We start from the raw sequence: 144,179 nt of genomic DNA, 5'->3' as shown, positions 1-144,179 counted from the left end.
TTCAAAAGTACTAAGTTACTTTGCAGCACCCAACCTATCCACCAGCTCATCAGCTTGGGAAATAGGATGGACTTCAGTTTTCGTCACAGTGTTTGGACCGTGATCGTCCGCACAAAAGTGCAGGTGAACTGTGTAGAAAGGTGGAATCTGACTACATGGTTGCCCCCACTTTTTTCCTGGTGTTTTGATGGTTTTCGACTTAGTTTGGCTGGGAACCTGCTATTCAGGTCCCCAGTCAAGCTGCTTCCTCTCTAAACTGATTGCATGTACTTTAGGTACACCACAGATTGGATCCTGAGGTACCCTTGTGAGTGCCTAGTATATGGTACACTATGTACCCAGGGCATAGGTACCCCAGAGGCCTACAAGGGGCTGAAGCATGTATTATGCCACCCCTGGAAAGCCACCCAAAATGACACCACAGGTCTGCTACTGCAGCCTGGGTAAGGTGGTGCATGCACCCCTTACTGTGATATAGGTTACCTGTATCACTACATATATACACACATATAAACCTATAAGTCACTCCTATGGCAGGCCTTGTCAATTCTGAAGGCAGAGTGCTTGTTTCTTATGTGAGAGGGTGCCCCTGCATGAGCAGAGCCCCTCTGCAGCCTGACCATATACTCTTAATGCATTATAACCCAACTGTAAATACTAACTTTGGACTGGCTGCACGGAAACATGTCGTGTTTGGTGTAAAAAACCTTGGAATCATATCCCCACACCAGTAACTCGTGTGGGAGTATGATCCCACCCTTATAGAGCGAGAGACATGGCAGCACTGGTATACCTGGTAGAAACTTAATAGAGCCCTGGCATCACAAAATGGATGCTGCAGCCACAAACACGGGTCTGGCCTCCTGCTGCTGACCGAAACTCCGGCAGGGGAGGCCTGGACAATAGGTTTCCTGTCACAGGGAGGTGTAACCACCTCCCAGACAGGCTTATGTGTATTGGGGCTGGGTGGGAGCACTCTCTGAGTGCTTTGAAGTCCTGCACTGGGGCACATTTGGTGTCCCTGTGCATAGTCCAGCACAAACCGGTTCAGGGGCTTCCAGCCCCTGCTCTGGCGTGAAATTGGACAAAGGAAATGGGTGTAGCCACCTCTCTTTCCAAACCCTCCCATAGGTGGGTCCCCAGAACTAGTCCAACCCCTTCCTTAGGTATAAGTAAGGAACCTCTGTAACCAGAACTTTAGATATCCCTGGACAAAACTCTGAAGCTGAATCCTGGAACTTTGATGCTCTACTCAAGACTAGAGGACTGAAGAAATCTCCCTTGGGGTCAAGGAGTGACTCTCCTGCTTGGCAGACACCAACAAAGCAATTTGCCGGTCTGCATTTCCGAAGCTCCCGCCGGACTCCGAAGTATTTGCAGCCCAGGAAGAGGATTTTCAGACATCTCACAGGCCGACCCGAGCCCCTGTAGCGCTGAGACCCGCAGCCCTCGTGAGTAGCGTGGAACCGGAACTCCTGGTCACCGTGCACTTTTGCAAGTGCATTGACTTCTCGACGTCGCCTGAAGTCGTGCTTGGACTGGCTTGTAGCCCCCACCTCGAGCACAGAATCCACCGAATATTGTCGGCCTAGTCACCCCGAGTGACCCGTGGGCCGCCATTTTGTGTTTCGTCTCTAGGTCCCTTCGTGATCCCTGTTCCGTCAACTGGTGGGTCCCTGAGGGGGTAACTTTGAATTTCCTTGGGCTTCCCTGGTTGCTCCAGACGTGCCCCGACTCCCTACTAAGTGGTGAGTCCCACAGACCTTGCTGGTCTGCACCGAAGCATCTTTCTCCTTTCTGCGTGGATTGCTGTTGCCAAGGCTTGGTGAGTCCAATCCGGACCCCGACACCGCAGCACTCGACATCCTTCGTTGGACAGCTCAAATCCAGCTCCTGGTCATCCTCGACGCCTCCTGGTTCTCGTGGCTGAAGAGTCAAGCTTCACCTTCACCTGAAATCACCCGACATCGGTGGGCATCTACCTATCGCCTTCCTGGTCACTGGCTAGTGACCCAGACTCTGTCTCCTCTACTTTCCAGTTCTTTTCATCTTCGAACCAGACTTGGATCTCTTCGGACACTTCGCATCTTCCCGGCAGCAGCACTTCTTCGCCAGCTCCCATTGAAATCAACAACGTGACCCGACACCAAAAGACACCTATGCACCCGGCTTCCCTGGGTGAGGTAACACGAGTACTCCGGTGCTCCCATGGGTGTTGGCCCTAGAACTTCCTAAGTCCAAAAGGGTTTGGTCCTGACTCAATTCTAAGTGTCCCTAATCTTTAAAAATCTAACCGCGACTTTCCCCATAGAAGCTAACAGGAGCTCGACGCTGTGTTTACACACTGCACACGGCCCCCGTGGCTCCCCTGTGTCACTACCTTGGGTGGTTCCTTGGGGTCCCAGTGATTCTACAGGCTCTAGGCCTTGTGTCTAGTTAAGTCGTGGTTCTTGTACCACTATTTTAGTATATGGTTTGGCTCGCCCCTAGGGCCTGATGTGTATTTGTGCCTATTACTGTGGTATTTGAAGTGTAACTTATGTGTTTTGACCTCTAGTCTCATAAAGAGTCTAGGAGGGTGTGTTTAGAAATAAATACATATATCTTATATATATACCCAGTGTGGTTATCTTTCATTTAGGCACTCAAGAGACTATAGACTGGTAAAACAAGCTGCTTTACATTCCTTCAAGACATAGCCTGAAGGCTGCTCTCCATAGCTACCACTAAGATAGCTTTCAATAAAGGTTGTCTTTAACCTATAACCAATGAGGGGTTGTTTGGACTGGTACAGGGTGCCAACTATAACTAGTGGACAGCAGATACCAGGCCATCTTCTCACAAGCTGACCCTTGCTTAGCCACTAACACCACTGCGCTGGCCTAGGGACTGTGGCAAGGCTCAATAACACCCAGGTACAGCATCTTGGCCACTTTAGTCTTGATGCACTCTTGAACCCGGTTCTGACATCCCGTACGTCTTGCTCTTATTAGGCATGGTGTTCCCTGTGTCTGTGTCATAAACACAGACATGCATCATCCAAGGGGTAAATGAAAAGAGATGAAAATATCTCCCTAGCACATCTTTACACTCCATCTGCTGTTCAGGGGCAAGCTTAACTCATTTAACCTAACCATCTGTAATCCCGCACCTATCTCGGGCGGGTTTTCCAACGTGGAGCCCGAGATCGGACTCTGGGATGAGGAAGTTAGCAGCCCAGACCCTGCGTGGGATGGAACGTTGGTCTGTCGAGAGGAGGGGTGAGAAGAGGACGAAGAAAACACAGAGGAGTACAAAGAGGCGTTGATGGAGGCTGGTGCGGAAGACCCTGAGCCATGGAGGCAGCTACGAGTCCCGGTGCTGTCAGGAGTAGAGGTCGAAGAGACGGTAACGCAACGAGAGGAATGGCCCAGAGGCAACGCAAGTAAGTCTAGCCGGCCCAGAGAGGAAGAGGGCGGTGAGTCTTCCCCTGCCACTCAGCGCGGACGATAAAAGCAGCAGGCCTCACTCTGCTCTCTCTTCACAGGCTCCCATTCCTTGCCCTGTTACCGACAGAAATAATTGCCTGGCACTGCGCGATGCCACACGGCGGCCAGCTGCCTTTCTGATCCACTCTCTAAACAGTAGTCTCTGAAGCTTAAATCACGTTGGAGCCCAGAGTTCTAAGAAACACCTTGAAACCCCGGATTCTTTAATTCACAGGATTCCTTTTAATTCAGCTTGCTCACCTATGTATGTTCTGAAGATGAACTCAAATAACTGAGTTTGAAACGCCGTCGACCCCCTGCAACATGAACTCCTTTTACTCTGTTAAAATTTTCAAAAGAAGCTTCTGTCATTGTTGTCAATGCAATGTCTTTATTTTAATTTCACCCTCACTTATCACGTCACGCCTATTGTCACTTAATGTGTAAGCACCGGAATACTGTTGTTGTGGAATAAAAACCTGTCATATACTGACCTACATGTCCCTGCTTATATTGCTTACTGCTCTCATTTAAGAAATAAGTTCTTACTCTCTACCTCTAGTGCCCCCCACAGGGTCACTTCGACTTGGACCTTTATGCCACATCAGAACCATTGTTTCCCTAAACAACGACCCAGAATGGGCCATGGCCTCCGGCAAATACCACATCACCATTATTTCACTACGGATTGGTGGCAGTCTGGGTGGTAACAGCACAAACGCATTTGCTGAAATTGAGGCGCCTTTCCTTTAGATCCCTTTAAAACTTCCCAGTCCCGGTCCTGGGTGAAGGTGGTGGTAAGCATTCTGTCATAGAAGAGGCATACCAGGCTGATTATTGTTTGTATTCCTCCGAGGATCATATCCATACTCCCCTCTTCCTGTGTCCTGCCAAACACGAAGTGAAGAACCAAAAGGCGACCCCCATGACAGTCCCAGAGAAAGAGAGAGCCACCCCAACATACAGTGACTGAACTGAAAGAAACAAAGCCGTCCTGTTTTGTTTTGTTAATTTCTGGCCTCAGTTAGATCCCGACTCTTAATCCTCCTTTGTATACATTCTGTTTGATCATTAAAAACCCCAACAAACTCCACCCTTGTCTAGGTGTCCTATATGACCAATAGACCACAACATCCTTCTCCTCCCCTTGCAATAACAGCTCACTCTCCTCTTATACTTCCTCAGTCATTGCAAGTAAAGAAACCGTGTAATCCATGCAAAGACACAGCTTCAGCCGATTAACATGGAACACCCTTTGGGTCTCCTGTGCGGAACCTGTGTCGACTGAATAGTTGATATCAGAAATCTTCCTAATAGCTTTGTAGGGGCCACACCATTTGTCCTCCAGACACCGGGGACACATAAACTTCAGGATCCATACTTCTGTACCCAGTCAACAAAGCCTTCTGGTCATACCACTCCTTCATCAGCTCCTGGCTGACTTGAAGGTTGTTCTTTGCTTTACTCATGAGCTGGGTGTAGGAAAGTAGGATCTGCTTCTTATGGTTACCCCCACTTTTTTGCTTGATGTCTCACTGTTTTTTGATTAGTCTGACTGGGATCCTGCTAATCAGGACACCAGTCTATCTGCTTTCTCCCTTGATTTGACATACATGTACTTTGGTACACTCCAGATTGGATACTGGGGTACCCTTATCAGTCCCTAGTATATGGTACACCATGTACCCAGGGCATAGGTACCCCAAAGGCCTCCCATGGGCTGAAGCATGTATGATGCCACCCATGAGAGGCCATGCAAAATGGAACTTGAGGTCTGCTACTGCAGCCTGTGCTTGCACCACTTACATTAGATATAGGTTCACTATATCTATAGTCACTACACTTGAAACTTATAAGTCACCCCTATAGCAGGCCTTAACAATCCTGTAGGCAGGGTGCTGGGTTTTATGTGAGAGGGTGCCACTACATGAGCAAAGCCTCTCTGCAGTCTTCGGAGACCATTCTCCCGGGTTGTCTGTGACTAAGCCAGACATATAGGTATAGGTGCATTATAACTTCGCGGTAAATGCTATCTCGAACACAGCTGCATAGAAACATATCGAGTTTGGTATCAATCACCTTGGAATCATACCTCCACACCAGTAACTTGTGTGGGAGGTATGATTCCACCCTTCCTAAGCGAGCTTCGTGGGGTCACTGGTCTTACCGGTGCCAGCCTTCTCAACCCAGACAGCACAAAATGGATGCTGCCAACCAGAGACACCTTTCTGCCATCCTGCTGCTGAGTCAAGCTCGAGCAGAGGAAGACAGCACAAAAGGCATCCTGTCACAGGTAGGTGTGGCCACCTCCCAGACAGGATTTAGTGTATTGGGGCGGGTTGGGTGCACTCTGAGAGTACCTGAAAGTCTGCTCTGGGGCACATTTGGTGTCCCTGTGCATAGTCCAGCTCAAACTAGTTCTGGGAGCCATTGGCTCCTGCTCTGGCGAGAAACTGGACAAAGGACATGGGTGTAGCCACCCCTCTGTCCTACCTCTCCCCTAGAAGGGTCCCCTGAATCTGTCCAAGCCTCTCCCGTGGGTATAAAGTGGGTTACCTGGCTACAGGACATTGGATTTTACGGGACAAGATTCTACAAGAAGAAACCACTGACCTTCGACCGTCTGGACACCTGGACTTCGCTGGATCTCGATTGTGCTTGACTTCGTCCCCCTTTCCGTCCAAAGCTTAGTTTGTGCTGTGACTCCATAGAGGCTCCGTGCAGGACCTGTGGGGCACTTAAGACAACAGAAGAATCTCCCTTAGAGTGAAGGAGTCACTCCCCTGCTTCGCAGGCACCTAAAGCGCAACTGATCGGTAGCTGCTCCTGAGCTCCTGCGGACTCCAAAGATTTCTGCAAGAGAGGAGGTGTGTTCCTGAAGGTCCCTGAGGTCGATCTGCTCTCTCGCCAAGTTTGAGGCCAGTATCCCTCGTAGGGGTTGAGTAACCCGAACCCCTGTGCACCGCATCCATTTGCAAGTGCATATGCTTGTTGGTGATTGAGCTTGTGCCTTGGACCCCGTGTGGTCCTGACCCTGAGCAGTATTTGCACCAAAGAACTCCAGCCTCCTTGCACCGTGTGGTCTGTGGGCTGGTACTTTGCAGACTTGCTCGAGGTCCCCTTGCAACTCCTCGTCCGTCTGCCTGTGCATCCCCTTGAGGGTCATCTTGATTGTTTTTGGGCTTAACTGGTTGCTCCAGACATGCTCTGACTCTCCATTGCTTGGAGAGTCCCCTGGACCTTGCTGGTCTGCACCGTAACCTGTTTGTCCTTCCTGCGTGGGTTGCTTTTGCCAAGGCTTGTTGGTGCTGCCGGCTAACATCGACCCCTCAGCACTCGACATCCTTAGTGGGACAGCTCACCTTTGGCTCCTGGTCATCCTCGACATCTCCTGGTCCTCGTGGCTGCAGAGTCAAGCATCCCTTCTTCGCACCTGAAGCACCCGACATCAGTGGGCATTAGTGTCTCAAACCCCTGGTCACTCTGAAGTGGCCCAGACTCTGTCCCCTCTGCTTTCAGGTTCATTCCATCCAGAATCCAGGCTTGGATTCCACCAGACCCTTTTCACCTTCACTGCAGCAGTGCTTCTTCACAGCCTTCCACTGAGAACAACAAGAGTTTCCAACGCCACTTAAGACCTATGCACCCGGCTCCCCTGGGATAGGTAGCTCTGGTACTACAGTGTCCACGGGTGGGGTGGCTCTTCAAACTCTCAAGTTCCTAAGGGTTTGCTCGAAGTCCTCCTAGAAGGGTCCCTAAACGTTAACTTTGCAACCGCGACTTTCCCCTAGAGTTGTACAGAGCACGCAGTTGTGTTTCCTCACTGCACCCGTCCTCCGTGGGTCTCCTTGGGTGGTTTCTTAGGGTCCCAGCGATTCTACGTGCACTAGGCACTGTGTCTAGTCAAGTCGTGATTGTTATACCACTATTTTAGTTTATGGTTCCGTCTCCCCCTGGAGCCCGCTGTGTATTGTGCTACTTACAACTCTTCTATTGATCCAGTGTTGTCTGCTTTGTGTTCTATCCTCATGTAGAGGATAGTAGAGAGTGTTATATTAATAAATACATATTTTCATATAACTACTGTGTGGTTCTCCTTCATTTAGTCATTCAGGAGGTGATATTCTGGTAAAACAAGCTGCTTTACATTCCTTCAAGATGAAGCCTGAAGGCTGCTCTCCATAGCTATCACTAGGATAGCTTTCAAAAAGGTTATCTTTGACCTCATACATCGTAAGGGTTGTGTGGATTGGTACAAGGTGCCCACTTTAACTAGTGGACAGCATAGACCAAGCCACCTTCTCACATTGGTGGCAGCGGTGGGATTCAAGCTTGCTATTGTTTTACCAGATAAATCTCATTGAGTAATTAACTGAAAACCACTAAAAGTATTAGGCACATAGAATACTTCAAGCTTCGAATGAGTAAGTTCTACTGAACTTTGAGTTGGGTAAGTTAAGGATCTAGCACACCCTTTCTCCAACTCAAGAGAGTTTAGTCTCCACTAGGTTTGGTAGGTGCCTACACCACATAACATTAGTATGTCTTCTAGAGGAGAAGCCAGTGGCTCTCTGCCAACTAGGTACACTGGCCTCTCATTCCAGGATTTGAAAGCCATGGGTGTGTTTAGGAAGTTGAGGACAGGGAGAAATTCAAACACCCAACGTTTCATTGAGGTGTTACTCCTAGATGATCTTAGAAAGACCCCAGGGTCTGATGAGGTAGAAAGAGTGGGTGGTGCAGGGAATGAGGAAAGGCCAGGAATTCAAACCCTCTTTGACCTGGAATCAAACCCTGACCAGGGGGATCAAGATGATTCCAACCTGGACAACATTAGGTGGGGGAGAAGGCCCAGTGGCCCTCTCTTTACCCCACCAGGAAGAGTACAGAATTTACCTAGGAGATCCAGATCTATCTCTGTAGAATCTCGACACTCAGGACCTTCTGTAGGGACTTCCATATCCAATAAGAGAGAATCCTCTTATAATAGACGGTGCCAATTTCTAGAGGTTAAGAAAGTCAACCTCAGGCTCAGGAAAGAGCAATTGGCCCTAGACAGGGAATTCCTAGAGCTCCAGAGGGCTACAAAGAGATTGGGACTAGAGTCCCATGGTGGCAGCAACAGTGTCCCTAGGGTTAAGGATTATACTTATGACCATAGGAACCTGAGCAAGATAGTCCCTCCTTACCATAGTGGGGATGACATCCACAAATGGATAACTGCCTTGGAGAGGGCCTTGTAAGGTACAGAAGGTCCCCCAAGAGCAGTGGGCAGCTCTCTTGTGGCTCTCCGTTGCTGACAAAGGTAGAGATAAGCTCCTCACTGTTTGAGAAGAGGATGCTGATAATTATTCAGTTCTGAAGAGTGCTATCATTGATGGGTTTGGCTTAACCACTGAGCAATACAGGATTAAGTTCTGAGACACCCAGAAAGCACAGACTCAGGACTGAGTTGACTTTGTAGATTGTGCTACTAAGGCTCTGGAAGGCTTCAAGGGATTGTACAATTTAATAATGAGGGAGCAGATCCTTAATAATTGCCAAAACAGTTGTTGCATCAATACCTGGTTGACTCTGATCTGACTTCTCCCCAAGAAGTGGAAAAGAAGACAGATAGATGGGTCAGAACCAGGGTGAAGCAGAAAACTCAGAACCAAGGTGGTGACCAAAAGAAGTCTGATTCTAAACCAGCAGATAAGGTTGGGGAGAAGGGTAAAGACCAGAAGTCTTCTTCAGGGCCTCAAAAATCTGCATCTGAGGGTGGTTCACAATCTAACAAGGGAAAAGGCAGAAAGAAGCCTTGGTGTTACCTGTGTAACGAAAACACACACTGGCCTAGGGATGCCAATTGTACCAGAGCCAAGGATCCTTCTACCACCATCACTGCCCCTTAGGCAACTGCCCCCCCCCCTAGTACAGCTACAAGTGGTAGTACTGGAATCAAGGGTATAGTAGGGTTAACCCTGGGATATGAGATGGGTTCTGGCCTAGTCAGAATTCCAGCTCAGGCTGTTCTAGTCTGTGATGGAGGCATGGCTATTGCCTCCTTATTTGTCAGTCCCAGTAACCTGGGAAAATACAGGCAACAGCCTTTAATAAATGGACAGGGGGCCATGGCATACAGGGACACAGGAGCCAGTGTCACAATGGTGACTAAGGATCTTGTGAGACCTGATCAGATCATACTTGGTGAGATGTACCAAGTGACCAATGCAAGCAATGTCAGGACAGACCATTCCTTGGCAGTTGTCAATTTCAGCTGGGGAGGGGTAACTGGCCCTAAGAAGGTTGTGGTTAGCTCAGACCTCCTTGTGGAATGCTTATTGGGCAATGATTTGGAAATTTCAGCCTGGGCTGAGTTGGAACTCAGGACACGTGCAGCAATGTTTGGCATCTCTGCAGATGTGTTTGCTGTGACCATGTTACAGGAAAAAATGTCTTCCACTGAATAGGCCCTGAATCCTGGAAAAATGGACCTGGTGCCTTCCAAGAGAAGGAGCAGTAGGTGTAATGCATTGTCTTCCCCCCAGACTCAAAGTAAGGATCACTCACCTGAGAAGGAACTGTCTCAGAGGAACTTGAACCTGATCAGGTTGAGTTCTTGGGGACAGGGGGCACTTCCAATGCAGATCTGAGCCTGGAGCTGCACAACTGCCCCTCTCTTGAACCCCTCAGACAGGGAGCTGCTGCTGAGGCTGCTGGGAGTGTCAGTGGGTCCCAAAGGATCTATTGGGATGATGGACTCCTTCACTCAGAGGGTAGAGACCACCAGGAGGTTGGTCATACCTCTGAAGTTTAGGGGTTTCCTATTATCACTGGCACATGACACCCATTTAGCAGGACACTTAGGCCAAACTAAGACCTGGGACATGCTTGTCCCTCACTTTGACTGGCCTCACATGTCAGAGGACACAAAGGAGTTTTGTTGCTCCTGTACCACCTGTCAAGCCAGTGGTAAGGCAGGTGGTACTACAAAGGCACCCCTGATACCACTACCTGTAGTGGGGGTTCATTTTGAAAGGGTTTGGATCGACATTGACATTGTTGGTCCCAGGGATCCTCCAACTGCATCTGGGCACAGATTTATACTAGTGGTGGTGGACCATGCCACTAGGTATCCAGAAGCAATACCCCTTAGAACCACCGCAGCTCCTGTGGTGGCCAGGGCCCTACTGGGAATTTTTTCCAGAGTGGGTTTCCCTAAGGAGGTCTTAACTGACATAGGTGCAAACTTCATGTCAAGTTACATGACTGCTATGTGGAAGGGGTGTAGAGTGAACTACAAATTCACCACCCCCTATCACCCACAATTCAATGGGTTAGTTGAGAGATTCAACAAAACCCTGAAGGGCATGATCATGGGCCTCCCAGAAAAGCTTTGGGGAAGATGGGATGTCCTGTTGCCCTGCCTTCTCTTTGCTGACAGAGAGGTTCCTCAGAAGGGGGTTGGTTACAGCCCTTTTGAACTGCTGCTTGGTCATCCAGTTAGGGGTCCCTTGTGTCTAGTGAAGGAGGGATGGGAGTGACCTCTCAAACCACCTAAACAAGACATATGGACTATGTACTTGGTCTCCGCTCCAGGATGGCTGAGTACATGAAGAAGGCATCCAAAAACCTTGAGGCTAGCCAAGAATTACAGAAAGCTTGTCATGACCAAAAGGCTATTTTGACTGTGTACCAGCCAGGACAGAAGGTATGGGTGTTGGAGCCTGTGGCCCTAGCAGCTCTCCAGGATAAATGGAGTGGCCCACATACCATACTTGAACAGAAGGGAGACCTGGTGGACCTTGGAACTTCCAGGAGCCCCCACTGGGTGCTCCATGTGAACAGGCTCAAGCCATATGTTGACAGGCAGACATGGGCTTGCTCATGGCTACTGATGAGGGACAGGAGGAAGAGAGTGACTCACTACCTGACCTTCTCTCACAGAACCCTGATGATGGTTCAGTAGATGGTGTAGCCCTGGTAGGCAACCTCACTGAGCAGCAACAGATTGCAGGAAAGTCCTTAATCAGTACAGACACATGTTCTCACTGACTCCCAGTCAGACCACCTAGTGTACCCATGAAGTAGACACCGGGGAGATCGACGCGCGTGTCTTCAAGCGCGAGCTAAACAATTACTGGCACGAGGAAAGTACCGGCGCGAGCAATCGACGCATGTGGTCTCAAGCGCGGATTAAAGAACTGTTACTGTGAGGCAGGCACTGGCGCGAGCAATCGACACGCAGCCTCAAACAAGTCTCAATCTTTGAGTGTGTCACAATTGCAGTGCATTTCTTTAAATCAAATCATTTTGCATTTCGTCATGATACAAATTCAATATTTATTGTGAGGAAGCTTTCAGCGCGAATAATCGACGCGCTGCTTCCGTTCTCGTTTTAAGATTAATATCTACACAGAGTATAAACGAGAAGGCAATAAAGAACTCACGCATTGCTGTTCCTCCATATTTCGATCCTTTTCTTCCCACATCTTTTCTCATCTGCCGAAGCACAACTCCTCCTCCTAGTAATGGTAGTAGAGGAAGGACTTTAAAAAAAAAAATTAAAAAGAAGAAAGAGAAAAAAGACTGTGAACATTGATGAATAACATTCATGAATAACAATTATTGTATTAGTTTGTTATATTAATTTATTTTATTAGTTTGTTATGTTAGTTTGTTATATTAAATTTTTGTTTTAATTTGTTATTTTAGTTTATTGTGATACATTATTCAAAAAATGGCAGATCAAAGTATGGCTTCACCTCCACCCTTCTTGGCTTCTCCTGGGGACCCACTAGTACCGTGGAAGCAATGGAAAAAAATATTTCTCACGTATATACTGGCCATAGGTGGGGATCGTTACGATCAACTCAGACGCCAAGCAATTCTTCTTCACCATGTAGGGATTGAAGGGAGGAGAATTTATGAAAGCTTGCCGGAGGTGTCATTGGGAATGGGTGATGGGCAACCAAACAATGTCTTTGAAATGTCCATACAAATGTTAGACATCCAGTTCACTCCTAAGACTAATTTAGTGCTAGAACGACATAAGTTTTTTTCTAGAGTGCAAAAATCTGATGAGGACATATGTTGCCACCTTGAGAGGTTTAGCATTGTCATGTCATTTTGAAAAGTTAACAGATTCCCTTATTAAGGATCAAATTATACGCTGCACCAACAAAAGGATCAAGAAAAAATTATTAACAAAAGATCCTAATTTAGAGGAAACAATTAAAATTTCTAAAGGGATGGAGCATACTGCGATATGGTTGAAGGAAATAGATGGTACTAGTTGTGGAAAAAATAGTAACATTGTAGCTGAGGTACAAGCTTGTCAGCCAACAAAGAAGACTTTTGATAAGAATGCTGATACTAAAAAGCAAACTGATTGAAACAAAAAAGGGGAATTAGAAATCAGGCAGAGAAATACTAACTGGAGAGAAATAAAGTGTTTCAGGTGTGGTGCTCCTGGGCATCTCGCTTCTAGTACAATGTGTGCAGCTAGATGTGAGCTGTGCAGGAAGTATGGCAGGAGAAGCCATCTTGCCAAAATGTGCAAAAGTAGAATGGAGAACAGAGACACTTTAAGGGTCCAGTTGATAGATCAAGAAGTAAATGACATTTGTGAAAATGTTCAAGAAGTAAATGACATTTGGGAAAATGTTCAAGAAGTAAATGACGTGTGAAAACCTTCGAAAAATAATTTTACCTATAGAAAGAGAACAGGAGGTACCCTGTGGGAGTGGGAACATTTTAGTTAAGCCAGCAGGAGTAAAATTAGAGAGCACAGACAAACTAGAAAAAACACATTGTGATATCTTCCTTGATGGACATTCTATAAAAGTACTAGTGGATTCTGGAAGTTTGTTCACTCTCATTTCCAGAGCAACCTTTAAGAGTATTGTTGATTCCTCGCTATGTAAGTCTGATATAAAAGCTGTGAGGTATGCAGGCAGAAAAATAGAAATTTTGGGGTTGAAGTGGACAACTATCAGTTTTAAAAACAGAAAGGTCTTTGGAAGAATATATGTAACTGATTATGGATCAGATCGTCGTTATTGGCGTCATCTACGTGATCTGGGCATAATTATCAACCCTTGCACTACAGAACCCATAATGTTGACTGAAGAAAACGTGGTAGAAGAAATTTCTCTGCAAGGACATGAAGCCCTGATGAAGAGATTTCCTAAGGTGTTTTCAGATGAGTTAGGTCTTCTAAAGGGGTTTTCTCATACATTTAAAACAAGGTGTAAAGCCGGTAGTACACAAGATGAGGAATGTGCCTAATATGATGAAACAACCTTTGAAGGAAGAACTTGACAGATTATTAGAACAACAAATTATTGAGCCAATTGAAGCCTCAGAATGGATGGCTCCTATTGTGGTGGCACTAAATGGTGATGGAAATATCCGCTTGTGTATTAACTTACGTGATTTAAACAAATGCATATGGGTTGATAGGCAACTGCTACCAAATATCTCAGAAATGCTAACCATGGAGGGTAAAGGAGTTGTGTTCAGTGTTCTGGACATGTCGTCCGCTTATCACCAAGTTAATCTGCACACTGAATCACACCATCTAACTTCTTTTGTTACTTCGTTGGGGGCTTTTCGTTATAAAAGGATGCCTTTCGGACTAGCATCAGCTGTTTTTCAAAGGGTGATGTAGAACATTTTCGGGGACCTAGATCACGTCTTATGTTTCCAAGACGATTTACTCATTGTTGGTAATAGTAGCCATGAGCATGATAAATTGTTTGCGGAGGTGATGTTGAGGTTGGAAAAGCATGGGTTGACTGTGAAGAGAGAAAAGTGCCAAATTAGGAAAGAGGAAGTTACGTATTTAGGTCACAATATTGATGCTAAAGGAATTAGTCCTAAAAAAAGTATTGTGGCAGCTGTGGAGAATGCACACAGACCTGAGTCCAAGGATGAGTTAAAGTTGTTCTTGGGCTTAGCAGAATACTGCTCTAAATATGTAAAGAATTTTACGGAAATTGTTGAATCTTTAAGGGGTTTGATGAAAAGGGGAGCCAAGTATGACTGGACAGTAGAGTGTGAGTGTTCTTTTACCAAAATAAAAGGATCTATAGTATGTGCTCTGATTTTGGTGATTGTAATGTGACACAGAAAACCTACATTACCACCGATGCTAGCAACGTTGGAATCGGTGCTGTTCTTACTCAAGTTCAGGATGGAGTTGAAAATGTGATTGGGTTTGCATCTAGGAGGTCACAGGGGGCTGAAAAGGCCTATTCTGTGATTGAAAGAGAAGCTTTAGCCTGCTGTTGGGGAGTTAACCATTTCAGGTTCTATGTGTGGGGCATTCCTTTTAGACTAAGAACTGACCACAAACCCTTGACTTACATTTTCAAAGGTGGGCATGGTTTAGAAGGGAATGTTACGCCTCCTATTATTGGGTGGTTATTAAGCGTGTTGGAATATAACTTTGAAATTGAATTCGGGAAAGGTAGCAGCAATGTAGTTGCTGATTATTTATCCAAAATGCCTGTGGAGATGAAAGAAATTGTTTCTGAGGTTGTCCCCAGTGAGGTGTTGTCGATTGAAGGGGAGCTAGCCATTGTTGCTGATGAATGGACTGTTGCCAGAGGAGTTGACGATGTTATGAGAGAATTTGAGGAGAAGGTTGTACATGGATGGGGGACAGGGACGCCCAAAGAGTGGATATGTGTGAGTTCTTCAAGGTCAAGGATGAGTTGAGCATCGTTGATGGTAAATTGAGATGGAGAAGTCAGTTTGTTCCTCCCATGGGTATTTGACCTAGAATTCTGGATATTATTCATGAGGGTCATCTTGGACGTTGTGCTATGAAGAGGAGAGTAAGGGAAACATTTTGGTGGCCGGGAATTGACCATGATGTAGAGTAAAGAGTGAAGAATTGTGTGGCGTGTGCCAACAGCGATAAAACCAAAGTAATTAGACAGCCACAATTGGAAATGTCAAGTTTTCTTAGCAAGCCTTGGGAGAAAGTAGCCATTGATTTTCTGGGACCTGTGGCTAAGTTGGGAACTGCAAACAAGTTTATTTTAGTGTTTGTGGACTACCATTCCAAGTGGTTCGTGATTAAGACAGTACCAGAAGTGAACACATCTGTGGTTATTGAATTTATGGAAGGTGCTTTTATGGATGAAGATTTACCGAAGACTATTGTGTCTGACAATGGGGTGCAATTTGTTTCTAAGGAAATGGTGACTTATTTGTCTGGGTTAGGAATTGTCCATGAGCCAATGGTTTAGTGCATGGGTACTCACAAACTTTCTCTCGGGGCCAAATTTACAGTGTGGTTTGTGGCCGAGGGCCGCACTGGTGGGGGCGGGGTCAGAGGGGGAGGGGCGGGGCTAAAGCAAAAAAAAATTGTGACCATGAGGTTGAACATAGGTCCCTGCAGCAGACGCCTTCGTCCACTGAGCCACCAGACCCGGCATACACACATCTCTCTCTCTCTCCCTCTCTCCCTCCCTCCCCCTCCCTCTCTCCCTCCCTCTCTCCCCCTCCCTCTTTCTCCCTCTCTCCCCCTCCCTCTTTCTCCCTCTCTCCCCCTCCCTTTCTCCCCCTCCCTCTCCCTCCCTCCCCCTCCCTCCCCCTCCCACCCTCTCTTCCCCTGTCTCTCTCTCCGTCTCTCTCTCTCCTTGTCTCTCTCCCCATCTCTCTCCCCCTGTCTCTCTCCCCTGTCACCCTCCCTCCGTCGCCGTCCCTCCGTCGCCCTCCCTCCGTCGCCCTCCTCCCTGTCTCCCTCCTCCCTTTGTCTCCCTCCTCCCTCTGTCTCTCTCCTCCCTCTCTCTCTCCCTCTCTGTCTCCCTCTCTGTCACCCTCCCTCTGTCACCCTCCCTCTGTCGCCCTCCTCCCTCTGTCTCCCTCTCTGTCTCCCTCCCTCTGTCTCCCTCCCTCTCCCTCCGTCTCCCTCCCTCTGTCTCCCTCCCTCTGTCTCCCTCCCTCTCCCTCCGTCTCCCTCCCTCCCTCTCCCTCTCTCTCCCTCTGTCTCTCTCCTCTGTCTCTCTCCTCTGTCTCCCTCCATCTCCCTCCCTCCCTCTCTCTGTCTCCCTCCCTCCCTCTGTCTCCCTCCCTCCCTCTGTCTCCCTCCGTCTCCCTCCCTCCCTGTCTCCCTCCGTCTCCCTAACTCCATCTCCCTCCCTCCGTCTCCCTCCGTCTCCCTCCCTCCGTCTCTGTCTCCCTCCCTCCCTCTCCCTCTGTCTCCCTCCCTCCCTCTGTCTCCCTCCCTCCCTCTGTCTCCCTCCATCTCCCTCCCTCCATTTCCCTCCCTCCCTCTGTCTCCCTCCCTCCGTCTCCCTCTCTCTGTCTCCCTCCCTCTGTCTCCCTCCCTCCGTCTCTCTCTCTGTCTCCCTCCCTCTATCTCTCCCTGTCTCTCTCCCTGTCTCTCTCCCTCCCTGTCTCCCTCTGTCTCTCTCCCACTGTCTCCCCTCCCTCTGTCTCCCTCCCTGTCTCCCTCTCCCTCTCTCCGTCTTCCTCCCTCCCTCCCTGTCTCCCTCCGTCTCCCTCCCTCCCTCCGTCTCCGTCTCTGTCTCCCTCCCTCCCTCTCCCTCTGTCTCCCTCCGTCTCCCTCCGTCTCCCTCCCTCCCTCCGTCTCCCTCCATCTCCCTCCCTCCATCTCCCTCCCTCCGTCTCCCTCTCTCTGTCTCCCTCCCTCCGTCTCCCTCCCTCCGTCTCTCTCTCTGTCTCCCTCCCTCTATCTCTCTCCTTCCCTCTGTCTCCCTCCCTCTCTCCCTCTGTCTCGTTCCCTCTGTCTCTCTCCCTCCCCCTCCCTCCGTCACCCTCCGTCTCGCTCCCTCTGTCTCACTCCCTCTGTCTCCCTCCCTCTGTCTCCGTCTCTCTCTCCCTTCCTCCCTCCCTGCCTCCCTCTCTGTCTCCCTCTCTCTGTCTCTCTCTGTCTCCCTTCCTCTCCCTCCCTCTGCCTCCCTCCCTCTCCCCCCTCTGTCTCCCCCAGACTGCACCTCTCTGTCTCCCACTCTCTGTCACCCTCTGTCTCCCTCCCTCTCCCTCTCCCTCTGTCATCCTCTGTCATCTCACCCTGTGTGTGTGTGTCAGCCCTCAGCCCGAGCTGAGACAGCTTCCCAGCGCACACACACAGCCGCACTGAGACAGATTCCCAGCGCGCACAAACAGCAGCACCGAGTACTTCACAGGTCTTTAAAAGACGATTTACATGTTAATAAAGCTTTGTTGTATTTCACCTCTTAGGCCCCTGCATCTCCACTTTGACAATCACTGGATTCCCCCGGCCCCCACAGAGCAGAGTCTCAGAGTCCGGGATGCTGCAGTGTTTGCTAACACTATTTAATGTATTTTTTTTAAACACAGTTAGGATGTCTGCAAGGTCCGCGGGCCGCCAAGGAAGGCTTGCTGGGCCGCTGGCGGCCCGCGGGCCGTACTATGAGTAACCGTGGTTTAGTGGAACGAATGAATCTTTTAATTATGGAGAATATACAGTTGTCTTTGGCTAACCAATTGTTGTGGAAAAAGTAGTTAAAAAGAATGATGTGGTCACATAGGACAACTCCTCATTCTGTAACTGGAGTTTCGCCATTCGAATCCCTTAAATGGAGGTTGCCAAGTACCAAGGAGTGTCCAGTATGGTTAAAGAGTGAAGTGGAAGTTGTGGTGGATCGTGACGAAATGAGGAAATGAGTATTGAAATCGCATGGTAGAAATGTTTCATATTATAATAAGAGAATGGGTGTGAAAAGATCTACTTATGTGCCTGGAGATTGGGTCGTTGTGAGAAGAAATGGCTTTGTTCATAAGGGAGAGAGCAAGTATTCCAATCCTTGTAAGGTGAAGGAAGTCAAGCTAAATGTGGTAATTTTGGAGAATGGCACTACAAGAAGTATGGGTGATGTTTGTAAAGTCATGAGGTAACCTTATGACATTTTTGTTACAACATGATCACATTCTTCATGTATTAGAGAATTCAGTCTTAGTGAAATCGTATGGTTATGTTTGTAGTATTTCTCTAAGTTTTGTTACAGTATTGTACAGTTCTTTCAAGAATTTTATTTTACTAATGTGAATTTTTCTCTTCAAAGTAATTCAAGGGGGGAGATGTGTGGAAATATGCTAAGCTGACATCATAGAATGTCATGATGTCAGATTGGGTAGGGAATGTTGACAGATGAACTGGAGAAGCTGTTGAGCTAAGAGCCCAGCTGGGATGTTGTGTACAATAAAGTACTTTCAAGAATATTTATTGTCCTTCAGTCTTTACACTTACCTGTAAAGAACAACATTTACAGACAACCTGACCATGTCAAGGACTGCATTAGGACTGAGGTCCAAAAGATGTTGGAATGGGGAGTGATTGAACCCTCAGATAGCCTTTGGGCTAGCCCAGTAGTCCTGGTACCCAAACTTCACACCAACGGTGGTAAAAGAGAGATGAGGTTTTGTGTAGACTACAGGGGGCTCAATGCAGTCACTAGGACTGATGCTCATCCTATTCCAAGGGCAGATGAACTTATAGATACTTTGGCCTCAGCCAAGTTACGGAGTACATTTGACCTCACAGCTGGCTACTAGCAAATCAGATTAGCTGAGGATGTTACGCCCAAAACAGCTTTCTCAACCCCTACTGGGCACTATCAATTTGTTGTAATACCCTTTGGTTTGAAGAATGCACATGCCACTTTTCAAAGGTTGGTGAATAAAGTTGTCACAGGCCTGGAAGCCTATAGTGCAGCTTATCTTGATGATACTGCTGTCTTTAGCTCCACCTGGGAGGATCACCTGGTCCACCTGAGAAATGTTTTGGAGGCCCTGCAAAGATCAGGCCCCACTATCAAGGCCACTAAGTGCCAGATAGGGCAGAGTAAGGTTGGGTACCTAGGCCAACTTGTGTGTGGAGGACAGGTTCAACCATTACAAAGCAAACTCCAGACCATAATGGACTGGGTTGCTCCAACTACTCGGACTCGGGTCAAAGCTTTCTTGGGCCTGACTGGGTACTATAGGAGGTTTGTCAAAGGATATGGTTCCATAATGACCCGTTTGAATAATTTGACCTCTAAGAGAATGCCTGAGAAATTTCAGTGGACAGTTAGCTGTCAAAAGGCATTTGATGACCTGAAGCAGGCCATGTGCACTGCTCCCATTCTGCAGAGTCCTGACTATTCCAAACAATTCATTGTTCAAACTGATGCATCTGACTTGGGGGTAGGTGCTGTGTTATCACAACTGAATGAAGAGGGTCAGGATCAGCCAGTAGCTTTTATAAGCAGAAGGCTGACCCAAGAGGGAAACGTTGGTCAGCTATAGAGAGGGAGACCTTTGGTGTGGTTTGGGCTCTGAAGAAGCTGAGGCCATACTTGTTTGGCACTCACTTCATTGTTCAGGCAGACCATAAGCCCCTCTTGTGGCTTAAACAGACGAAGGGTGAAAACCCCAAATTTTTGAGGTGGTCCATTTCCCTACAGGGGACAGACTATACAGAGGAACATAGACCTGGGAGTAACCATGCCAATGCAGATGGACTTTACAGATATTTCCACGTAGAACATGAAGAATCAACTGGTTAAGGTTAGTTTAATGTCCTTACGTTTGGGGATGGGGTTGTGTTGGAAAGTAGGATCTGCTTCTTATGGTTACCCCCACTTTTTTGCTTGACGTCTCACGGTTTTTAACTAGTCTGACTGGGATCCTGCTAATCAGGACCCCAATCTATCTGCTTTCTCCCTTAAATTGACACACATGTACCTTGGTACACTCCAGATTGGATACTGGGGTACCCTTATCAGTCCCTGGTATATGGTAAACCATGGATCCAGGGCATAGGTACCCCAGAGGCCTCCCATTGGCTGAAGCATGTATTATGCCACCCATGAGAGACCATGCAAAATGGAACTCAAGGTCTGCTACTGCAGCCTGTGTAAGATGGTGCTAGCACCACTTGCATTAGATAATGTAACACCTACAAAATCGCACACAGAAAATATCATGCCTTGATCAAAGCTTAAAAAAAAACCTTTTATACTGAGGCTGTTAAACATTCCAAAAACTAACAGAAAGAGATCTTCAAAATAGTTAACTTGTTTACAAATCCAAATAGTCTACTTCAAGAAATCCCTCCCTCCCAGAGCCTCTGCAATAACATAGCAGACTATTTTGAAGAAAAAGTCTTGACACTTATAAAAGACTTCCTCCCTCCTACTCCAGTCACTAGAAATAAGAGAACCTTTGCAGACACAGATACCGCCTGTATGAAAACCTTCCAACCTATCACGCTGGAGGAATCTCGGCTGGCCATCTTATCCACCAAATAAGGTTCCCCTTTCGACCCTTGCCCCCCCACTCTGCTACACGCTCTCATTGATGTTGTAAACCCTATTATCAACAATATTATAAACTCTTCGATTCTCACAGCTAAGATCCCAACAGAATGGAAACTTGCAGCGGTAAACCCTCTCCAGAAAAAGCAACTGGCCGATCCTACGACCCTCTCTAACTTACGACCCATCTCGCTCTTACTCACTCTGTGTAAGATAATTGAAAAATCTGTTAATAAATAACTTACCACATTTCTATTGTAAACAAATGTATGGCACTCTAATCAATCAGGTTTCAGAGCCTAACACTCAACAGAATCTGCCCTTTTGTACACTGCAGAAACCCTACGAGCAGCCCTGGATCAGGGAAAGAAAGCAGTCCTGGTGCTGCTAGACCTGTCCGCGGCTTTCGACATGGTCTCACATACTATTTTTCCAGACCATCTTGCATCATGTGGCGTATCCGGGAATGTCCTAGAGTGGATTAAGAACTTTCTGCAAGATCGGCGCCAAGTTATCACGCTAGGACAATATAACTCAAAAGAAAAAGCACTTATATCACGGGTTCCCCAAGGATCGAGCCTGAGCCCGACCCTCTTCAATGTATATATGTACCCCCTGATCAAGCTAATATCGTTCTTCAACATCAATACCATCTCATATGCGGACTATACACAGCTTATCCTGGTCCTGGATAACAACACTACTAATGCGGAAGAAAACCTCAGAAAATGTCTCTCAGCAACCTTCAAATGGATGAATAACAACCATCTGAGGTGTAACTCGGAAAAAACAGAGACAAACAAAACACCTTTGTGCCTAAACTTTGGTGGCCAGAAAACGCCACCCTCCTCCTAATACAATAAATGCAGCTAGAAACCTAGGAATAAAATTTGACACCACCCTATCATTCAAACAACAATCCTTGGCAGTTGCGGGCACATGTTTCCATATTATAAAAAGTCTAAAGAAATTCTTTGACTTGCTCCCCTACTCAACCAGGCAAACTGTTGCTGTTGCATCATTACATCTAGACTGGACCACTGTAACAGTCTTTATGCAGGAACTAACAAATCAGTCATGCAGTGGCCTAGGAAATCATCTGCCTCTGCTGCATTAGACATCTTGCACTGGTTGCCAGTTCACAAACGTGTTCTGTTTAAGGTTCTTATTATTACCTTTAGGGCCTTTCACTCACGAGGCCCACAATATCTTCAAACTGGCTTTAAGCGCTACGTTCCCTCCCGTAGCCTACGATCATCCAACGCAAATCTGTTGACCATTCCAACTTTTATATTGGTGTTAAAGGGAGGAAAATCACTTGCAGTTATAGGCTCAAGGGCATGGAATCAACTTCCACCTCAGCTCCGCCAGATTGTTTCCGAGTCTGTATTCAGGAAGGCCCTTCCTTTATAGTGCACCAGATATACTGTGCAAAGCTCTGATCTAAATACCCTACTTCCCTCTGTTTTGAGCCGTCAACCAGTTTTTCTTTCCATCTCTGGTTTCCACATTAGCGCCAAGATGCTCCTTGGAGTGATAGTAGCGCTATACAAGTACGCTTTTACATTACATTACATTGACATTATATTACATTACATATAGGTTCACTATATCTATAGTCACTACACTTAAAACTTATAAGTCACCCCTATAGCAGGCCTTAACAATCCTGAAGGCAGGGTGCTGGGTTTTATGTGAGAGGGTGACCTTGCATGAACAGAGCATCTCTCCAGCCTTTGGAGACCATTCTCCCGGGTTGTCTATGACTCAGGCGGAAATATAGGTGCATTATAACCTAGTGGTAAATGCTATCTCGAAACGGCTGCATAGAAACCTATCGTGTTTGGTATCAAACACTTTGGAATCATACCTCCCACCAGTAACTGGTGCTGGAGGCATGATTCCACCCTTCCGAAGCGAGCTTCGTGGGGTCACTGGTCTTACCAGCACCAGCCTTCTTGACCTGGACAGCACAAAATGGATGCTGCTGACCAGAGACACCTTTCTGCCCTCCTGCTGCTGGTACAAAAGGGGGTGGTGATGGACGGAGCATCAGAACGAATCAAACACTCACACCCAGTCAACAGATCTGGGTTTAATCCATCACCGTTCTTTAGCCCACTCTGCCACCCCAGTTCAGACATGGCCATATGCAAATCAGCCTGACCCTGTGCCTCATGGGAACAGTCCAGCCCGAACTGCCAAGCCATGCCTTCCCTGGACCGGAAACAAGCTTCCTAGGACCGGTTTCTGGCATTTCAGCCGTCTTCAGCTAGGCTTGCTTGAAACCAGTGGCAAAGTGAGCAAGGGACTCACGTCTGAGCATAACCTGCCAACTTATGGCGAACAAAGTGGTACAAAAGGGGGTGGTGATGGACGGAGCATCAGAACCAATCAAACACTCATACCCAGTCAACAGATCTGGGTTTAATCAATCACCGTTCTTTAGCCCACTCTGCCACCCCAGTTCAGACATGGCCATATGCAAATCAGCCTGACCCTGTGCCTCATGGGAACAGTCCAGCCCGAACTGCCAAGCCATGCCTTCCCTGGACCGGAAACAAGCTTCCTAGGACCGGTTTCTGGCATTTCAGCCGTCTTCAGCTAGGCTTGCTTGAAACCAGTGGCAAAGTGAGCAAGGGACTCACGTCTGAGCATAACCTGCCAACTTATGGCGAACAAAGTGGTACAAAAGGGGGTGGTGATGGACGGAGCATCAGAACCAATCAAACACTCATACCCAGTCAACAGATCTGGGTTTAATCAATCACCGTTCTTTAGCCCACTCTGCCACCCCAGTTCAGACATGGCCATATGCAAATCAGCCTGACCCTGAGCAGAAGAAGGCAGCACAATAGGCATCCTGTCACAGGGAGGTGTGACCACCTCCCAGATAGAATTTAGTGTATTGGGCCTGGGTGGGTGCACTCTGAGAGTGCCTGAAAGTCCGTGCACTGGGGGCACATTTGGTGTCCCTGTGCATAGTCAAGCTCAAACCAGTTCTGTGAGCCATTGGCTCCTGCTCTGGCACAAAACTGGACAAAGGACATGGGTGTAGCCACCCCTCTGTCCTCCCCTTCTCCTAGGAGGGTCCCCTGAATCTGTCCAACCCTCTCCCGTGGGTATAAAATGGGTTACCTGGCTAGAGGACGTTGGATTTTACATGGACAAGATTCTACAAAGAAGAAACTACTGACCTTCAACCGTCTGGACACCTGGACTTCGCTGGACCTCGACTGGGCTTGACTTCTTCCCCCTTTCCGTCTGAAGCTTAGTTTGTGCTGTGACTCCATACAGGCTCCGTGCAGGACCTGTGGGGCACTTAAGACAACAGAAGAATCTCCCTTGGAGTGAAGGAGTCACTCCCCTGCTTCGCCGGCACCTAAAGTGCAACTGACCAGTAGCTGCTCCTGAGCTCCTGCGGACTCCGAAGATTTCAGCAACACAGGAGGTGGGTTCCTGAAGGTCCCTGAGTTCGACTTGCCATCTCACTAGGTTTGAGGCCAGTATCCCTCGTGGGGGCTGCGTAACCTGAACCCCTGTGCACCGCATCCATTTGCAAGTGCATATGCCTGTTGGCGATTCCTGAGCTTGTGCATTGGCCCCCCTGTGGTCCTGACCCTAAGCAGTATTTGCACCAAAGAACTCCGGCCTCCTCACACCGTGTGCTCCGTGGGCTGGTACTTTGCAGACTTGCTCGAGTTCCCCTTGCGACTCATGGTCCTTCAGCCTGTGGGTCCCCTTGAGGGTCATCTTGATTGTTTTTGGTCTTTCCTGGTTGCTCCAGACGTGCCCTGACTCTCCATTGCTTGGAGAGTCCCCTGGACGTTGCTGGTCCACACAGTAACCTGTTTGTCCTTCCTGCATGGGTTGCTTTGCCAAGGCTTGTTGGTGCTCCCGCCGGACACCCGCCTCGACATCTCCTGGTCCTCGTGGCTGCATAGTCAAGCATCCCTTCTTCGCACCTGAAGCACCCGGCATCGGTGGGCATTCGTCTCCCAAGCCCCTGGTCACTCTGAAGTGACCAAGACTCTGTCCCCCCTGCTTTCAGGTTCCTTCCATCCAGAATCCAGGCTTGGATTCCACCGGACCCTTTTCACCTTCACTGCAGCAGTGCTTCTTCACAGCCTTCCATTGGGAACGACGAGAGTTTCCGATGCCACATCAGACCTATGCACCCGGCTCCCCTGGGATAGGTAACTCTGGTACTGCGGTATCCACGGGTGGGGTGGCACTTCAAGCTCTTAAGTTCCAAAAGGTTCGCTCGAAGTCCTCCTAGAAGGGTTCTTAAACGTTAACTTTGCAACCGCGACTTTCCCATAGAGTTGTACGTAGCACGCAGTCGTGTTTCCTCACTGCACCTGTCCTCCGTGGGTCTCCCGTGTCCTCACCTTGGGTGGTTTCTTGGGGTCCTAGCGATTCTACGTGCACTAGGCACTGTGTCTATTCAAGTCGTGCTTGTTATACCACTATTTTAGTATATGGTTCGGTCTCCCCCTGGAGCCCGCTGTGTTTTGTGCTACTTACAACTGTTCTATTGATCCAGTATTGTGTGCTTTGTGTTCTATCCCCGTGTAGAGGATAGTAGAGAGTGTTATATTAATAACTACATATATTCATATAACTACTGTGTGGTTCTCCTTCATTTAGTCATTCAGGAGGTGATATTCTGGAAAAACAAGCTGCTTTACATTCCTTTAGGATTAAGCCTGAAGGCTGCTCTCTATAGCTCCCACTAGGATAGCTTTCATAAAGGTTATCTTTGACCTCATACATCGTAAGGGTCGTGTGGATTGGTACAAAGTGTCCACTTGAACTTGTGGACAGCATAGACCAAGCCACCTTCCCACACTGGGCCATCAGTCTACGGAGGCCCAGGGCATAGTCCACCACATCATGGGTAGGGGGACTTAGGGTTGCCCTCCTTGACCAAAGTCAGGGGGCCTCGGACAGGATGGCCAAGAATTAGTTGACAGGGAGTAAGCCCTACTCCTTTCTGCTGTATCTACCTGTAAGAAAACAAGAAGCATGGCAAAAGGAGATCCCACTTCTTCTTGAGGGGATCAGATAGAGTCCTCATTATGCTCTTTAATGTCATATTGAAGCGCTTCAGCAAGCCATTGGTCTGGGAGTGGTAAGTGGTGAAAAAGTGGTAAGTCACACCTACCTCTTCCCACATGGCCTTCATGTGGGATGATAGGAAGTTTGCTCCCCTATCGATAACCACTGTGTGTGGAAATCCAATCGTGGAAAAGATCCCTAGAAGAGCAATAGCTACCACCTTGGCAGTAGTGCTCCTTAAAGCGACAGCCTCAGTGTACCTGTTGGCCTGATCCACCAGAATGAGAATGTATTTGTTGACAGAGGATGATGAACTGATCAACTTTTTTGTGTTGTTCCTACTAATCCATAGGATCTGCGCGTTTGTTGGCCAACATACACGTTGAGTGAGGTGCTTAGACTGATTCCATACAACCCCTGCAGTATATGTTGGCCTAGAGACCAGCTACCTCACAGTGCCTCTATCAGACCCCTAACCCCAACCAGGGAGCAAAGGATTTCTGGCAACCACTGAGCATGACAACCCTGTCCTCTCAGGGGTCGTGGTAACAGATCTAGAACCCTTTTGCTCAGTCACTCTTGCTCTCTTGTTCTCAGAGAAACATACAGAGAATACATGATAGAACAGTTTCAATATATTTACGTTATTCTTGTATGAATGCATGTGCTGTGATAATGAGTAGACAGAAGCAGATGAGAGTTATTACAAGCACCAGCATAGTAAATAAATAGCAGGTATAGTTTCACCATGGTGCTAAAACAGTGTATATATGCAGGCATATGATACAGGGTAGTAATCAGACGTACTCCTGCTATGCAATCCCTACTGTATGTCTGTCTAGAGTGTATGTAGGTGTATAGCCAAGAATCTCCCCAAGGAATCACCCAACCCTGTTGGGAAAGAATGTAGGACCCTGTCCTAGTCACAAAAAGAGCACCCCTCAGTGAGATATCAGGCAGCTGTTTGGGATGCCTCAGCATGCAGGGACCTTCGATGTCAGCTGAAATGTCTCCTCTGCTAACCCTCGTAAATGCTTATTTATTTATAATAAAAAGCATCCTTGAGATGTACGTGTATATTAGCATTGTTATTGATATGCAGATAGTCCTGTCGTCCCATGGATTAAGATAGAACAACATTTCTTCAGCGTGCATAAAAGCCTTGCACGCGGTGTTTGGGGCACCATGATAATGTTGCATGAAGCCAGATGCGTGAGCCAAGCAGTTTCAGAGAAACAAATCCAACAAGGGTATGCACGCAAATGCGTGCAAAAGGTTATAGTAAAATGTTGTTGTGCAGGAAGCAGACTATGTACAAAATGTGCAACGTTTCAACATGGGCCTATCTCAGGCACATAACACCCACACTTCATACTAAGGGTCGACCTAAAAGGCTATCTACAGACCTGACGGCCATATAAAACTGTAAAACATCTAAAATCACTCTAAAATCAATTTATTTTAAGTAGTCTAAAAAACATACTGTTTGAAATATAAGCACGCAGAAAGCCAAGGTGCTTAAAAGTAGAGTAATAGACGAGAAGAAAACATCACTTTGTTCAAAAACAGGCCAAATAGTTCCCACCAAATCGAAAGGCCAATTGTTTATGTGTTCCAAATGGTAGTCGCAACATTGCTGCTGCCAGCAACTGCCGACGATGTTCCCAGGGGGCTCACCTTGAAACAAGTCTATAGAGCAAAGGTAGGTCCATCCAGTTCCCACTGCAGCCGCTGTGTGAGGGACTACATCCTGTAAGTGTTCTGCAGAGCCGGTATCCAGTTCTCTAGGAGCCAAAGTATCCCAGGGTGGTTCAAAAAATACATTCAGTAGCAATGGAATACGCTGGGGACAACTATGCCCATGGACTGTAAGGGTTCCATCAGCACCTTAATGTCCAATGACGCATTCAATTGCGATCCGAGACTGAAATCCAGCACACATTCATGACTGGACAAAGGGCAGCAAAATATAGGTTGTACACAGTGAGGTCACACAGGCCTGAACATTACGAACCAATGCTCGTTCAGTTCTCGAAGCAGAGGTGTGCAGAGGGAGTGTATCATGCGCTCACAGCATTGTAGCACAGGCAGTACTGTCTCCATTTAAGTTCGAACTGGGACGTCCATTGTGGAGCAGAAAACTTCCAAAAACGCTGCCCAGCTCAGAGTGTATGAATGATGGAATAACTCTGAAAACTGACTGAAAGGTGCTAACCACTCCAGAGCCAATATATTTTAAAAAGTGCGCTATTCCCTTCATATCAGACATGTTAAAGATAAGGTGTACCAGCTCCCCAAAATGCAGTGAGAAGTTAGTATTAAGTAGCGTCTGTATTTTTGACAAAGACTTGGCAACCGGTAGATAAAATGTTATGGCCACATCTGTTTGAAAAAGCATGGATTTCAGCTTGTTTAGAAAATCACGGCATATGTTGGAAACATTTATCAAAGGCCATAGCGTTGCCTCCCTAACTGTGCTGGCAGGTGAAAACAAGTAACCATGGAATTAACCGTCCCCAGATAAGTGTTGCCGGGTTCCATTCTCACAGTCTGACCCACTGAGATAAACTTCCGTGTCCCCATTCTTACATCTATCCGTGAAGGGCAATTCCTGATATTCATGCACAAATCCTTCCCCTAACACTTTATATCTGCCTACCTGGTGATGTTGTAGACAATATTGGAATTGGAATGTTGTGATAGGCAGGGTAATATAACCATGGATTATCCAATCTGTGTATGGCGTCTCAGCAACAGTGAAAGGTAATTGATCTAATTTTTCAATGTGCAAAATGGTATACTTAGCATGTCTTCATGCCATTAATATCTGTTGTTCAGTTAGGTTGTATGAAGAAAACAGATTGATGCTATTAACATAACTTCACAGCACGTGGCTAGAATGTAAGGCTTGAAGGATCCAGCTTAATAACACAATTGAAAGGAATGGTGACTGTCCATATTGTAAAATAGACATACCCTGCTTATTTCAATTGCAGAAGATACTATGTTGACCACTGAATATATCCTGGAGTGTAATGTGGTCATGTACACACAGAAGAGGGGCCCCAGGAGATTTCCGAGACAAGCGATGGCGAACTCCCTGATTCAAATAAAACACACAAGAGCCCTCGGGTCTGTCAAGAGAAAAGGGGGACAAAGAAGGCTGACTAAGAAGAAGGCGTCCCTTTAAAGTACGTTTTTTCTCACCCAGCAGAGGTGGCATGCTTCATCATTTGAAACCCCCATTGCAACATTAAGCCTATTAATGGTGCGGGCTACAAACCCCTCACTGTGAGGGAGGAGCTCAGGGATGCTTTTTGTGTAAGAGGGGTTGTTAGTAAAACCCAATGTGAGCTAACAGAGTGTTGAGAGGAATGCAGTGCTGATAGTGAAGTGGATTAAAACTAGCTACAGGGTTTACCACATAATTTTGATTCTGGCTACCTTGTGCTAGGATTAAAAACAAAAGGTACGACAGAAACCATTAGATCTAATCGAGCTGAACTCAGATCGACATGTTTCAGCGAATGACCTAGAGAGTGTTGTGGCTTTGTTCAGTATCTTAAGTAAGCTACTGCTGTGAAAATGATATCTATAAAAAAAGGTGTGCAAAAATCATACAACAAGGCATTGAGACGGTATATTGGATTTGATACAAAACTAGTGACCCAATGAAAGCACGATGATGGATTCACTGGTGGTACCTGTAAGGGGACATAAACAACATAGCAAGCAATTTATGGATTGGTAATAGTTTAAAACAAAGCAGCCAATTTTGTCAATTAGGAGTCAGAAAGTTTGTCAAGACAGAATTTTAAATAAACATTCAATGAACAAAGGAAAAGAATCCCAAACGAACACCCACAAGGATCCCTCTCACAAAGTGTGTTTAGGCAGTTCCTAGGGATTAATATGACACCGTGAAAGGATGTCTAGGATAAGAAGCAGTTACCTGCGAAAGTCAGGCATGGTGCCCCAGCTGTCCCTAGCATAGATGCTTAAGGTGCAAACCCATCTACAAACTGTCTGATGAAGGTTTTAGCGTTAATGTTGTATGTAGGTTTCAAAATTGTAGCAACAAGCATAATAAAAAGCAGAGACCAAGTCAACTCAATGTATGATAAAAACATCTCAAATGAGGGAAATCAACACTCACTCAGTGCTCATGTTGATGCAGACAGAGAGAGTATACCTAACTGTGTCTAATGTCAGTGATACAGAGTAGAATAAAGTTTTGTTGAAAAAGCTTTAAAACACTCAATAGAAGTTATGAAATATTCTTAGCATTCTGAATATTCCGTGTTCATCTTACAAAAGTGGGAGGAGCAACCAAGGTACTTTACGATGCACCCTTATGAAAGCGTTAATGTGTGGTTTAATCAAGTGGCTACATGAGCCATGGTTCTAGCATTAAGTCAAGAGTGTTCAAAGTTTCAGGAGATTCACCCAAATAGTAATATAGTATCCATGTTGTGGTGTTCTACCAAAAGGTCCTGCCAAAAACGACGTGTGTCATGCATCGTAACCTATGAGTGCAAAACAAGGGACTCATTCTGAAAAGCAGGGAGTATTGATGTTGGCAATATCGTTAAGTATGGCCATGAATTAGAGCTAAAAAGCTGTTCAATGTGAGATCATGGCGTGTTTACATCATCTGAACAGTCTCGTATTGCTTCTAAGCTTACAAAACCCATGAGACCATGAGCCGGCACATATATCACGCCGTAAGTTAAAGACTGGCAGGCCAAATCTTATTAATTTACAATCATGCTTGCGGAGTTCAAACGACACCAGGAGGAGGAAACATATTTCAGGAATAAAAGTAGACGGCACGCTAGGAGTACAAGAAGGAATACAACCTACTCCGTAGTACATAGTCTTATGTACCAAGCAGTGTTCAAAATTGTAAGCGGTACACAGGCAAACATATTGCAAGAATAAAAGTAGACAGCACGCTCAAATTACAAAAGGCATACCACGTACTCCGTACCGCACAGTCTTATGGACCCAGCAGTATTTCCCAATTGCAATCGGTACACGGGGAACTACCGTAATACTCTGTTTTGCTGAAATTACAGCAGGCAATCCACAGACTCCGTACCACACAGTCTTATGGACCAAGCAGTATTTCAAATTGTAAGCGGTACACAGGGAACTAACGTAACACTCCGCTTTGTTGAAATATAACCAGCGGGAGTGAAAGCCATAATATGATTAACTTACCTCTGCGATCAAGGATTGTCCTCTATGTGCATTGTCGTGGGACAGGAATGCACGTTGGAAACGAGAGCCTGCTAGCTGTTTGTAATGCCGGTTGCCGATTTCCGACTGCTTCCTGGTGATAGCACGAAGACTACTGGGAACGGTAGTCTTCGAGTCTCCACCAATAAAAGTGACAAAGAGTGCCTCCCGAGTGGTGTATCAGGAGTTATGGGTGCAAAATAAAATCAGTTTTGGTTATTAATTGTATATTCCTAGTAAGTGAAGGGTGGGGAAAAACAAAGCATATTGTGACAATTTAGCAGTCATACATGTAAAGTCAAAATGGTAAGAAAAAATGATAGTTAGAGAAAACGAACCAGGAAACAGAAAGGATTAAGATAAGAGGGGATCTATGAAAATTTATGAGATAACAACAGGATCCAACACTGGGTGGAAGACAACATTGGGATAGTGATCAAGCCCTGATGAAGTCCCACTGGGACGAAACGCGTTGGCTAGGGTGAATGGATTGCCTCTGTCAAATTGGCATTTTTTAAATAAAGTTGGACTCACAGCAACTCGCAAGACTCCTGCATAACTTTTATTCATTACATCATGACTACTTGATCTATTCCTGGAGAACAGTTTAACCATCTGTTGATTTTGGAACCGATAATCCTGTATAGAATTGATTGCTCCTTTTCATTGGTTATTTCTTGACCTTGGCAATGGGGTCACAAATGTAGAGCATTGGAGGAAACAGAATTTGTAATAATTACATACCAGTGTTCCGTTCGGAGCCCACATTGCCAGTGTGCTGTTTACTAGTAGCTGTTTCAACAGTAAGAAGAAATACTTCATTGCTGTTTACTGCTTCTCTTTGAAGAGAGGAATCTTCTTTCATTTTGAAAGCTTCTATCTGAACTTCCTGTATGGTCGTGACAGAAGTGTGGTGGCTACCCAGGAATACACGTGGCCTACTGTTGAGAATTGGCACATCATGTGGTTTGATCAGATCAATTGAGACAAACCTTTTGTCTTGCCGACTGGCAAGGGGCAGGAGAAGTACAGTTGTGGTACCTTCGACAGCTAGGACAGGAACAAGTGTTCTGTAAGATAGCCAACATTATTTTTTGTCCACAATTTTCTCCCTGACCAAATATTCAATCTTCGGGACCCAGCCAGATCTTGCTGGAACAACCTTTACTTTTTCTCAGTGGTGGTGCGTTTTCCTTGAATATTGCTTTTTGCGTTGTGGAATTCATTTAGTTCCTGAAAAACAGCCAAACGTTCATTGATGTCAAACGGTGTGTCTGCCGCCACTGTGCTGACATTATGGAGGCCTGGAACCCACATTCTCACTCCAAACAGGATTTCATATGGAGTGCGACCACCCAGGGATGTTCTTGGCATGTTGTTAAGAGCCATTTTGACCCCATATAGGTAATGGACCCAACTGTGACCTGGGCCTAGTACCTCACTGTTAATGCTTTAAGTCACGGTTCCTCCTCTCAACTACCGAATTTCCCTCGGGATGATAGAGGGAGGAGTACCGCAAGGTCTCATCTAATCTTCCTATGGCTTCTTTGTAACCCAGAGAGCTAAATGCCGGACCCTGGACGGAATTTAGTGTGCCAATTGCGTATGTCCCAATGAAGACTCGCAAGTCCTTGATATCTGTTTAGGCGTCAGCCGACCGCTGTGGCCATACCCATAGGAATCTGAAGCATAAATCCACTGCCACCAAAATGTACTTGTATGGCCCATCAGATTGTAAGGTACCACAGTGATCCAAATATACACAAGACAGAGGCTTGTTTGAAATCAGCAGACCTGGAACCCTTCATCTCCTGGCAGATGTCACATTTAAGGACAAAGTCCTTAGTCTGTTTAGTTAGACCTGGCAACCAATAGCGTTGCTGCAATAGTGAAATTGTAGCAGTAACTCCTGCATGTGCTGAACCCAGACCCTCGTGTGCAGTTTGTATTAATCCTAATCTGTGGTCAGTGTTTGGTATGACTTAATCCCCCACTCCTGGAATGTAAGCATATGGTATTTCTGTGCATCTAACTTGAAGGAGTACTTGAGTGGAAAGCCTTTTGGCAGGTGTGTGTCGTGCGCAGCATTGACAGCCACCATGATGTCACTGTCTATTGTCATGCTAGAATGAGGCATTGCAGCAGTGCAAACTGTTGCCTTAGCATCATCAGCCATGCAATACCCAGCAACGTGAACGCCAAAATGTTCATGACTCATTGTGTGAATTACATGAACCCGTGACAAGCATTCTTTCAGCTTTCCCACCTGTTCCCAAAGCACCTTGTGCTTGATTGTGCAACCCTTAGAATCACAAAATCCATTCTGGCCCCAATAGTGAAGGTAAATATGAATACGAATCACACACTATGAGTGTGGGGCATGCATGATCCGTATTCTGCAGTGACAATATCAATGGTTTGAGTTCTTCCAGCTGTGCTGTGCAGGCCCCAAGGGACTGCATGCAAGTTTTTTCAGGATGGAATTCTCCTTCAGGCATACACCCCTTTACAATCGCGCACGCTGCAGAATATTGGTGTCTTGAACATACTGCAGGCTGGGCGGACCCATTTGTGTAGATGATGTAAACATATTTGTTTAGAGGCATTATCTCATTCTGCAGAGTATATTCTTGTTTGTACGGCAGAAAGACTTGTGTTTGTAATGTAGAGTCAAATATGTAATCTACAACTGTTGCAATGGGAGAGTTAGCCCGTTGTATCCATCGTGGAGTAATGCTTTGGCATTCGGAACGCTTGCTATGGTGATGGCCTCTAAGGTTAGGACCGACCGGGGTTACAACAATTATGCGCTTACCCTGTGCTAGTTCTCTCTCTCTACCTTGCTACAGCAGTCTGTACTGCTGTGAGGATTTTCTCAGTAGAAGCAAAATGAATCTCAACGTTTGTGTATAAAATTGATTTATATGTTACTGGTACTTTATCACCTTTTTTAATGCGATGTAGGTGTACCCAGATGGTCCAGGGACCACGCGGATCACAAAATTAGTAGCGTTTACACGTGTGTGTAAATGTTTGAAAGCTAGCATATCAGCTTTTACAGAACACAAAACGTTTGTGTGTTCCTGTGTCCTGTGTGTGCTTGAAATATCTGGTATTATCAAGTCGCAGAATGGTCATACCTGTTCTGCGTAATCCAAAATGTATGTCCTGCTAAAATAAAAAAAATACAAAAATGGATTGCTGTCTTTTTGGAGTTGTTGGAAGTTGGAGCCACACACATTTTATTAAAAAATGGGTTGCTAGACTTTTTCCTTCACTTGGCAATTTGTCCTAAAAACAGGACATTCAGATGGGCAATTTTGGATATTTTAAATTTAATTGGTAGGGGCATGGCCACGATGGCGGCATGGTAGGACATGTGATTTCGTCCCTCCAGCTTCACCATTTCATCGCCTTGTAATTACCCCATTCCCGGTCTTCACACAGCTATACGTGGACCAGAATTGAGTGGCGCTTCCTCTGGTGACGGTGTGGAGGCGGCTAGTGGCCGTTTCTGCACTCTTTGACCCTGTGCCTGATCGGACCACGAGGGCCCTGACGCGGTGATGGTGGCGACTGCAGACGCGCTCCTGAACGAGCCTGGGAACCACCCACAGCAGCGCTGCTCGGACGAGCCCATGAGCCCTTGCACGGCCAGAGTGTAGCCCCGGAGAGTTGAGACGGCTGCAGCTGGAGAGACTCTAAACCGACGCAGGGACACAGCAACTGCCTGGCTGAGGTCCTGCGGACCACCCACCATCTTGTCGACTTCCCTGCGCCGGCCGGGACCGCGCTCAGGAGAGCATCCGGCCTAAGATCTGCCATCATCGCCCCACAGTGTTCCGGGGAGCAGGCGTACCAGCTTGGGCTAGACAAAACGGTGGACACAGAGCGGAGGGAAGGCCCCAAAGACCGGGCTGCATGGAGACTTTCCAAATGGCACACTGTTGGTAAACCGATGGCCTCTGCGAAGCCAGACCCATTGGAGATGGCAAAGGAATGGGAGGCTGTGATCTCCTCACTGCAGCCATTTATTTGACCTCGAGGGCATCATCCCATTTGATCGGGTACGCCAGGACCTTGACCTTCCTCGCGCTGATGAGTTCTATTATCTACATCTCCGACACTAAGCTACCTCTAAGGACTATCTACCACACGTCTCTCATAAGCTTACCCCTTTCGAGAAATGGATAGCAAACAAGAAAGATGACAAACATCTCATAGCGGAACTTTATGTCCTCCTTACTCAGCGCATGATAGGGAATCACTCTCGCAGTCAACTCCGGTGGGAGGCAGAACTGGGACGGGCCCTCACTGACAAGGAGTGGGACAACATCCACTACAGGGCTCACCACACGGCATACAACATTGCAGGGACTGAATCCGCGTTCAAGGTCGCATCCTATTGGTACCTTACGCCAGCTAGGATACACCAATGGGACAAGACCCACACTGAAGAATGCTGGCGAGGTTGTGGCCTGCCAGGCTCCCTTGCACATCTTCTTTGGCACTGCACGAGGCTAGAGCGATTTTGAGAGCAGGTACTTAATGACATTGACACGGCATTTGACACTGAGATCCCTCGCTTCCCGGCTTACACCCTGCTGGGGCTATCGAACCCACTCACCTTCCCATTGCGGTCACTACGAGGCAGGCAGATGGCGTTGGCACTACTTGCAGGGCGACAGGCGATATTAGTTCATTGGGGCACTGCCACGGTTCCGGATCACACGGCTTGGCTCCATAGGCTCTGGATGACTCTTGCCATGGAACGCCTCTCGCTGATCCAAGATCAGAAGAGCGAGAAATACGCAGAGATTTGGGCTCCTTTCATAACGTTGCTGTTGAATGACCTCCGCGAGGTCACTTGCCCCAAACTCCTGCAAGTGCTACGTCTAATTCCTCCAACTGCAGAATAGGTAGTGCCCCATCTGAGCGAGCGAGAGGGCTGGGGGTGGGCGTGGTGGGAGGTATGGGTCGCTATACAACTCCTGTAAATCTTGGTACGGGTCCCCCTCTGTTTTCCCTTCTCTTTTGGGGGGTGGTCAGGAGGGTGGGTTTTCTTTATTTGTTGTCCCCCTTCAAGGTGGGTCCTCATTTCTAGACTGGCATTGTCTTTGACTGGGTAGGCTGTTCCTATTTGTTAGATCTGACTCAGCGCTGCCAGCCTCCGGGATGTCGGCATTAATGGGGTGGCGTTATAAATCAGTTCAATGCATTGTTTTTTAGCCACCGGCCCCTCTGTTTGTAAGCAATTGGCTGTGTGCAAATGTCGAGACACCTACCAACTAACTCAATAAAAAGATTTGTTCCATAATTTTAATTGGTAGTCCATTGGAAGCAAACCCCAGAACTATGCAGTCTACTCTGTCCAAGTGTTCCATTAATTTATCGTCCGTTAGATATATATCATCCACATAGGATAATGCCTCCTCATCAAAAAGTTTAAGTAACTCTGTTACTCTGGCTGAGAACGTCCTAGGGCTATTTTTAAACCCCTGGGGTGTAGGAAAGTAGGATCTGATTCTTATGGTTATCCCCACTTTTTGCTTGACGTTTCACTGTTTTTGACTAGTCTGACTGGGATCTTGCTAATCAGGACCCCAGTTTATCTGCTTTCTCCTTTAAATTGTTACACATGTACTTTGGTACACTCCAGATTGGATACTGGGGTACCCTTATAAGTCCCTAGTATATGGTACCCATGTACCCAGGGCATAGGTACCCCAGAGGCCTCCCATGGGCAGAAACCTGTAATATGCCACCCATGAGAGGTCATGCAAAATGGAACTACAGGTCTGCTACTGCAACCTGTGTAAGATGTTGCTTGCACCACTTACGTTAGATATAGTTTCACTATATCTATAGGTCACTACACTTAAAACTTATAAGACACCCCTTATCAATCCTGAAGGCAGGGTGCTTGGTTTTTAGTGAGAGGGTGCCCCTGCATGAGCAGAGCCCCTCTGCAGCCTTCGTAGACCATTCTCCCGGGTTGTCTGTGACTCAGCCGGACATATAGGTAGAGGTGCATTATAACCTCGCGGTAAATGCTATCTCGAAAACCGCTGCATAGAAACATATAATGTTTGGTATCAGACACCTTGGAATCATACTTCCACACCGGTAATCGGTGTGGGAGGTATGATTCCACCCTTCAGAAGCGAGCTTTGTGAGGTCACTGGTCTATCGGGTGCCAGCCTTCTCGACCTGGACAGCACAAATTGGAAACTGTCGACCAGAGACACATTTCTGCCCTCCTGCTGCTGAGCCAAGCTCGGGCAGAGGAAGGCATCACAATAGGCATCCTGTCACACCTCCCAGACAGGATTTAGTGTATTGGAGCTGGGTGGGTGCACTCCGAGAGTGCCAAAAGTCTGCACTGGGGGCACATTTGGTGTCCCTCTGCATAGTCCAGCTCAAACCAGTTCTGGGAGCCATTGGCTCCTGCTCTGGCACGAAACTGGACAAAGGACATGGGTGTAACCACCCCTCTGTCCCTCCCCTCCCCTAGGAGGGTCCCCCGAATCTGTCCAACCCTCTCCCATGGGTACAAAAGGGCTTACGTGGACAAGATTCTACAAGAAGAAACCACTGACCTTCGACCGTCTGGACACTTGGACTTCGCTGGGCTTCGACTTGTCCTGACTTCGTCTCCCTCTCTGTCCAAAGCTTTGTCTGTGCCCTTGCTCCATACAGGCTCCATGCAGGACCTGTGGTACACTAAGGACAACTGAAGAATCTCCCTTGGAGTGAAGGAGTCACTCCCCTGCAACTGCAGAAACCTTAACGTAACTGACCGGTCTGCTGCTCCTGAGCTCCTCCAGACTCCGAAGATTTCAGCAACACAGAAGGTAGGTTTTCAAAGGTCCCTGTGGTCGATCTGCCGTCTCAGCAAGTCTGAGGCCAATTTCCCTCGTGGGGACTGCATAACCTGAATCCCTGTGCACTGCGTCAATTTGCAGTTGCATATGCTTGTTGGTGATTCCCGAGCTTGTGCATTGGACTCCGTATAGTTCTGACCATGAGCAGTATTTGCACCAAACAACTCTGGCCTCCTCGCACCCAGTGCTCCGTGGGCTGGTACTTTGCAATCTTGGGCAGTTGCCGAAAAGAGAGACGCAGCGAAGTTTACCATCCGCTGTGGGGTGGATACCGCCAACTCACTAGGCAGGACAATTTCCATGCCAGTAGCTCTTTGACGCTAGGCCTGGATGAGGCCAACTGGTTTTTCAGGGGATATCCAATTCACTGTTATGGACATGCCCTTTGATGACCTGCGCCTTTTCGACAACAAGGCAGACAATGCGCTGGAGCGCTTAAGGACTCTTGGGCTACGGCCAGGTCTTTGGGCCTCTCCACCACCCGCCCTGCGCAGTCTGCCTTCCGCCCATTTTGTGGCTACAGAAGGGGTGCCCCGCCACGTCCAGCCCAGAGCCTCAGGCCGGCGCAAGCTGTTCAGCCTCTGCGCGGCCGGGTACATGGGAACCAGTGCCGGGGTTCTGGGGGCCAGACTACGGGCGACCTCCTGCATTCGCTGGGGTTCTCCATCAACGTGCCAAAGTTACACCTTACCCCCTCTCAGAAGCTCCTCTTTATCGGAGCGGTTCTGGACACGACGCAGTTTCAGGTCTATCCTCCCGAACAGCGAGTCTGGGATATTCGGGCAATGATTCCGATCTTTCAGCCTCTATCCCGTGTTTCGGTCAGGATGACCCTCAGGCTGTTGGGTCTGATGGCCTCCTACATCCTGCTGGTAGACCATGCCAGATGGCATATGCGGGCTCTGCAGTGGGACCTGAAGTTCCAGTGGTCACAACATCAGAGGAATCTGACAGATTGCGTCCAGATCTCGGAGGGCACTGCACACCAATTGCAGTGGTGGCTAACGAACCAGGATAGGTCGACAGCAGATCCCTCTCCCTTCCTCAACCAGAGTTCACGTGGTGAGTGATGCATCATTTCTGGGATGGGACGGCCACAAGGGGGAGGCGGAGATCAGAGGCCTCTGGTCTCCGGCGGAGTCCGGGCTCCACGTCAACCTTCTGGAGCTTCGGGCGGATCATCTTGCACTCAAAGCATTCCTTCCCTCTGTCAGGGGAAGAGCAGTGCAGGTGTTCACGGACAACACCACCTCCATGTGGTACTGCAACAAACAAGGTGGGGTGGGGTCGTGGACCCTAAGTCAGGAGGCCATCCAACTCTGGACATGGCTGGAACATCAAGGCATATCCCTGGTGGTTCAACACCTGGCAGGTTCCCTGAACACCAGGGCGGATGAACTCAGCTCCAGGTGCATGATGGATCACGAATGGCGGCTTCACTCGGAGGTGGTGTAAGGTCTCTTTCAGCAGTGGGGAGAGCCTTGGTTAGATCTATTCGCCACCAAAGAGAACGCGCAATGTCAGCAGTTCTGCGCGTTGGAATTTCCAAGGCGGCACTCGCAAGGCAGCGCTTTTCGTCATGAGTGGAGTTGCGGTCCTCTATATGCCTTTCTGCCTATACCACTTCTGCCCAGAAAGCTGAAGACGATCAAGCGCGACTGGGCCCAAGTCATTCTTGTGGCTCCGGATTGGGCACGAAGAGTCTGGTATCCCGAGCTGCTCAACATGGCCACCGACCCTCCAATCCAACTGCTTCTTCAGGAGGATTTTCTGTCACAGCAGCAGGGGATGATCCTCCACCCGAACCTGTTCATCCTCCATCTCCTTGCATGGAGATTGAACAGCGGCATCTGATTTCGTTTGACCTGCCTCCTGAAGTCTGCGTTGTTATCTTGGCAGCCAGTTGTCCCTCCACTAAGACGGTATACGCCTGCAGATGGAACACATTTGTGGCATGATGCACAGCAAAGGCTGTGGATCCCCTTTCCGCCCCTCTTTCTGAGGTTCTCTTGTTCCTCTGTTCTTTGGCCCAGCAGGGCTCTGCTCTGGGCACTCTAAAGGGCTACCTCTCGACCATTTCAGCCTTCCTTAGGCTTACTGGTCAGCCTTCTCTTTTCAAGTCCCCTTTTGTAAATAGGTTCCTTAAGGGCATTACTCATCTTTTTCCCCCTGTTCCCTGCATAATGCCCCAGTGGGACTTACATACCTTATGTGTGCTCCCTTTGAGCCACCACATAACTGTCCTTTCAGGCTTCTCACTTTGAAAACTGCCTTTCTGGTCACCATCACCTCTGCACGCAGGGTGAGTGAGCTACAAGCTCTTTCTTCCAATCCTCCCTTTCCTGATGTCCATCCGGATAAGGTCCTCCCTAGAACTTGACCTTCCTTTCTTCCCAGGGTGGTTACTTCTTTCCACATTGGCCAAACCATCACTATACCCACCTTCTTTCTGCCTCCGCATCTTTCAAAAGAGGAACAGAGGCTCCACCGTCTGGATCCAAAACGTGCCATTTCCTTCTACTTGGATAGCACAAAACAATTCCAGGTGGATGACCAGCTCTTTGTTGGTTACGTGGGCCCTAAGAAAGGTCAGGCCGTGCACAAATGGACCATCTCCAGGTGAGTCGTTCTGTGCATCAAAGTTTGCTATTCCTTGGCAAAGAAGGAGCCTCCAGTGGGACTGTGTGCCCATTCCACCAGGGTGATGGCATCCACCACTGCTTTTGGACGGGGTGTCCCCCTTAATGACATCTGTCAGGCAGCTATGTGGGCATCGCTGCACACATTCACCAAACACTACTGCCTGGACAGCCAAGTCCGGAGAGACGGCTTCTTTGGCCATTCTGTTCTCCATGACTTTCTGGTGTGAACTTAGTTTGCAGACCCACCTCCAGGGTTGGTATTGCTAGGGTATCTATTCTAAGGTAAGGAATTAATAACTAACTGTTTCTTTCAGATGAACAAGTTACTTACCTTCGGTAACAATATATCTGTAAGAAACATAGGTTAGTTATATATTCCTTACTGCCCCACCCATCCTCCCCGTTCTGCGAACTGACTTCTAGGGTTAAGGACTTCCTTTCAGGGCCCTAGTTTTGTGCACCAGTGGTTAGTGTCTTGCATGGCTCTGCGCTTCCTGCGTGGAAAGTCGTGTACAGAACTGACGTCAGCACGCGAGGGCGGCATCTATGTAGCTACCGTGACGTCATCCCGGCGACCACAACGCCGATGACGAAAGTCGAGTCGACCGACGCGCAGGGGTACTGCTGATGAAAAACTTTCCCGATCCAGTCTGACGCCTGGGGATAGTTTTAAGGTAAGGAATCTATAACTAACCTATGTTTCTTACAGATATATAGTTACCAAAGATAAATAACTTGTTCTCTGTCTTGCCCAGTGAAACCACACAAACGTTAACCTGGTAACATCACAGGAAGTGCCATAACCTTCCCCTTGGATCCCCATGAAATCAAAGGAAGAAACATTAAATGGCTTTTGACTTGGTGCTATAACAGTAAGTGATGCATCCACCTTTTGGTTACTTACATCACACACAGAAGCTTAAAAAACTCTAGCGATACAAAAGAAGTACCATATAAACAGAAATACTTCATATCCTATACATAGCTGCATATATTGTTTCAGGTACTATCTTCGGATGCACCATTAAGATAATGTAGCATTGACTAGAACTTATCAAATAGTGTACAACAATGGAGAATGCACTCGTCAAGTTGAAATCTGAGAGGGCATCACCTGAAGGCTGCACCTATTATTAGAGGAGCTGTGTATGTGTTCTGACATGCCTAGATGCCAGCCTGCCTGCTGAAAGAAAAAAGCAACTGCCCGGTAAGGAGCAGAGGTTCTGTATGTCCTCAGTGGCTGTGGGGTATCCAGACGTAAACCTGAGCAGAGCAATCCAGGAGGCCTGTGGTTTGAGAGTAATACCCCCCCCCCCACACACACACACACACACACTTGCTCCAGACTCTCTTGTTGGTTGCTGGAGGGAACCTCAACTCTGCGCCAACATGAGCCCATGTGCAGGTCTGCGTTTGCTGAACTGCTGAACAGTCTGCGTCGGACGGCATCTGCAAAATTGCTTAACGGCTGTACAGGGCTATATTAACAGAAGTGCTGGAGACCCTGTGTCCGGCTGTCTCATCTGTCTCATCAGCCCCGGCGTCAACTACAATTAATGGGCATGAGAACCCCACTGGGACTGCACCTACCGGCAATCCAGCAAGGGGCCAAACTGTCTCCGGATCACCAATCTTCATGCAACCCTGAGCGGATCTGCCACTAAAAGCAGACATGTGCCTGGCGCAGAAAGAGCCTCACTGACGACTGCAGTGTGCAGTGGCATAATGTAGGCCCCCGCAGCCCCGAGGTGCGTGGGCCCCAGCTCCAGGGTATCCCCTCAGCACAGTACCTTGGCCAGAGAGCTCCTTGTCCTGACCACAGAACTGCCCTGGGTGATTGGGATTAGACAGGGGGGGGGGACAGGGAGCACCAGGCCTATACTGCGGGGAGGGGAGAAAACAGTCCGCACCACAACGTGTCTTGGTCGGAAGTCCTGCCCCCGAGCGGGCCGCTTCCCTTTATTGGCTCCCCCGCAGGCCACGCCTGGCCTGCGGATGTAGGGGTGTGTGTTCAGTGTAAACCCCCAACAACTAGACCGTAGTCATTACATCCCTACCAAACTTCGGGGTTCTTTTTGTTCTCCCCACAAACAGCGTCACAAAAAGTACATGACAACATATTTTACATGACCATTAATTTTCACAGTCTTTGGATACTTGCGTTCTCCCAGGGCATCATCGGCTGGGTCTCAGCAGGCATGCAAAGTCCCTCAGTCTCTGGCTGGGCTGGGGGTTCGGCCTCAACCCATACCTCCCCAAGCAGGGTCCTCCGCTCGGAATTGGGGTCCCAGGGCTACCAGGAGCTGCAGCTGGCGTGGGCGATGCCCCAGCCTCTCCCCGGGTGGCTTCCTCAGTGGCCGTCTCTTCGTTATTACCCTCGAGCCCTTCTTGCAACAGGTCTCCCTCGGTGTCATCCCCGCCCTCTACAGATGGGACCGCCCTGAACCAGGAGGCATTTCTCGTTACTGTTTCTTCTCCCTTCCGGGCGGTGACCATAGTTCCCTTGGTGGCCTCGATGGTCCAGATGCCAGGCTCGAAACGGGTTTGGAACTTGCCCCCAGGCCGTCTATTCCTTATGATCACTTGTGTTCCAGGCGTAGGTATCTTTGACGTGGCCCTCCGATGATGACTGGCCCGTCGATTGCCTTGCTCCCGTCTCTCTTGTGCCCCTTCCGGGTCGGCTGGCGCAGGGGTCCACTCTGGGCTGCTGGGGAGGAGATCCCTCCGGGTCCCTTGAAACATGAGACTCCACGGGCTCCTTTGGGTGGTGCAATGTGGGGTGCTCCTGTACTCCCTCAGAAATTCATGGAGATGATGCTCCAATTCAGCCTGCTCCACCATGGCTATGCGGAATGTCTTATTTAGTTTACGCATAAATCGTTCAACATCCCCGTTAGCTTGGGGCCATTGGGGTGTAATGCGTCTGTGCCGAATCCCTCTCTGGCTGAGGTATGTGGCAAACTCAGCACCCTGGAATGGTGGTCCATTATCGCTGCGGAGTTCCTTGGGGTATCCAAACATGGAGAATATCTTCTCCAGGACGGGTCCTACCTGTCCGAAGGCCGTGGATGGTACTTTTTCTACTATGGGGTATTTGGAGTGTGCGTCCACCACAACTAGAGTGTGGCCCTCCCCGGGGAAACTCCCAAAGTCCACACTTACTTTTTCCCAGGGTGTTAGGCAGGCGTCCTCCGTTATGACGGGCTGGGGTCGGTCCGGCTCACCCGTGAGCTGGCAGGCTAGACAGCCCCGGACATGTTCCTCCACCATCCGTTCCAGCTCGGGGAACCACATCTTCTCTCAGATTCTAGCCTTCAGCTTGGTGATCCCTTGGTGTCCCCCGTGTGCGAGTTGAATCGCCCGCTGTCTCAGGGCCGACAGGATGACCAGTCGCGAGCCCCGCAGGAGGATGCCGTCTTCCGTGACACTTAGTTCGTGCCGGATGCGCCACATCTGAGTGAGTGCTTCTTTGTCTTCTGGCGCCCACGAATTTGCCTGGTGCAGGTATCCAGCCCATGAACCTTCTTGAACCGCTTTCATCGTTTTCATGTACACCGAGTCTGTCTCCGCCCCCTCCTTGATGTCGTCCAGCATCATATTCTGTGGGCATGCGGTGAGGGCAACCCATTGGGCGTATTCATCGCCTTCTTCATCCGTCCCCGTTTGGTCTGGGCTTGGTGGATGGCGGGATAGGAATTCCACTGGGTTCTTTGATCCCGGCCGATAGACCACTTCCATCTCATACGGTTGCAATTGGACCGCCCATCTCTCTATCCGCGGGGGCGGATGGGGCGCGGTTCCCTTGAATAGGGGTACCAGGGGCTGGTGGTCGGTGACCATTACGAAAGGATGTCCCCGTAAGTATAGATGAAAATGTCTGCAGGCCCATTTAATGGCAAGCGCCTCGCGTTCAATTTGGGCGTACCTCGCCTCAGTTGGGGTGAGAGCCTTGCTGGCAAAACTGAGGGCTGTCCACTGGCCTGGCCCCTGTTCTTGGGTTAATACTGCTCCCAGTCCCACTGGACTAGCGTCGACTAGTACTTCCATGCGCTTCCTTGGGTCGAAGTAGGCCAGTGTGGCCTTTTCCAGTAGCGCCATCTTGATCCCTTGGAACGCTTCCTCTTCTTTCGACCCCCACTTCCACGGGGTGTCGGTCCTCGTCAGGGCACGCAGCGGTTCGCTCCACGTGGCCAAACCCGGAATGAACCGACCACAATAGGTGGCCATGCCCAGAAAGCTTCTGACCTCCGTCGGTGATGTCGGGGCGAGTGCGTCCTTGATAGCTTTGGATTTGCGGGGGTCCACCTGAATCCCTTCCTGGCTGAAAACGTAACCGAAAAACTCGATTTTTGGCTGAAAAAATTGGCATTTGTCCTTATGTAAGGTCGCACCATGACTGCTCAATCTCTGGAGAGTGTCTCGCAGGTGTTTGTGGTGTTCGGCCGCCGTCGCCGAGTGGATGAGGATGTCATCGCTGACATTGATGACTCCCGGTAACCCGGACAACAGCTCTCTGATTACATTTTGAAACACCTCGGCTGCCGAGGAGATACCGAAATTGAGTCTCTTGTATCGCCGGAGTCCCAGGTGAGTACTGAAAGTGGTTATGAATCTGCTGTCTTCGGCCAGAGGCAGCTGGTGATAACCTGCGTTTAGGTCAATTTTTGAAAACCACCGTGATCCGTTCACATCGGCAATTATATCATCCATCGTCGGGGTTAGGTGACGTTCCCTCTTAATGGCTTGGTTTGGCAACCTCATGTCAATGCACAACCTGATAGCTCCCGGTTGGCGGGGTTTTTCTACGATCACCATGGGGGAGACCCAGGGGGTGGGTCCCGACACCTTTTCGATGACTCCCAAACTTTCCAGATTCTCCAGTTCTTTTTCTACTATAGGCCTCAGGTGGAATGGAATCCTGCGATACCTCAGCGCCGTTGGCTTAACCGTCTTGTCGATGTGCAACCGTATCGGGTCACACTTGATGCACCCCAGGCCCTAGAAAAGTTCAGGAAATTGAGCCAACAGTTCATCCACTTGGTGTGTTCGGACCTGATGTGCAAAAGCTACCAGCTTTAGATCTTCTGGCGTGTGGCTACTCAATAGTGTCTCTGCCTCCCGGTCGATGATGTGGATTGTTGCTGTTACCTCCACCCCGTCAGCTTTGATAGGTGCTATCATCTTCCCTTTTAGGGGGAGAGGGGTGTGGCCCCCATACGCAAAAATCCGAGTCCTGAGGGGTAGGAGCTGTGGCCTGGGTCGTAGTAGATTGAATTGCTGTATTCCCATCACATTTACGGTGGCCCCGGTCTCAATTATGGCCTTCACTTCGTTCCCTCCTAGTTGGACGACGCACGTGGGCTGTGGTCGCCTCCTGCGTTTTAGTTCCCGCGCAAAAGAGATGATGTGTACTTCCTCGTCTTCGGAGTCAGAGTACTCCTCCACCGTCGGTAGATACCTTCCTTGGGCACCCTCGGCTCCTTCCGGGGGTGTCGGGTCGTCGAGAGACAGCTGTCGCACCGATTTCGGCAGTGATTTGTGGTTCTTATGCCCTTTCGTGTGGCTGCGCCGTCAGCAGACAGACGCAAAATGGTTTGGGACCCCACAGTTCGTGCATGTTTTCCCTTGTGCAGGGCAATCTTTGGCGGCATGTGGTTCATAACCGCAGTATCCGCATTTTGACCGGGAGCCCTCCTTCCGGGCGTCCTTGTGGTACCTATTCTTCGGCATCGTTTTCACCGCGTCCACCTTTTCCACCTTGACATTGTCGTTTTTTCCTGCATACTTGTTCAGGGCTTGGTCCATGGCGGTGGCCCTCACTGCCGACAGGTCGTGCGACCGGGCTAAGATTAGTATGTCCTCCAGCGAGATGCCGGGCTTCCTCAAGATCAAACCCCGTAGCGTCTTGTCCCTACAGCCTTGGATGATCTGCCTTCTTATGGCTTTGGGTTGGTCTTCGTTGGTGCACGTGCTTGCGAGTTCCCTCACCCGGGCGTAGAAACGGTCCATGGATTCTCCTTCCCTCTGTCTTGCCTGCCCCAGTTTGAATACCTCGAAATCCAAGTTCAGCTGTGCGTCAAAATAGCCATTGATGGCCTGGACAGCCGCGTCATAGTCGTCCACCCTGCCAGTATTGGGGAGGTGCTTGAATAATTTGAAGATTTCATCGCCTGCATAGTGGAGTAGCAACGATCTCTTGATTGCCCCATCGGTTTCCCTGGATGCCACGAAATAATTTTCCAGGCGCTCCAGCCAGAGCTTCCACCTGGGAGACGCCGTTGACGGATCTTCGACCTCACTGAAAGGAGGTAGAACTCCAGACGCGGCATGCTGGTATGTGATGCGTGCCCCTGTTGCAGGTTCGTCGACAGCCATGGCTCTGCCTGTTCCTGAGTAATTCCGACACCTTCCTCTTATGCCCCTTGGATTGTTATGCTGCTTTTCCCCTTGATTCCCTACTCCTCTGTGGCCTTAAGCTGGAGCCGCTCTGCCCCTTTTTCCACTTGATTGCGCTTGCCTGTACTGTTTCTCCTTTGGTACACAACAACTTGTGGTGGCCAATGCTTGTTTGCTTCTCTGTAGACACCGGCAGTGAGCGGTGTTGATCAAGTGCTTTGTTTGTGGTTTTCCTGGAGGCACCGGCTTTGCGCGCTGTTTCCTTCTCCTTTCCCCCCCCCGCGGGTGCGCCCTCTCCCGTTGCTCCCACGTGTTGGGTGGGCCGCTCGTTGCTGCGCATGCGCGCAGGGCTTCTCCGCATGTGGGCCTCGTTACGCGCCGTGGCTCCGCTTCCCCCTCCGTGCTTCGCACGTAGCTTCTGGTTACTCTGCTGCTTACCGGGGTCCTGCTACCCGGATCCTGTGGTCCCGCTCGCGTTCCGGTTGGTGTTCCGATTCGCGGATCTCACCGTCACCGTCACGCGCTCTTTCCTTCACCGTTGTCGGGTCGATCAGGTGTGGGACCGTATCCCACCCTCGTCGCCAGTGTCCTGACCACAGAACTGCCCTGGGTGATTGGGATTAGACAGGGGGGGGGACAGGGAGCACCAGGCCTATTCTGCGTGGAGGGGAGAAAACAGTCCGCACCACAACGTGTCTTGGTCGGAAGTCCTGCCCCCGAGCAGGCCGCTTCCCTTTATTGGCTCCTCCGCAGGCCACGCCTGGCCTGTGGATGTAGGGGTGTGTGTTCAGTGTAAACCCCCAACAACTAGACCGTAGTCATTACACTCATGACGGAGTGCGGAGGGGGGGCTCTCTCTGTACTTTGCAGGGGGCACCCTCAAGTTTCGTTACACTACTGGTGGTGTGCCGCTGTTATTCGAAGCGTGCGGGCTTCTCATTAGAGCACCTGACGCCCTGAACCGGTCCTGAGAAGACTTACTCTTCCTGTGAAGGAGTAAGACTGCCAAGACCTGAGACTGTGTGCATAGATGCATTTGGAATGACTGACGGTGCACTTGAGCCTTATTCTAATATCTCCAGAACTACCCCTATAGAGTGGGAGCCCAGAACCAGAGGTGAGAGCCTGGAAAGGGGGATGGAGAAGGAACAGGTTGTATGCAGCGCCTTTTAGCTATAGCGCCCAGAGAGTTCTGGTTTGCTGTTAATCTTTTGTTCAGGCTTGCTTTATTGTATATGTCCAGCATGTTTGCTGAATACATGACGACATCATGTTGCTGGATGACCTTTATGTTAATATGCATATTGAGTGCAGTACTGTCTTAGGATGACCGAAATGATCAATAAAAACATATTATAAAAATATAGCTTTCTGTGATACTGACTTGTTGATGTTTGCTCTTGCAGTATTGAGTGCAGCGGGCGATTGAAATACTTTCTTTCCAGCACAGAAAATCCCTGGGCTGGACATTCACTTTATTGGGTCTGCAGGTTGCTTGTTGATTGAGCTTGAGCACCCCCACGCTACCTCCCTGAGAAGCTTGTGGCTCCTTTTAATTTATACCCTGAGAATTGTTGTGGAAAGGGTTGAACGTGGCCTAGTCTACAGACCCATAGTAGGGAACACCAGAAGCAAACAACCTCAATCCCTGCAGTTGAGGCCCTGTAGTCCCTGCCGGCCCCATGGCCCCATGAACAGGGTCTGACACTGGTACTATTGTAGTTTAGTATGGTTGCACGGAATACACGGGGCTCTTATGTGTCCCTGTACAGTAGCAGCCACATTCTTTATTCTTTTGTCCCTTTCCTCTTCTCCTGCTGCCCCTGTCCACATGTTTTATGTCTTGAGTGGACGTCTGTTCAATACCAAGAAAAGATTGGGATAAATTAATATAACAATGTTCATACACAGTGAAATAATTTTCACTGGGATATAGACTCAATAAAGCAACAATTCCTTTATCAACTGTTCCATAAGCCTGTCTGCAGGGCCGGACTGGCTGTAGCCCACACCAGGAGTATTCCGGGTGGGCCGGAGGGATGGTGGCCGCTTTTGTACCCGTGGGGGCTGGTTTTGTTACTGGCGGCCGGTTTTGCAGCAGTGCTGCAATATCGGCCCCTTTAACAAAAGCGGGAGCACCCCCATCGCCTCCCCCCCACCTCCACCCCCATGGCTGGCCAGGCAGCAGTCTGCCAGGGCTGGTTGCTGTTCCAAATCTGACCCTGCCTGTCTGCATATCTGTTAACATTCCACCATCTTTATATGTCTCTGGACAAAAGGTAATAGGGCACCAACACAATTTACAGCATATGAAAAAAAAAACACCATCATCCCTTTTCACATTAGTACTTATATCTCCAAGGTACTGGAAAGTTCGTTATCAGAAATGTTACTTTTCTCCTTGCTGTCTTGATAGTGTTACGCACAAAGTAGTTGCACATTCAGTTTTATGCCTTGGTTGGACATCTGTCCTCACATTATTTATTATCGTAGTGTAATTTAATTCTGTTGCACATTCAGTGCAACTTGCATTCCACTGAGAGGTAGTCACAAGATAAAGTGAGTCTTAGGACAACCGCATCATATAGTTCTCTTTATAACCGTGCTATTTGAGGCTCATTTAATTTTAGTAGACTCCTCCAATTTTGGGGTCGACACATTTCGGCTATCCTTATTAAAGGTCTACCCAGGCCAAGGAAGAGCGGAGAACCTAAACCTTGTCATGGAAATGGTCCACCTCGTTGGTTGACCGAAGACAGTGCGATGCCCTTGCGTGGTGTCATTCTACTTTATTCCCTCTCCACTTCTCCTGCTCTCCCTGTCCACACGTTTTATGCCTTGGTTGGACATCTGTCCTCACATTATTTATTATCGTAGTGTAATTTAATTCTGTTGCATTTTATCCAATGTGCACTTGAGAGAAGAACCTATCCATTAGGTAACCAGCAGAATTAAAGATGCTAATCAAAAAAGTCACAGAAGATATGTTTTTAAATAGCATTAGTGATAAAGAAGGTAAACATTAGGCATAAATTTACATAGCAGAGTAGAAATAGAAAGGCAGCCAGATGAGACATTTTGAATGTGGTGCTTTACTGATCTCGGCGAATGAAACGTTCAAAATCCAGGGCAAAAAAGCAGTGAAGAAAGGGGACACCCTGCCCTTGTGCCACTGCCTGAGCCAAAAGATTGCAAGGGTTGACTATTTAAGGCTATACTTGGTGTGAGACCCACATAATTGGCTAGGACCATGTCTCTGTATTTAGGTCCAAAACCATCTCTATAAGACCTGTTTCAAGAATGACGTGGTTGAACGCTTTCTCTGCATCCAGTGAAAGCAGGATAGATGTGGTCTTCTGTTTATCAATGTATTCAACCAAGAGGACCATCCTTCATATGATATCACATGCCTGTCTATTTTGAGCAAAACCACAGTGGTCAGAATAACCTAGCATCATTAATAAGCCATTCAATTGTGAGGTTAGGATTTTTGTATACTGCTTCACAGCCAAATTGTGAAGTGTGATAGGTCTTTTTGGCACGCAGTATCGCACATCCTTCCCTGGTTTGGGGATCTCTTTCATAATAGCCTCACCTGCTGGGCTTTTGACCCTCTTAATTTCAACTAAGTGAATAAACAATCTGGGCAATTTGAGGATTCATTTATTGGTTTGCGTGTTGTAGAATACTCCTGTGTACAATGTGAGTCTGGTATTTTATTATTTGTAGCCACAGATACCTCACCATTTGAATATTTCCCATGTTTCAGACTTGATCCGGAAACTTTTCAGCAGTACCTCGGTGCACCAGTAGGTGACAGCATGCGGCTCTGAACTGAGGCCATTCTGCTTCAGAAATGATGTGCGGAGCCTATTTAGGTGCCACTCTAGTGTGCTGATGTCAGCAGAAACGGTTTAAGGCATGAGCAAAGTGGGCCCTGGCCCAGGGACCCAGCCTTTCAGGGTGCCCCATGATAGAGCACCTCTGTTCTGCAGGGGAGGCTTGTCCTAATCACCATGAATAATTCTTAAACAGATTTCTTAAATATAGTTTTCCTTTAATTTATTTTTAATGTGGGTGGTGTGTGTCAGTGAATTGCAGACATTTTGCAGAGAAATGTTCTGTTTATGTTTCATGCAACATCCCTTAAAAACGTTTCTTTTAGTTCAGAACCAGACCTGACATATAAGAAATGGGAGGGTGTCTCAGGGTGTGCCACATACATTTGGGACACAATTTCACTCCTCACCCCAGATGTCATCTTCCTCACAGAGACCTGGCTGAACTCCGCCTCCACGCTAGACATCGCCATCACCACACCTGAAGGCTAGATGGTAACACACCGGGACCGAATCAACAAACACGGAAGGGGAATTGCCATCATCCACAAGGACACCATATGCTGCATGCTGTATCCTCAGATGACGCAACCCGATAATGGAGAATCTCAATTTCCAACTTCACACAGACAGAAAAAGCACTATCAGAGGCGCCTTCGCATACAGACCACCGAGACCACGTCCCAACTTCTGCAATACCATCCCTGACCTCATCGCCCCAATCGCCATCAACTCCAAGCACTAGGTCTTCCTAGGGAATCACAACCGACCTCCTGGATAGCATGAGCAACATCGGCATCAAACTTGTCACCGACCCCACCCACATCGCAGGGCACAAGCCTGACTCCATTTTTACATCCAGTGACAAAGTCAAGTACAACCACATCTCGCAGCTCACCTGGACCGACCCGTACAGAGTCCATTTTACCATCTCAAGATCTACCAACACTGGCACCAATCCCCCAGCTCCATGTGCAGAAAATGGAAAAATATATCGGAAGATGAGTGGAACAATGCTCTCAACTCCCAACTCCCAGACACAACATACAACCCAGGACAGGCTGCAAATAACTTTTGCCAGTGAATCACAGAATGCACCACCACAATCACCACCATCAAGCCAGCCAAACCCAAAGTACCTGCCAGAAGAGCCAGCTGGTTCACCGCAGAGCTGAAATCCACCAAACACAACTGTTGGCAACTAGAAAGGAAGCGATGTACTAGCAAAAAAACTGAAGCCCACACCACCTTCAAGAGGAGAGGAGAGGAGTTGGCCTACTGGCTAGGGCGCTCGACCTCGGACATGGGGAACTGGGTTCGAGTCTCAGTAATGACGCTGAACATCCTGTGATTCTGGGCAAATCACTTAATCTCCCCGTGCCTAACAAAAATAAATAAATGAATGTGTGTCCTCCTGTAACGTAACTGGTGCTATGTAAAGCGCTCTGATACCTGATTGGATTCGGGTCAAGTTTGCGCTATATAAAACTCTGCAAAAAAAAAAAAAAAAAAAGACAGCACTCAACCGATACCACCCACTGCCTCCAAAAAGAAGCAAAGAAGAACACTCTAGCAGACCGCATAGAAGCCTGCACAAACCACAGCAATTAATACTTTGCCATTGTGAAGGAATTCTCAAACCTTGCCGTCACCAGGAATGACATTACCCCTTCCCAGGAACTGTGTCACACCCTGATGGGACAAGATCTCAGCCATTCACGAGAACTGCAAACCCAGCCACCAACAGCATCAGCCTGCTCACACCCACAAACACAAACCCTCAGCACCTGGTCACCCATTGGGACCCTCTCACAACTCATCACAAGCCCCATCAGGAACTCTTTACACTCTGGAGCACCCATTGACCCATGTCCTTCAAACTCGGGAGCAAGTAATTTAGCAATGAGCTCAAGAAAGTCCTGAGTGCCTCCATCACCACATCCTCCTTCCCTGAGGCCTGGAAACACGCTTAAGTGAGGCCCCTCCTGAAGAAACCATCCGCTGACCCAGCAGAACTGAAGAACTACCACCCATCTACCTGCTCCCCTTTCGGGCGAAGGTTCTCGAAAAGGCAATCAACCAGCAACTCACTAAACACCTGAAACACCACAACCTCCTGGACCCCTCTCAATCCAGATTCCGAGCCAACCACAGCACCAAGACAGTCCTGATCACACCCACCTATGACATAAGGGCCCTCCTGGACCACAAAGAGACTGCAGCCCTCATCCTCCTGGACCTGTGTGCCACCTTCAACACCATCTCCCACCCACATCTTGATCAACAGACTCCACCATATCAGAATTCAGGGAGACATCCTCAAATGGATCACCTCATACATCACCAGAAGAATTCAGTGAATCCATCTCCCACCATTCACCTCGGAACCCAAGATGATCATCTGCAGCATCCTGCATGGATTGTTTCTCGGCTCCTCCCTCTTCAACTTGTATCTGACCCTACTCTCCAACTGTCCAACACAGTCAGATTGCATGAACTCAACATCATCACCTATGTCAACCACACCCAGCTCAACCTCTCAGTGTCAGAAGACTCCTCCACCACCAGAGCCAGCTTTCACAGATGTAAGATGAATATTGCGAACTGGATAAAGGACAGCTGTCTCAAGCTCAGCACGGACAAGACAGAAGTCCTCATCTTTAAACAATACCACGCCATGAAATGACACTTGGTGGTCTGCTGAACTCGGCCTTTCCCCACCCCAACAGGCAACACCCGGAACCTTGGCATCATCTATTTGGACAGCAAGTTATCTATGCAGAAACAGGTAAAGGCAGAATCATCCGCCTGCTTCCTCACCCTAAATATGCACTGTAAAAGTTTCAGGAGGCTCCCAGTCAATACCAGAAGGACCATCACTCAGGCCCTCATCACCAGCAGGCTGGGTAACAGGAGCACTCTCTACATGGTAATCACTGCAGACCTCCTGAAGAGACTACAGACAATACAAAACTCAGCTGCAAGACTCATCCTCAACCTCCCCATACGGACTTGCCTCACTCTTTACCTCAGGATGCTACACTGGTTCCCGATCCAGAAGAGATGCCAGTTCAAGATTTTTTAGAAAAAGGCGGACAACGGCAGACCAGGTTACCGCACTTTCCTTCTATTTTCCCTGTGTGATTCTGTTCATAGGTAATTCCAAATAGTGTGCACATACACCTCCTGCACCCGCCGTCGTTAGGTGCAAACTGCCAGGCAGAGAGAAGACTAAGACAAAGATGGAGTGATGAACCACTCAAATAGTATTTCTCAATAAATCCCGTAAGCTTATTTGGTTGTGTTAGTGAGTCCTTTATTCAAAATGTCATCCAATAGTAACAAGTTCCAGCCAACGCGTTTCGTTCATTTGGAAGGAACTTCTTCAGGGCAATCTATGGTGTGTGGACGATGGGGAACGGAGGTCCATGAGCCCCAAAAGTCGTCTCATGGATAAGTATCAAGCTTTTTGGATTTGAAGAGCACTGCGTTTAGCTTTCTGCACCTCAGAACCTCCATTCCCTGGCCCTTATCAGGGAGGTCCTCGCTTTCACATAATCTGCGCCCATCCAGCTAAATCATACAGTACACAGGAATAAGTTTGATACTTATCCATGAGATGACTTTTGGGGACTCATGGACCTCCATTCCCTATCGTCCACACACCATAGATTGCCCTGAAGAAGTTCATTTCAAATGAATGAAACGCGTTATCTGGAACTTGTTACTATTGGATGACATTTTGAATAAAGGACTCACTAACACAACCAAATAAGCTTACGGGATTTATTGAGAAATACTATTTGAGTGGTGCACCACTCCATCTTTGTCTTAGTCTTCTCGCTGCCTGGCAGTTTGCACCTAACGACGGCGGGTGCAGGAGGTGTATGTGCACAACCAGAGTTTCTGGAGCCATCATCCATGCCAAAACACATTGAAGAGTTCCATGGTGCCATTTTCTGACTCTTTGGATCCCTGCCAACTCCCTCTGGTGTTCCGTTGGGCTTCATGGAGCAGATAGGCCACTCTAGCTGGAATACTTCCAGCAGGTTCACTATTGGTGACAGTTGGACCCTCAGAGCACACCACGTGGCTGCCTCCAGCTCAAGTTGTGACTCCACCTCCAGCACCAAGGTCCACAACGGTTCTCAGAAACTAAACACCAGTGCCTACTGTACAGACACCGGAAGACGAGGTACCTCTTGTACTCTCTGACTCAGAGTTGGCGCCCGTTTGACCTTGCTGGAAGCAGTGCCTGGCAGCTGATGAGGCACACTTCCTCCCCCTGAGCCTTCTTGAAGGAGAACACATACTCTCCTTGCTTGGAATGGATTCAGAAAATGATTCTGAGGGAGGTGATGAGATTGGCCAGCTGCACATTGAAGACTATTGGTATGATGAGTTACTAGAGGCTGGTGGCCTTGATAACTCCCCTGAGTTGGGGCTTTCCCCCTGGTTCTGCCACTGAGGAGAGTGCTTCTTACACCATGGTAATGCGTAGGGTGTCTGAAGTCCTTGACGGAGATTAAGACAAATGTTCTTACAGAACCCTTAAGCCAGGGCAAATGTCCACTGAACTCCTCTTACTTTTTAACGAGGCCCTTATGGACGTATGCCTTATTGGGGGCATGGACCAAACCTTGCTCTGGCCCCCCCAGTCAACTGCCAAATTGCACAAAGCCACTGCTGTGCACCGGGCGACCCAGTTTTTTTTATCTCATCACCCCTCTACTGAAAACTTGGTGGTGCAAGTGTCTGGCAGCAAAATTACCCCCAACACGTTCCCAACTACCTCCCCGAAAAGGGAATCAAAATAGGTGGAGACATTCAGGAAAAAAGTCTTCTCATCCACCAGTTTGGCGCTTTGATCTGTAAATGCCAGTTGCCTGCTGGGGCGCTATTCCCACACTCTTTGGGATTCGGTGGCTCAAGTGCTCCCAGGTGTTCCTGAAGACCTCCGACATGACCTCACTCATACAGGACAATCATGATGCTGCCAAGTTAATGATTCGTATGCACTAGTTTTGCCATTTGATGCCACGCTTGGCTTTGGTTCCTGTTTTTAAGGCGATGTCCAGGTGTCTCCATGGACATGCCATTCGATTGGAACCGCCTTTTAGGGGACAAGGCAGACTCCACTTTTGAGCAGTTCAAGGAGAGCAGGTCCGCAGCATGCTCCCTGAGCTTATCTGCCCTACCTCGCAGTTGCATCAGCCCCATCACTCCTTTCGCAGCTTTAGCAGAGAGCCCCCATGCCACCAGTTAATCCCACCTCCAAAAGGTGCCCAGCAGTTTCGCGGTCAAATCCGGGGTGTTCACTAACCCTAAGGTCTATGTCAACAGGCCTCTCAGTCCACTAACCCCATTTTGTGTGCCCTTAGTGGAGCACAGCCAACCAGGGGGAGGCATGATCCAATGCTTCTTGCTTGATTGGCAAGCCATAATATCAGACAGGTATGTCCTGCAAATGTTTGGCAGGGATATGCACTACATTTAATTGTCTCACAGTCGCATTTGCCACCTTGCCCCACCGACTGACAGAGGACCCTCTCTCCATTTCGCGGCAGGAATTGCAAGCCCTTTTGGCCAAAGGGGCTACCGAAAGGTGCCCATGCCAGAAGTAGGATGTTGTTATTTCTGCTACTTTCTGGTGCCCAAGAAGGATTTACAGCTTTGTCCTATTTTAGACATGTGCTGTCTCAACGCCTTCCTCTGGAAAGAGAAATTAAAAATGCTCACCCTGGTCCAGGTCTTGCCTGCCTTTGACCCTGGAGACTGAATGATATCATTGAAGCTGCATGATGCCTATTTCCATATACCCCTCCTGCTGGCCCTATCTGCGCTACTTGTGGTTCATGGTGGGGCAGAAGCATTTTCAGTTTGATGTGTTTCACTTTGGTCTCACCAGCACCCCTCAGGTGTTCACGAAAGTAATGACAGTGGTGACAGCACACCTTCAGAGTTTGGTGGTTCCAGTCTTCCCCTACCTCAACAACTGATTGTTGAAGGCGACCTCACCGAAAGAAGTTACCAACAACCTCTAGACTACAGCGAACATCCTGTTATCTTTGGGGTTCACTATTAAAATGCAGAAATCACAACTGATGTCTTCTCAGATGCTCCCCTTCATTGGAGCCGTTCTAGACATGGTTTTGTTTTGTGCCTTTCTCACAGGAAAAAGTGCAAAATGTTCAGGCTTTGATTCTGATCTTTTAGCTTTTGTTATAGATTTCAGTGAGGTCAATTCTGAGGCTGCTGAGGCTGATGGTCTGCGGCATCTAGCTGGTCAAGCATGCCAAATGGCATATGCAGGCTGTTTAGTGGGATCTGGAATCTCAATGGGCCCAACATCGTGGGGACCTCTTGACCATGTTCAGATTTTGGAGGAGACTGCAAAAGATCTGCATTGTTGGTTAATGGACTGTGATTTGGTCAGCGGCAGTTCCCTCTTCCTTCCACACCCAAAGATGACAGTGGTGACCGATGCAGCGTTTCTGGGTTGGGGTGGCCATCTGAGAGAGGAAGATATTAGTGGTCTCTGTTCTCCAGCAGAGTCCTGACTCCATATCAGTCTTCTGTAGCAGAGGGCCATCCAGTTGACGTTGAAAGCCTTTCTTACATCCATCAAGGGGAGGCTGTTACGGGTGCTTACAGACACCACCATGGAGTACTGCAACAAGCAGGGAGGAATGGGGTCACTGACCCTGTGGCAGGAGGCCTTGCACCTTTGGAAATGGTTGAACACCGCAGAATTTTTCCTGGTGTTGAACCTCCTGTTTGGATCCCAATACAGCGCTTAACCTTTACATAGATCATATCAAAGAACATTGGATGGACAATCAGCTCTTTGTGGGGTTCTCTGGAGTGAAGAAAGGCCAGGCTGTGCAGAGGAGAGCCATCTCTTGCTGGATCGTGCTCTTGCATTAAGATTTGCTACACATTGGCTAAAAAACAGACTCCGGAAGGACTGCATGCTCATTCTACCAGGGCCAAAGCTGCTACTACTGCATTGCACCATGGAGTAACTATCCTGGACATTTGCCAGATGGCAATCTGGGTTTCTCGCCATACTTTCCTGAAGCACTATTGTCTGGACAGTCCGGTTCGCTGAGAGAGGCATTTTTCCAGCTTGGTCCTGCAAGACATTTTAGTTTGCGTTCAGCCACACACCCAACTCCAAAGAGGTACTGCTTTAGTATCTATTCAAAAGATGAGGAATCTGCTACAAGAAGTCTCTATCAAAAGAACACATTACTTGCCTTTATTAATGCTCTTTCTGGTAGGAACTCTAGCTGCAGATTCTTCACAAATCCTCCCAGCCTTTCCTTTCTGTAACTGGCCTGTTTCCATTAATAAGATTTAAAGTCTAGGAATCTGCACCATGGTCACACCAATTTGCTTTTGTGGCTCTTTGCCTGGGGATGTGGACATCATCAAAATTAGTTGACAGCAGCGCGCGGGAGTGATACCTTTATAGGCTACCACATGGCATTTCTGGGGCAGAACAGCGTCCCTGCAGAGCCCCACAATGCCACCTACCAGCACGCAGAGGTACTGTGAAAAGTTTCTTGATCCAGTCTGATGCCTCAGAAATAGTCAAAGGGTGAGAAATCTGCTGCTATATAGAGTCTCTACCAGAAATAGCATTACAGATGGTAAGTAACTTGTTCTTCAGGGACTTTACTGCAAGTCTCACTTCCTCCTCCCCAGTGGGTGTCTCAAATTCATCCTGGTGCTCCCATATGAGCCTTGACTTGCCTCCCAAATGTAATGTTGGTTATCCTTTTGAGAATAAGCCTCTTTAGAATAAATATTGACATAAAGGGCCATATGTAGGTAGGCTGTGTTTTGCGATTCTCTAATTGCAATTTTTAGGGAATCGCAATTAGAGAATAGCAAAACGCTATGTAGGTAGGATTAGCAATTTTTTTTGCGAATCCCACCTATTCCTTATTTGCGATTCTCTAATGGAGAATCGCAAATAAGGAATACCTTGCCATTCATTCCTATGGGCTAAAAGGCCCATAGGAATGAATAGGAAGACATTCTCAATTTGCGATTCTCAATTAGAGAATCGCAAATTGAGAATGCAATTTCAAGGTTGCAAGGGTGTCAATAGGACACCCTGTTGCACCCCTGTAATGAGCATGGGTGCACATGTGGCGCACATACATGCCCTAAGGGCATGTATGTGTGCCACATGGCACTTTGAATAATGCAAAAAACTGCATTATTAAAAGAAATCGCAAATTACCATCAACCTGAAGTTGGTGGTAATTTGCGATTCCTTAAGCCAAAATAGCACAACTTGGGTGCTTTCTACATTGCATTTAAGGAATCGCTATTTGGGATTCCTTAAATGCATTTGCAAAATAAGGAATCGCAAATTTAGCGATTCCTTAGTTTGCATGTGGGTTGTTGTTCCCTACATAGCATACTGCCCAAATTGCGATCGCAAACGCCGAAATTCGGCGAATTTCGGCGTTTGCGATCGCAATTTTGCTTTCTACATATGGCCCAAAATCTCTTAAATTCCTCTAGCTTCTCTTCTATTGTTAATTATTTGTCAGTGTTTCATTTAATTTTCTTAACATAGTCTCTTTCTCCTTTGCCTAGTAATTGTTTGGCTAGGAAAAGCTTGCCTTTTCAGGTAAAGCAGAGATGGTTCTGCTTTATTCGTGTAAATGAATCTCAGATGATCTCTTACTGGCATTCCTTTATGGTGTAACTAGATGGAGGGGTAAGATTTGTCATGTGATTCAGGTTTAATTCTGCTTCTAATTTCTGCACTTTCAGCGATCTCAAACTTCTCATGTTAACCATCAAAGCAATACAATTCCCTTGCATTACTGTTTCTAAAGTTTCCAAGACTTCTGTCGCCTCATTCATTGTAAAGTATTCTTCTAATTATTGATTGATTCCCTCCCTGTACACAGGATCTTTCAAAAGGGAGGAATGTAGAGAAGTCCTGCTTTTGGGGCTAGACCGTATCTGCAGTTCCATAGAGACTGAGGTATGATTAGAGACATCAAGATTGAAGTCCTCTCCCTTTTAAGGTCCCATACTAGACCGAAGTCCCATGTAATAAAATCTCTTCCTTTGCCACTCCACTGAAGTTCCCCAATAACTCCCTTAAAAATGTATCTTAAGTTTCTTTTTGGGCTTAAACAGTAGTAGGTGTTATTGGGTAACCCTAAATACCCCAGTATTTTAACTACCTATGATACATATATTTCTTAAGCTAATTTGTAGAGAAATTAGGCTGAGAACTCCACTGTTTTGTCATAATTTTATCAAAGACTTCTTGGCAAGTGTGAGTTCCAAAACCCTCTGTGGGAGGCTTGTTAGCACCCACCCTCCCATTGAGTTAACCTGCTATGTGAGCCACACTCGGAAGATTTGTTGTCACTCTGCTAACTTCTACAGGAGAATCACCTTCCAGCATAGGGTCCACAACCACACACCACTGTTGTGCGTAAATCTGAATGTTGTTCTCAAAGATTGATGTGAGAAGCGCCTTCATTGTAAGACGGACTCAAAGGCCCCATGTGGTCATTTTGCACAGCCGGGCATGGCCCCCTGGTGAGGAGGCATTTGTGGCCACTATAGCCTGAACCTGCGGACAGCTGAAATGGTAACCCATAAAGGTTGGAGGAGATCAATCCACCAGTACAGTCCCGGATAAACAGAGTTGGAGATCCGCACCTGTGACGTGACACTTGCTTGATGCCTGAGCCACTGCAGCCTCAGACGCCACTGAAGGGCTCTCATTCAGTATCTGTTGTGTGGCACCAACAGAATGCAGGAGGCCAATGAGCCGAGCAAGACCAGGACCTTCCGAACCAGGGATTTGAGCCTGAGTCAGAAATCTCTGATTCATCTTCCAAATATATGCAATTGGAGGAAAGGTCTTCATGCGGGTCATGTCAAGAACTTCCTTTTAGAGGGTCAACTTCTGAGTGGGAGATAGATGGAACTTTTGGATATTGATGGTAAGATCTAAGCTGTGAAGGAGACTCATCATCCGTTTAAGGTGTTTCCTTGCCAGTGGCTCTGCCTGCACTACCTAGTCATCCAAGTATTGAAATACAATGATTCCTTACTTTCAAAGTAAAGCTGCCACAACTGCCAGCACTTTTACAAATACTTGTGGAGCAGTCACCAGTACAAACAGGTGAACAGATAATGCCGGGGTCCCACAATGAACCTCAGGTAACATCTATGGATAGAGAGAAATGGAAAATTGACATAAACATCTGAATATGCAGTGGTGCAACCAGTCTCCTGCATTCAGGGCTGTAAGACTTGGCTCAGGGACAACATCTTGAACTCGTTCTGCCAAAAATAAAAAATCCAGAAGCTAATAATCCATAATTGGTCACAGACCACTTTCTTACTTGGAGAGCAAGAAAAAAAGGCATAGATTCCTGTGCCCCTTTCTTTCAAGGGTACCAACTCTATTTCCCCCTTTTAAGCATAGAAAGGACTTTCACCTGCAAACAGCTGGAGAGCAAATCATGGTAGAAAGATGGTGGTCTTGAGGAAGGAACAGGAAGGGTTGGGCGTAGCTTTTGCAGAATAGCGGAAGGACTCAGCAAGCCATTATGATCACCCCCAATGTGTGGAAAAATGGAGGCCTCTCTGCCACACTGGAAGGTGATGATGTATTGGGGAAGGCAGAGAGGTTTGGAGTCAGCAAGGCAGGAGAGGATGGTGGAAACTGTATCTGCAGCTGTTGATGTTGTCCCCTAGATACATCCTGCCTAAAAAGAAGCAACATAATTGCTTGGGTTTCTAGGTAAGCTTAAAAGGATTACTATGATGGGAGAGCACTACTCTGGAGTAGCCACATATCTTTCTATGTTGTTGGTGGAACTGTCACCTTATGGCCTGGGTATTCACAAACATTTTACCGGGGGCTGCAAGTTTGGTCTGTGGTGTGACCGAGGGCAGCACTGATCCCAGCAGGGGGTATAACGTGTGTGTAGGGGAAGCAAAGCATGTATATCTAGTGGCTGTCTTTAAAAATGAAGGTGTTCCTAATGTTAAGGGCCTAGGGCCAGATGAAGGACCATTCACTTTTGCGAGTCGCAAATTGCATCGAATTGCGACTTGCAATTTGGGACTAGCAAGAGTGAATGTACAACAGTGCCTCAGAAACTTTTAGCGGTTTCCAATGGGGGGACGCAAATTGCATGCCTCATTAATATTCATAAAGTAAGCGCAATTTGCGACCCCATTAGGAATGACTAGCACTCCCATGGATGGTGGCATGCTGGGGTCAGCAGATCACCTTGTCTGTGACTTCTTTTTAAATAAAGCAGTTTTTAAAAAAAATGCAGCCCATTTTCCTTAAAGGAAAACCGATGCATTTAAAAAAGATAAATGAAACTTTTCAGTTTAATTTCTTAAGGGCAGGCAGTGGTCCCTGGGACCACTGCCTGCTCTTAAAAATATTTTTGCACACACTCACAAAAAGCAATTGATCCCCTGGGGCTCCCTTACCGTTTGTGAGTGGTTTACCACAGACTTGAAGTAGGTAGTAAATTGCGAGTGTTTTGCGGCCGCAAATGCGGTCACAAAACAATAGCACATTGCATTGACCCTCCCTATTGGGAAGGTACGTCCCTTCCCAATAGCGAGAGTCATAAACACTATTTTGCTAGTCAGTGACTCGCAAAATAGCGTTTGTATATTCCAGGACCCTTTTTTCAGTCGCAAACGGGCTGATCTCCTGTTTGCGACCGCAAAAAACGGTCATACATCTAACCCGTAGTTACTTCCTTTCCCTAACTTCAATTAACCTTTTAATTAGTACTTGCTGTATATGCTGTATAGTTAACATTTTTTTCATGTTAGTGCTGAGTTGAGTAAACAGCAGCCCCAGTGCTGGTGCTTCACAGGGGGCCGCATGTAAAGATCAGGAGGGCCGCACTTTGAGTATCACTGCTCTATGAAGTCTAGGCCCAGTGCACAAGAACTGTAGTTAACCTGTTTTTGATGCACTCCAGGGAGGAGTTGGCTTTCTTTTTTTTGTGTAGCATTTATTTTATTGTTAAAAATGAAGAATTGGGCAATAACAACAAATACAGTAACATGCAAGTCCAGCTTATTCCCATATTGAGTTACATATGTTAATTGTGCTACATGCACCAATAACAAACAAATTCAAGGCTCTCTGCACTGCCTTCAAGCTGCTGCACAACCCTGGCCCTGCTTCTCTTAAACACTGTTTTGAGTGGTATGTCCCAAGTGGTATGTCGCCAGCCAGCAGCTTTGCTCCTCTGGAGCCAAGTTTGTGAAGGGTCTTAGAGCCTGCAAGTCCAATCGGGGAGGTAGAAGCTTTACTATCTCCACCTCCAATCTTTGGAACAAACTTCCCCCTCACATTCGAGCTCTGCCCATCCTATTCCTGGCCTCATTTAGAAAGGAGATCAAAATATGGCTTTTTAACATCTAGGCCCTCTCTTCCTGGCTCTACTTGTTCTCAGTTGCAGCTAGCACCAAGACACCCTTGGGTAGACGTTACCTTTTAATAAATCATTTTAACATAACATAACAATATTTATATACAATATTTAAGAAAAGATGGAAATATGGAGAAAAGGATGAGAGAAAATAAGCTAAAAAAGAAAGAAAGTAATGAGAGAAAAGGAAAGGAAGAAGGACAGAGAGAGAAGAAGATGGGAGGAAAAGACAGAACTATAAAACAAGGAAGATAAACCGGTTAGGCAAAGTCCAAGTATGATAATACAGGTGGGATGAGAAAGGATGCACAATAATAGTGATGAGGAAGACTTCAGAATCCATGTGAATTATGGGGGGGAGGGGGGTATTCTGTAAAAATGAAGACCATATAAGAAGAAAAATATCTGCTTTGTCCATTAAGTTGTAAGTGACCTTTTCATAGGACACGTCCTTATACATCTCCTCTAGTCATTCCTCATATAATAGTAATTGTGGAGAACACCAATGCCCTAAAATACAGGTTTTGCCAACTGTAAGAGAAGTGACAAGTAAGCGATGAGCATGGTGGGCCAGCTCGAGAATGTTTGCTAATTCATGGAGGAGAATTAGGGTTTTTGAAAGTGGTATGGGTAAATCCATAGATTCCCAGAATGTAGACCATACTGCCATCCAAAAGGGGTGTCTGGTGGGACAGTCCAGTAAGTTAGGAACAATATCACCTGATGCATGATCACATCGCCAAAAGGCAGAGTGAGAGAGCAACATTGCAGCCTGAAGCCGTGCTGGGTTCTAGTAACAGCACTGAAGGATCTTAAAAATACTGAGCTTCATCTGTGCCTCACAAACTGCTTGTTCTAGGGCCTCCAAAAGTTCTGTTCATTCTTAGTCATAATATTCCACCAGTAGGCGAGACTGCCAGGTTCTCCTGAGGCTTGCCAGTTTTCGTTGGGAGTAAAGATGGGGAAGTAGGAGGTTGTAGAATCCAGACATCATGCCTTTAAGCTGACCCCATGTATTGAGGTAAGAAAGCACTGGGGAACAGGGGATAGTCAAGAGTTGGGGACCTAATCGGCTCAGTAGACAATGATGTAATTATGTGTATTGCCATTGTTGGGTATGCAACAAGTCAAATTCATTCCGTAGCATCTCAAAGGACTGGAATTCACTGCCATAGATCAGGTAAGTATGATTCAGGATCCCAGCTCTGCGCCAAGGGCGCCAATCCAGCATGCCCCCCATTCCAAAGCCAGTATTATTCCAGATATGAGCTTTGTCATGAATATGACATCCACTGATAACAGCTTGTGAGCCCACACCCAGGCAGCATATATGTCTTTCAGCATGGGATGGCTGTGTCGACAGTGGCGGGACCAGGAAGATAGAGGACCTGTAATCCTAAAGGGGCCTCCTGGAGCTGACTTCAATCACGACCCATAATCGAGGGTCTAGGATCCAGGAATGGGTTACACCTTTTGTGCCAAATGTAGGGCTATGCAGTAATGTTACACAGAAGGCAGGCCGAATGCCTCTGCTGATCTATGGTTGATAAGATTCTGAATCACCAAGCGAGATCTCGCTTATCCCCAGATGAAAGCCTTAATGGTCTTATCTATCTAATGGAAAGTTGAGAAGGGTATTACTTGGGGAAGCATGAGTAATACACACATTAGTCGAAGAACGATAACCATTTTTACTGCCTCAGTCTGACCCCAGAGATAGAGACTCAGGTGAGACCACTTTGCGCGGTCCAATCGTATTTGCTCCATTGATGGGCCCAGGTTATCCGCCACCATATGCTTCAAGCTCCTGTTTACTAGAATGCCCACATACCTGAGGTGGGAGTTCTTCCACTTGAATGGGTAAAGGCTATGGAGGCGAAGTGGTGATCTGTGACAGCTGAAAGTCATTACTCAGTCCCCAGTTCAACTTGTAGCCTGATGTTGCAGCAAAAGTATCAATGGTCTCAAGCACCACGGGAATGGAGGTGGGTAATGTCAATACAGTGAGCAAAATGCCATCTGCAGATAGACACAATGTGAAAGGACCTTAAAGGGTAGGAATGCCTATATTATGACCTGATTGGCGCATGGATGATCCTAAAGGCTCAATCGAAAGAAGAAATAGTAGGAGGTAGAGTGGGCAACCTTGACGTGTTCCTCTGCGTACTGGGAATGAGTCTGAAAGAAAGCCTTCACCGTTGACCTGCCTGAGGGAACTCGTAGAGCCATCTCACTTTGGAGATGAAGTTCTCACCAAGACCAAATTCTCGGAGTGTAGAAAATAGATATTCCCATTCTACCCTTTCAAAGGCTTTCTCAGCGTCCAGCAATAATGCCAAGTCCTCATCGGGAAGGTCTGCTGCTAGCCAGACCGCATGAGCTAATGTACGAAGATGATTACATGATGATTGGCCTGGGGCAAACCCCACTTGCGAATGGTGAATAAGAGGGGAGGATACCCTGACCGTGGACTGCTAGAATGTTTGCCAGTATCTTGACATCTCCTTTCTCCTTTAAGCAGGGCTATGGGTTGATAACTGCCACAAAGGAGAGGATCTTTTACTGGTTTTGGAGGACCGAAATCAGCACTCTGTTGGACACTAAACCCAAGGAGCCAAAGCAGTCAGACTCAGCAAACGCCTCATGGAGAAGATCCACTACCTCAGATTTGGTCTCTCTAATGAGAAACCAGCTTCACCAGGGGCTTTGTGGTAGGCTAGATCCAAGATGACTTTCTCCATCTCCTCTTTGGTGATCTTGCCCTGAGGCAGCTATCCACCGAATTCTGTGAGGCACAGTAGGCGAATACCATCTAAAAAGATGTTTATCTGCTCTGTTCTCTGGACAGTTTCTGGGGCCCTATAGTAGGATGCGAGTATATCTGCAATTTCCTGTGGCTTGTTGACCAATGTCCCCGAATTAGTGATGATAGCATGAATGGTCATTCCTGCCTCCCTCTGCTTGAGGTGCACTGCCAGTAGTCCTGCCTTCTCTCCCTGCTCATAGTGCCAGTATTTCAAGCACTGTAGCTCAATCTCAGATTTGGAGGTATAGAAGGTATTGAGGTCCATGCATGCCTTCTCAAGACTGCGCCTGGTAATGGCAGTAGGTTGAACTGTTTAACCAATGCGTGAGGTGGGCTATAGCTGCCTCTGAAGTGATCTGATGCTCCTCCCTCTGTCTATTGGACAGGGCTGTGTAGTGACTGAGCCACTTTTGTGGTCTGACACACTATGATGACCCTCAACCAACACTATTTTACCTGATTTTAGTGTGTTATATTACCCTAGCCTTAACGTAGGATGGTTTTGCATATGCCTGCTTCTCTTCTGTCCTGTAATCTTGCTGTCTTTTAGTAGAATAGTCTTGCCAAGAATAGAAGGTGTGTGATGTCGAGGTGCAGTGTTGTGGGTGATGGTGCACACATGTGCTCAATGTTGTATACTGAGGGATAAAGTCTGTAGTGTTATTTGGGTTATGTGAATTATGTGTTGAGCTATTGCCTTTGACATGGCTTCATGTCATTCTGATTTCTGACTTTACCTTGCCTTATGCTGACTATTGCCTTTGACATGGTTTCATGTCATCCTTGCTTTTCTGATTCCATCTTGCATTGGGCCTTTCTGTGTGCATGGCTTAAGTAACTCCATTTTCATGACTGAAGCTATTTTCTGTGCCTGTACGAAGCTGCAGAGGTGAGGAGGGCATGTTTTGCTCTTCTCCTGTTTTTCGCACTTTACTGACTAGAGAGAACTGGTTCCTATCAGAGGAATGTACATGGTCTGTCTCGGAGCCATAGCAAAGGCCTGATCAACCGATGCTGTGGCCTTGGAGCAGGCTGGTACGGGCTCTCATGAGAACGAGGGGGGAGGCTTGCTAGAAGCTTCGTTGTGTTTGAATTTGTATTAAAAAGGGGAGCCTACACTGGCCTGGTGGAAGTTCACGCCGTGGAGCAGACGTGTTGTCACGGAAGAGTGGGGGCTGGTGTCACCTTTGAGCTTTCACCCGGTTCAAGCAATGGACTCCCCTTGAGTGAAGTGGGGTGAAATGATGAAGCAGTAGGTGAGGTGTCTCTGCTACTAACTGTCTCTTTACTGAATTCTTTCCTTTCCTTCTTATTTTCTGATTCTTATATCCATACATATATATTTCTATATATATATTTGCTTTGATTGTGTATTTCAATCGGTTATTTGATATGTGAGAGTCTGCCATGATCAATATATATATTCGGCCTGACCGTGATTGAAGTATTGTGTTAATAAATTTATATATATTCCATATGTTTGAATTCGTCTTTTCTTTGTTGTAGGAGGTGATGAGTGTGCCCTCCTGGCAAGTGATGTGCAAAGTATATCTCGCTCTAGAGAAGTGTTGTGTGTGTTACCTTGGTCTAGAGGAGACTCATTTCCCTTCCCATTCGCCGCCCCGCTCCCGCCTCCCAGCTGATCCTCCCTCGCTCCGCCCCCCCCTACTCTCCACATATGGCAGAGTGGCTAACGCGCAGCGTTGACGCGCAGCGGGCGCGCCCTAAGCGCGCCGAAGGCGCTCCAAAGGCAAGCCCGTCTGCGCCCGTCCGCACCTGGCCCGCACCCAGCGCCGGGACCCCTGGCCCCCGCAGATGCCAACCCACCCGCCGGACTTACGCAGCAACTGAACTCAACACACTCAACACCGGTCGGATCCCCGGTTGCTACCGAGCCACCCCGAGATGCACCCACGGACCCTTCAGCTGCCATTCCTGCAACTTCTCCTGCATCCGGACCTGCACCGCACCCGCACCCGCACCCGCCAAGCCGAGCACCAGCAGCAACCACCTGAAGTGCATCCTACTCAACACTCGCTCCGTCCACAGACACGCCGTGGAACTCTGGAACCTGCTCGACACAACATCTCCAGACGTCGCCTTCCTCACGGAAACCTGGATGAATGCCTCCTCAGCGCCCGACATCGCCATCACCATTCCGGACGGATACAAGATCACCCGGAGGGACAGCGTCAACCAGACTGGAGGAGGCATCGCCATCGCCCCCAAGAACACCATCCGCATCACGACCAACACCGACGACACCCTCACAACCGCCGAACACCTGCACTTCCAGATCCACACCGACCCCAAGACCACCCTCCGAGGCACCCTCATCTACAGACCCCCGGGACCACGCACACAATTCAGCGAAGACATCGCCGACTTCATCAGCCCGCACGCCCTCCCCTCCGCTGACTGCATCCTCCTCGGGGACCTCAACTTCCACCTGGAGAACAACAACGACCGCAACACCACCACCCTGCTGGACAACCTCGCCAACCTCGGACTCAAGCAGCTGGTGACCACCTCCACCCACTACGCCGGCCACACGCTTGACCCCGTCTTCTCCTCCAGCAAGGACATCTCCTTCAGCCACGCCACCGGACTCCACTGGACGGACCACAGCTGCGTCCACTTCAGCTTCAGAAAGAACACAATCCACCACCACCAGCAACAGGCTGCACGCAGACGCTGGAACAAGATCACAGCCGACCAGCTCGCCGCAGCCCTGAGCCAGGACCCTCCCGCCAGCTCAGCGAACCCCAGCCATGCCGCCAACAACCTCACGACGTGGATCAGCAACTACGCAGACGACCTCGCCCCACTTAGGACCCCGCCCAGCAGACCAGGCAGTAAGAAAGCACCCTGGTTTACCGACAAACTCAAGAGCTCCAAGAAGAACTGCCGAGCCCTCGAGAGAGCCTGGCGTAGAGACCCGACACCAGACAACATGACCACCCTCAAGCTTGCCACTCGAAAACACCACCAACTGATCCACACCACCAAGAAAACAGCATTCAAGGAACGACTGGACAACAACGCCCACAACAGCAAGGAACTTTTCAACATCGTCAAAGAGCTCTCCAACCCCAGCGCCGGAAACAACGACATCACCCCATCGCAAGACCTCTGCAACTCCCTTGCCTCGTACTTCCACAACAAGATCGCAGACATTCACAACAGCTTCAGCACACAGCCGACGCACCCGACGATCAAACCAGCGCCCCCCACCACCACCCTCCGTGCCTGGACCCCAAACAACACCGAAGAGACCATACGCACGATGAACTCCATCCACTCCGGATCTCCAACCGACCCCTGCCCCCACCACGTCTTCAACAAGACCGACTCCGTCATCGCTCCCCATCTACGGGACATCATCAACGCCTCCTTCGACACCGCAACCTTCCTGGAGAGCTGGAAGCACGCCGAACTCAGCGCCCTCCTGAAGAAACCATCGGCCGACCCCACCGACCTCAAAAACTACCTCCCCATCTCGTTCCTCCCGTTTCCTGCTAAAGTCATCGAGAAGACCGTCAACAGACAGCTGGCCGCCTTCCTCGAGACGAATGGATCCCTCGACCTCTCGCAGTCCGGTTTCCGAGCCAATCACAGCACCGAGACCGCCATCCTCGCAGCCACTGACGACATCCGAGCCCTGCTCGACAACGGGGAAACAGCGGGCCTCATCCTCCTGGACCTCTCCGCGGCGTTCGACACTGTCTGCCACCGCACCCTAGTGCAGCGCCTCAGCAACGTCAGAATCCAAGAGAAGGCACTGGAGTGGATCATCTCCTTCCTCGCCGGAAGGACACAGAGAGTCCGCCTCCCCCCGTTCAGATCAGAAGCCACCGAAGTCATCTGCGGTGTCCCTCAAGGCTCCTAGCTCAGCCCCACCCTCTTCAACGTCTACATGAGCCCCCTTGCAGCCATCGCACGCCAACACAACCTCAACATCATCTCCTACGCCGACGACACCCAGCTGATCCTCTACCTCACCAACGACCCCGCCACCGCCAGAGCCAACCTACACGAAGGGATGAAAGACGTAGCCGAGTGGATGAGGAACAGCCGCCTGAAACTGAACTCAGATAAGACGGAAGTCCTCATCCTGGGATTGTCACCCTCCGCCTGGGACGACTCCTGGTGGCCCCCGGCCCTGGGCAGCGCACCCAAACCAACGGACCACACACGCAACCTGGGCTTCATTCTGGACTCCTCCCTCTCCATGACCAGACAAGTCAACGCCGTCTCCTCGTCATGCTTCAACATCCTACGCATGCTACGGAAGATCTTCTGGTGGATCCCCACCGAAACCAGGAAGACGGTCACCCAGGCCCTCTTCACCAGCCGACTGGACTACGGCAACTCCCTCTACGCCGGAACCACTGCAAAACTCCAGAAAAGACTCCAGCGGATTCAGAACGCCTCAGCACGACTCATCCTGGACATCCCCCGACACAGCCACATCTCCGCACACCTAAGAAACCTGCACTGGCTCCCCGTCAACAAGAGAATCACGTTCCGACTCCTCACCCACGCACACAAAGCTCTCCACAACCAAGGCCCAAGATACCTCAACAACCGCCTCAACTTCTACACTCCCACACGCCAGCTCCGATCGACCAGCCACGCCCTCGCCGCCGTCCCCCGCATCCGAAGAGCCACTACGGGAGGAAGATCCTTCTCCTACCTGGCCGCCAAGACGTGGAACTCCCTCCCCACCCACCTCCGCCTGACCCAAGACCACCTCGCCTTCAGGAGGCAACTCAAGACCTGGCTGTTCGAGCAGTAGCGGACCCCCCCACCCCAAGCGCCTTGAGACCCTCCGGGTGAGTAGCGCACTATACAAATGCCTTGATTGATTGATTGATTGATTGATTGACTCATTTGATATTGTTTTCTTGCCTTGCCTTTGGAGGAGTGTTGAAAGTTTGCCCACCTTAGGAAGTGCTGTTTATATGTTATATTCCATAAGTTTGGAACTGATATTCTCGCCCTGGGAAAGTGACGGCACATACCTTGGTCCAGAGGAAATCTGAGACCTTTCATTACAGGCTGCATCCCTCATCAGCTGCCCCCTGATGGTTGCTTTTGCTGCCACACACAATGTCAGGGCAGAGTCAACCAAAACATAATTTATTCTCCTGATAAGTATGCACATGTGCTTTGAGCTGAGTCTTGGCCCCGGGTGGTTGTGTCAGGATAAATTGAGATACCAGGGCTTGCGTATTGGCCATGACAGACCCTGATCAACTTCCGGAGCAATAGTAGAGTGGTCTGAGAGCACACCCTCTAAATTGAGGTCTCACAAAGATGTAAAGGGTGGGCCATCAGGAAAAAATCCAACCGTGGTTGCGTGCCATGAACTGGGGACAGACATGTATTCCCAGTCCGTTGGATGTAATAGACGCCATATGTCTTGTAGACCATCATCAGCCTCAAGATCACCTACGAGTGCTCTATTCACATTGGACACATCAATTGGACCTGTGCGGTCTGTGCTCACATCTCGGGCCAAGTTCCGATCCCCACCTATCAGGATGTTGTCAGTAACTATCTTTGTCAGTACCCGAATGAGCTAAAGAAGGAAGGCACTCTTCAAACCCGTGGGCACGTATACTGAACCTATGCATAGTATCACTTAATCCTTAATTTAGCAAACACATAACGACCCTTCGGATCGACTCAGGTCTTAAGCACTACATGGTCAATGCTTTCCGAATAAGGATGGATACGCCATGTTTCCATGGGGTTGGTAAGCCATCTGCTGCTCACAAAGGGCAGAAACTATGTTCCGTCTTTTCCCATCCAATCCTGTTAATGCGTCTCCACTTCTGTCTCAGTTAGGTGCATCTCCTGGAGAAGCGCTATGTGTGCGCATTTGGAATTGAGATAGGAGAGCACCTTTTTAATCTTGAAGTAGTGTGTAAGAATATTTACGTTCCAGTAAATAATGTGTAATGACGTGTGCACTGAAATGGAGATCACAAGATCCAAACTAAATGTCCAAAGCTCCTAAGTGGGAAGTGATGTTAATCAGCTCCCTCTGGCAGTCTACAGATTATTGAAAGGGTTGACCAATACCTACCAAACAGCCACTCACAACTGAAGGGCATGTCTATGAGTGTGGCTTGGACATTGCTGCCGGATCCAGTAGAATGAATCCAAGCATACTGATGTAGCAGGACAGCTGTGCCCAAGAATCAAGCAGTAGTGTACACAGAGTCCATGCTTCACTTCAGACTGTATTTCGATGGATGCAGCCAGTTCATTATTGACCTGGTCTTTAAACAACTTTTCCATGTGGTCTGGCAAGCTGATCACTGTAAGTTTTGCCATTTCCCACAAGGCATGAACCATCAGCCTGGGAAGAAGGTTGCATCAGCAGAACAGAGAGCTAGGCTGTCAAAATCAAATACATTTCTGCTCAGAGTCAACTTTCTATAAGTTAGTGCCGCAGGGAAGGGATTTGGATTCCGCTTTAAGGAAGACGTTTGAACAACTAAGATTTCTGACCACATGTGAGATGGCAAAAAGTAGGGTTCTCCCAGAGGCGAACTATGATGTTTAACTTTTGTTCCGCGGACTGACTGGTTTGAAAATTGATTTTCACAAGCATTCCTGAGAGAATCCAATAAGGTTTCATTGAATAGTAGGGGCTTCAACAGCTTCTTGTACTACAATTGTACATTTAAAAACATCCTTTACCCCTCAGGGCCAGAGGGGTAAAAGATATACACCCTTATGCATCAAGCCAAAATCCAGTCGGTAAAATACCGATTCGTTAATAGCTCCCGGTATTGCGTGAAAAATACCCAATCCCAATGCATCAACCCAAAACCCGAGCAAATAACGAATCGCTAAATAAATAACCTCGAACATACCGAATCGCTAATACCCAAAATGCTAATTTACCGATTCGCTATATACCGAATTAGCAATTACCGAAATCACTATTAGCTCCCGGAAATTGCCAATCGCAAATAACGAATCGCACCCCAATGCAACAAAACTCGCTAATAACGAAAATCCCAAAAATCGCTATTTTGCCAGAGCTAAATAAGGGGAATCAAAACCTGGAGGTAAAGTTACAAAAAAAAAAAAAAGATGAGGATAAATTCTTCCTACATGTGCAAATGATTGAGGCAATCACTAAACCCTTAAATGTGGCCCAGGAGACCCTGTTGGCTCCCACAAAATGGCTGCCCTCTACGTGCTTGCAAGGAGGTTGCGGATCAATGCAGCAGGACAGCGCAGGAGAAGGGTCCAGGAGCGAGTGTTCAGACTGCGCATAACCTTGCTCGGCCAGAATGAGGACGAGGTGTACCAGAAGTATCGCCTCAATCGCGCTATGATCATGCGCCTGATTGCAGACCTGGAACCATTACTGCAGCACCAGACACACAGGACAAATGCTATCCCTGCGCACGTTCAGGTCCTATGCAGCCTGCACCTACTGGCCTCAGGGAGTTTCCAGGGGGTAATTGCGGTGGCCGGAGGTGTTTCGCAAAGCGCACTGTCACGCTTCTTCAAGAAATTCCTAGATGCCATGCTGACAATGCTCCACACACACATCAGCTTCCCCACAACCCCACAGCAGTTGGACCGCACCAAACAGGCATTCTACCAGGTGGCCCAATTTCCACATGTGATTGGATGCATCGACTGCACGCATATCCCCATATGTCCTCCGTCAGCAAATGAGTACCTATTCCGGAACCGCAAGTCATACCACTCGATCAACGTGCAGGTTGTGTGCGATGCCAACAACATCATAACGGACCTAGTGGCACAATTCCCAGGGAGCACACACGACTCATACATCTTCCGCAACAGTGGAATGCACAGGCGACTACTCAATGGAGAATTTGGAGAGGGACTCCTGTTAGGTACGTAGAACTACGCTTCCCCACACCAACACCACACATGTATGTACATCACCAATGCTAAGTGTATGCTTCTATCTTCTAGGTGACAGTGCTTACGCCCTGCGGGAATACATACTCACCCCATACCTAAATCCAGCAACCCCACAGGAACATCGCTACAACGCTGCACACATCAGCACGAGGAATGTGATAGAGCGGACTTTTGGGATTCTCAAGAGCCGCTTCCGTATCCTCCACAAGACTGGCGGCGCCATGCTATACCAACCAGACACATGCTGTCGAATAATTGCTGTATGTGCAATGCTGCACAACATTGCCACCAGAAGGGGGATACCCATGGAGGTGGACAGGGATGACGACCACCAGGCTGACCAACCACCCGCCCAACGACGACCGGCACACATCCCAAACACAGCAGAGGGCCATAGGAGGCGGACATACATAATGCAAAATCATTTTTGACCCTGGGTGAAATGAGACATTACAAGTTGGTGTTGGGTGCAACTGTTTAATGCACAGTAGCACTGAGGATTGTGCAACAGAACTAGCATTGTGAATCATGCTCCGATTGCATAAATGTAAATAAAAGGTTCCTTAAAGTCAGGCCTGTGCAAACACAATAATTGGATGGCCATGGTTGCTCCACCATGGACCTGCAGCATGTCCAAATTTCTAGTGGCGCTTGCCACGTACACCAAGCCTCCGCTCAGGTGCATCCAAAGCCTCACCACGGCCTGTCCCCGTGGAGGCACGTGAACTGCGGCGCCTGGTGCTGGCCTCTGCCAGTGACACGCTGCTGACACTGGAGGCAGCCTCACTGGTGTCATCCCCTCCCAATGCTGCAGCACTGCATGTGCTGCTCTGAAGTTGTTCCACAGCAGTGGTGATGTGTCCCAGTGACTTGGCCACATCACCGCAGAAGTGCCCAAGGTCCACCTGCAGGGAGACTGTGCGGCGTGCCAACACAGCGGTGCAGTTGCTGTGCCGTTGTATGGCCTTGGTAGCGGCGGCAGAACGCAACATTAGCTGCCGGTTACTCCTCCTCTGGGACTCATGGCCCTCCCTGATGGCATGGGTGAGCTCACGTACCTCCTCCCTGAGCTGAGCATTGCCATCAGCAACCGCAGTGGTCTGGTCCCTGACCGCCGTGCCCATGTCCCTGACCGCGGAGCCCATGTCGGTGACTGCTGCAGTCATGGCGCGCATCTCCCTCGCTAGGCGCACGATATTGCAGCTGATGCTAGCCACATGTCTTCCCTGCAGGTTCTGTGTACGCAGCATCCTCTCCTCGATTGCAGAGGTTGTTGGGACATCCTGGTCTGCTGAGGAGACGGAACTGCGACGGGCCCTGTGACGCCGTGCGTGTCTTGAGCCTCCAGGTGGTGCAGCAGGTGGTGTGGATGTGCGCTGCGTGGGTGCCAATTGCGGGGGGGGGGGGGTTGCCATCTCCTGCAAGGGCGCAACTTGGTGCCTGTGCCTCTGCGGTATTGTGGCTGTACTAGCTGCAGGCTGTTTTGCTGGTGCCGTTGCTTGTGGCGCAGGTGCTGGTGCCTTGGCTTGTGGCACTGGTGCTGGTGCCGTTGATTGTGGCGCTGGTGGAGGTGGTGCTGGTGGGGTGGCAGGTGTTGGCGGTGCGTGCGCATCCTGCGCTGTCTCCTGGCCTGACTCCACGGGTGTCTCAGAAATGATCAGCTGGTCGCTGTCGTCAGAGTCCCCAGGTGATGCATCTGTGTGTGAAACAGTGCATGATTAGTGGGATGATTACACCTACATAGTGTTGTACCCATTAATGTCCCTCTGTGGTCCAACAAATGAACAGTCTACAGCCATGTACAAAATATGTGGTGTGTGCTCATAGGATTTACGCCTGTACCTGCACTCTGGGCTGACTAGACTACAACTCCCAAGATGCAGTAGTGTCATGTGTGGAGCTGTCTGTGCCAGAGCTGCAGACACAGTGAGATTGGGCTGGGGGCATGGGTATGGATTTACGCTATGCTGGGTGTGGCACAGGCATGCATCTTACCTTGGGCACTTGTGGCTGCGCCGGACGTGTCCATCTGGATCACCCCCACGACGGCTTCCCGCTCTATCGTCCCTTCCACAAGGTCCTCCAGGGCTGTGTTGGATGGTGCAGTGGTTGTTCCGCCTCCAGTCCTTCTTGCCTCCCGGAGCCTCTCAGCAATCCTCTCTTTGGCGCGCTTCCGCAGGTCATACCACCGTTTTTTAAGGTCGTCGATGCTGCGGCTAGTGACGCCAACCGCATTGACCCTCTCACGGATACGCTGCCAGATGCGCCGCTTCTCTGTCTCAGGCACCTTGAGGGACAGCTTGCCAAAGAGGCGGTCGTGTTTGCTGGACACTCCCTCGATGAGGTACTCCAGCTCCCTGTCCGAAAACTTCTTCTTGCGCTTGCGTGCAGATTCTGCGCTGGATGGCACTTCCTGCGACATGATGGATGTCTGATGTGAATGGCAGAATCTGTGTGGCCTCACTCTGCACAGCCTGTCCTTCTTTCCAGCTCCTGTCTGCTCCTCTGTCGAGGCTATGTGGGTGGGGCAGCAGTATTTCCTGGTTGGTGATGTCATCAGCCCGTTCCCGGAGCGACGCGGCAATTTGCGATTTCGCTATTACCGATTCGGTAATAGCTAATTCGGTATTACCGAACTCGCTATTAGCCAAATCGGTATTACCGAACTCGCTATTTGCTAGTGAGGCCGTTTGCGTGCCCCGCTATTAAGGAATCGGTAAATTTAGCGATTTTTAAGGAATCGCTAAATTTCACCGAATCTGTTGATGCATGCCAATGACCGATTCCTTAATGGCGATTCCTTATTTTTCGCTATTAAGGAATCGGTATTAGTTTGGTTGATGCATATGCCCCATACTGCCTCTGGTGAAGTGTCAAGTCTTCTAGCAATAGAAAGTAGAGCTATAGGCCAGCATCATCATTATAATAGGGAAGACGATTTCAGCCTCACATCACCATAGTCTTTATCCATCATTGCAAGCCCTTCAGAGATGAAGCCATAACTCTCCTTCATCCACGCAAATCTTTGTGGCCTAGAGAGGTTCTCTGCCATGGCAATGTTGTTAACTCTCGCCTTAACTGTTTTCCGTGCCATATAAAAAATGTCCTTTAATGTCACCGGCTTCTAGAGCAGTGACAAAGTCTGCTAAGTGACTAGCATTTGTTTTGGCAACCAAGGGAGCTCTGACCGACCAGGGGTACAGTGTCTGGAAAGGCTTCAACTTCTTCATAGGCACAGAAATTCATAAAGTGACATGTCTGGGGCCTTCGGGGTTACAGCCTCCAAAGTTGTTAAGCCCTTAGGAATCTACTCCTCCAGGTGGCACAGAGGGAGCAGGAGCAGGTGTCGTCCAGAATATCAAACATGAAGATAACCTCGGCACTCTGAACAATTCAATATTGTTTCATAGATAGTTCACAAATCAATTTCAACAAGCAGAAAACAATTTTTGACTTTTTGTTCAATTTAATATAAAATATGGAACATACAAGTTTAGCAGTGTACTAAAAACCAAAGAATTTCAATAACATATTTCACAAATGGAGGGCACAACTCAATAATCCTCCTGTAGGGCGTTGGACCGGCAGCCGACGCGTTTTCCGTTGCAAAGTAACTTTTTCAAGGCTTAAATGAATATTGAATATGGCTCAGAAGTATTCCATACATTTTCAAGGTTTTCCAATTAAAAGATAACCATTTGTCTATTAGTCTGTTTGATATTTCTTGCCCGGAACGGAAGTGACAGCACACACTTTCAGTGAATCCAAATAGTTGTCTTCAGAGGCTAAGATGGCTTGCGTCTTATCGTATCGTATGACAACACAAATTTCTGTACGTTAATTTTGATAGATGAAGAAAAAGGGCTTTGATATGCCCCTGTCCGTGCGAAGTTCCGCCGTATGTGGTGACCATCCCGAGTTGGTAATCGACCAGAATATGGCAGCATAATATGCTGGAAAGTATTGCCTGCGTGGGATTGGCTGATGGATCCTTCCCATACGGGTGACTTTTTTATGGGTGAAGGAGCTAGTTTGTTGCAGGGATTCTTCCCAAGGACAGAACTATGTGCAGGATTATAGGGCCTCGGTGTATAAGGACTGAGTCACCCTACCACCTTAGTACCCATGAGCCCAGGACCGACTAGCTATAGTGTCTCACTTGCTCTCCTACTCATTCACAGAAAAACAGATGATTAGACACCCCTGAACACAACACTCCCAGATCGCTCAGAAATTGGGGTAACAAGACACACCATTTCACCCACACTCTTGTTCTTGTCCACAATAAGATCTGACAGAGATACGAAACAGGTTAAATTGTTTATGTTAACTAACGTGCAGTAAACGTGCCACAACAAGCAATAAACTGCAGAATACAAATACAGTCAGCATAGCAGCTAGTCCATAATTCATGAAGGGAGATGTCACCATGGAAAGACAATAGAGCCTAACCTCCCTCCCCTTGCTAAGAAGTAGTATTATTATATATTAGAAGATCTATGGGCTTTGTCAGCAGACCCCATACCTTAGCCTATAGATGATAGATCTACATCTTGCTCTTCTCCCTAGGAAGGTCCCTCTCCAAGTGTGGCTCACCTATTCGTGTGTCCCAACAAAACTAAAGTACGTTGTCCAAACAACAGCTGCATCAGTATGTTTTGTTTAGGTGTTAAGGCCTGGCCAGAACAAAATAACAAGGGACATTGTTGTTCGACCTTGCTCATAATGTTCAGTCAAAATCCCAGGAACATGCAGAGAGTAAATACAGCGATGAGTTCTCATGTGAAAACAGCCATAGAAATCATTGCAAAAAATAAAGACGTGTAGTGAGGTGAGCAAAGCAGCAGGCAAGCTGCAGTGTGCTCATGCTAACATAGTGAAGAAGACAATATCCATTTGGGCCAAATGACAAAGGGGTGGTCCCGGGGGAGGACATAAATGGGACGGTGTATCAATTGTGACCTAGCTGGAGCATCCAGCAATTTATCGTAACTGCCTTCCAGTGGGAGAGGAAGTGGTGGGGAGAGAGAAGGAATCAAAGCGGAGTTGAGATGGCAGATCCAGCAAAAGAAGGAGGGATTGGAGCTGCTGTTGGGATCCATTAGGTCCACCTCTTCCTCGAAAGAACTGGTAGGAACGCTGTTTTGTCTAGACTAGCAGAGAAGGTTGCTATGCAGTGAAGGATGTCCCCTGGAGGAGACCAGAAATTACATCATTCTTTGTGGCACTGGTTTTCGGGGAAGGCAAAGCTAAAGAATCAAGGTGGTTTTGAAACTCTCCAGGAAGGAGTACCCATTCTCTTTCGAAAAGCCTTTTGTCATCACAAGGCAAGTCCATTAGGGCCACCCGGACAACTCACGAGAAGCCTGTTGCACGCATCCAGCCACACCTCCATAGGACAGGATGACCAGATTTTTTAAGCCAAAAATCTGGGCAGGCTATATACATAGAAGTAAGACTGCAAAATGGCAGTGATACTATATGGTTACACTGATAACACTCATCAACATAAAACTGTACTAACATGCAGTTTTAGAGACATTGCTACATAGACTTCCCTTATTAAACTGACAACAATCTATACTTTTCACATATAACAAATATTGATGTTTTTGTGGAAATCACACAGTAAAATGTAAAGGCACATGTTGTGTTCCCCTATAAATATGCATATTTTGACAAAATCATTTGGCAAAGAGTAGGAGAGCAAAGAAAGGTTTAGAGTTGTGAACCATGGCAATGTGGAGATGCTGAGCCAGTGATACTTTCTTGTGCTGCACACCATATACAGTTTCTTCCATACGTTTGACACCTACTTTGCATGCAGCAAAACATATCTATGTAAGAAGATCACAATAGTTTGATAGGAAAAGACATGCCATGCATGTCATGCTGGGCTGCTACCACCTTTGTCAGGCAGAAGGTGCAAGTCGAGGATACCTCCCTACGTATCACGCTGCATGTGAGAGGTTGTGATGGAGAAGAAAGCATGTGCAGCATCTTAATTCTAGTACTCATGCCCTCTTGAACTTCCCTCAGAACAGGACATGTGTTTCATTTTAGTAAAAGTATCAGGACGCTTGGGCATAAGTAAAAAACTGGGACTGTCCAGGGAAATATGCAACATCTGTTTGCTCTACCTTAGAGCGACGGCTGTCGCCATGGATCAAACCACAGGGGTTGATTTACAAGAACTGGAGGGCCGCTGTTTTAGCTCCATAAAGTTTATCGCCACAGTATGACAGCTTCTAACAGCATGTTAGAGTCGTATTTCCAATACACCGCTCCATGGCGTTAGGAAGGGGCAGCAGTCGTAAAACCTTAGGCTGTTGTGTTGGTCGTGTCGTAAAAATAAAATCACGCTAAAGCTGCAAAAGTGAAATTTGGCCAATTAACGGCTTGAAAATAGACGCTAACCATCCTAGCATCACTTTTTTGCACTTAGTGAGCAAAATTAAAACCCTGCTACGTGCTAACAAAATATTTATACTTACCTGAATGCAGCAATAACCAGCCAGAAGTGAGCACAGGACAACAACTACAGCAACCCCACTACCAACCAGAATGACCAGCTAGAGTCCCAGGGGAAGAGGAAGTCAAGTTCCGTCGGGAGGAGAATGAGATACTGATCACGGAGGTGATGGAGCACCAACACCAGCTCTTCGTGAGCTCCAAAGTGCCATTAGGGATGAAAAAGACCATATGGCGAACCATAGTGGACAAGGTGAACAGCGTTGCCGAAGTCAAGAGGACAGTGAGTGACTGTAGAAGCTATGGCACGATTGTAAGAACAAGACAATGGAGAAAATGGCTACAGCTCATTTCTGTCCTTTTTGCCAGCACTGGCGCACAAACAGCAGATGTCTCCCAAAGCAGACACCCTTGCACCATGATGCCAGGGTACCTGCATTGGTGCTAGTCAGCTGAATGTGCACCAGCATATTGGAAAGCACAAGGATGCATTGTATTTTTTTCCAGGTTGACCAGTGACCATTCAGTGAGGCAAATACACCAACTACCTACCAAAGGGACATGTCTTTTGTGGAGTCAGTGACAATGCCAGCGGCAGTCAGAGTGTAACAAATTTGGTGAACACTATTTGTGTCTCGGCTCGCGAGTGCTTACTCAAGGCTGCCAGCATGATCTTCAACTATTGTCATGCAGCCAATGTTAATGGTAAAGTAAGTCACCCCACAAGTGCCGGGTCCATCCATGGTTACTAGCAAGCATACAACATTGGGCTCACAAGTAAACATCGCAAGTAAGAGTGGGTATGAGGCATCAATCAGTGTGTGAGTTCAAAAACCTACTAATTGGGCAAATGCTTTTGACCTCAACATCCCTACAAGCAAGGTTTTATGACATACCCACACAGAGATATTGTATGTGAACATATGATTTGGACTGTGTACAATTTCTATCATGATTGCCACGTCCACTGCTCAACAGTGTCTGATTGTTAGATGTTGTAAAGTCATGGCCAACCAGACAGATCTCTGTCCATTGGTAAGACACCTACTCACACTTGTTGCCAAACACTGCCAGCAAAGACATATGTGTGTACATAACATTACCTAAGCACACATGCTAACTCCCTCACTGTAAATCATGACGTAGACCTGTATGTAGCAAACCATGACATTTAATGCCATTAGAAAGGTTTAAAAAATATAAAACTACCTACCCTATACTAACTAATTATTCTAACCTAACCTACACTATCTTATTCTGTCTACTATCTAAATCTACCTTAACTAAACCTATCTTACTCTACACATTTTGAAAAACATGATAAACATCAACCACCCAACCCCCCCTTAAGACACGTCTTCACAGAAGTACAAAAGAAAATACATCTTAACCTCAACTACCTACACATAGAATCCCAAACTATCATATTTTGTTAGTATTTTGTAAAATGTTATATATTTTTTATACCTATGACATACATCAACCCCCACCCCAAAAAAAACATAAAGTATTCCTACCCACTAAAATTCTAATCCACCCCTACAAAACCGATAAAACCTCTACCCTTGCAATATTGCTATCACTACTCTAACATAAACAAAGCTATAAAACATGATAACCCACATTGAAATGATTTAAAGTGAAAGGGCAAAAAGGCTCCCTGTGGCTAACGTGGCCTGGATCTTCTCACTGCCTGCTTTAGTTCTTGGAGGAATGCCAGTGCCTGGTCCATCTTGTTTTCCAAGACTACCATCCGCAATTTTAAGTCTGAAAGGTCCTTTTTCTGTTTCAGCTCAAATAATCTAGGCATTCCTGTGGCCTGAGGTGTGGGTCCAGGTGGAATAGATTGGCGCTGGTGGAGGTACTTAGTACGGCTTGGTTGGAGGCATCTGCAGCAGATTGTCCATGCCTGGCAGAACTTCCCTTGACGGTGGTTGGAGGTCTCATTGGAAAGCTTGACCACTTCCCCTGGGCCTTCTCCTCCTCATACCTCCTCTTCATGGCCCTGTGTGCCTTGGCAACCTATCCGAGGTGGTGGAAGCGCTCCTTTAACTTATTGTATTGTGTTGCCTCAGCTCATCTGGGGTCATGTTAACTGTTGAATCAATGAAGGTAATTGACAGTCAAAGGGTGACTAGGAACAGGTATCAACATCATGAAACATCATTTTTTACACAACATCTAAGGTGGCAGACCCTAGAGCCTAAATTCATCGTCAAGCTTAGAGTGAGCATACACATGCCTATTATCAATCATATCAGATGTCCTCAGCCCCAATTACAAAGGCAGGGCAATTGTTGCCCAATGCAATTGCAACTCCATTGGCACACTAGATATGACCATGTCAGTACTTAGTATGCTTGGGAACAATGCTCTTTGGTACCCATGTCACTTTTAATGCACATTAGTGTGCCTTCCATCCTGCAATGGCCTTTATGCCATAGGCATTTGCCACAGTAAGATGTGCAATGTCCGCAAAGTACATGTATTGTCTCACAACGTAGTGTAACTGATATGTCAAAGAGCCATATCAGAAATACATAGCTAACTATACTGAACACTTGGCAGGTATGACATGTAACAATGGATGCTGGATAAGTACTTAACATCACACAGAGGCATATGAAACCTCTCCTATCTGAACTGTTGTAAGTCCCTGGTGAACCATGCCACTGCTCATTACATTCCCCCAATATCATAGCATGTGCAACTGACATGCATTCTGAATGCTTCACAACCAGGGTCATGTTCAGATGTGTATCACTACCACATATATTCACATAGTGTGCCAGTGTGAACATAGCTCTTGTGTCAAGCCTCTATCATGTGGTCCATCACAGATTGTTAATGTGTCCTCCTTGCCTGTAGTGAGATGCTGATAGACATATAACATGAATGTCCACTTTTCCTGATCTATTTATCATCATACAAAAGATTGAATTTGGCAAGTCACACAGCTTCTGACATCACACTCAATCCTTGCACTACACAATTAGCATTGATGAAGGCACTCACCGGTGAAGTTGGGGTCCTTGAAGTTACCCACCTCACCATGTGTGAATGATGGGGGTCCAGCTACAAGAAATAACATTTAAAACACATCAGTAAACTTAGAACATCTATTTGATATGCAACAGAAGCGCAGTACATATGCATAGCTATTGGCTATATATCCCTTCAGGTTGTAAGTAATAAAATTACACAGTTGACATGCCAGAATGATGAACATCGGTGAGGCTGGCTGAAGTGTACATACATATGAAGAGCCAAAACTTGCAGAACCAGATCATGTACCTCATCACTACCAAATTTCACTATGGTAGCTGACTTTGATGATTCTCTGTATCTCCATAAATCACATGCCATACTCAGAAAGGTATTGTAATACCCAGGTCCTCTTAAATTCTGACCCAGAAAATTGGGACGCTACATACATCTCACTTCATGCATACTTGTTCCCTAAGTTAGGTGAGTTCTGTAACTGTCAGTGCTGCTGAGTACATGATATTGTTCACACATGTTCTGTGCATCGCTAAGTTTTAAATAGAATAATTGAACACATGTTTGATAGGTTGAGATGTGTTATATTCAGGCTAGCATACCCTTGGATACAGTATCATCTGACATACATTGGGCCTCTCATACTTGAGGCATGTACTATGTGATTCTCGTATGTAAGGATGGCTCCAGTGGCTCTGGCCTCAAAAACTTCTCCATGAGGCCATGCAAAGGCAGGATGTGGACTTTACTATGCATTCAGAGGTATGCAGTCATGATACAACAAAGTGAATTTTAACAGGTTGGAATCAATACAACCATATCACCTGGAATCCTTGGTGTTAACCAAATCCTCTGCAGATGTCGTGATGCAAACAGCCACCGTAATGCATGGGGATCATACCTCACCTCACCTGGCTGCGGCTCAGGGAAAGGAGGCACCGCTCTGTCCGTCGGTACCTCAGTCGGTCGTCCGAACCGTCTGTTGTATCAATATTATTATTTTTTCACCATGCAGTAGCAACGTCATTTAGACCCTGAAGAAGGCAGAGGATTAGTTTTTTCCTCATATTGCTGAAACATGTTGACCCAATTAACTATCATGACAGTCATTTGTTGAAAGCTGTCTATTTTGCACAGTTTTTAGATTTGAGCACTGAGAGGCATTAATTAAAGTCTTTTCTCTCATTGCCCAATTTTAATTCACTTTTGTACATAATTTTTTCGCACTGCATTTTCTCCCATCATAGTTAGTAGTTGCTCACATCTATAGGTCAATTAATAACCCGCACCATGTTAAGAACATTATCAACAGTTCTTAATTCTAACAATTGCGAGGGACTTCGCTTTCCTTGAAAAGGGCGTAGCCCTTAGAGTCACTACAGTGACACTAGGAGGAGACCCAAATGATGATGAAGCATGGCACCATTGGTGACTGATGGGAATCCGTCCTTGTGATTAGGACTTTCAATTACTTTAGGATATCGATAAGCTTCCCTTTGATAGTGAGGGATTTTTTTGCCCTTTCAGATTCTCTAATGTTTGTTCAGACCCGTGGATAGGTATGTGTAGTATCTATTCTATATGGGGAGTATATCCACGTTAGGTCTTTAAATATTCCCTGAGACCTTTTTCTAATTGGTGTATTGTTTATACTTCTTGGTCAGCCTTCCTTCCTTATCTATATTTACCTGACTCAATGGCGAACCTTCTTGGATAAATGGTCATTAAGCACCGCACATCTCTTGGCTCAATATTCATTTTTTTATTTTATTATTGTTATTATAAAACCCTTGGACTGGGAAACCCCCCATCTACGTGAGGTTAATTGAGCACCGTGGACATATATTTTAGTTTTCTCTCTCCCTCCTTGGTGGTAGCCTCTCCACTATTTTAAAAACAAAGATTAGGTGAAATGCCTTACCCCAAGATATTTCTTTTTCTTGAGGCTGACGAATACCCTGAAATGAGACTCCAAGAAGGCTGGGAAAGAAGTTTCTGAAAGAGAAGAAAAGAGAAAAAAGGAACTTAAGAACCTTCTAAAAAGGAAAAGGACTCATTATACAATGTTATATGTCAAGAATATAACCACTGGACAATTTTTGGTTAAAGAAAAACGACAGTTCTTTTGAGTTGAGAGATACAAATAAAGGGGCCTTACTATCAAAACTTTATTGACTGTGCCATCCTCATTACCCCCAGTGACAAGAGGGTATAGCTAAGGGTAAAAGTCATGTGAGCCATACTTATGTTACCACAAATCATCAATTGTGTACATGAGACACATAGGTAGCAGACAAATCATGTGTACTTACCAACTGCTCTGCCAACATCTATGCCAACATAGTCCAGGAGGTAATTTTCCCTGCCAACCACATCAGCCCAGCGATGTTTCAGCTGATGGGTGTCATGGTCCACTCTGAACATCCTCTACATCTGGAGCCATACACTCTCCCACCATTGTTTTCGGACCATCATGGGGTAGGTCTGAATAACACGTCCCCCACTGACTACCATGGCAGGCAGGTGACGTGTGACCAGCCACAGGAAGCTTGCAAACTTCTGCTCATTCATGGGGTGAGACTGACTCTTCCCCGGCATGATCCCACCCAAATTATAACACCCAAACACAACTAAACCCCCAAAAACCCACTTCTAACCCTATAACAAATATACCCCAAAAGACGAACACACAACAGCACGTAGGACAATACACAACACTATGCAATAATTTAGCAAAAGAATTACTTGAAGGACAGGACAAAACATTGACAGCAGACATGACAACACCAGCTTCAACCACACCACAACCAAAACACAACCACTCCCGAGCTCAGACAGTAAAACTGTGACTTAAAGTGAAAATGGAAGTAACTTCCCAGTTCCAGGTTTGCAGCATGCAGGATCCATTGCATTTCTTCCCTTTATCCATTACCTCACTTTCTGGGCGGATGCTTCACGTTTTCAGCCAATGCGTCTTTTTTGACACTTCTGACAATTTCATTCAAGGCCTGACAATGCACAATGCGTTTTTAGACACGTCAGCTGGAAAGCGTAATTTTCGTATGTTGCAGTGGCTACAAAAATCATGCTTAATTGTCATGCGCCATGTTTTTTTACACAATTGGGCAAATGTGTGCTTTTTTGTTGTATTGAGGTGTGCAATGCATGTAATAATGTACAGGGATTGCAGTTTTGGGTGTGATTAGTGGAGTTTACCTGTTTACGGTCTTTGCATGTGTTTACTATGTGTGTTGACAGTCAACATATGTGTGAGTTAATGCTGTTCAGGTATCATACTATGCATAGTGCCCAAACACTGTGGTAGCATAAGGGCACACCTTACCAGAGGTGCCCTGTGTGCTAAATTAGTCTTAGCACCCATTGACATTTTATTAGCTTACCCCAGGGATGCAACAAACTAGCACTGCCATGGGATTAGTGCACCCACATCTACGACAGTACAGCCTACTGCCAAACAGCGCCATGTTCCACAGTGGAGGCATTTGGCTGTGGAGAAATTTGGGAGTGTGCAGCACTTGGCTGCACCTATCTGGAAGGGGATGGTTGGATGGCACCATTAGATTGTGTATTTACCAGTCATACTCCACATGAAGGTAACTGTGTCATCATTTGTGGCCAACATGATTCTCACTTATGCTGATGATGCTATGGTAGATCACCATGCATGCCTTGGCGTGACCTTCTACATATTGCTGACAGTAAGGCTGCGTAATTCACACCTTAACTATACTCTGCATCAAGGCAGTGTTGCTTGTGGATAGCAGTGGGTGTTCACATGCAACTCAGTTGCACTGGAAAAGTATAGTATGTAGCATTTGTATGTGTAATATGAGATCACCTAATGGATTTGACATGTGAACACAGTTCTTGATGTAACATATGTAGACTGTATTTTTTGTACTGTGTTCCCTTGCACGTACTATGGGAAACACTACACATTCTTCATACTATGAGTGGCCTCTACTATCGTCCACAAGTATGAGGCTGTACAAATGGCTAGCAGCAGGAGTGGCACACACACAGTCATTGCATACTTTTTGTATGTGATCACACCATGTTATTGTGGCTGGCAGTGGAGGACAATTTGCTACAGGTTGTTGAAGTGCACAATAATTAATTTGTACCAGATGATGTTGAATATTGTTTGTTAAACCTAGCTACATACATTTGCTCTGTGACAATTAGTAGCAGGTCAAATGTGAATGTTTAGGTGTTTACTGTGACTATAGAATCAAAATACAAACAGTGTTAGTGCTCATACATTTATTTACATATAAATTAAAAAAGTTAGATCTGTCTTCATTCTGTGATATCATGTACATGACTCATGCTTCTGTGAAAACATTGTTGATGATGTGGTCCCTCCACCGTGTTAAGGCAACTGATGCTATACATCTGAGGCTCCTCCTCATCGTCCAGAAGTTCCTGCAACCCATTAACATCAGCCCATGGTACATTTGTCCATACACATATGTTGTGCAATATGCAGCACACCAATAATATTTTGCACACCATAGGTGGTGAGTTTTGCAATTGGCCTCCAAATTTGTCAAGGCTCCGGAAGCTGGATTTAAAAAACTCCATATGTCTAGTCAATGATGCACCGGGTGCTGCACAGGGCATGATTGTAGCTCTTCTGGGCCTTTGGTTGCAGGTTTTTCATAGAAGTCATGACCCACGGAAGCATAGCGTATCCTGGGTCCGCAGCAAAGGCAGGAGGGGTGCAATTAGTTAAGAGTCATGACAAGCAATGGCCCAAAATTTATGGCCTTTCTATTATGTGTCCAGATTGACTTGTACACCTTGCTTACTGTAAAAGACAAGCTATGATATTGTATGGCATACAAACAAGTAGGGATTGGAAATGACTGACACTGTGCTACATATACAGAAGAGCTGTCTGCTGTAATGCACTAGCTGTGTGTCATACCGATGAGTTCCAATGTCATTCACGTGATGATTTGTCACAAGTAAGGAAAGTCAATTTGCCATTGAGTAGACACACGCCACACATTCAACTAGTTTGTCTATTATTAGCTACTATTGCCATTCCTGATTTGATACCTGTCTGATTTTACAAAATATAACTGGAGCAGGTGATGTGGCATACTTCAGTTGCACATATTTGGCATTGAGAGTTGGAGTAAATGTTGTTCAATGTAGTGCCATGGGAAGGATAGTGAGTGGATATAAAACTGGGACATGGTAGGGCGCACATGGCAGTGCTCAGTGTCCACTATTGTGACAGCTGAGTAGTGTCTTGCAGAGATCTGCAAGTACATCCCCTGGGTAGGCACTCCAATGGGTAATCAAACTAAGTTGATTCATGCAAAAGTGAATCCTTTTAAGATGCACGTCACATCACCGAGTGTTTAAACATAACGAGCACCCGCCCGCACCACACGCAGACCCCTCGACTAAGCGATGGACGGCACGTTTTGCCACCGGTATCTATGAAGTAAGTGTTCTTCGCCCACAGCGCTACAGAACCCAGCATGTCATTGCGCAGCGCGCATTCAACCAATACACGCAGTAATTTCCATTGCACTACCCAGTACCTTCACTCAGTCACTAAAACGTTAGCAAACACACCCGTTTTAGTTATTGTTGCACTTAGTCACATTAAGCACGTGTAAATCCAGGCGGTATACCCTCACTGACTCATCCCTCCCTCCCTTCCTCAACAGTGCTCCGTGACCAAGGGCGTCCCAGCCCGAAATGCATAGGAGATCAAGATTCATAGATCTGCTAGTATGGATTACAAATGAACATTTGATATGCCAAACAATATCGAATTGAACTAATTTGCTGAATAAAAGCATTTAAAAACACGCATCTTAAAAGGATTCACTTTTGCATGAATCAACTTAGTTTGATTACCCATTGGAGTGCCTACCCAGGGGATGTACTTGCAGATCTCTGCAAGACACTACTCAGCTGTTCATTGATGGTGTTAGGACGGATAACACCACCCTGATTGCGCACCCAGACCTTATTGAACGAAAATACCTTTCACCTAGCTTATGCAGTGCACCACCCACGCCTCTTTCTGTATTCTACGTTTGTCCGCCCCGAGGTGGTTTAGCACGCACTTCAAGCACAATGCAATTCGAGGAAATTAGTAAAAGTACCGAAGCGAGAGCCCATACATTAGCATATGATGAAACTGAGAGACAACGAATATATTCACTGATTGAGGAAGAATTCACCCCTGCTCCTACCAGTCGCAACAAGGAGCAATGCATTAAACAGTTGTTATACCTATCCAAGCGTCATATCAACCAAAAGCTCCACGCGAGCACATTACTGAGATACCACCGGGCACTCAGAATCCCACGTGGATTGCGCATAGCATTGAAGCCTTCCCTTTGCAAAAATTCGAAACCTTTCCTAGAAAAATGGAATGGAATATTGAATAAGTGCAGCCTGGACTTAATACTCTTGATAGTGGAGGAACTAGCCGGCATTCTAAAAGAGTTGGAAATAGAGATGAAAGAAATTGACAATGAAATGAAAAATCTTCTCACATCCGAGGAACTATCGTCTACCTTAGAAGACATTAAAGGTATTCTGGACAAACACCAAAAAGACATCAATGAACGCAAAATTAGAAAGTTCCGACGGGACACGCTTGATTACAAGCTTGATGAGGTTTACTCCTGGGCCGATGTGTACGCCCAAAGGCGACGCAACAAACCCTTTAATGCTCAAACTGACACATCATCCTCTGACTCCGATACCACTAGCCGCACTTCAAGAAAATCCACCACTGGCCCAAGACCAGCACCAAGTTCTGAAAGAGCTAGCACCTCAACCACTAGTCATGAGCAAACATCGACGAGTCATTTTTTAGAGGTGGACACCACCGAACTCGAAGACTCAGGCGCAGCCAGGCCAAAAGACAAAGAAAAAAGCCCACCCAACACCCGAAGCATGGTAGCCAAAAAGGACTTGAAACCAAAAAAGACAGTCTAGTGATTAACATCTCTGACATACAAATCTCGAGCCATGAAATGAACCTGCTTGAACGAGGTACCTCGTTCATTCCAACCACTGTGACTAATTTGCTTGAACTAGAGGTCAGTACCTTTAAGTTCACAAGGAAATTAAGACTTAGACATTTCTTTGACAATGTCTTACCAGTGACAAACACCACAACTAGCACAAGAGAGGATGAGCTTAAAGGCTTAAGACCCCCCAGCACCTACCAGGCCCCATGTAGTCATAAATGTATTGATTTATTTGAAACACTAGTACGCAACGATCTACAGACGATCAATTACAAAGCACCAAGGAGAGCATTCAACCTGACCAACAAGGATCGTGACACACTTAAAGCACTGGCCAACAACCCCAAAATAAAATGTACCAAGGCTGACAAGGGAGGTGCATTAGTAATTATGAACTCAAGTATGTACACACAAAAACTATGGGAACATATACAAGACACGGAGACCTATCAGGCACTGGACAATAATCCCACCATTGAGTTCCAGAATCTACTTAAAGAAGTCATTAATCGAGCCCATGAAGTTGGTACAATTGAAGACCGAACTAAAAATTACTTGATAACAGAACATCCAAGAAGTCCAACGATCCACATGTGTCCCAAAATACACAAGAATCTTACAGACCCACCCTGTAGACCAATAGTGTCAACAAAAGGATCCATACATGAGAATACAGGCAAATTTCTCGACAAGTACCTCCAACCTCTCATTGTTAACACAGCTAGTTATATCAAAGACACTACAGACTTCCTTGTGAAACTATCATCCATCCAAGTCAACAATATGCCACCACTGATCTTATGCACTGCAGACGTGAGTTCTCTCTATACATCTATACCTCACCTTGGAGGCATTGAAGCCATCGAACAAATGTTGCTTAACAGTGAGATAAAGACACACATGCAGGCCTTCCTCATGGAACTGATGATATTTATTCTCTATCACAGTTACTTCAAGCTAGACAATCAATGGTTTTTACAGCTATCCGGAATGGCGATGGGAAATTGTGCTGCCCCAACGTATGCAAATGTGTACATGGAGAACTTTGAAAAACAGTACATATATACCAACTCTAAGTTCAAAGATCATGCCAAAATGTACGTCAGATATATAGATGACCTGTTTTTCATGTGGTCCAACACCAAAGAGTCTCTTCAGGATCTGTTAACAGAAATCAACAGCAAAGATCCAAGAATAAAACTAACATGGCACATAAGTGACACAGATATCTCCTTCCTTGACGTCAATATCAAGATCACACCAGAGGGATTCATTACTGACTTACACAGAAAAAACACAGACAGAAACAATACCTTACATTTTTCCAGCTTCCACCAAGGGTCCCTGAAGCAACACCTGCCATATTCGCAAATGTTGCGTGTTAAACGCATCGTTTCAGACGAACAGACATACATCATGCGCATTAATGAGATGCGTGAACGATTCCGTGCTAGAGGATATCCTGAACATACTCTGAATGAAGCACAAACTAGAGTTGCTCTCATCACCAGAGAAGATAGCCTTTTGAAAAGCAATAGAGTGCAAGAACAACGTATGGTGATAGTATCCAAATACTCCACAGCCAGCCCTACATACAAGAAGATTATACGGAAGCACTGGCCCATCTTACAAAGTGAACCCGACTTCAAGGGCATTTTTGAGAAACCACCAATTTATGCACATACAAGAAGCAGAAATTTCAAGGAAATTTTGTCTAAACCCACTGAAACCCACACACAACACCGTGGCACCATACCTTGCTTCAATTGCAATCACTGAAATAGTGTCATCAAAGGCAACAGTATCCAGCACCCAATGAAAGGTCACAACATTAAACTTCAAGTTGATGCTACCTGTGACTCGATGAATTTGATATATGCTTTGAAATGTCCCTGTGGAAAGCTGTACATCGGTAAAACCGAACGGAAAATTAAAACTCGCCTCAACGAGCATAAATCTAACATCAGGCTGAAAGTTGAGAAATCCAACATCGCCATGCATTTTGCTGAGGCTCGGCATTCCATCGCCCAATTAAAATTCATAGTACTTGAAACCCTCACCAAACGAGAAGGGATTGACAATCATAAACTCTTGTTAAAAAGAGAACTTGAATGGATTTATCTGTTACAGACTCTGAAGCCGCATGGTCTTAATGACCGTATTGAGTATAGTTGTTACCTGTAATACTAATATGATGCATTGCTTATTATGTTACTGTTTATTCATGTAATACTACTTCTGTTTTTTGACATTGTCTCTCTGCATTCTCCCCAGTTTGCATCACCTGTACTCTATCTCCCCACATTCTAAGATGGTCGCCACCGTGCATACTTCCGAGTAGTCCTTTGTTTATGTTTACGTTTCTTCACGTCACATCACCGAGTGTTTAAACATAACGAGCACCCGCCCGCACCACACGCAGACCCCTCGACTAAGCGATGGACGGCACGCTTTGCCACCGGTATCTATGAAGTAAGTGTTCTTCGCCCACAGCGCTACAGAACCCAGCATGTCATTGCGCAGCGCGCATTCAACCAATACACGCAGTAATTTCCATTGCACTACCCAGTACCTTCACTCAGTCACTAAAACGTTAGCAAACACACCCGTTTTAGTTATTGTTGCACTTAGTCACATTAAGCACGTGTAAATCCAGGCGGTATACCCTCACTGACTCATCCCTCCCTCCCTTCCTCAACAGTGCTCCGTGACCAAGGGCGTCCCAGCCCGAAATGCATAGGAGATCAAGATTCATAGATCTGCTAGTATGGATTACAAATGAACATTTGATATGCCAAACAATATCGAATTGAACTAATTTGCTGAATAAAAGCATTTAAAAACACGCATCTTAAAAGGATTCACTTTTGCATGAATCAACTTAGTTTGATTACCCATTGGAGTGCCTACCCAGGGGATGTACTTGCAGATCTCTGCAAGACACTACTCAGCTGTTCATTGATGGTGTTAGGACGGATAACACCACCCTGATTGCGCACCCAGACCTTATTGAACGAAAATACCTTTCACCTAGCTTATGCAGTGCACCACCCACGCCTCTTTCACTATTGTGACAGTACACAAGGGGTTAGATATCTGTGTTAATCGTGCGCTGCTTGTGGACAGTGTAGGCCATATTTTCCACAAGATTCAGTGTCCAGGGTTTTGTGGCTGCACTGGCAGAACCTGTGCAGCATTGCCACAAGAAAGGCACATTATTCCCATGATTTTTTTAAACCATTTTTATTGAATGTAAATAGATACATAGAGCAGCCACAAATTGCCGAGCATGACCAAGCAATGGGAATAACAAAAGAAAAGATAGGTAGCATACATTTACATGCAGAGATTTTAACATATGATAATTCTAATACTCTGTGATGCATCAAGTCATTTTGTAACCAGGAGATTAGTGCCTACAACCTGTCTCATTTGTGGTAGATGTTGTGAGGGTGAAAATGAATGGGGGGTAATTAGGTGGGTGGGGGGACAGATGTATCTGAATGTGTCAGCATTGGCGGTTCGTGTGGTAGTGAGATAGGGTGAGAGATGGACAAGTGTCTGGGGGGCATGCTCATGCAGGGGAGGATGAATGTCAGATATCATGTCAAGGTAGGCCCATCTCAGGAGAGTGGGGGGGAGGGTACCGGCTTGATGTACAGTGTATGCGAGGTGATCAGAGGGGCAAATCGTTATTGCCGTCCAGCTGTCAGAAATGTACGAGGAGAGATGCCCACTGTGGGGAGATTCAGTAGACCTCTATATAGTGAAGGGCATCCTCCGTGGCGCCTCATTTGTGGAGCGTGCATATCGATGCCTCTGTTGGAGGGGTCATCGGTGTGCTCCCACATTATTCCCATGATAACTGTGTTGTTGGCTGTCATGGGTGATGTAGTTTGTGCATGAGGCTGCACCTTGCTGCACAGTCTGGGGCCTTGCATGAATGATATAATGTTTTGTGTGCAGCAAAACGGTGTGCATATAGAATGTGATGGGCGTATATGATGAGTGATATAATGTAGCATGGTAGACATGATCTTGTGAGTTTCATATATGACAATATTTCTCAGTTTCACAGGTCTGGGATATATCTCATGCATCATGACCATGGGATTTACATGTGGACATACAGACTAAAGATAGTGATTGCCTTGCTTCAACTGGGTGTTTGGACTCATAACTTTACAAGGAGTAGCATTTGTGAGGGTCTTTGACACTATTGAATGCTCACACAGGGTCTTGTTTAGCAGTTGTTGCAACTGTGCAGCCCTTGATGTAATATGGCTATACTGACCTGCATCCAAAGTGAAGGGGTGGATTGTACCCTTTTCCTAACATACGGCATATCTACGGTTTGCACCATCACATGGTAGTGACTAGTGCCAGCACCCCTTCCTTGTGCCATGGTGCACTTGTGTCAGCTTAGTGTCCTCATACGAAGTCATGCTCTAAGGAACACATTCCAGCACCAAAAACCAAACAATATATGCAATTTCCTCCTTTTATGTGTCCTGCGGAATGCAGTAATTGGACACGACAAAGAGACATATAATTATGTATCCTTATTTCACCGCAGCTTGGGAGGCACACTATTTGCACAGAGTCCCAGGGTCCCTGAGCATAGGATGTATGAAAGGGTATGAGATCTTCATTGGTGTTTCATGGGAAAGGCCACCGCAAGGCCCATGGTACACATCCTTAACATAGGTTGAATGTATGCTGCACTTCTCGCTAGTTTGCCTTACTGCATACCTATGAGATTTTGCATTGCAACTTTGATATGATTTGGGGAGATGCTCCACCAGAGCATCATGAAAAGTGATAATCCATCAGCACAGTTTACTTGTACATATTTCCCACAGTGGCGTGCATGATTGCCTGCATGTTCATCTAATAGGTGTGCCTCCTGTTGCAGTAGATGTGCGATCTTGCTGCTGGTTGCACAGCTATTGCTCCCAACACATGTGGAAATCCTGCAATGGCATAAAAGCCTTGCTTGTTCGCATGTTGTTCCTGCATTGTGTTCGTGAAGTAGAGGTGCTGGGGTGCAAGGTTTATAATGGCATCCAGGACAGAGGGGAGAAACCTTAAGAAGGATCTCTTGGATACTCCTACCACTATGGCTGTGGTGTGTTGGAAGGTTCCAGATGCCAGCATGTGCAGGACAGCCAGTAGCTTGGCCTGCGAAGGTATGTTGGTGCAGCCCTGCAATGTTATCTGCATCCTTGGTGTGAGAAGCTGGGTTTCTGTTGCAGTAACTCCCCCACTTTTTGCCAGACTACTGATGCGCTTTTGACTTGATGTGCCCTGGGTCCCTGCCAATCAGGTTCCCAGGGCCTGTGTTCTTTCCCGATAACTGTACCCAAACCCAATTGACATCTCTGGCCACAGGTCAGCCCCTGGTAAATGGTACTACAGGTACCCAGGGCACTGTCACCAGGAAAGACCTCTAAGGGCTGCAACACTTATTGTGCCACCCTTAGAAGCCCTGTACCTTTACACACACACACACTGTCATTGCAGGCTGCAGTGTTTTGGTTCAAAACAAAGTGAAGAGTCAAAATGGCACCCGTCTCTGTGTGCCATGCCTATAACCCACTGCCCTGGGATATATCAGTCACCACTCTAGCTGGGTGCCCCATACCAGTGGTGAGGGTACAGGTGCATTAGCCCTCTACCCCCAGTGTCTAAGTCCATTCTTAGACTTTGTAAGTGCAGTGCTGCCACTAAGAGTATATGGTGCTGGGAGTTTGTCATTATGAATCCCACAGCACCCTAATGGCCACTCTGAAAACTGAGAAGTTTGGTATCAAACTTCTCAGCACATCAAACCCACACTGATGCCAGTGTGGGATTTAATAAAAAATTCACTCAGAGGGCATCTTAGAGATGCCCCCTGAAAAACGACCAGCTTCTGATGGGTTCCCTGACTGGTACACACCAGCCTGCCACAGCGTGACATGCTTCTGGACCCCTAGGGTGGGAGCCTTTGTTTCCTGAGCTCAAAAACAAAGCCTTTCCTGGGCGGAGGTGTTCACACCTCCCCCTGGCCAGGAAGAGCCATCTGTGGCAGGGGAGCTTCAAAGGCCTGGCAGCCTTTGTAATGCAACCCCCACCCTCTCCTGCTGTCAGGAGAAGTCCCGCTTCCTATAACCCCTCCTTTTTGACAATAAGAGAGGCTGGAAAAATTAGCCAGCCCAGAAGGTGTGCCCACCTCTGCCAACCCCACCCCTCAAGTGGGGGAGGCAAGGTGAAGCCCACTCTTCAGTGCCCGCCCTCTTGCAGACGGCAGGCACTCCGCAATTAGGATTAGGGAATGTGCTCACTCCCCCACGTGGGGTGAGCACACCAAGGGTATAGTCACCCTAAGGTCAGTAGCCCATTGGCTACTGACCTCAAGACTTCTAAAACGCCCCCTAAATACAGTATTTAGGGGAGCCCTGAACCAAGAAGTTAGACAAGAAACCAGAAGAATAAAAGAAGAAGGGTGGCCATTCTGAGGTTAACAAGAGGAGGACGCCCACTGACTTGGCCCCAGATCTACCGGCCTGTCCCCACCTCGAACCTCCTACAGAAAAATCCCGGTGTGTCCTGCAGCCAGCAACCTGCCTGCTTTCTATCCCAAAGACTCTGTCTCCCATGAACACCGAATTTGTTCCGCAACAGACTCCAGCTCCGCAAGTATTCGCGGCCTGAGTTCGAGTGACCCAACACCAAGAGGAGGTCTCCCCGGTGGTCCTGACCCAAGATCCGGTGACCCTTGACCTGCCTCAAGTCTCCAGTTGACGTCTGCAGCCTCAATCCGGAATGTGCCCCCAACCGCAACCAGGAGCTGGTAAGAAGATCCGGTCCTAAAAGCCAACCCTGCACCCGATGCCCCATGGCCTTGGGTGGCCCAACCGATGGTGCCTAACCAACCCCCAACATCGTAACGTACCTCTCCAAGTGGTGGTCGCACCCAGAAGACCTTCGTCCCCGAGCCTGCAGTGTCTGCGAACCTGAGACTTCCCATTGAAAACTACAAGGCTCCCGCCGCCAAAACAGTACTCTGCACCCGGCCGCCCCAGTGCAGCTGAGGGTGCACCTTTTGTGCTGACTTGAACCCCCACTCACCCTGAACTTAAGTCCGGGAGCTTTGCTTTTCTCCCACAACCCAGTGGCCTGCTCGTCAGCAACCACCAACCGGAGGCACCCTATCCCCCATTGGATAACATTGGGCCTCAGCACTCTCCACCCGGCCGCCCTAATGCAGCTGAGGGAGTAACAAGAGTGTATCCTTGACCCTGGGGGACCCCTGACTCTAACCCCAGAATACCAGCTCCCACAACAAAGTACTTACCTGCTAACCGATAACACTACTTTTCTCCATAGGATAACATTGACTGTTTTCTTCTGAAAAAGTGTGGTGTTGGAAAACCTAAGAAATCCGTCTAAAACTGTGCTAAATAGCAAAAACGCTTGTACTCACTTGTTTACAGGAAATGTCCCAGTGCAGTATCCAGGTATACTGTAGTGTGTAAGAAAAGTAATCTGCAACGTAATCTACTGGTCATTTTACTAAAACGCCTATATAAAGTATATGTACTGTATTTCCAAAGCATTGCATTTTCAGTAACAATACTGTAATCAAAACAAAATGCATATACAATTGCAAACCAAACTGTGTTACAACTGCATTACTACTGTTAAGTATTTATTGCTTACCTGTGCCAGGCTTGCTTGGTTCTAGAAAATAAAATAACTAAAAGAATATTTTTTTATACAAAAACAATTGGTCTGAAGTTCAGTCTTTGAGTGTGTGAATTCATTTGCTGACTGAGTGTGTACACCAATTGCTTAACACTGTCCTCTGATAAAGCCTTACTGTTCGACCACTCTTCCACAAATAGAGAGTGAGGTGCTATCTACTTTACCTCTGCCTACCTTTTGGGTTCCACTGGACTCTGTGCACACTAAACCTCACTTTGGTAAAGTAAATACAGAGCCTGCTTCCTACACTTGGTGCTAGCTGGTGCAGGAGGTTGGCAATGGACTTCCTGTAACATTTCATAAAATAAAAGATGTGTCCTTGAGTTGCTGCATCCAGATACAGGTTTATTCTTATTAATCAGGAATCAATGTACAGGATACAAGCAGGAATGTAAATCAGTAAAGGCCCCAGTTAAGATCCAGTTAAGGCCCAGTTTAAGCCCAGTTAAACCCCACCGGGAGCAGCTGCCCTGCTGCTCAGCCTCAGATCTAACTGGCAGTAGAATCAAACATACACAAAAGGAACTCTTGGGTGACATCACAGATACAGGCTGAGGGGCTTAGAACAAACACAGAAGAAGGACAGAGAAGAAGGAAATGCAGGATGTAACACTTCCTCCTGACCTTTTGGGTTCCACTGGACTCTCTGCACACTAAACCTCACTTTGGTAAAGTATATACAGAGCCTGCTTCCTACACTTGGTGCTAGCTGGTGCAGGAGGTTGGCAATGGACATCCCCCTGAGTCTATAATGGGGCTATGACCTCCTCCTCCTCCCTGAGGGCAATGAGGGTAATCCTCTGGCGGTATGTCCGCTCCCTTCTCCTGCAATGCCACTGTGGTGGTGGTGGTGGACGTCTCCTTGGTGCTCCGAGCTGCAATAGTAGTAGATCCATGGTGTTGTTGAACTTGCCAAAGTGATTTGGGTATGTTCTGATTTCATACGAGTGTGCATGCGTCATTTTTACATCTTCTTTTCCGTAGCAGTAAAAACTGCTGCTAATGGGACTCAGCGCGTGTTTTTCAAAAGTAGCGCCATTTCCGAAAATCCTTGTAAATACAGCTGCATCAGTTTTGTGATGCTTTTTCCGGGAGAACGCCCACTTTGCCATGCCATTACTGAAAACTCGGATCTGGGGCTAAAAAGTAGGCACTAGCAGTGAAAATGTGACACTAGTGTCACTTTGTAAATGTTGCGGCAAACAAAAAGCTGCTGTAACGTCAAAAAAGTGACTCTGCATGTCTGAAAGCAGCTTTCTGGCTCAAGAATCCCAGTGTAGAAACCTTTGGCATAGTCAAGGTGCAATACAACACAACTTTTGAGGCCTCGACTCCTGTCAAGGTAACCCAGATTAGGAAAGGTGCACATCAATGCTATTATAGTGTTCATAGCACTTTTCTTCATATTTTTGACCCGACTTTGGGGTGGGAGTTTGGAGTTATAATCCTAGAAAGATTATTTACTTTGTCTGTCAAAATTTTAGGGCATGGTCCAAACTGTTTAGAAAGGCTTTGTGGGCTCTTAGGTTTTAAGTTATGATCTCTGTTTTTGAGGGATATAGTACAAGAGATTTTTTATCGTCCAGGTCTCCACTTCCTGCAGGCATTTGATTGGTCTAGATGGCCGTAGATCTTAAGGTTAAGTTTTTTCCACTTTTATATAACGTATGTATCATAAGCGTTGTTACAGCATCTAAGCTTATATGTGTTGACCAGCTGAGGAAGTGAGAGGAAAGGTTTACAAAGGGCGATCATTGAGCCTAGGAGACGCCTAACTTTTGCAAGAATGTTGCTGACAGGCTGAGTCACAATGTATGCACTGTCTGAGCTAGAACTCCTTCAATTGTAGTGCTGTGCCTTGGATCCTTATATCATTAAGGGCATGATTTGGAGTTTGCGGACGAGGAGCTACATCACAAATTCGACGGATGTCCATTCTGCTTTATTACATGTGCAATATATCCTATGACACCTGCAAAAAGGCTGACAAGACATCTGTACATTTGTGAGAGAGTAACCCATCCTCAAAGCTCTAAATCATGCCCTAAGTCTTTGCAGGAGTTCTTGTTGCATATTGTGAAAAGTTGTGCAGAGATCAGGCAGTAGTGCATTGACTTCATTGGTATCTTTTGAGTTATTAGGGTCATCCCACAATATAATTCATGCTGATTCGATGCCTCTCCAAAGTTGAAAGCCTATTTGTAAGTTCGAAAGTAGGTGAGAATGTTTTTGAATACATTTGGGTAGTATGTATGCTTAACCAGTAGGTCCAGGAATTAATTCATTTATTTTCTAGAAAGAAGGTTGAAAGAGGATACTTTTGCTTTTCTACGATCACAGACATGATTCACTTCATCAGCAGGCATGGCCGGCACAGGTAACCGCGGTGAGGCGGGCGCGGGTGGGGGGGGTGAGTCGACAGATGATGGAATTGGATTTATTAAATTTTTCCTATTCCCTCATCTGTCGACTTTCCCTCACCAACCCAGCCTCACCGGCTCACCACAGTTACCTGTGCCGGCCATGCCAGTTCATCAGCAGTGGAAGGCAGATACAGACCACCCTTGCTACGAAGAGGATCTCAGGAACCTTGGATTTTCAGGTTGGGCAGAGCCAGCCTTTTGTGGTCTATACAGACAGTAGACCTTGGTTGAGCTTGTTTGAGCCATTGGCCTGAGACATTCCTAATAATTTCTTGGCTCAGCCAAGGGGAGTATTGTAGTCTCCTTGACATGCTATTGGGTGCTTGGGGGTATTTTTCCACCTCACATTAAGAGCTTTCATTTGAGTGGACTATTTCACCTCTGAAAAATACACTTAATCATCACAGTTTTTCCACATTATTTATGGTAAACATGCATTTTATGCAAAACAACCCCTTGATTATTCATTTCTTTCACCATAAGACAAATTGATTTACCTTATAGCAAAATAAATGATGGCTTACATCTGGCAACCCCAACACTCACATTCAGCCGCTAGACTGCTGTGAGGATTCAGTGCTCCTGCCACTCTGTGGCTGCTGAAATACAAATTCAGCATGCTTCTGAGTTGTCTAAGTCAACAGGTCTTAAACAAAGGCAAGCAGAATTATTGGCTTTGTAAGTACTTTGTTTATTTAGGTACTCTGTAAAGGAGATGCAGAATTATTGAAAGCATTGGACGTGGACTGAGCTGAAGTATGGGCATCTAAATTCTGGACTACATTTCAAGAGTTCTTTGTTTTGATAATTGCAATTGGGAGTGTGCTAGAAGTAGTGGAGTTTCTGGATATTTTTTATGGCAACTTCTTACATTCTGTGTTATCATTGCACCAGTTTTAGCTGATTCTGTGTTTTACTCCACTATCTTTTAAGGTGTCTGATTTAAAAAATGTTATCGTTTTATCTCCCAAGTTCAGCCAGCTGGCTTTCTGGCATGGTTGCTTATGATGTGATGCTGTAAGACAAGCCATCGCATAAAATGTTGGTGGTGCAAATAGTTGACTAACATCAGTTGGCCCAGTGACCGCATTGCTGATATTTGTTTATTAAAACGGGTGTTGACATCTCCCAGGACACATAGGTGAAGGGGTCAAATGTGATAGCCACAATAGAGTCAAGGAGGCTGTTGGTAGATAAGAAAAATTAGTTAGAGAAAGTATGAGTTGGTGCATAGGTAACAAATAAGGATTCACACTCTGGTGTTAGGTTTGGTGAACATGATAAACACTGCACTACAGAAACCCTACACTCTGGTGTTAGGTAATCACTGCTGATGATAGGTACATGAGAGTTTATTTACACAAAAGTTACTCCACCTCCACTCCTCTTGCCTTGCAGTTATCTGTGGATTGCAGGTACAGACAATGGGGATAAACTGTATGACAAGAGCAAGGCATACAGGGTGCAAGAAAGTTCCCTGAGTGCATCAAGGCACAAGTAGCCAAGATGCTGCACTTGGGTGTATTAGAGCGCTCCCAAGGCCTTTGGCTGAGACAATCGGTGCTAGTACCCATGCATGGCTTGGAAGACCTGCAGTTTTGTGTGGACTATGAAGGTTTCAATACCATCACAAAGTCAGGTTCCCACCGTATCTCTTAAGCTAACAAGTGGAAAAATAAGTGGAAAAATAAGTTAGGGGTGAGCTAAGTGTTTCAGTACTTTCAAATTGACCAGTAGTTGAGGGGTTATTGGGGAGTGAGGTATTTGGGTATACAGGGAAAGTTGACCGGTGGACCAATGGTGTCCATCTAGTTGAGAGAGAAAGTATCATGATTTTTCTCCCAGGTATAAGGTTGAATGCTGGTATGCTCAGTGAGCCCAGGGAGTAACAGTGGGTTAAGGGAGAGGTCTGGTTTAGTTTGAAAGGTGATGGATCGTCAGGAAGACAGGTGACTTTGGAAGGGAGTTGAGGGTTCTCCCTCATTGCTCGGGAGGCATTGCCTGCTATGTATGGACCTGCAGCCACCTGTATTTTAGAATAGGAGGAAGTGCAATGGATTGCTTTTGATTCAGGCGAGTTGCAAGCTATGTTCCTGTGCCTTGCGTGGTACTGTTTAAGGTATGCTTCATTGTGCCTAGGGGGTGCTTCCTGTGCTGCTGTCTGTACCAGCCAGGCCATTGCAGAGGACTGGTCTTGTGGGTGTTAATGACCATCTCTAGGTATGGGGGCCCTAGATGTGCCTCACTGTCATTGACCAGCCCGCCTCCTTTTTTCATTCTGTAATTCTGGGCTGTGTTTAAGGGATTGACTTGAAGACTTTGTCATTGAAGGGTACTGCCTTGGCCTCGGTTGTCAGGCTTCTGCCCTCTGTGCTGCCAATGCCTATTTCATGCTTCTTTGTCTGCCATTCAGTATTAGTAGTTTGTGGTTAATTGCCATGTAGGCCTCACTGAATCTGTTGGTTTGTGTACTAATCCTTTCCCCGTTGGCGGGTGCTTTGTGGATTCTCTGGTGAGGGAGTTTCTGATGCCCGGCTTTGGCCTCCTTGCATTCTTATTCTGGGGCAGCATGTTGGGTGTAGATGTGAACCTTCTTTGATGGTTAAGCTGGTAGTGCAGAGGTAGCCAGGGTGGAGTGCATCTTGCCTGCTTCTCTATAGTAATGGGCAGTGGTGGGATGGGTATTGCTGGCCTGGTCAGGAAGAGAGGTTGCTGGTGTTCATTCATAGGGCCCATGGCCCCAGCATTGCTGGGGCTGGAGGATGGCCATGCTGCTGTGAAGATCCTGTGATTTCAAATTAGTCTGGTAATTGAAAGAGTTACACATATAGTATTTCTGAATGGGCTGGTTGGGGAAGATGGTCGTATCCGGTCACTGTGAATTAGAATTCAGAAAAATGGAGGTGATGCTGGGCAGGTAGAGCATGGAGGTGGTACTGCTCTCGGGGGATGGCTCAGCTGCCTCCTGTTGCGGTTCTTAGCTGGGGACTCCAAGAGAAGGGTGACTGCCTCCCTCTCCCCACCCATGCACAGACTTCTCTCTTGCATGCAGTGTTCTTGCATATGGTGAACCAGTTGTGTAAGGGAGGTTAATAAGGAGTTGAAAATAATAGATAGTGCATAGAGGGTTGTGATGAACTCCTCCGCATGGATTTGTGAAGCCATGCTGCCCTGGTCTTCACTTTTTCTGAATAACCCTGCTTGTTTTCCCCTAGTGGGCTTTACCATCATGCAACCCCATTCGAGATTTTAAGATGTAAGTCTTGGTATTTAGGCTCTGGTGTCAATGGGGTAGGGGGCCCAAAATGCACCCCTCTCTACCAGGGTGACTCCTGTTCCCACTACCCGGACTACATGTGAATTGTCTGAGGTAACATTGCAGCATTATATATTTTCAAGGGACAGACCTTCAATAGTAGTGCCAATCAGCTGCTAGCTGAGTAAAGTCTGTGCAGCCATAAGTAATTGGGGGATCGTCTCCCTGGATGATGTGTGGGAGATAGATGGAGATGGAGGGGGGGAGAGAAAGAGAATAAATATTTACGTGTGTAACTTGAAGGGTCAAGACTGGAGTCCATTGAACTACATGGGGCATACTGTCCATGGATTTTGAGAGCGGTAGGTATCACAGGTGATTAAAACCACTGGGACAATGCAGATAAAGGCATTGGGATGTATTTTATATCTAGTGGGCATTATCCGTATGGTCTGTGGACTAGTATTTTACATAATAAGGAGTTACAGCTACTGGCCCTGTGATGGCTATTTAAACGGGGGCATACTAACCTTTTTATGTTGCAAACTTAATCAATAAAACCAGTAAAAAGTAAATAGGGGAAGATTATTTTTATTGGTCTGTTAATGGTATTTAACTATTTGCCCATCACATGATCTGGCCGCAGATGGCTCTTTACAAACTGGGTCACTCGCTAAACTGGCCTAGCTAAGGTACTTTATATAAACGATCGGTTTGAGATGTACTATTGTGTCTTAACTATTTTAGCATGGTATAAACTTGGTGGTTTATTGCGCTCTGAATTATGGGCTACTGTTATTATGTTAATGTGTACAGCACGGCTAATCACCCCCCGTGAGGTTATCCAGGCACTGAATATGTCATTCGCTCATCTTTTAAAATGCCTCTAAAATTCAACTTTAAATATTTGTATAATTTTCATATCAACAAAGACAACATCTAGAAGAATGAAGGAAATGCCTAATAAATGTAAAGGATGTCATGCACATGCTCAATGCTGCCCTGGATAGGGAGGGGAAAGCCTGCTGTCTCCTCCCTTCCCCTTTCAGCAATGGGTCCATGGATTCGATGGCAAAAAGTCTCCTATAACTGCGAATGAAAATCATGTAGGCAATTTAGAAGTTTGTACAAGGGGGTGGAATTATCTGGTATTTATATCTTCACTAAATGTATTTTGACTAACGTGATCCTTTCCCTTCACAGGTAAACTGTCAAAGGGATCGCTTGTAACCATGTTGTTGAGTTTCTTACCTATGACTTTCGAGTAAATAAATTTTGTGAAAGATAATGATTTACCGTATCTGAACCGAACAGGAAATTGATTTGAAAAAATGCGTGTTACCGTTGTTTTTCAGTTTTTTTGTTCTACCTTCATTTTCCCCAGGCCATCTGCAGTTTATATATAATTCACCTATCTCTCTCAACTTTTAGCCCCAAAATCAAACCATCCCTTCTATCTGCCTGTTCACTTCTTCTATGTAAATGCATGAATGTCGTTGACCTTCTTTCTCAGTAAAGTTATCTTAAAAGATATCCAGCCTGCCCCGACTCCCCTGCTTGTGGTGAGTCTCCTGCACCTTGCTAGTACCAACATTGTACCTTCTTCGACTTCCACATTGTTTGCAGTTGCCAAGGCTTGTTGGTGCGCCAGCCGGACACCGACTTCTCAACTCTCAACATCTGATGTGGGACAGCTCATGTACGGCTCCTGGTCTTCCACAGTGTCGCCTGGTACACATAGCTGCAGTTTCAAGGTCACCCTCAGCTCTCCTGCAACACTCGTCATTGGTGGGCATTCGTCTTCCGAGCCTGGTCACTCCTGAGTGGCATAGACTGTGTCCCCTCTGCTTGCGGGTTCTTCACATCTTGAATCCACCCTTGGGTTCAACAGTACACTTCCACCTTCCTCAGCAGCTGCATCGTCCTGAAGTTCTCCATTGAGTTTGACGGCCGTTTGCAACACCACTTCACACCTATGCACCCGGCTTCCCTGGTGCAGATATCCTGGTTCCTAAGGTATTCACGAGTGGGGTGGCTCTCCAACCTTCTGTCTTCCACTGGGTTTCTTCAGGGTCCACTGGGAAGGCTCCTTCTTCTTCAAAATTGCAACCACAACTTACCCATTGACTTACATTGATCCCGCTGGTGTGTTCCCACGCTGCACACGGCCTCCATGGGACTCCTGGTTACTTACCTTGGGTGGTTCCTTGGCTCCCCAGCACTTCTATGTCTTCTGTGTATAGTCTTGACTCAAGTCGTGGTCCGCATACCACTATTTTAGTAAATGGTTTGGTCTCCCCTTGGTGACCACTGTGTATTACGTGCTACTTAACTGTTTCTATTGAAAAGTATTGTGTGCATTGTATATATCCCCGGCTGGGAGATATCTGTATGTGTTAGTGAGTGTCTTATAATAAATACATATTTTTATAAATACACTGTGTGGTTATTTTTCACTTAATCTTTACCTAAGATTATGTTCTGGTAAAACAAGCTGCTTTACACTCCTTCTGGACTAAGTCTGAAGGCTGCTCTCCACAGCTACCACTTAGAGTGCCTTCTAAGGGTGCCTAAAGCCACTAAAATCACCGTAGGGGTTGTCTGGATTGGTGCAAGGTGCCCATTTACATAAGTGTACACCATATACCAAACCAGCTTCTCACAGTTGACTTTTAAGCTTTTTAAGTCTCGCCTACTAGACCGCGCATGCACTGTCTGCTGTGCGACATCTTGTCAACTTACAATGGCGATACTATTTTTTGGCATCATTGTCACTTATTTGCTTGCTTCTTATTCATTAGCTTGTTTGAGCTTTACCTCCTCTTCACGCGTTCATTCCTCCCTTGAAGCATAAACTCTTTACTTGTGCCCTCACTTTTCAGGAACCAATTTGTTCTTTTTGTTTAAGCACTTCAGAAGAGTGCATGTGTTTTCCAGTTCTCTCCCTCATGTTCTTCCCCCTTCAGCACTTTCGTGTTGCTCTTTCTCTGCTCGCTGCCCCGTGATATGCACAATCCTCATGTACTTCTCTACTCCGCGTTGCTTCCTCACCCATGGGCTTAACCTCCCAGCTCCATGTTCCTCTCTGTCCATTTGTTTACCTTCGACACCCTCTTTGTTGCTTTCATCCGCCCCTGCATAGATTCCCCTGTCCTTCTGTTGCTTCCCCATTCCCTCCCTCTGTAATTCCAACTCTGTCCTCCATGTTGCTTCCGCACACCTGCTAACGCTACTTTTTTACTGTTTGTTTAGCCATCCAACAGAGATTGGTAAACATAAATGAAAGAAAGGCACTTGTGTAATTTTGTAGGCATTCCATGCCTGGTTTGGGTGCCTACAAAATTACTTTTTTTTAATCCATCTTGCAAGTCTCGGTAATGCTGTATGTTAGACTTGGCATCTTTTGGTGTTTTTCCCCTGAGTTTTTGCTTTCTGACCTCCCGGTTTTGACTCTGTTTCTGCTGGCTTAGTGTTTCTGCGCACTTTTCTCACTGCTGATCAGTGGTAAAGTGCAAGCTCTCCTGTAGTAAAATGTGTTATGGATTGGTGTTTCCATGATTGGCCTATTTGATTCATGTGTCCGTCCCTAGTAAAGTACACTGAGTGTGCCAGGCCTGTAAAACAAATGCTGTTAGTGGGCTGGAGCACTGGATTGTGCCACCGACACAAACAGCCCGTAAATGTAACTCTGGCCTGCCATGGCAGAGCCTGGGTGCAGTCTGGTACTGCCATGTTCACTTGGCAAGTGCACCCACTTGCCAGGCCCTAACCTTCCTTTTTCTTACGTCAGTCACCCCTAAGGTAGGCCCAAGGTACCCCTGTGGGCAGGGTGCAGTGTATGTGAAAGGTAGTACATGCCCTGGTGTGTGTTTGATGTCCTGATAGTGAATTACTGCCAATTTCGTTTTTCACTATTGCAAGGCTACTGTTCCCCATAGTACAGGATGGAGAGTTTGTTTATAGAATCTTATAAACATAACTGGCTCTGGGAACTAGGTAGGAAAATAAAGTTTAGTATGCCTGAACTCAGAATCTAAAGATGCATCTTTTAGTGTGGGTGATTTTTACATTCTGTGTTTGAAAATACCACTTTTAGAAAGTAGGTATTTTCTTGCTCAGCCATCCAGCAGGCCTCTGCTGGGTTTGTGGATTGACTGTATGGGATTTGGATGACAGGGGCTGGGGAGCAGGAGTGGCTCCGGATAGTCTAGGTGGGTCAGGAAAGGGCTGAATAGACCTGGGCTGCATTTAGAGTAGGGGGAGGAGATTTCCTTGCACCTGAATGGGCCTGGTCTGCCTCTGACAATGCCGTCTCCACCTTCTGCCAGGAAGCCACACCGGAGAGGGCAGAACTGGTTCTGGCTGGGCACAGACACTCTCTGCCTGGAAGAACAAAAGATTTTGGGCTAGAAAAAGTGGAGCCCCATCACCTGAACTTTAGAACTCTTTCGGACCAAGAAGACTGCCAAGAAGAAGAGCTGGAGAAGCTGTGAGGAGGAACTACCACTTTGCTGAGTGCTTTGCTGTGTTAGCCTGCAGTGGCTGCTACTGTCTTGGGCAGTGAAAGGACTGGACGGATCTTTCTACAACTTCTTTGTTTGAGTATCTCCAAGGCCTTGAGGTAGAGCTTGCCCCCTGTTCAAGAAGTCTCAGGAACAGCCAAGACTTTAAGTTCTTCTGCCCTCAGCACTGGGGACTGTGTGTTTTGAGCTGCAACAGAAGAAAAAGCAACCTGACGCCGTCCATGATGCCGCTGCCGACTCTGTTTTTTAGGAGTCTATCTCCCTTATCCTGACTAGGAAGAAGGGTCCCTATTTGGACAAAGGTACCTACCTCTGCCAACTAGAGACCCTTTTCTAGCACTGTACAACATGACTAAATGACTTAAACCAGTGGGAAAGCCAGTAGGTCCCAAAGGTGCGATCTATTGGCATTGCCAATGCTTGTTCATTTTGACAACCGGCAAGTGAACTACAAGTGGTCAACATGTTCTTTGTTTTTTCCCACACTCCCAATGTTCTAGCGATGGTGTGTCAGGGCGGACATTTCAGGATAGCTATAGGGTTAACAGCAGGGATGGTGGACGACAGAGGGGTGGTTGCTGACACCTCGGTTCTGATCTCACTTGGGCTGTCAGGGTGTGCAGTTGGTGGGACAGCTATCAGCACAATGGCTAGAGCTCACAATATAGATCCTTATCTTTGGATGACTGGTGGGGGGTCAGACTGGAAGGCAGCCATGCGCACTGTGCATCATTATCTCTTTGTCCATCTTCCCATCCCATTCCTTACCAAGGAGCAGCTTGTCTGCTCCACAGAAACCTGTTACCTAGCAAAGGCAAATACTTCCCCCAATATGGAGCCGCCTACCTAGCCCGGCATGAATAAAGTGGGAAGTGTGTCATCCACATATCCTGAGAATACCAAAGAAACCCAAGAAGACGAAAAAAAAAAAAAAATCACCATAAACAGAAAGAGGGAGCGAGGACAGGCTCAGGAATGGAATGGGAAGACCAGTAACCGGGCATTACATGCATTCTGTTGTGGTACTTGTTACTCGACGTCTGGGTCACATAAAAGTCATTCTGTCTATTGTTGGGGAATTTAAACTGCACGCTATTTACATAGTTTATAAACAAACGTACTGTTGCGTATCGAATGATGCGTTATTGAAGAACTATTGCGTCTTCTTGATTGCTATTTTAATGATTATTTACCTATTGAGCAGCCATATCTTTATTTTAAGGGAGTGACTTCACTTATGGCTCCATTCCAGGCAATGCTTGATATGCAAAAAATGGAATGCCAAGGCCCAAATTGTCTCTTGGGAGTCCACTGCAGTTGACACCGCCCACAGCTCCTCTCACAGCTGCCAAATGCTACTGACAGAGGTACCTGCATGTTCATTTTATCAGTTTTTAAAAAGCTAATAAAATTGTTACATTTTCCAATGATGAATTCTGATAAAGAAAATAGACACAGCTCCCCTTTGTGGTGGAAAATACGTGCTGGTACCTAGAAATAGGTGCCGTGCTGAGCACCGACAAACACCAACACAAATTAAGCACTGATTCCACGTTTACATCTCTACTTCTTACTGCCGTGAAAGATAGACTCTCCTATTCTATGAGAACTGTTCCGGCTGCCCGAAGAGCAATGGCATTTGATCTCCTTCTATTTCTACAATCCTTCCATGCAGACAGCTACGTTGGCATGGGCCTGCCCTTGGTTTCACTCAATAGCATAACAAATCCCACCTACAGAAACATGAGCAAAACTCAAAGAAGGTTTTTTAAATATTGCTATGAATAATGAATAAGAGAAGTTTCCCAAAAAAGTGCATAATAAACACATGGTAAAATCTAACCACTACAGGCTATAGTTTAAGTAACTGAATTCGGGCAACCTTTATTCAGTTTAATATGTATATTTGTTTTAATGCACACTTTCTCTACAACAGCTTTGCCTACTAGGCCTCACTCTTCCCTTACCTGAGGTGAGTCTACACCAGTTATGAGCACTCGTCTCAGGGTGGGGTGTGGCCATTCAGACTAGCTGATCCCACTCCGCCCTATGAGGAATTCAGAACAAGCATTTGCAATGCAATAGGTCTCGCATTTGCAAAAGTTTAAGCTATTGGCATTGTTCATGACAATGCCTTTTTTTAAAATCTATTTTATAAAACAAACACATAAATAAATGCAATTATCATTTACAATGCCAATAGCTAGTGTTGCATTATTATTAGCAATGCCAACTGCTCACACTTTTATATTGCGAGACCTATTGCATTGGGGGCCGGGGGAGAATCACAAACAAAGAGTAAATACACTTGGTGCATAACACTATTTGCATATTGAATTCTTCACCTCACACCTGCATTACATACCTAAGTCAGGATGTGTTGCCTCTTTTAACAGTGCATGCTTTTTTGTATCCCTTGACAGCGCTCGACAGCATGAGACAGTCCTTACCATCCCATTAGGTTTTTTTTGGATAATTTGAGACGTCTTACACCAAGAATGCAGTCGTGATCTTACAAAGACTTTGGAGACAATGTTTGTTTCGTAGAGTGTCTATCTCTAAAGTGCTAACACTCTTTCACCTTGTGTCAGCACTTTCAACCCAGACCTACTGGCATTCTAAAGGCATATTCTCATTTTTGATTGGGTACTTGCTGTAGGTGGCAACTATAAAGACAATTTATTGGAGACAAAATGGTATATCTGCTCATTGCTTATAGGATATCACAGCCAGAGCCTGCCCAGTACCTCTTTGTTGCATTAAAACTCTCTTTCCTCTGATAAGTGTTGATGTTTACAAGATTTCTCCTTCTATTTAAAGGGGTTTTCAGTGTGCCAATGGAGTTATTTTTTAAATCTACTTTTATGTTTCTCTCCTACCTTTTGGTGTGCGGTTATAGTTTGTCACATTTTTTTATTTTCCTTTTGTGTGAACCTAAGATTTGCCTGTTTTACATTTCTTTTCAGGTTGGTACATCCTTAGTTGAGAATAATTTTATATGTGGAATGCTCCACTGGGAATAGTTGTGAACATCCACAAAATTTCGACCTGTTATTTACACTTCAAGGTCCACTTATCTGCCCTTATCCTGGAAACACCAGTTTCCCCATCCTTAATCCTCAATTCACAGTGCTGTAAAAATCTAGTGCTTAATTTGTGCTGGGTTTTCTAGCGAGCGTGTGTTCTTTCATCAATGCACTCTGACCAAAAGCAAGAAAGAAAGGGACAATCAAGAGGAAACCAAAGCATAGGAAGCAATCAAACATGTAAAGAATGGATAAAAACCTGCAAGTGACATTAAGAGCCAGGAGGCGTAGGGTCAAAGAAAGAGTCATTGAAACCATGAAGTGCAATCTGGACTAGGCAGGCTTGGTGTACTGCAACTGCAGCCTTCAGCAGCATCAGCAGCGCGCTCTGAAGAAAAACTTTGCGCCTCTGGACTTGCGTGTTTTTGGTTAAGTAAACACTGCGTAAAATCGAGCATACTCTCGGTTTTCCTCCACTGGAAGAGCACTTTACCATCTTAAACTTCATTTTAGATCACAAATTACTACTAGCCCCAAGTTATGCTTCGGTGCACTGAACCCTCACAAGAAGGCAGCTTTTCCCAGCACTATTATTAATTACACTGTATATATTGCTCCGAGTTCCTATAAAGTATATTGAGGATCTGAGTAAAGAAAAAAAAGTGTCATTATTTAATAAGTAATGAAGAATTCAATGACGTTGCATACGAGTCACAGAGAGGATTTGTTACACAGGAGTCCAACGGGACAATTGCTGCATTCTAGCAGTCAATGGAACAGGCATCAATTTTGCTTTAAAATGAACTGTATAAAAATGTACTTTTTTTTAAAGGGGCAATGCACAAAAATAGAACATTTCAAGCTTGGACATCCACAAGCGATGATCTAACTCCCACCACAGACAATACCAAGACAGCAGCGACATATGCCTTTCGTCTCATCGACGTAAAGCCCGGACTTCTGTTCCAAGACAAAATTAAGTAACAGTGGTCTCCTCCTTAGAGACTTTCAAAGAAGATGCACTAGCCAGTGGGACGTTTTAGAATATCGCCCCCACCTATTGGCTAAAGTAACTTTCAACCAATCCTCTTCATTCAATAAATAGAAACTAAGCATGCTGGGACCTATACGTCCTAGCATGCTTAGTGATGTCAGATGAACACCACGGCTAGATAAAACTCGCACAGGTGACATTTGGCCACTCACTGCGGTAATCTGTGTATGATTCCAGGGTAAAATCACTCAATTGGTTAATGCACTGGTCATATAAATGGAAGAGGTAATACTACAAGTCCCAGCATTCTTAGTACAGCGGTCTGAGAACTAAAACCCGCTGAAAGTCATCGGTGTCACATGAAGCTAGCTGACAGCTAGGAGCTCATAGTTTTACTCAAGAAAATGTTGCCAAGTAAGATGTGCCAATGTGGACCTGCCGAAGGGTGCAGTTCAAAATAAACTTTGCAAAAAGGCCCGGGTACTGATGGACTGTGCCAGAGAGACTGAGAAGCGGCCTCTGAAAGGCCTGTCGGGCTGGGGCAGGGAGCCTCCGCCAGATGTCTTTCTCCAACCTCGTCCCTAAAGCCCTCGTGTAACCGGCACACAGCTGGTGACAACTCTCCCAGAACGACCTCGCCCGTGCTAGGCCTGGGCGATATTCTATTTGCGCTAGCGAAATTCTCAAATTTCAACTTACGCGAAATTTGCTGATTTTCGTGATTGGCAATTTCATGTCATTGTTGCCCATTAGATATTGCTCTGACCAGAAAGTGTCTCAGCAGAGTCATTTTTTGCTGCAAATTAGATTTTTTCATGTGAGCTGCACACTCACGTAAAACCAGCCACACGAGATTTGGGCAAGCCACATGGCATATGTAGGGCACCAGGGCACTTCGGAGCCTGGCAGGCCCGAAGCCAACTCTCGGCCGTCCTCTGACGCCAGGCTGCCCAGAGCAAGTGACAGGAAGGGGCAGGACAATAGAAAGAGACACGTGGTTGTAGAGCCAAGGATGGGCCCTATCCACATAAGATATGATGCGGGCGGGAGGGCCAATGCAATGAACGATGTAAATTAAGAGATATAGGTAAGGGGGCGAAGGAGAGGGGGTGGGGGGCTAGATAGAGACCGAGTAGTTCAAATGTCAAAAAAGAAACCCCCTAAACATTTTTCTCCGTCACTCTGTGACCTGTTTATTTGATGCCTCTTTCCTGCAGACCCCCTTTCATTTACGTTCAGAGGGTGTGAGAGTGTCAGCACCGGAGAGAGACAGCTGCAGGACAAGGAAGAGTGAGCAGGGAGTGTGGCATAGGCAGAGACACGAGACTGCTTTCAGTAGAGTCAGATAAAGAAACATTATTGAGTCGAGACATATTCAAAGAGATGATTGACAGAGGGGGTAGAAGGAGAGAGAGAGTATCTTAAAAGAAAACCGCCAAAGAGACAGACTAGTCAAGGGAGAGTGGATAAAGAGCGATGGAAATAACGGCAGGTGCTGATGAAAAAGACGGCAGGCCAGATCAGTACAAATAGATAGCGAAAGAAGAATGGAAAGAGCTGGATAGATACAAAGCGTAAGAGACAGAGTGGTGAGCAAAGTGAGTGACAGAATAAGCAACAGAGGGAGACGGAAAGAGCCGAAAACACATAATTGTATGCGAGAAAAGGGGGGTGGGGGGAATAAAAAGACGGGAGAGAACATATAGTGCCCACTACAAGTTAGAGATGCCTTTCTCATTTGCATAATATAGTCTGCGTGCTCGCCTAGGTTTTTAGTCCGAGGTCATTTACCATATTAAACTCTCATTGCATTTAGATACTCTTGACAGTTATACCGAGGACGAAAGTAATGGCTGTATGCAAAACGAAAGTAATAGCGATCGCGATCAAACCAAAAGTGATCACGATCGCTTGGACGGGAGCGCTGTGTGGCAAGCACGTGAGTGGTGCGCGCGCAGCAGTGATTGGCGACTGCGCGCGTGCACGCTCACGTGCACTGAAGCTTTAGGCCACAGGCAGCACTTGAAAAGTCCTGACTACAAAATGTCTCTCCGAGCCAGCGCATGCGCTGGGCTCAGCGAGACCTAAAAATGGATGGGGAGCAATGAGGAAAGCAAATGACAAACTAGGCGTGGGTGGTAACACAGTGCAGAGGGGCAGGGATTTGGAGAGGAAGCAGCACATAAGGCAAAGAGCAAGACAGCACAAGCACTCATATGGAGTGCTGAATGAAAAAGAAAAAAAGTAGCTCCCTAAATGTGAGCAGTAGAAGGATACAAGTCATCCAATCAAGAGAATTGTAAAAAAAACTATGCTTCATGGGAGTAACAAATACAAGAAGAGGAAGCAAACAATATTGACAAGAAAGTCAAACATTAGCATGAAATGGGCTAACCGAAACCCATTGTAAGTACTGTATGGTTCACAATAGGTCTTGACAACAAACTATTTGTAGGAAAGACCTAAAGAGGAGACATAAATCTCTGACTAGAACTCAATCGTCGAACTACCCAATATCAAAACCAGTTGGATATGAAACCCACCAACATATAGGCAAACAATCTCCATTCAAATGTCTTTCATGCTGTGTTTTCTAAAATGTTCATGTTGAATACCCTGGAAGCACGGGGTGAGGGATATTATACTATACATCCAGAAAGGCCTAGTTGTGGTCAGTTTGGTGAGTGTGGAATTTGTTTGTGTGTGTGGTCCTGTGAGTGGCTATGGAAGTGTGCAATGTGTGTGTAGGTGTGTGAACAAATATTTATGTTATGTATAAATCTGGATGGCTGCAAGTGTATGTGTGTTTTAAGACTTGTGTTTGCATGTTTATGTATGTGTGGTCTCAGCCGGGGTGAAATTTAAATTATGCTACTGTAATTCATGTAATTTGGGAAATTTTGCATTATGCTTCTGACGTGAAATTCTCAAAATGAAGCCATTACACTTTGTTGTGTAAATATGCCGTTATTGACAGTAAATTATAGCAAAGTGCAGGAACAACGCAAACCGTCAGAGCATGAGACGCTATTGTTTGCGGCAAATGTGGTTTTTGCGCTATTTTTTAAAATGAAATGAGTCCTCATGTCAAAAATTGGCATACAAGCGCATTTCACTCTGAGATATCGAGCTAGTTGGCAGATGAGTATACCACTGGTGTGGGCATGTGTATGTTTTTTTTATGTTTGTAAATGTAAGTAGGTTTATGTGTGCGTATCTAGGTGGTTGTAAGTGGGCACAACTGTGCATTTGAGTGTATCTTTATGTATAGCAGGATGGAGCAAAGGCTCAATTCATAGACAAGATTCTGGATGTAGCAGCCATGTAGAAACAGACGTGCCACCATTTAACACACTGTACAGTGTGCGAGAGGCCACTGTATGCCCAGGCCCTACAGTTCACAATCCTTGACTGATAGATTCCAGCATAGATGTGCACATGTTTTCTGAACTCATTTAGGGGCGTGACGCTAAACAGTGCAACAGGTGCAGAAGCACCAGGGCCAGGGATCCGAGGGGCCCTGTGAACTCCAATGATGGCCATATGCCACAATGTAATGAAGAGATTGAAAGGCCATTTTGCATGACTGGACTAGGGACCTTAGCATGTTTGTTACACCACTGGGCTCGATGCCTGTGCTGCACACACATGTCCAAACCAGCACCCGTTTAGCACCAGGCATCTGTGCTCTCCATGACTCAGTTGTCATGCGTACCTAGACTTTGGCTTTTGCTGATTTCGAGAAACAGCATGTCAAACAATTCCAAAATCCAGTATCAAACATAAGCACAGCTTTAAATGCAATTAATATCAGCTCAGCGCTGGCACATGCAGAAGAAGGGATGGCTACTTATATAATGGTGGGTTTAAATGATTGGTAGATCGAACAAATGTGGCTCCTCGTGGGTCGGGCCTTTGCCTTCCTTGCCCTCAGACAGGGCATTTATTACAATTACATATTAGCTGCAGTAGGCAACATTTTAGCTGTGGCCCAGCGCCCAGCTTCCTTTGAAAGAACAAGTGTTCTGGGAAAAGTGCTTTGTGTTATACAGATGCGTCAGTGTCAGACAGGTATCTGACCGCATTGCATGCTGGGTTCAGCCCATCGCGAGGCCTGCCCTGCAAAAGCTTAAAAAGCCTTCTTGTGCATTCAGTTCACAATGAGCACACACGGTTTTGCGAGAGAGGGGACATGTTTATCTATGTTCACTGCGGGAATATGAAGTCCGCACCTTTTATTGGTGTGTTCTCTGACATTTAAGCGTGCCATCGCAGGTCCTTCTTTGAAGGTGGTCACGCAAGTGAGACATTATTTGGGGTTCTTACGTGATTCTGCAAGCAGTCTCTCTGCTATGAAAATTGGAACTCTTGTGCTGTGCCCGAGTCAATTGCACAACACAAAATTCGAGATGATTTCGTGAGAAAATGTATTTATTTAGTAAATGCACCAAAACTGTGATTTGACTGTAGTGATTTCAGTGTCAAAAATACTTTCTTTTGTGAACGTGGTGGACGGTTGCCCACTCCCATCACGTGGCGTGAAATTAAACAACCACATCTAAGTCGGTGCCTGGGACCAATAGGGGCTTAAATCAACAACACACTGAATGCCTTCTCACGAGAAGGCCTGCTTCCTGAAAATAAAACGCTGCCCTGGTAAGCACGTGGCACCCTTCAAACCAAGCTGCAGTCGCTGCCAGAGTACCTGCTGCAAAGTAAGGTGGGGGCGAGGAGCTCAGCTCTGCACTGCAGTCTTCCCATTGTGTGATCTTTGGCCGTGAGCCTTGTGCTCGGCTGGCGCCTCGGGCTTGTTTACTACGGGAACACATGGGAATGCAAAGCCATTAATCAAGCAGGATGGCTCTGTCTCCCTTCACGCCCAGGGAGGAGGGAGATGCAAGCAAAGCATCAAAGGGCTGGGTGAGAAGGGAGGGGGGAATGCAAGGGTCCAAGCTGCGAAAGTGAAAGTAATCGAGCAGAGCATCAAAGGGCTGGGTGAGAAGGGAGGGGGGAATGGAATGAGCAGAGGAGCAGCTGTGCACGTGCATGTGATCTCGTGCACTCAAGGTTTAGGCCAGCCAAAAGACTGGGTAGCACTTTGAAAAACTCACATATAAAATGTCTCTTCGAGCCTTTGGCTCACGAGACCTAAAAACTCACATATAAAATGTCTCTTCGAGCCTTTGGCTCACGAGACCTAAAAAGGGTTGGACGCCTCCTTGCTGATTGGAATTTAGCCTTGGGTAGCACAAGGTCTAAGCACCAGGGGGCGCCTTTACACAGCAAGGATGTTCTACATCCAGGAGCGGTGATTCACAGCGTGGCAGGCCTCATATACCAGGGCTGGAAAGAGGTAATCCCAGAAAAACCCAGGAAAACCGACATATGTGCACTAGGATATGTACTTGTGGAAAGTACCTGATTGCCTGGCAGAGGGGGGGGTCAGACAGTGGTAGCCTAGCTGCAGAAGTATAGAAGCATTGGCATCATGCATAGACATTCCGATTATATCAATAGGAGGCATGAAATGGGAAAAGGGTAGAGCCCTGATACCCAAGTAACAAGCTGCCACTGGTGTGGTGTATAAGCACTAGTCAGGAGATAATGGATGATCGTTGGTGCTGCTGCAGCTAACAAAGGCATGGCAGTGACCAACCACACCATGTCACATTGGGCTACCCTCTGTATCAAGATCTGCTACTCGTTGGCTAAGAAAGATCCTCCCTAAGGCATCCGTGGCCATTCCATTAGAGCCAAGGTTGCCTCTGTGGTTCTCTTCATAGGCACTATGGTTCCCTGCATCTGCCAGGCGGCCACCTGGTCATCTTTGTATGCTTTCACTAAGCACTACTGCTTTACGTCTGAGGCATGCAGTGACAAGTACTTGGCCCGAGCTGAACTGTGTTGCATGACTTGCTTAGTTAACCTTATAATGGACAACAGGAGCAAGACCAATAAACCTCGTTGAGACTAGGGTAATTATGTAAAAGACAACAAGCAATCTCAACTGGTATCATTTAGAATAGACAAATAAAAGTGCATGTACGAGACATTACAATTAAGAAAAAGGAAGACTCTCAAACAATAAATTTAGAAAAAAGCATCTTGTATTAGTTACAGTTAATACAGGAGGACATGAAAAAACATAAACGAACAGAATAATGTAACAGTTGTATAACAGCACTGTAAGCAAATTCAATTAGCATAAGAACAACCCGAAATTGTACTTGGTGCTTAAAAGTGTACGTGACACGAAGACGGCGATGCAAGTGACAAAGTGAGATCAGCATGGGACGGCGCAAAGTGAAGTGAAGGTGAGTAATTAAACAATAAACACAAAGGTTCTGAACTCAATTTTAAGCAATGGAGATGATTTTGTATTTATTCAGAGAACCATAGGACCAAAATATGCCATCAATTGAGCTGAAAGGTCGACGGCGTTTCTGTGGAAATGTGGATTTTCCTGATCAGTTATGTCCCCTATCTTGGACCCCAACGATTCTATGTGCATGTCACAAGTACACGTATGTTCCCTCCAGTTCCAGTTTCCAAGACGCAAACATATGTGTGTCTACCGTCGACATGTTCTCTGTCAGATCCGCCATCAATGGGCTGGATATTCAATTCCTAAGTATGAAAAGCCACCGACTTTATATGGCTAAGGTACTCCATTTTTACAGTTCAGGCAAGTAGGCCCGATTCTTTCCTCAAAGCCTTTCCCTGCTCTCTGTCTCTGACAGTTTCAGCTTGAGCTCGCATCTGTATCCATGAACTTTGTCCTACTCCCTGTGCAGCTAACGGTGCCTGCCTCGGCCAGTTTTCGCCTGCCTGCCAAGAAGCTGTATTTCACCTTCGAATTATCTATTTTGCTCTTCAGCCGATGCATTCCTGTCTAGTGATTTAGGTAAACATTTCCTTTAGCTCACAAGCAAAGGACTCAGCCTTTCCGTCCTCCTGCAAGTGATTCATAGCCCTGTTGCCATGGAAAGTTTTCTGCCCCTCGCTTCTCATATAGACACTTAGACGCTTGTACACGCACATACAGTTAGTATAGAATAGATTCTGTCCGAGAGTCCTTCCTTGTGGATAACATAGTTCTCTAAACATAGGATGTTAGATATGATTTGGGATTAGGTTGACATGACCCCCTAGACTTCTCGTCTCCACATGTAGAGCTAAATATCAAGTCCCCTTCACCCCCTAGTTGCACGTCAATCACACGTCATGCTGCTGCGCACGCATCCATGTTAAGTATTATCGTATAGATCCACCTATGTAAGATAATGAGAGCCAATCATGTTTCTTTTTGCTCCTTATTACGCCTAGTTTCAATTACGTATCACTATGTTAATTTATCTTATCAATTGTTACGCCTTTTTGCACTTGTTTCATTGTAAATGTATGACCTATAAAAGTTACTTCTTGTCAATAAAGTATTGTACTTCACTTCCTGAACCCTCGTGGTGACGGAACCTGAAGGCCGCGACTCGAGTCAGCCATTTTGGATGGAATAAAGCCCATTTAGAAACCTCTTATACCACGGATTTCTGCCTCTTGTTATTCTGAGCTATTTTACTTTATTTTAAGGATTCCGTATGAAATTCAGTTTCGGTAAAAAGAATATTTACCACATAATGGCGCCCGAATAGGGACACTTTCTCATCTCACGCGCCGGCGGTGCGTTGCAGGCCCGGTCTCCTGCCACAGCTGGACGGACCATAAACGCGTACCAGCAGGATTTCCTGTAAGCTCCCTCCGGTCAAGCGGGGGCGACTGAGGCTGCGATCAACCCAGACGAGGCGGTGAGAAGTGCGAAGTATCCCGACCAGAGCCTAGCTGAGAGAGCAAGATCCGAGGTATACAGAAGCCCACCAGGTTTTTCGAAATCCCGATGTCCAGAGGGTCCGCTATCCGCAGTTATCGAGTCCTGTCCATTCTCTGAGGCCTTCCGTTTCAAGGAGCTACTCGGTGAGTACCATCGCCGAGGAGGCGTGTTGACGCGCACATAGGTTGTGCCGGTCAAGACGGATTTGGGTACACAAATCCGGTCGGCACTGTTTAGCAGTGTATATGTACTGTTTAGCAGTATATCAAGTATTCCGAAGTATTCAGTTATTGTCAAGAATTCAGCGTGGTGATTAGTTAGGCAGACTGTCATCATTGTCGGTTATTGTTAAAATGTTTAATGTTTAATGTTTAAAAGTGTTCAAATGTCTTGCATATTGTGGTATGAATGATTGTTCTTTGTTCGCTGTTCATTATTGTGTTTTTCGTATTAAGTGAATTCAAGAGTAAGTATCAGATCAGTTGTCAATATGCCGCTCTTCTCGAAGTTAAGACAGATTACTACCAGAAAAGGGGTGCTTGAAGAAGCAGTTCCTATTCCTCCTAGGGACACTCCAGGGCATTTTATGTACCACAAGCATGGCTTAGATGCCATATTGTTTCTTGATCTATGGGTAGATTATACCAAGGGATTGCCGGAAAGTCAAAGGTGGCCCGCAGCGGGAACCTGGGATGCAGAGTGCATCATGAAAGTGGAGGAAGAGTTATGGAAAAGAAAGGTCAGACAGTCACAGAAAGACGCTGTTGAGTTATGGCGTAAAGAATCTCATAGACGTACAGAAAAAGCACGTAGACAAGAAGAGAGGAGTAAAGAAAGTTCAAATAAAGTTCAAGAAGATCTATTAATTGAGGAAGGTATCCGAGTGAAGTCAGAACAAGTAAATAGACAAAGAAATGCTCTTATGAATGGTATGTATCCCCTTCTAACCGAAGGACTACCAAAGGCTGTTCCAGGGATGCCAAAAGACTTGCCACCCCCGTTATTTCCAATTAAGGTACATCAAAAAGGGCATCCCAGAACCGCAGAAGATGTTTTTCTTTCCTCATATCTAGACGACACAGCTCCCGAGTATACTAACGCCACACTACATAGACCGTCTGGCGGAGGGGTTCAACGTCAGGATCAGGTATCCGACCCCGTGCAACAGCAAGTCCCGATACAAGCTTCGGCAAGCACATCTGTCCCCGCAGTCGATTCTACAGTGGTATCGACACCCATAGTTGCTGTGTCACGTTCAACGAACCCATTCACACCCGATGCCCCAGATGGGGCCACGGGAGGTGCTAGCAATACCTTTACACCACCCAGAATAAATAAACTTGTCTTTCAAGAATCAGCGCATTCACGTACACCTAAATTCGTAAGTGAACGTACGTTTAAGGAACTCCTTGTAAATTGTAGATATGACCCGGTGGTTGGTAAAGAGGACGAAATGGTCCTGGCATCATTACGCATCAGGCGAGCCGCAGAGTATTTAGCAAGGTTACCAGGAATGACTACGCATCTAGATAACATATACCATTTTGTTCAAACAGGACGAGATCCAGGATGTATTAACAGAGCTATGGAATTCCAGAAAGTAGAGATACAGGGGGAACTGTTACGTTTCCTCATAAACTGTGTGATCAGAAATCAAGACCGTCCGGGGGTAGACCCGAATGCAATGCTTATTCTTACAAGATGGAGCCAGAATATATCAGAAGGGAGACACGATAAGCAAAATTGTATAATAGCCATGTGCCGAAAAATCCGTAGAGAAATAGAGCGTATTCATGAAGAAAGATTGGGAACAGACGAGTTCGAGCAAGATGAAGTGTCCGAATCAGGGAATTCCGCAAGACAGTCAGAGACCATAGCCTATGTAGGCAGAGGAAGATCCTGTAATAATGCTAGATGTTTTTCTGATCCCATACACTCTGTATGCCCAAATAATAGCAGAACGTATCCGACGCCTGTAATAAATCTGAAGTCTCCTGAACATTTGTTTCAAGCCGCAGATAAAATACTACGAGAACGAAGGGGTTACCACCTCCTCGATTCCATGGATGAGCAAGAATTAGCCAGATCAGCTGTTCACTGGATTGACAGTCCTGAAATATACGGTGATGAGACCGTAGCACACACGTTTTTTAATCTCAGTGCAGATGAACAACGTTTAGCTGGAATCTATATGATTCAGCAACTCCTTATATTATATAAGAGCCAACATGCTGACCCTGGTCCTTTACCTGATATATTAACGGAACTACTCACGAACAGATGGAGAGGTTCTAGTAACAAGCTAATTAAAGAGATATTAGTGTCACGTAAACAGTATGTCCTTTTTGTAAATCCGGATTCTCTCTCGCTGCCCCACAGAGAAAGAACGCCGTACTATATGGATAGACAAAATCCTTTACGAGAAGTGCACCCAATAAAAGGCGAAGACAATGAGTTTCACCGTGTATTTGTTTACACACCCATATCAAAAATGGAATTATTAGAAATGAAGAAAGTAGTACCTAGTCATGACAAAGACCCAGCGGGTTTCCACCGAGAAATTAAAGACATGTTACTAATGGGAGAGTACACCTTTCCTGATATTATGACGATATTAAAGGTGCTTTTGCCTGCTGGCATCTATGAAAAACTGAAAGAAAAAGAGTGGGAAGTGGGAGACCAAAAGATAGACTGGACAGCATTAGCAGAGGAAGAAAGGGCCCGAACTGCAGGTTCAGGGCTCGGGGATAAAGTTAGACTGTTACCAGGTTTACTAGTACAGGTACTGCCACGTCTATTAACTACAAAAAAGGAAGATTGGGGTGCAATCACAGCCTGCAAACAAAAGCAAGATGAAGACACAAGCGATTATTATGCTCGATTTGAAAAATGTTTTGGTATAAACAGTGGTATAAAAGCAAGTAGTGACTCATATCCACATTTATTTGTGACAAAATTAGTGGAAAATGCATTGCCTCCAGTGAAGAATAGAATATTGAAATTCGAGAGTACCTGGCAAAGTAACACTCCGTCACAAATGCTACAAATGTTACAGTATCATCACAATAGAATTAGGGATGAACAAGAACACGAGCATAGACGCATGAAGGATACAAAAATGAAAATGCTAGTTTCTCAGACAGTACCAGCAGAGGGTCACAAAAAGGGTGTGACACATTCTGGTGATTCTGCAGCTCCCGTAAAAGGAACCTGCAATTACTGTAAGCAACTAGGCCATTATGTACACGATTGTCCAGTCCTGAAACGTAATATAGCTACAGGTATTGCAAAAGAGAGACCACGATTAGTTAGACAAGATCAGAATGAACAAGGAGCTATGCAGCATGGACAGTCCATGCCAGTTCAGCAACAGTCCATGCCAGTTCAGCAACAGTCCATGCCAGCCTCACAGCAGCCCATACAGTTTGTGCCAGCTGCACCACCGTTGCCTGCTACTGCCACACAAACCACAACACGACAAATGTATCAGACTGCACAATATGAATATCCTGAGTATCAGCGTTACGCATGAACAAGCCTAGAGAGGGAAGTTGACTTACCGCTCATCGAGATTCCTGTAGATCAAGAAGGACCGTATGTACATAGTGAATTGTTAGGTCAAGATAGAAAATTCTTACTCGATACAGGGGCAAGTCGAACAACTATAAAACGTAGTGAAGTTCCAGGGGCACCCCTCTCAGGCTCTCAAAATGTTTCCCTTGGTTTTTCAGGAAAACCTATTGTTAATGAAGTATCACAGCCTCTCCCACTTACGATAGGACCTTTGACACGAACTACAGATTTATTGCTTACTAAATCATGCCCAGAAAATCTGTTAGGAATTAAAACTCTGAAAGCACTAGGAGCCATAATATGTTGTTCTCCGGAAGGAGTAAGGTTGTTTCTACGTGATTTTAAAGGTCACTATGTGTCTAGGGACATGGATCCCCGACTACAGACTTTACCAGTACATCTATGGGCACAAGGCCCTACGGATGTTGGCTGCATGAACATTACACCATACCGAGTCACATTGAAAGCAGGAGTGGTACTACCACGAATGCGACAATACAAGTTGCCACATGATGCTGTAGTGGCTTTGCTGAAAATTATTGATGAGCTAATTGCCCAGGGAGTAGTTGTAGAAACAGACTCCAATGTATGTAATTCACCGATAATTCCGATTCTTAAACGAACTGATCCTACTGCCCCACCAGTATACCGATTGGTTATTGATTTGCGTGAACTAAACAAGTGCATTGTACCACAATTTCCTGTGGTCCCTGATATATCATCATTATTGACAGCAATTGATTCCGAAGCAACATTCTTTACTGTAATTGATCTCAAGAATGCCTTTTTCAGCGTCCCAATAGATCCGGAAAGCCAATATTTGTTCGGATTCAGTTTAAATGGGCGCAGCTTTAAATTCTCACGCGCTCCCCAAGGATTCACAGAAAGCCCCAGCATCTACAGCCAAGCACTGAAACGAGAACTTGACAGTATCCACATGCCAGTCAATACTGCACTGCTTCAATATGTCGATGATCTGCTGATCACCGCGAGAAGCGAACGTGAATGTGAAAAGGCTTCTCTGACAGTTTTACATTTTCTAGCCGACAAGGGGCACAAGGTGTCTCCTTCTAAGCTGCAATTCTGTGTCCAGCGAGTTATTTATCTTGGTCACTCGCTGTCCAAGGAGGGAAGGCAGCTTACACCAGATCGCATCCAGTTAATTGCTAACATGTCAATACCCCAGACACAAAAGGAAGTGCGGGCTTTTATAGGCCTCACTTCATATTGTAGGCAGTGGATCCCTCAGTACGCATTTCTAGCAAAACCACTCATTCAGCTAACCACACAGGAGGCAGCCACATCGACTGTTCTCCCTTGGACTCAGGAACATACACAAGCTTTTGAAAGCCTAAAGGAAGCTTTATGTCAAGCACCTGTTTTAGCAACACCATGTTATAGCAAACATTTTACACTTTTTGTTACAGAACGTGAAGGTACTGCCTTGTCAGTACTCACTCAGGATCAAGCAGGATCACGCAAGCCATGTGCTTATTTTTCCAGTACATTAGATCCCGTAGCTCAGGCTTTGCCTGCATGCCTGAAATCAGTGGCGGCGACAGCTTTAGCAATCAGACAAAGCGATGCCATAGTATTAGGACATCCATTGACAGTACAAGTACCACATGCAGTAGAGGTTCTTGTGAACCGAACACAAACACAACACTTGACCATAGCAAGACTTACCGGTTATGAACTGACATTGTTTCAACCACACATAGAGATCCGACGGTGTAATACATTGAATCCTGCTACACTATTACCTGTAATTGGAACAGACCCACTAGCTCATGATTGTGTTGAAATCATTGAAATAAAGACGAAACCTAGACAAGACTTGACAGACGTTCCATTGTTAGATCCAGACCTGACGTTGTATGTAGACGGATCGTGCATGAGAACAAGTACAGGAGATTTAGTGGCCGCGTATGCAGTCACAACAGACACTGAAGTTATTGAGACAAATTGTATAGATACTTTGTCAGCCCAAGCAGCAGAACTTATTGCTCTAACACAAGCCTGTATTCAAGCCACAAATAAGAAAGTTAATGTATACACTGACTCACGTTATGCATTCGGAGTTGTACACGACTTCGGCGTACTGTGGCGAGAGAGAGGTTATTTAACCTCCCATGGTGCCCACATTCAGCACGGACCCCTCATTCATGCCTTGTTAGACACAATACATCTACCCACTGCTATATCGATTATGAAATGTAAAGCACACACGAAGGTTACTGATATCATTTCTCAAGGCAATGATTTAGCTGACAGAACAGCTAAACAGACTGCTCAGAATCGCACATTAGACATGACAAAGCCAATAGTTCAGACACCAACACAGTGTATGACAATTAAGGATCCCGCACTTGACGTAATTGACATACAGACACATGCTACTGCAGAAGAATTAAAGAAATGGACTGAACTAGGAGGGATCCAGACAGATCAGGGATGGATGACGAAGGAGAAATCTGTATGGTTTCTTCCTGACTCTATGGTCCAAGCCATTATAGCTACAATTCACAGCCCGGCGCATTTAGGAGAAAAAGCTATGCTAGATAGCATTCAACACATTTGGTTCAATAAACATTTACGAGCAGCAGCTAAACAAAAGGTCCGTACCTGTATGATATGTTGTCAGTTCAACCCGGGAAAAAGTGTTCCCGTAGAACAGGGTGGATTCCAGACTCCTGATCATCCTTTTGAAGTGCTCCAAATGGATTATATCCAGATGGAACGATGTCGAGGATTCAAATATGTTCTTGTAGTTGTCTGCGCTCTCTCCCGATGGACTGAGGCGTACCCAGTATCAGATTACACGGCCCCGACTACTGCCAAACAGTTAGTTCGAGAATTCTTCCCACGGTACGGGCTACCACGTGTTGTATATTCAGATAACGGCCAGCCTTTCTCATCCGAATTAATGAAACATGTCTCACTTTTGTTGGGATATCAGTGGAAGTTCCACTGTGTCCGACACCCCGAGGCAGCAGGTCTCGTGGAACGACATAATCAAATTTTGAAAATCAGATTGTCTAAAATATGTAAGGAGAAAGGTGTTGACTGGATAGTAGCCTTACCAGTTGCACTATTTTACATAAGAATGGTAGCACACTCTCGAACAGGGCTATCCCCGTATGAGGTGATCTTCGGAAGGCCACCAAATATGTGGGGGACGCCTGTACCACGTAAAATAACTGATGTTAATTGTAATATGCTGACAGATTACCTGGCTTCCTTGATGTCTGCACTACGATCTTGTCGTTCACAGGTAGCTGCAGCTTTTCCTGACAACACTGAGGTGAAACCCCATGACGTTGCTCCGGGGGATCTGGTGTTTGTGAGGAATTTCGATCGGAAAACCCAATTGGAGCCCAGGTGGAAAACACCGAAGCTAGTCCTGCTGACCACAAGAACAGCCGTGAAAGTGGAGGGCCGCAAAGGATGGATACATTCCAGTCACGTTAAGAAATTTCATGGACTATCCTCGGATATAGACACTGTGCCCTGCACTCCCTCACAGACTGATTCAAAACTTCCCTTTGTTGAAAGGAATGACTCTCAGAACTATAAATTAAAACTTAGGCCCAAACAGTCGAGCAATTTGATTGTTTAAGTCCTCTCCAAGGTGAAGCGGTTGAATTGTCTCTGACATGTATCCCTTGGACCTGAGTAGAGAAAATACCAGAGAAATGTTGAAACGACAGGCGTATTGTAAATCACTGCGTAGCTACTGTGTGAGGACATTATTAATTCTGTTTTTATTGAGTGTTTTAATAATCATTACGAGTGTGATTTTGCACATATATCATCCTATTTCTAGACATGTTTATAATATTACTGCTGAACATTCTTTTAGTGACCTACCGCCACATGAACTATCTTATAGACTTGCGCTGCGCAATAACACCTTCATTAGTATGTTACATCATTCCCATCAGACTAGTAATGCCACCAATTGTTGGGTGTGTGGCCGACTCCCTCCCTATCAGAATAACAAAGGAGTTCTGCCTTTCTTTCCACATCCGTTCACACACAATGGCTCCTGTGGAGCATGGTTTAGTTTACTAAATTCCATAGACCCAGACACAGCAGTTTATCAACAACATTGGATATGGGGAAATCTGAATCTAGTTTTATTCAAAGTCTGTCACCCTAATAAGGAAGGTCACCCCAGTAGAACAGGAACTGATTTAGAAAATGAAGTGTATAAATTAGGTAATTTTACGCCTAACCTCATGATTTTGAACGTCAAATCCGAAGTTGAATTAATTCTGCCCACTATGTCAGTATTTCCAGTTAAGGGTGAATTATGTGTGAGAAAAGTTGGTTCCATACACATGGGCCATAGCAAATGCGTTACTACAGTAGAATATAGTGATCAAGGGAAATCTTCATTTAGAGCTTCTCGCCATTCTTACTTTATATGTGGTCAGACGGCATATATGCGTCTGCCTCTAGATTGGGATGGTACCTGTTACATAGCATTCCTTTTGCCACCTGTTTTCCTAGCTCCCCCTGATTATTATCGAAATGTTCATTTAGTACACAAAAGAGAGCGTAGAGATCTCCCAGTTGTCGATTATACTGAGACGGCATGGGACAAGTATGTAGATTTCAATAAAGGTATCTTTCCCTATATAGGTACTATATCAAATAGTAAGCTGATACGCAGACTCACCAAGACTCTTGAAGCTGTAGTAAACGAGACTATAACCGCCCTAGGCAATCTGACAGAGGAACAATCAGTGATGAGAATTGTTGTTCTCCAGAATCGTCTTGTCCTTGACGTCATCCTGGCCGATAGGGGCGGAGCTTGCAGGGTCATCGGATCCAGCTGCTGCATATTCATACCAGAAAATTCGCCATCTGTATATAAAGCTATAACACGCCTTCATAAGATTGTAAGCCAGATACACGAGAATCCAGGCACTTGGACGTGGTCCGGGTGGTTTTGGAGTGTGATATCAGCCTGGGGATGGAGAGTTCTATCCTTCCTAGGTATTGGCCTTCTTATGCTCTTTAGTTGTTGTTTATGCCTGCAATGTGGACCAGCGATTTGTGGTCTGTGTGCCACATCATGCATTCCATATCAAAGTTCTCGTTCAAAATGCCGGAAAAAGAAGGAAGAAGAAATGATGCTCCATGAGCAAATCGATGGAATAATGAAGATTGATATCTCTTGAAGGGCAAGTAGGGGACAAGGAGGGAATGTGGAAATGTGGATTTTCCTGATCAGTTATGTCCCCTATCTTGGACCCCAACGATTCTATGTGCATGTCACAAGTACATGTATGTTCCCTCCAGTTCCAGTTTCCAAGACGCAAACATATGTGTGTCTACCGTCGACATGTTCTCTGTCAGATCCGCCATCAATGGGCTGGATATTCAATTCCTAAGTATGAAAAGCCACCGACTTTATATGGCTAAGGTACTCCATTTTTACAGTTCAGGCAAGTAGGCCCGATTCTTTCCTCAAAGCCTTTCCCTGCTCTCTGTCTCTGACAGTTTCAGCTTGAGCTCGCATCTGTATCCATGAACTTTGTCCTACTCCCTGTGCAGCTAACGGTGCCTGCCTCGGCCAGTTTTCGCCTGCCTGCCAAGAAGCTGTATTTCACCTTCGAATTATCTATTTTGCTCTTCAGCCGATGCATTCCTGTCTAGTGATTTAGGTAAACATTTCCTTTAGCTCACAAGCAAAGGACTCAGCCTTTCCGTCCTCCTGCAAGTGATTCATAGCCCTGTTGCCATGGAAAGTTTTCTGCCCCTCGCTTCTCATATAGACACTTAGACGCTTGTACACACACATACAGTTAGTATAGAATAGATTCTGTCCGAGAGTCCTTCCTTGTGGATAACATAGTTCTCTAAACATAGGATGTTAGATATGATTTGGGATTAGGTTGACATGACCCCCTAGACTTCTCGTCTCCACATGTAGAGCTAAATATCAAGTCCCCTTCACCCCCTAGTTGCACGTCAATCACACGTCATGCTGCTGCGCACGCATCCATGTTAAGTATTATCGTATAGATCCACCTATGTAAGATAATGAGAGCCAATCATGTTTCTTTTTGCTCCTTATTACGCCTAGTTTCAATTACGTATCACTATGTTAATTTATCTTATCAATTGTTACGCCTTTTTGCACTTGTTTCATTGTAAATGTATGACCTATAAAAGTTACTTCTTGTCAATAAAGTATTGTACTTCACTTCCTGAACCCTCGTGGTGACGGAACCTGAAGGCCGCGACTCGAGTCGGCCATTTTGGATGGAATAAAGCCCATTTAGAAACCTCTTATACCACGGATTTCTGCCTCTTGTTATTCTGAGCTATTTTACTTTATTTTAAGGATTCCGTATGAAATTCAGTTTCGGTAAAAAGAATATTTACCACATTTCGATCCGGTTAAATTAGGATCATCATCAGGACCGGGTTGCAATATTCAAACGGTGCTGTACAAAGAAGAAGGACATAAGGGGGTATAAGATAGGGGAAGGGATATAGAGGCCAATCGAAAAAAGCAAAGAAAAGGACCAGTCACTTAAGAAAGGCCATAATCCTATAGTCTGAGAGGATATAACCAATTGAGGAAAAAGTAAGACCTTCATACCATGCAGTAAGGGCTAATCTATGTGGGAAAGGGAAAGGAGGAAGGGAAAGGGAGGGGACGTCTTCGGGAAAGGTAAGGAGCATGGAAAAGAAACGGGAAAGAGGGGTAAAGGAAGGGGGAAAAAAGGGACAAGGGGGCGTCATCGGATAAAACAGGAGTTACCTGTGAGGTATTGTCAACAGATGTGAATGGTCGAGACATCACTTAATCGAAATACACGGTCAATTTCTATGAAAAGAAAAGGAAAATTATATGTAGGGGGCCGGGGACAGATCAGACGTCAGCATCAAGGAAAATTATCGTGAATGTGTGCATGGAGGTGAGGGGGACTATGAGCCTTAATCCCCCTGGGTTAGCAAAGTTGCAACTGGAATTATGTGGTGCCACCTGGCAGAGCAGGAGAGATATTGCTGGGAGGATAACTTCTGGTGATACAGTCTGGTGCCAGGAGGATTATTGTAAGGTAGGTAATCTGCTAGAAGATATACCATACACCTGAAATATCTTTACTGAAGCCAAGCAACTGTTTCTGGTGACATCCTGTCCACTTATGTGGTAGAAAACCAATTGTGAGGAAAAGTAGGGACCCACTAATGATCCATATCACTTCTGATAGTGGACGTGGAGGTCTAGTCTAGAAAACATTGAGGATGCATTGACTAAGGTTGATACTTTACTAGTTTCCCAGTCACAGCATGCGTTTTTCTCCTGGTGTAGCACAGCTTTCCTCTTGGACCCGATTAACTGTGAATCAAGCCCTATAGCACTGATTTTTTTAACCTGATTGATAATAAGTTTCACCCGCTGCATAGGTTTAGTCTTCTGTCAATCTTTATTGGTGTTTGGCTCTTTGTCAAGCACTACAAGCGATGATTTACATCAGAAATAACAAATAGAATGTCTTCCTTATTGAAAGTGCACTTTCATATGGCTATCCTTTGCCTCTGACATTATGCCCAGTATCCATTGAACTGATGAGTTAGACCTGTGTCCACAGGGGGGCGAGGTTCCTGTTCCATGACATGGCTTGAGACGAAGAAAGATGTACACCCAGATGTTTGAAGCCATTTGGAGTCACTACCATCTCCCGCGACTAGGCACCCAGCCGAATGCCACCCCGCAACGGCCACAAGAAGGACATTCCCCAGTTCATGTAGAGGCCGGTGGTCTCACCAAAGATCTGCATGATTAGTAGAAGGCGCAGGCCAGTCGGGTCAAGATCAGTGAGAAAGAACAATACATCGTCCGCATAAAGTGCTATGCGGTCGGAGATACCCTGTGTCCACTCAAACCCACACAATTGTGTGTCTATCTGTACCCAAGCCACGAGCGGCTCGATAGCTAAAGCAAACAGATAAGGGGAGAGCGAGCAGCCCTGGCGCGTCCCCTGCCCAACAGTGAAGCGTTTAGAGACCGAGTCAGCCACAGGAACTGAGGCTGTGATGTCGGTGTATAGCAGGCGAATGAGGCGAAGCAACCGGGGGCCGATATTAAGGCGACCTAGCAGAGCAAAGAGATAGGTCCAGCAGAGGGAGTCAAAGGCCTTGTTCATATCCGCCAGAAGAAGCGCGGCAGGGGTGCCCAGCTTATCAACCGCGGCGGTTGTATTATGAGCATGTCTAATATTATGTTGTGTGGCGCTGTTCGGCATAAACCCTGCCTGATCTGGATGGATCAGCTCCATGATATATGGGACTAGACGGTTAGGCCGAAAGCTTAACCTCCACATTGAGTAGGGAGATCGGGCGATAGGATGAGAAGTGCTCCGGTGGATGGCCCGGCTTCAAGAACACAATGATCTCGGCGTGACACCAATCTGGCGGAAGGCTACCATACTTCCAGGAAGCCTCCAGGGCCGTATAGTAGGGTTTTAACAGTTGTGGGTGGTATTTTTGAAAGAATTTGCAGGGGTAGCCATTCAGGCCTGATGCCTTACCCACTTGCATATCCAATAGTGCAGGCAAAACCTCATCTACCGACAGGGGAGCATCTAGCTCCTCGTGGGCCATGTCCAACAATGCGCAGCGTGGAAAGTCATCAATACATTTCTGTATAAGGGCAGCAGGCAATACTTCCTGGGGGGCATAGAGGTCCGCAAAAAATGAGGCAAACCTATCCACAATAGCGAAAGGGTCTGTGAGTGTGGTCCCATCGGGGCCACATATACATGGAAGCGCTTGGGGCCGAAGCGTCTGCTGACAGAGACGATGCAACAGAGCACTGGATTTATCCCCCCACTTGTAGATCCGGCTACAAGTAGAGAGCCAATAAAGACGGGCTTCATTGAGAAGCTCACTAGAGTACATCTGCTGCATCGTCACTAGTTGTCTACGCACAGCCTGTCCCGGTGTGTCCCTACTGGCGCACTCTAAATCGAGGAGTTGAGCCTCAATTCTGAGCAGATTGTCGCGCTGCTGTTTGCGTAAGGCAGTACAGAAGGCAATATCCGTTCCCCTAATATTGGGTTTCATAGCCTCCCACAGGGTGACCATTGACTCCACGGATCCCGTATTAAGCAGTAGATGGTCCGCTAAGGAGGTGTGCATATTTGCCCGATATTTCTCATCCTTTAACAACCACGGCGACAATCGCCACCGAAATTGAGAATTTCTGGGGTCTAGGGAGAGAAGGATGGACACCGTGGAGTGGTCCGACAGCCCCCTGGGAAGGATTGCAGCATCGGCCAGTCTATGAGTATGTGGTGCCATGAGGAAAATATAGTCTAAACGGGAAAAGGAATCATGTGTCCTAGAGAAATAGGTGTATGCATGTGCGTCAGGATGTAGAGTCCTCCATGTGTCAACCCACCCCAAGCCTTGAACAAGGTGAAACAGTTTAGAGTCAGAGGTCCCTGCAATTTGGGCCGTGGTGCGCCATCTATCCTGTGATGGGGACATAGCATCATTCCAGTCTCTCCCAACTATAGCTAATACCGATGGAAGGTTGGTCCAGAGTGTCGTCAGCCTCTCCACCAAGGACCACGAGAGAGGGGGAGGGGCATAGACACTGCCTAAAACAATGGGCTCACCATAGAGCGTCCCATAGGTCACTATAAATCTACCCTGCAAATCCAGCCACGTATGGCTGTATACAAAGGGGACACTGCAATGTATGAGTATTGCAACTCCCCGGAAACCTCTAGTGAAAACAGCATGGTAGGTGTGGACGAAGCCAAACCGTCCCAAACACGGTGCCTTGGTGCCCGCTAAGTGGGTCTCCTGTAGGAAAAGAACACCCGCCCTGTGTCGCTTTGCCTGGTGCAATACAGCACCCAGTTTAATTTTGTCCAATAGGCCATTGACATTCCAACTGAGGATACGGAGCTCTCAACTCCCGGCCCTGGCTAGATTCTGTGACATAGTCAGTGGTGACATACATTGAAGCATCTGATATTATGGACGACAGTAGCGATCTCAAAGTACAAAGAATGAAAGATTTGGTGGCAAAAATAATAACCATAAACCAAAACTAATAACCCCTCCCCCCACCCACCCCGCCCAATACCTCAGAAACAGGAGCAGTATCTGTCATGTTGAGCACCATACCACTATCCCAACGGGGGCAAGGCACTGTCTCATACCAACGGTTCCCCATAATACAATCCCCAAAGAAATGTTAAGTTCTCAAATGCTGGGAGGAAAAGGAAAGGGAGAAGGCCACCTGTAGGCCCACGTTAAATACCATCAGCATTTTAGACAAACCCATCTCAGTTTCCAGTTCTAGGATAGTAGGACCAGATGAAAAATATGAACTAGGGACAAAGAGTTAGGGGCTGATTCACAGAACTAATCTGAGATAAAATTCTAAACTTACTTCTTTTGGTATTCACAGAAGGCATTTAGCAGTAGTAAAGTTAGGAGTCCTAACTTTACTACTACTAAATGCCTCCTGTGAATACCAAAAGTAGTAAGTTTAGGATTTTATCCCAGCTTCGTAGTAGTATAGTTAGGAGTCCTAACTTTACTACTACTAAATGCCTTCTGTGAATACCAAAAGTAGTAAGTTTAGGATTTTATATCAGATTAGTTCTGTGAATCGGCCCCTTAGAGTTCACCAGCCTGTCCGGGTCGCACCAGGACATGTCACGCAGACTTCAGTCTCCACTGTGCACTGGCGATGAGTCTCGTACACCCCCATCATACCGGGATCTGGAGGCACCTTGAGACTTAGAATGACGCCTCAAGCGTGATCTTCTGTTTATTTTCCCTTTAGTCTTATGGAGCAACAACGTGGCCTCATTGGATGATGACTCTGAATCGAAGCGTGGCGGAATATGTGGCATGAGCTTCCGTCGTTTATCTGTCCAGGCAAAGACCTCCAAAGGGGTGTCAAAAAGAGCGTACAGGACTCATATATGACCTTCAGCCGACCTGGGAAGAGCAAAGCGTATTGCAGCTTAAGCTCTTGCAGTCGAGCCTTTGCAGCTGTGAACGACTGCCGACACTGTTGCACCAGTCTTGTAAAGTCCGGAAAGGTGAGAATAGGGTGAGAATCATGTTGAAGCAGGCCCGCCAATCTGGCCTGTGTGGGAACCGCGTCTCGGTCATGGAAGTTAAGGAATCTCGCTACAATGGGCTGAGGCCTGGCCCCTGGTGGGGGCTTTTGCATCAAGGCATCGTGGGCACGTCCAATAATGAAACATGGAGACAAAGACAACTGAGGGATCCAGCTCTGTATCCACGTGAGGAGGAATCAGCCCACATTTTTGTCCTCGCATCCCTCTGGAAAACCTACAAAGCGGAGATTGTTCCTCCGGGCCCTGCCCTCGGCATCCTCCGCCCTAAGCGCTGGGCCCTTAGTGATGGATTCCAGAGAGGACACCTTTTTTTGCAGGGAAGCGACTGTATCCTCTGTAGTGGAGATCCGGGTTTCGGCTTCAGTTATTCTGTCGACCGCTTTGCGGAGGTCTTGACGGATCTTCATGACATCTGATCCTACCGCCCCTATCTGGGCCTCCAGTGCATCCCGGGACTGTGTGATCGCCACCATCAAAGCGGCGTTATCAGGGCCAGCAGGGCCCTGACTCGTTGGATCCAGTGATTGCGTCCCTGCAGCGGCATAGCGATCAAGCGTGCTCTGTTTAGTGCCATTTGGCTTATCACGAGTCATTTTCAGTGACAGCAGATAGGTCCCCTCAAGCCAGTGAAGTTCTGTATGGATTGATGCGTGGCACACCCGCACCCCAGCGCCACAGCCGCACCAGTGTAAGCACCTGGGGGGGTGAGAGATGGAGAGGGCCCTTCCTCTACATGCAGCAAGTCCGAAACAGGTAGGAAGGCAGGTGGAGAGGCAACCCGCATACAAGCCGCACCAGCACCTAGCCCGGCCTCTTTTGTACACAGGCGACTCCCCACCCCCCTGATGGGTGCCCCTGCTAGGTGATGGTCCCTTTGTCCCTTTGTATAGCGTAGAATGGTGGCAGGGAATATTCCGCACACGTAGAGGTGACTGCACAGTGGCCACCAACGTGCTCCAGAGATGATGTATACAAAGGCCCCACCCGATGTAGAAGGGGGGGTGGTCCCCCACCAGATCCACACAGATTAGCAGCCGCGCTTTGGGCCAAGTGCGAGCCAACAGTCAGGCCCCCACCACTCTGCAACTTTGTGTGAGGGGCTCTAGGTCCGGGATGAAGTCGTAGGGCACACAGGGGGGCCTCAGGGGGTGGCCTCAAGGACAGGCCAGGCAGTATAATGGGCCTCACGCCCGATCTCGTGCGCCGGGCCCGGGACACACCACTACTCCCACAGCCACCAGGAGTGTATGTGAGGACCACCAAAGACTCCAGGGAATCCCACAGAGAGCAGAATAGGGAGGCCCCGGCATGATCACAGCACTTTCATCGGGCTGCTAGGGGCCTCCAAGACCAGATCAGGGCAAGGGGAGGGGCCGCACACTGACCGTAAGAAAGTCTCACCGCAGAGGTCCAAATCGTGGCGATACGCAGCAGCTGGATCCAACCCGGGCAGGCGACACATTTGTCTGCAATGGCGGCCCACTATGGCAATGCAGTAGAGCCGTGAGGCCAACCCAGCGTGAGTCACCGCTGGCACTGCAGGATACAATTAGCTGCCAGGGGAGAAGCAGGTAAAGACCTCCACCGCCTCTCTGACCCCAGGAAAGGGAAGATGTATCGGGTCTGCAGCAGGGCACACAGGATCGCGAGCCCCCGGCCTCCGATTACACGCCGCTCCACCTGGGCCCACCGGATGATGCAGCGACAGCAAGGCGTCCACCCCACAGTGAGGGTATGGCAGCGTGCCACCGGATCCACACAGGCCGGCCTACTGAGTCCTCACCCGCCCAACGGCAGGTCGTGGATGCAGTCCAGCCGCCAGGAGCCACTGGAGACAAGGTGTTGTGCTGCAGAGGCCCAAGCAGCAGAGTCCGGCCTGGAGGCGGCCCCGCAATCTAGCTCCACCGCTGGCGATTAAGCCCCAGGTGTCGCCACGACACACCGGGCATAGGCAGGTACAATGCGAGGAGGGCTGAAACAAAAGAAATGCTGATGGGGCAGGATATCGGAAGGATATATTGACGGGCCTCCGGAGCTTGTCTAGAGTGCATCCCCCATGTTGGACCACTCGGCCACGCCCCCCCAGCCACCCCATATCTTAGTGTGCTTCTGTGGCATCCCCTGGATTTATACATCTCTTTCAAAGAGTGAGCAGCAATTCATTCCCAGCATCCACTTTTGTTGGGAGGGAGAGTGAGGCGCTCTCCATTTTTGTGTGATGTCTTGCTTATCCATTAGGCACCCCAAACTCACCAGTGTGCTTGTGCTCCTAGATCCCAATGTCTCTTCCTCTAACCCTATCAGAGACATCTTTGGTTTCAGAGTGTTATGGCATTTTGTTTCTATTGGGTTCAGGGACAATCCCACGTCACATGGAAAAATGTAGCAATAGCTGAGCACACTTGGGGCCATTTTATCCTTCACACATTTGTCCTCCTACAGGGTGCCTGGGTCTTCCTCCCAGCAGGCACAAAAGGACCTACTAGGGTCATGGCCATTGACAGCCAATGATTGGAAGAGTTTTGATATGACTCCTCGACCCAGTGCTTCTATTATCAATTTGCTGTCCAGGGGGTTAAACTCCGGCAGTTCAACCAACTCTTCTCAGTAGTATTCAAGTGCGAGTCACAGTTGGAGGAATCACAAGAACTGCAAATTATTCAGACCAACATCTTCCTCGAGGTCCTTGAAGGATTTCATGTAGGTTGCAAGCCACGCATCAGCTAGAGTACCAAATCTAGTATAATCCCACTTGTTGAGTCCCTTCAGCATCCCCACTTCTGGGATTCAGGTACCGAACAACCAATGAGTCAGTTTAGCTAGTCACCCTATGTGCCCTAGAATGTCCCTCCAGACATCTAGGGCACTCATTGATAAATATTGTATTTAGACATCTCGCTCCATAATGGTAGCCGTGTACCACCCTCACGCAGAAGATCCAACTCAAATCTGCACATGGGATCATCTTAATCACCGTGCACCTAATCACTTATGTTAACCATTTGAGCAGCCCAGTAATACAACTGAATGTCAGGGGTCCAATCCTCCAGTCATACAGAAACTGCAACATATTTTAGTGAGTGAGATCCAGGGTTGTTTCCCACCCCACATGAAATTCCTGAGATAGAATTTGAGCTTCCTAAAGAAGACCGGGGGAAGACCACTAGGATAATTTAAGACTACTGATAACAGTTTAGGTCATACTTTTGATTAAATGTTGTACAGCCTTGCTGTCTCTGTAACTTTTCCCCAGTATCTTTAAAGCCTGCAGATGACTGGAGCAAGCTTCCCAAAGTTTCTCTTGGCCTCATACCCGGAAAGGAGTGCCAGACCTTTCTGGCCTAAGGATACTCCCAAAGGGTGCGCTACTGACATTCTGAGAAAATCCTCACTAACCATGCGTATTTATGCACATACATGGCAAATCCTTACACCTGCAAAGCATCATATGGCACTTGCCAGATTTGAGGTGGTGCAAGCGTTTTTATTTGAGAGAAATATTCATCTATGCTTCCTCTCCTAACTGAGGACTCTGGAGCTGCTGTTCCTCTCTCATGTGTCCCTTCAAAGAGAGGTGACACACTCACTCAATCATTCAGAAAACATGTAACCTTAGAAACTTTCATCTTGCTCTTTATCTTCCAAACTTTGCCCCTTCACCACAAATATAGGCACAACATTCCTCATTACTCATTCACTCTCTCATCACAGACCTCCACTCCGTAGGCCATGCAAGACAAATATGAGCAAGAGGTATGTTAGCAAGCAGAAGAAAAGCCTCAGTGTGCTTTTATGTGACTGAGAAGAGGGCTGTCCTATGCAAATAATGTCCTCCCATGCATACTTTATTCTCAGACGGTCGCCAGCTTGAGCCGTGATACTGCCTCCAACATCAGATCTGCAGCCCATTTCAAAAACAGCCTATCTTAGGCCAAGGATTTTGCCACTCAAAGGCCGCACTTGGGGATATCACCCTAATTTAGCAGGGTCCCAAATTGCCTGCAGTCATCCTCTATATAGAACATGGGCGTTTGAGGGCTTCGTTCATAGAAAGAAAGGGGATATTTAAAGCCCCAGCCCAGCCCAGCCCAGCCCAGCCCAGCGATGCTCCAGTACCTTACCTGCTACACCGAGCATGACGCAGACCTGCTAGAGTAAAGTCCTGCCTTTGCCCTTTTCTGCCTCTTGAAGAAAACAATCTTTCGAGCTTCTTGTTGCACCTAATAAAGGAAGTTTCACTTGCCTCAAACTTTACCCATCATTTCATCATTCAGAGATCGTACATGACCGTAATTCCTAGCCAGTGTCACAAACACTAAACCCCTGATTTGAGATATCGGCTCACACCAAAATGAAAAATCAACACCATCCAATTTATTTTACTATCATTGTTGCACCTTCCTCACATTCTTGTGCTCAGTTTTACCCCCTGAGGCAACATATGTGCTCTAAAATACACCAAATTTAAAGGACAAAGTATGAACACATTGATGAAGAAAGATGAGGCTTTTTCACTATTGCCCCTACTTGAGAAAAAGGAGGTTGGTAGGAGGTCACGAGGAAAAAAATTGAAACATTGGGGTGGCCACTTTTCTCCTCTATTTTTCAAAGTGAAAATAAATTTAGCAAATGAAAATAAAAGTATAATTTGAAATATTACCACCTTAGCATATGTTGGGAGGATTTAAACCTTTTTCCTGTGAGAGTCTTTGCCACCAAAGGCACAAAACTTGCCACTGAACTATAGCTCCTTGGTGGGTCTATACCTGTGCAGTAGTAACTATAAGCAACATACAGGCCCTGGTGACATTGCCTGTGGCTTCCATTGCATATTAAATGGATGACCATGCTATAGTGACAATTTCATTGAGTACTAACATGGAAACCAGTGTGGTCCACTGGGTAAGTTTCTAACTTCCAGGCAGACAACCAGAGTTCAAATCCCGGATTTCAATTCCAGTTGACTGATGGTGGTGCAGCAGAGGTAAGTTGGAGGTGGGCCTGTCTGGCCAATTGGTAAGTAAGATGCGTGTGTGTGTGTGTATGTGTGTGTGTGTAGTGTAAGGCTGATGCCTCCCCTGGTGAATGGTGCATTGCAGAGTGGTTGGTAATTAAAATGGGTGTGATGAGAGCAAGGGTCGGAAACAGTGACAGATGAAAAGGGGTAGCATGTGTTGAGTGAGGAGGGGGTGTAGGAGGAGCCTTGGCAGATTGGGTGGGTGGAGTCAGAGTACAGGGGAAAAGGTGTAGGGGAGAGAAAGGGATGGTGATTGGACCCCAAGTGACTAACAAGGGGTTATAGATGGAGGAGGGGCTGGGGCACTCAGCAAGTCAGGGCCAGAGAGGTGGGGACGAAGTTGTGCACTCATCCAGGGGTTGCTCAGCACACGGATGGGGTGCTTACAGAGATCGGGACTTATGGTGGGGAACCCCAATGTTTTTTTTTACTGCACCCCCTTACACTCTCTGATTTTGGGGGGCAATCAAATTTGGGGGAGCAGTATCAAAAGGGGTTTGGGGGAGCACTATGAAGGGTGGTGGGGGCACAGAATGACATGGCTTCTGGGAATTTTGGGTTGGCTATCCTTAAATTTTTTTGCTCCTCTCCTCCCTTATGGGGTGCACCACAAAAAGGATAGGAGCAACAGGGTGGATAGGGGAGGTGAACAGCTTTTTGACAGTTTACATTACCAAACACAAGGGGGTGCCAAACAATCCTACTGCGGTAATGGTATTGAAAGGTACAATAATGTTTACAGGCGGTGCTCCCGAAGATTTTACTGCCTCTCCTCCCCTCCGTGCGGCATGTCATAGGGACCCTTAGGAATTTTTAATTGCAAATACACAGTATAGAAATTCCCGCTATGAAATCTGAGAGCATTAACATTATTTTAGCCATGCAAATGCATTCCCACGTGTATTCTCTTGGTTAATAATATTGATTAGTTTAATATCACAAGACTTCATTATTCATTAATATTAATATTTTAATCATTTTAATATGACAAAGATAAATGGATAGGGTATACTAATTTTTTTTATTTTACCCGCTCCATCAATCCCCCCTTTGGTGATTTTATCACCACAAAACCCACAAATTTCAATTTATTTCCCCTTTTGTAGAAATTTGAAATGTCTTCTTGCTTAAATTAGAATTCTGTTTCCCTTTCGTCTTCTCTCTTTGTTTTGTCATACATACTCTCCCTCCATTCTTCCAATTCTATTTCATTGAGATCTTTTTCTGGTTTCTTTTCCCTCTTTTTGTAAATTTCTCTTTTAGCCTTCTTTTTATTTCTTCTATATCTACAACATATACATCCTAATCTAAGTATTAATAATACGAAAATCACACAGGTTAATGGAAATAATATTTTACCTATTATAGTACTACCTAATTTACCTAAGAAAGCTTTAATAGCAGCCATTTTATTACTAATTCTAGTCCAGATACTTTCAACCTCCAGTGGTTTTATTTCATCATGCAATTCTTGATATAGACTTTTAGATCTCTGCTTTCGTCAGGAATGTAAGTGCAACAATGTTGAACTTTCAGCATTCCACAGACTCCACCCTCTTTTGCCAATAAGATATCAAGGGCAAGTCGATTTTGCATAATCATAGCACGCATGGCAACCAACTCAGTGTTTACCAAGAGAAAACCTCCAGCGGTGCTTGTTGACAAGCGATCCACTATGGTGGACAACTTCCGAATATTATTTGCATTCAAAGATATTCCCACTGCTGGTATCAAGGCTCCAAAAATATCACCTACAATTTCTAACCAAGTTTCTCTTCTGCTACGCATTAGTAGGTTATTTGGTCCACTATTTTCTACTCTATCCATGTGGAAAATCTTTGGAAAGACCAGGCCAACATAACATGTGCCATACCAATGGTCGGGCAACCTGTAGTAAGCCTTGTTCCCACAAATATAGTACAGTCCAGGGAAAACTGGATCTTCTCCACCTCTAAATCCCCATCCGGATGCAATAAAATAAGTATCATGACACTCACTTGTCCCTATATAAATATAATCATATTGGGACCTTTCCCTCATGATGCATAATTTGCCTTTCTGGGGTGAGTCTATAGCTATTGTCGGTTTAACTCCACCCGGTGTCTCCTTTTTCCCATCTATCTCCCAAATGTTTTCCCCTTCCTTATGTCCTTCTGCATTCTTGTGTATTTTCAATCTTCTCTCTTCAACCATATCCAAAAATGTTTTCTCTTCTGTTTTCAAACTACAAGTTAAATTGTTCTTGAAAATATATTCTAGAGTCAGTCCTTTAGTTTCTATAAAAATTTCTCCTAACACATTTGCATCTTTAGCTGGATTTAATTCTTTATTCATGGGCAATCGTCCAAGAATATTATCTATATTAGATAAATTATACTCTAATTTCCCTACTTGATAAAATATACTAGTTAAAACACTACATGTTATTCCATAAGTTGCTGGGAGGTGATGATAAGTCACCCCTTCTGAAACGGATGCAGGTAATTGCATACAGACGTAGCAATCCCTTACTTCCATCATTTTAACATATTCATACAATAATTTCGAAAACACATTACTAGAAAAATCATTTATTGACCTATCTTGTTGCACATGCTCTGTGCTTGTTCTAACCGGTATTACCTTTTGTGAGTTTTTCACTATATTAGTCATATTCTCAGTATGTCCTGCTAGGGTATCTAAAGTTACCTTGAAAGAGATCTAAAGAGCGAGTACGCTCCAAAGAAGCATTAATAGTCCTGTACAGCAGCAACATGTCTTGCACCCTCTTCTCATGAAGGTACATCTACTCTTGTTATCATCTATGTTAGCCATTATGTTAGAATTAACCGTGTCTTTTGACTTAGCCTCTTCTGCTCCGCCTCTTGTAGCTTAACTACAAGATCTAAGACCTTATCAGATGATTCAACTACTTTATTTCTTATTCAATCCTGTGTATTCCTACAAGGATCGCTTGAAATTACTCAGCTTGGCCTTTCGTCGTTTTTCACTTCTTTCTCGTCATCCACATGCAGGATTTCCTGATCTTCCGCTTCTTCTCCGATGTCGGATAAGATAACTCTCAGGATTTCCCCTGTTTCTTTTTCTTTGATCAATCTCAGCAGAGTCTCCTCTGGATTTCCTTGACTATCTGCCTCTTCCCTTTGTTCAGGCAGTGCCACGTACGTCCATTCAGGTGACTTATACTTCTGGTTTGGTTTTCTTGCTCGTTTGTTTGCTTCTGACACTTCTGTTTCCCCCTCTTTCTCTGGATGCTGACTGGTTACTTCATTCACTTGTTCAGCCTCTGAGGGTTTGACTCGTGTCAATCGATATCTCAGCTTCTTAATTTTGTTTGGCCAAAGATCACCCTTTGCATTTCTTCTTGGTTTGCCCTTTCTTTCCTCGATCCAAGTTCTCTTTCTCAGAACTCGACCTTCTGGTATTTCAGTTTCACTGTCCTCAGATTCTGTCTCATTTGATTTTTCCTGTACAGTAATCTCCTTTTCCACCTCTTGGGTTGGCCCTACTTCTGTCCATCCTCGGGTCTCCGGCACGCAATCTCCCTGTTGACTACTTGTCCCTTCACCTAGCTGGGTGTTGCAGTTCCCTACACCTCCTCGGGGTTTTCCGCAATCTGTCCCTCTCTTTCTGTGACTGTCCCTTCTTCTTCTTCCAGTATTTTCTCAGGTGGAATTTCTTCTACTCTCTCATTTGGTGTAAATGTTACTTCTAACTGGACATTCTTTTCTTTTCTTTTCTTTTCTTCTTTCTGTGTTCACCATTGACGTTTTGCTCATCTCCAGAATCTGAACCATCTGAAATCTGCGATCTTTTCCTCAGAATCTCTTCTCCGGGAGTCTGAACTAGTCTTGGCTCATTCTCCCCCCTTTCAGGATTTTCTTTTGTCTTTATATTCTCATTGCTTGACTCATCACTTGATTCTGATTCGTCAAAGTATTATTTTCCAATGCCGTCTGCTGGATTTGGAACTCTCCGAGTGTGACTGGCATGTATCCAGTTTTTCAGTCCCGCACACTTCACTGCAGTTGTTGTGGTCAAGATGACCTGTCTTGGCCTTCCCCACCTTGGAACCAGGCAATTTCTTCTTCTGTGGACTTTTATCCTCACCCAGTCCCCTGGGCTCAAATCATGTGCTGGTTACT

The sequence above is a fragment of the Triturus cristatus genome, chromosome 4_1 (assembly GCF_964204655.1).
Source record: "Triturus cristatus chromosome 4_1, aTriCri1.1, whole genome shotgun sequence".
NCBI lineage: Eukaryota > Metazoa > Chordata > Amphibia > Caudata > Salamandridae > Triturus > Triturus cristatus.
Note: the sequence above shows the minus strand (reverse complement) of the source record.